Raw genomic sequence first — 144179 nt, 5'->3', positions numbered from 1 at the left:
TGGGGCGGGGCGCAAACTGCGCTGCGCCCGGGCGCTACACGAATAGCGCCCGAAAATCACTTCTCTTAAGGCGCTAACTGCTGGCGCAAGCAACTGAAAATCTAGCCCATAGTGTCTGGTGATTTCTACTTCTAGCATTGCCAGTCGGTTTACTCTTCTGTCGGCACGCCTTCACAAGATGCCCAGTTTTCTTGCAGTAGAAACACTCTGCCTTCACATATGGACAGCTTTGAGCGATGTGTTGTTCCAGGCACCGATAGCACGACTTCAACACACTGTTACCTTGCCCAGTTGCTGAGACCTTGGGGCCCAACTGCCTTTTACTTTTAGCCTGCAGCCGATTCACCTCAGTTGTCTGACGACTGGAAGTGGCGTGGAACGCTTGGGAGTATCGGTTGGCCACATCCATCGACATAGCTGTCTGACAAGCTAAGTCAAAAGTCAAGTTAGGGGTTGTCAATAATTTACTTCTGATACGTTCATTTTTCAACCCACAAACAAAGCAGTCATGCAAAGCCCGGTCCTGAAAGTTTCTGAAATTACAGTGAATGGGTAACTTTTTTAAAGCTACAATATACTCACTGATACCCTCAGCATTTAATTGATCGCATGCTCCAAAACAATAACTTTCAGAAATTTCCAGGGTCTCAGGACTGTACTGCAATCTCCTTTGGTGGTGTATCCTTCGGCTTGGTGGGAACAGGCACATTTTTCAGGGTTCCATACACCTCGGAGCCTGCTTCAGTCAAATAAATTGTCTGTTTCCTTTCTAAAACCGCCCTGTTATGGTTTACATCATCTAACCACTCCACATACGCTCCGAAGGTCTCTCGGTAATGATTGAACTCACCCAAGTGCCCTATTAATCCCCTAGGCACGGCTATCTGGACCCTGGTAATGTCGACAGTTCAACCACGTGTGCTCGAAATTACTTCAGATTTTTAAGTTTTTTCTGCAAAACAAAGAACATCTAACAGTCCCTCCATCTGTTCTCAGGATTATCCTCCAACAAAAATTTCAGCTAGGGAATCCGCAATACCCATCTTCGTCAGCAATTCTGTGATATCTTAGGACACAGCATATATATACAACTGCATAACATGGCTTCCGGTAAGAACTGTACTGCCCATGTGCTTTATTATTATATACATCAGTAGTCACCAGATGGCGCTATTACAATGGTGACCCCCCAGGTTGTTGATGGTGGGAGATTCGGCGATGGTAATCCCATTGAATGTCAAGGGGAGGTGGTTAGACTCTCCCTCTTGTTGGAGATAGTCATTGCCTGACACTTGTGTGGCACGAATGTTACTTGCCACTTATCAGCCCAAGTCTGAATGTTGTCCAGGTCTTGCTGCATGTGGGCATGAGACTGCTTCATTATCTGAGGAATTGCGAATGGAACTGAACACTGGGCAATCATCAGTGAACATACCCACTTCTGACCTTATGATGGAGGGAAGATTATTGATGAAGCAGCTGAGGATGCTTGGGCTTAGGACACTGCCCTGAGGAACTCCTGCAGCGATGTCCTGGGGCTGAGATATTTAGCACACTGTGTAAGGTAGATCTTCCACCTTGATTATGAATGGGTGAGAGATTTAGCTGATATGTCTTGTTGGTTGCATGATAATGATATCTGTGTAATACAACCTTTGCAAACCATAGCATACAATGTGATGATAATAGCTGAGGCTGTTATATATGAAATTATAGAGCACAGTGTCACAATAAAGTGTAACACCCTCACTAGATGAGTCAGCGACCATCCCTGCTGTAGATGATGGAATATTATTGTTAATTGTTTTCAGCCCTGGCAAGTAACATCTCTTACGATCCCTGTGTCGAGAACTTCTGGTTTTCTGACCTTCAATTCACATCAATGAGGTACAGCGCGGATCCCCTTGTGCGAACTGCTGTCTAAGCAGCCAATCAAAACGCAGAATTCTCACAGACACCGAACAAGGAAGTGAGTAAGCTCTTAAAATTCTAACTTTTAAAAAATGTTAGGGAGAGCAAAACAAGGATTGGGGCTCTCACATGGGTAAGAGGCAACCCTGAAATAAAGATGGACAAACTTTAAAACAAAATGCAAACATTTTTTTGGAAAGTTGCTTAAAAATTTTAATTTTTATTAAAAAGGGCAAATTTTACACTGCACAAAATTACTTTTCCAGGCCCCTAACATTTATTTGGCAGTAACAACGCTCTTAAAGCCCCAGTTACACCTAATCGCTTTGGGTCTAACTTTTAGTGGGGAATTTAACAGTGTACTTACTGCAGAAGAGCCAAAGTTTTTGACAGTTTCCCTGATTTGAGAGATTACACAGATTGCCGGCTCTGGTGGGAGGTGGGAGGGGAGAGGGGCTGGGACAGTGCAGCCTGTTTCGGAACGGTCAATGACAGACCGCAACTTCAGGATTTCCGCCTGCGCATGCTTCATATCAAAGGCAGATTGACGCCGAACGTTGCCAGATTACCATCATCCTGACCGCAAATTCTGGCCTACATGCCTTCTCTTGTTCCTCCAAAGCTCCAAATATGCCTTCCTAAGCCACCCTTCCTCCTCCCTGCATCCTCACAGTTGTGAAACCAAGACTCATTGCATCATCTCTCAGCCTTCCATTCTTCCTACACGCCACAGGCTTTTAAGATCCAAGCTTGTTGTTGCTTAACTACTGCTTCTTAACTTCTTGTGTCTTCTCTTCTACTCTTTTCAACTTTGATGACCACCTGCTCTATGGACTTTGGCCCTTCATCTAGATTTCTCAGTGTTAGAAAAAATTTGCAAACCATAGCATACAGTGTGATGATAATAGCTGAGGCTGTTATATATGAAATTATAGAGCACAGTGTCACAATAAAGTGTAACACCCTCACTAGATGAGTCAGTGATCATCCCTGTTGTAGATGATGAAATATTATTGTTAATTGTTTTCAGCCCTGTCAAGATTTTTTTTTTGTCCTGGGTGAATCAATATGTCGAGCTTTGTAGCTCTTGCCTTGCCATTTATTGCAGATCATTGACATGCATGAAACAGGCCGCCCAATGTGTAACTTTAGTAACTTTTTGCTGAGATATTTGATGGTCCTGTATTGTAAGTGGGATATTTGGTATGCAGAAGTGTGTTTTTATGAGATTTAATTATTTCTAACTGTAAGAATGAGTTCGTAGCCCAACATCATCATCACAATATGTAATGCAAATATAACATAATTCCCACTCTAACTTTGCAATCACTTTCCATGTAACTCAGTAAATAGAAAGAAGGGAAAAGGATAAGGAAATAAAACATGATGTGTTCCAGGCTGTACGATCCCGGTATCCCTCAGCATAGCTCCTGTGATCCCTGACCCTAATGGAGGAATTGGCCATGAACTAATAGCCAGGAGGATTGCAAATGGATGTACTTGGTGGAGATTTGCTGCATAAAGGCAGAGAGAGAGAGAGATGAAAAGGAAGGGTATATGATGGAGTGAATGAGGAGAGGATTTTGTAGAAGACTAAAACGACAGCACCAGAGAAAAGAATGAGAACGAAGCTGAGGGAATGGGGGACCGAGTCACATCTTCTACCCAAAGAACAAAAAGGTAGTATAACTCTCAACTGTTTTTTGTAAACTGCGGCTCAAATACTGTAATGTATTAATTCTTACTTGTGTCAAATAAAGTCATAACTATTACCAATATGGTGGCAGCGTCGAATGATTGAGCAGAGAATCAAAATGGACTGCACTGTGTCACATTTACTTCTCGTCACATCGATTTCTATCACGCTTTTCCATCATTTTACTTACCTCTAATTGAGTCTTCCTAGATTCCAAGGCGGGCAGCACTGTTGCACACTTACCTCAGCCCTTCCAGCTCTATCTCAGTGGAACTGTATGCTGGTTCCCCTATGCCACCTGCTTTACAGCTTCCGGCTCCCCACATTTTCTTTTAAATCCTGCTCCTCGTTAACATTTTTCAAAGTCTCATTCCCCTTTTTTTCAAGTGCTACTCCTCACTTACTTAAAGCTCCTTCTTGGCTTATTGAGCGATCCATCTTGCTCCATCATCTTCCCCTGCTGCTCCTCCAAGGCAGGTCCAATGCTGTAGGAAGTCGAGTGAAAGGAAACCTGTTTAAGAGGAAAGAAGGATAAAGAGGTAAGAAAGAGACGGGAAGTGAAGGGGAGCAAGAGATGAAAGTGAGAGGAAGAGAGAGATGAAAGTGAGGGAGGAGACAAAGTGCCGGTCTGAGTGCAAGAGACAAAAGTGAGGCAAACACTGAAGTGAAAGAGGAGATAAAGAAACACAAATAAATGAGAGCAACACAAAAGTGGAAAAAGAGAGAGAGAGCAAACAAGTGAGTGAAGGAGAGAGAGAAAGAAAGAGAAACAAATGAAAGAGGAGAGTGAGAGAGAGAAGAAGTAAAGGAGCAGAGTGAAAGCAGAAGTGAAGGATGAGACAGGGAGATTTATGAAGATTTATTACTACTAATATCCTGAGCTAGAGAGGCGTAATGACATCACTTCAGCATCAATAAAAAATGATTATTCCTGTGCCCACACCTAGTTCTACCAGAAATGTTCATGATGTGCAAATGTGATGGAGAGCTGGCATTAAGGATCTCCATCTCCTGTTTCTGGCCTGTTGCATGCAATGAATTGGTGTACATGGGCATAACTGACACAAAAATTGCCCCTAGAGTAGTTTTACTGATAAACTCCAGCCAGGAAGACTGGAAATGTTCAATGCCTAATTTGGAGCAAACTTTCTCCATAAACTGGTTGAGAACACTTGGTAAAGGATTTGGTTGGTGAGTAAACTATTAAATATAAAGCATATTCTGAACCTTACCAATCACTCGAGTTGAATATGAAAGTGCCAGATGTAAACTGCCTCTGTACATGCTTAAAACTGTTACATCTCCACCCTTTTCCAGTTCTGACGAAGGGTCATCGACCTGAAACGTTAACTCTGCTTCTCTCTCCACAGATGCTGCCTGAGCTGCTGAGTATTTCCAGCATTTTCTGTTTTTAGTTCAGATTTCCAGCATCCGCAGTATTTGCTTCTGTATATGTAATATTCTGTGGATGCATCAAGAGGTTTAGTACGTTGGACTAAGGAACAAAGCAACATGACAATTGGCAACAAAAATATCGAACTGTTAGAAATATTTGCCAAGTGAATTTATGAGAAGGCCAACTGCTTAACATGTTAGTGATGAGATGCACTAACTCAGACAAAGAACATGTTCAATGAGAGAGATCGGACTGTGCATGGGACAATTCGAAAGATAAAAGCAGAGATCTGGTGTATTTGCTATGTGCTTTGCCACAGATATAATTACAAAGGTATCTCTCTCACTATCATTCTTCACTTTTGTTTTTCACTCTGCAGTTCCATTAAGTCAAAATCCCTGCCCTTTCTAATTTTAACAAAAAGTAAATGAGCTTTAAGGTTAGCAAAATACTGCAGATGCTGGAAATTCGAAATAACAACAGAAAATGCTGGAAAAACTTAGTAGGCCCGGCAACATCCGTGGAGCGAGAAATAGAGTCAACGTTTCAGGTCAAACCCTTTGTCAAGACTGAAAAAGCACAGGAAATGAAATAGATTGAAAGGCCGGGCTGGGAGAGAACAAAAGAGAAGTGAAGAGACATTAAGAGGTATTCAAAATGAGACGAGATGGTGATAGGACTAGTGGAGACAAAAGACGGCTCTAGATTAGGTTCTCTGGTTAGGTCGCAGCCGAGCCTAAAACTTTATTTGAAGCTTGTGCAGCGCAAGCTCTGACTAATTTTTGACCAATTTCAAAGCGGGGTCCTTAAACAGGCGTTGGGACCCTCATTAACATATGTAAGAGGCCTATGGTCTGTTTAAGATGGCCGCCAGGGATGAAAAATATGGCGTTGGATGTATTTCAGGCACTGTTTGAGGACAGGATGTCGTACTGCTAAATTGGTCAATTTTGTCTCCGTTTTACTCCCGAAAAAAAAGTGCAATAGGGTCCGATTTCTCCCCCCATTGAAACTCCCACTCCCACTCACTGTTGTTCTTAATGAGATGAACTAACTTAGCACAAGCCAGGGATTGATGCTGGCATCTTTGTGATCTGTACAACTCAGGGGCACACCATATGGATATGGTACAGGGAGAGGGGGAAGTTTCAATGTTTATATTTATTTTGTATGCTGAAATCAAGACTTATCACACCATTTCCTATTCCATTCTTCAAGGACCTTAAAATGGCACAATTATTTATCACCCTCAATTTTCACTTCTTTAAAGCTCAACCTAGCATTATCCAACCACTACTACTTGACTTACCTTATCTTCCTTCCTAACCTTTTACACTTGGTGGTATCTTGCAGTATCGATCTTACTCTTCATCTAAGTCACTCCAAGGGGGAATTTTGCCAGCCCTGGGGAGGCGGGACTGTCAGGAAAATGGCAGAAACTGGGAGCGGGTACCGAACCCGCTCCCAACCCGCCTCCGTGCCATCTTCCCAGGAGGCGGGTCCCCGACTCGCGCAGCGACCCGTCTCCTCGAGGCGGGACGGGGATTACAGCCACGTAACTGCCTGTTAACAGGTAGTTAACAGGCAGTTAAGAGGCTTATCCCCATTTTACCCACATAAGTGCGGGCTTCCTGACAGCTGCGAACATCGCCAGGGTCAGCGAGGCGAGCAGTGGGTCTGCGGGTGTGAGAGGGGTCGAAAAGTGCGCTGTGGAGGTGAGTGATGGGTGCAAGTGTGGACAGGTAAGTATGAGAGGTGAGTGCAAAGTGTTAGGAAAAGTTTACTTACCTTTGTTTCTTTCTGCAGGCTTCAACCCTTGGGGATCCGGAGCTGCCTCATCTCAACGGCAGAGGTGACAAAATGGCTGCTGCATTCTCCGATGCAGGAGCCATCTGATTTCTGCTAAGGAGAGAGGTTTGGTAAGTCTTCAGTCCAAGGGCTTACCTTACAACAGAGTTTGTCAGTGTTTGACAGCTTCTCAAAACTGTCAAACGATGACAATTCACAGATGAAACGTCATATGCTGATGCCCTCTGTCACCGGTTTTCCCTTAATTGGCTGGCTGAGCCCGCAGGGCAGGCTTAACAAGGTCAATCAAGTGAAAATAGCGTGGGTTGGCCGGACGTCGTTGGGGGCGGGACTGAAACCCAAAAAGCAGCAGTCCCGACCCCAACGCGTCCCCATTGATAAAATCCAGCCCCAAAACTCAGGTCCCAGCTCAACTCAACTCCTGTGCTCTGTCTCCAACTCAGTTCCATCATTCTGGCCATGACTTGGCTCCAACACGCATCAACAACAACTTGTATTTAAATAGCACCTTTAACATCCCAAGGTGCTTCACAGGAGCGTAATCAGATAAAAATTGACACCGAGCCATGAAGGAGACATTAGGACAGGTGACCAAATGTCACTCAAACCCCAAGTCAGGTCTGGCACTCTGGCCCTAACTGTATTCCACTTTCCAGATCTGGACCATAACATACAAGTTGAATATAGTGGAACGTAATATATAGGAGCCACATTGGGTGGTCAAAATATGCAATATCCAGGTGACTTGTTTTATAAAGGAATTCTTTGTGAAGTTATTCAGGACATCAAAAAGTGGTGATAATAGACAGCTTCCTGCTTTGCAGAGGTAGATACAGATTGCCCCATAATTAGATCCCGAGTAACATTCATGCTTGTCCAGAATCAACCCGTAAAATAATAAGCAGTTCCAATTTGCTTTAAAAAACTTTTAATTTTAATAGCTAACGTGTTTCTTTACTAGAAATTATGTGCAGTCAATGTGGATTTCACAGAGCAATTTCACATGATCAAGATTTCACATGACCAAGAAGCCGTGAAATACTAACTGAAGCCAAGTCCAGCAAAATAAAAATCACATTCTTTATGGGTTTGTATGACTTAACCATCATTCATGGATTGTCCGTGAGCCATTGTTGAAGTGTATTCTGGGGCTAGTTGTTTCATATACGAGCCTCCGACCTGCACTTAGCTAGCGCGCCGGCCGTTGTGCTGTGGGCCCGTGTGGGATTCCGATCCTGAGCCTGCTCCAACTGCCGGCGCGCAGTGCTTGCGTATCCCAGGGGCGTAGTTAGTTTGAAGCGTTCCCTGGGATCATGTGGGCCATGGAGAGCCAATGGTAGCAGGGAATCTGTATTCATAGATATGACAGGAAGACCTGTCAAATCTATGAATATAATTCAGCCCCAAAACATCACTAAAACTTCAAATAAATTTTTAAAAAATCACATTTTTAAAATAACTATAAATTACATAAAATAACTATTTTAAACAATAATTAAAATTTTTGAAAAAATTAATTACAGTTTCTAACTGGGCTAAAAATAAACTTACCTTTCTTTAAAGTATTTAAAAATAATAAACCTGTGGAAAAAATGTTTTAACTTAACTTAATTCACCACTTACCTTGTTAAAAGCAGGCCTTGTGACTGCTTTTTACAAGCATAGCTCCTGGAGACTTACCCTCCCGGAGAAACCTGCAAAAAAAAGAAAGTTCCAGGCGTACGCACTGCCTCTCCGGTTAAGGGAACGTAATTCCGGTTTTCCGCGCATGCGCAGTGCATGCACGAAACCGACACTTTCGTTGGGCCTACGCGTGAGTACCCAGCGCGTACTCCCCGTGGGGACCCAAAGTTCTGGCCATTGACTTTTTAGCAACACTTCTTGAACAGCACTAAAACTCTCTCATGTTGGGACAGCTCTCTCCCTAAATATGCCACCTCTCATCCAGTGGTTGCTGGCCTTGACATTGAGCATCCCTCTTGATTGTGTCCTACCATTAAAGTTTACTAGGAAATAAAATCATGGTGGGGGGGTCTCAAAGTTCACTCATGATGGGTGCCGTTGGCCCTCCACCACAAGATTCCACTTTTATCCTAAGGTATGAATTCAGAGTTTTCCTTCTCTTAGTAAGGCTGTTAAGCAAGACTTCAAGACCCCATTGCCTATAGCATGGCAGTCTTATGGTACTGTGCACTTGCCACTTGCACCATATCTTTTGCAGAAATTAGTTATGCTACATGGAGGTAGGAAGTAGATGTTAATTGACAAGAGGCTTTTTGAGATACAAACCCTTTTGAGGTATTCACTCAATAGCATTTTAATGAACATTGCTTTACAAGCAGACTTTCTTCATACCTATGAAAAGAAGGGCAGGAAAAGACCATCAGACCCACCAAGCTCAGCCCATTGAGACATGGTGCAACCTTGCACACCGGTGATCCACCTCTAACCAAGCAATCTTGTGGGAGGGGCAAAAACTAGAGAACAAAACTGTGACTATTTCACAAAAACTCTAAGAAACTCCTCTCTTTATTACAAGAGGATTTGAGTAGAAGAGTAAAGACGTCTTACTGCAATTATATAGGGCCCTGGTGAGGCCACACCTGGAGTATTGTGTACAGTTTTGATCTCCTTACCTAAGGAAGGATATACTTGCCAGACTGATTCCTGGGATGGGGGGATTGTCCTATGAGGAGAGATTGAGTAGACTAGGCCTGTATTCTCTAGAGTTTAGAAGAATGAGAGGTGATTTCATTGAAATATACAAAATTCTTACAGGGCTTGACAGGGTAGATGCAGGGAGGATGTTTCCCCTGGCTGGGGAGTCTAGAACCAGGGGTCACAGTCTCAGAATAAGGGGTCGGCCATTTAGGACTGAGATGAGGAGAAACCGCTTCACTCAGAGGGTGGTGAATCTTTGGAATTCTCTACCCCAGAGGGCTGTGGAGGCTCAGTCATTGAGTATATTCAAGACAGAGATTGATAGATTTTTGAATATTAAGGGAATCAAAGGATATGGGGATAGTGCAGGAAAGTGGTGAGGTAGAAGATCAGCCATGATCTTATTGAATGGCGGAGCAGGCTCGAAGGGCCAAAACTCGAGTCAGTACAAAGAAGGTTCACTCGGTTAATCCCGGGAATGAGGGGGTGGTCATATGAGGAGAGGTTGAGTAGATTGGGACTCTACTCATTGGAGTTCAGAAGAATGAGAGGCAATCTTATTGAAACATATAAGATTGTGAAGGGGCTTGATCGGGTGGATGCGGTGAGGATGTTCCCAATGATGGGTGAAACTAGAACTAGGGGGCATAATCTTAAAATAAGGGGCTGCCCTTTCAAAACTGAGATGAGGAGAAACTTCTTCACTCAGAGGGTGGTAGGTTTGTGGAATTTTCTGCCCCAGAAAGCTGTGGAAGCTACATCATTAAATAAATTTAAAACAGAAATAGATAGTTTCCTAGAAGTAAAGGGAATTAAGGGTTACGGGGAGCGGGCAGGAAATTGGACATGAGTCTAGGTTCGGAATGGTCATGGCCCTGTGGGTAGTGGAGTGGGCCCAGGGGCCGTGTAGCCTGGTTCTGCTCCTATTGTGTTCTAATTCTGTGTTAGATTTCAGGAGATGGTTTTATTCCTGTTCCTGGCTGGGGTGGAGATCGCCTTTACAGAAGGTAAGTACTGTAGAAAATATAGGGACAGAGTGATCTCCTGGAAGAGTTTCGATCGCCTAGATGGGTCGGAGAGGAATTTCCCAGATTTTTTCTCCCAAATTGGCCATTGGGTTTTTTATCTGGTTTTTCGCCTCTCCCGGGAGATCACATGGGTTCGGGTGGGATGGAGAGTGATAGAAGATTTAAGGTTAGGATCAGATCAGCCATGATCTTATTGAATGGCGGAGCAGGTTCGAGGGGCCGATTGGCCTACTCCTGCTCCTATTTCTTATGTTCTCTCCACTCCCTAAAGATATCAAGCAAAGCTCAAGGTGATTGCGGTAGCCGCTTAACTTTTTGCAAACACAACTAACTAGCAACTTGTCGTCTACAACTGAAAATGGCCTCTTCTCTCAGGAGCTTTCCAAGTTCCCTTTTAAAGGACTGCAAAGAATCCATGCCATATGTTTAAATGGTCTGTTCAGAGTGCGCTGACTTTCTACAAAGAAAATACTTCCTGGTATCTAACCTAACTCTTGGCCTATGGATTTGATATGTATGTCATTTAGTCCGACCATTCCTATCGCTCTCAAACTAGTTTGAATCCTCATAACTAACAGTCCTTAGAATAGGTATAATTCTGGTCACTCTCCTCTGCACCTTCCCCAGAGCCTCAATATCTTTACCATGAGTGGGGATTAAAATGGGACAAAAACTCCAAGTGCGGATGTATCAAATCTCTGTGTAGCCAAAGTATAGAGCTCATTGTGTTATACTCAGTGGTCCTAGCAATACAATCTCAAATCTAATTATCTTTCCTGCTAGCACTTCACTGCTTGTACACCTCTGATGAGTGATCAACCATCACCCTTCTTGATTGTTGCACTCAACAGGTATCCCTGCATGGTATAAACATGCCTGGAGTTTCCCAATCCCAGATACATGATATTGCAATTGTTCACATTAAAGGACATCTGCCACACATAGGCCCATTCTCCGAACTTGTCTAGATTAGCCTGCAACCCAATGAATTAGTCTAAATTACTAACCCCTGTGCACATTGTTATGCCACTTGCAAATCTAATAATGATTCCATTTATGCTACTTATGATGAACAGCAACAATCCTAACATGGCCCCATTCAGATGAATTCCCATTAATGTCAACACTCTGCTGACAATAGTTCAACCTATCCACCATAATATTTGTCCAATAATCCATTATGATCTGATTTTATCCAATAGTCTTCTATACCATACTTTGTCAAACACATTTTGGGAAAAAGAGCTAATAGAAAGTCAAGGGAAGGACCACCATCCACCATACTGGACACATTCTCAAAAAACGAAATCAGGTTACATTTCCTGAAACCATGCTGGGAATCCTAATAATGGCTGAACTCTCCAAATAATTAGAAATCACATTACGTATAATGCTTTCCAGCAGCTTTCCTACAACTAACATCAAATTCACTTATAGTTACCGCAGTTTGCTTTTATTCTCCTTCTCAAATAATGGGCCGAGCACGAGCCTCCCTCCAATCCATAGGAAGCAGCCGAGATCTCAATGAGCTATTCAATATGTAAGCCTCATTGAATCGGGTCCAGTTGCTTCTCAAGTTTCAGTGCCTTAATCTTAGCTATTCTATTCTATATTACTGGGATCAAAACATCATTTACAGGTGAGGACTGTTGCAAAGTATTTGTTTAGCACATCAGCCATATCTTTATACTCATACCTAACCTGTCCTGATAAATCTCAGTTTCACATTCATTTTGTCCTGTCAGAGTAATGCATTTATTATCAAATAAGCCTATTGTTGAGCATTCAATTCAATTCAATTCAATTCAATTTTTTTGTTTGCCATATGTAACTAGTACTAGTACAAGTACAATGGAATGCTTACTCCCCGTTGGGACACGTCAGCTATTCTTACAGCGCCGTGTTCAGAAAGTCAATTTAATGGCTTCCAGTGGCAGTGGGAGCACGATGTCCCTCAGCCGCTCCGTCCTCCTCATCACCGCGGCCTCCTCCTCACTGTTGCCGGCTCCACGTGTGGTGGCCTGCTTCTCCTGCTCACGATCCGACCTCTGGCCGCCATGCCTGGCTCCCCTCCTCCCAGTCGGACTGCGAGCTTCCCTCCAAGGAGCTGCCGGCCGACGTGCTGTAGCGGGTCATCGTAGCTGCTGCTGCTGCTCGTTGCGCTGCGCTGCCTCCGCCCGACATGTACTGAACTTGCTGAGAATGCTTTTGAACTTTATTGAATTGTACATAAATTATATATCATGCCCTTTGTTTTTCTGAACTTTCAGTATTTCCTTCAATAGATTGACATTAGTAGGTCAAATGGACCTCTACTTGCGAATGCAAAAACTGCACAGCCTTTGAAGGACTGAAAAATGCATGTGCCATATATGGTACCCATTGTATTAAGATTCAAGCCATGAATGCCACTAATTCAATGAAAATGTTTTATGAGGCCTTTGTTACCACCATGTTTGTTACTTGGCTTTAACCTCCATGAATCTAACTTTAACATTGCCTGTTTTGTGCTTAATACATCTTCACTTGATCTGTAGGGATGTCTAGCTCCTGCCATGGATTAAATACCAAATTGCTTTCCATTCAAGAGCTCAGAAAAGCCCAACGTAAAAAACAGAAGTTCTGATAAACATATTCCCCCACTCTATCCTAATTCTCAGGTTGTTATGACTATGCATTGAACAAAACTATTCTGAGAGCAGAATTGTGTTTATTTAAGATCTTCATAACTATGATTGTTGCAATAAGTGGGCTCAAAGAAACAAGTGACTACATTGAATAACTGGTCAGAGAGGACAATGTCCATTAGGATGATGACTCCATATTAACCAGAAGTAGAGTATAGTACAAAATCCAGAATAGACAACTTTAATGATCATCATTATTCCAATATGAGAAGTCTTGGGAAGCAATAGCAATAAATGGGAGCTGTAATCCTACCAGGACAATTCACCTGACCTACTGGCACTTAATAACTGCTACACTTGGTTACCTTCATCCTTACTAACAACAGTTTCTGTAGCTAGCTTCAATTTTTAGGATAAAGTGTGCAGCTGGCAAGAACAAATTCACGGGTTTAGATTTCCTCCTTGTTGGCAGGTTAGTGCCGAGTTGGGCTTTCCGCCCACTGCTTTGACCTCACCATAAGCCCAACCCATTTTCATATGTCAGGGCTCGTTAGGCAAGCATGACGAGCTCCCAGCAGGATCCTTGCCACCAAGAGGGAGCCCGCTGCTACCATGATGGATAATATTGACACTGAAAGAGATGGAAAACATTTGAAGGGGGCAAAAGAGCCTGAGGTTCCAGGGGGACTGAGCTGAAGGCTAAAAAGATGTGGGTCTGAGGCCTAAAGGGACACTATTAGGCTCTATTCATCCAAAAGGGAATTCAATGGGCCGAACCACTGCTGCCCCAGGAACAACCATCACCCCTCTCCTGGTGGTCCCTGCGGTCAATAAATTCAGTGGTGAAAGGCAAGGAAATGGAAGAGCTTGCCAGGCCCCACTCCTCATCTCCCTGTCATAATTTACATTGTAAGATTTGGATTACAGGTAACACACAGATTACCCAAAGGGTCTTAGGAGTTGTAAGGCATTTTATTAAGGAACGGCAGTTTAAGTTAAGTGCAACGCACAATCAAGATAGACATAGTAGACATACGACCGTGACAAGCAGCTGGTATCAGTCCCGATCGGACAGGCGGCTGGCGAGCGTGAACAGCTGTTCCCTTCCCTTCACCGTCTGTGCTAAAAGCTCTATAGATATCTCTTTCCCTCTCTTTTTAGGGGTGAGCCTAGGGTAGATTATCAAAGATACAGTCAACAACCTTTCTAGCACACAAACAGCAGACAGCTAGTCTGGAAACAAGGTCACCGCCACAGTGCAGAATGTCAGAACATCCGCGGGGAACCAAGAACATTAGCAAATTCTAAGTGTCTATCCAGTTTTTAAAATTCGTTTATGGGATGTGGGCATCGCTGGCAAGGCCAGCATTTATTGCCCAACCCTAATTGCCCTTGAGAAGGTGGTGGTGGGCTGCCTTCTTGAACCGCTGCAGTCCGTGTGGTGAAGGTACTCCCACAGTGCTGTTAGGGAGGGAGTTCCAGGATTTTGACCCAGCGATGATGAAGGATCGGCGATATACTTTTAAGTCAGGATGGTGTGTGACTTGGAGGGGAACTTGGAGGTGGTGGTGTTCCCATGTGCCTGCTGCCCTTGTCCTTCTAGGTGGAAGAGGTCACAGGTTTGGGAAGTGCTGCCAAAGAAGCCTTGGCGAGTTGCTGCAGTGCATCTTGTAGATGGTACACACTGCAGCCACGGTACGCCGGTGGTGGAGGGAGTGAATGTTTAAGGTGGTAGATGGGGTGCCAATCAAGCGGGCTGCTTTGTCCTGGATGGTGTCGAGCTTCTTGAGTGTTGTTGAAGCTGCACTCATCCAGGCAAGTGGAGAGTATTCCATCACACTCCTGACTTGTGCCTTGTAGATGGTAGAAAGGCTTTGGGGAGTCAGGAGGTGAGACACTTGCCACAGAATACCTAGCCTCTGACCTGCTCTTGTTGCCACAGTATTTATGTGGCTGGTCCAGTTAAGTTTCTGGTCAATGGTGACCCCCAGGATGTTGATGGTGCGGGATTCAACGATGGTAATGCCATTGAGTGTCAAGGGGCGGTGGTTAGACTCTCACTTGTTGGAGATAGTCATTGCCTGGAGATAGTTGTTCTAACACCAGTCTGAAGAGACTTTTTTGTCTCAAGTTATTTCTTCCAATTCACAATTTCTTACAACTTGCAGTGGGCAGGGAAGGAGTGGCTGCCAGTTGTCCCGGGGAGGGCAAGCAGAGGTTAATTCAGGTTGGGGCATGAATGCAGTGGTAGGCCTTACAGCCCAATTTTCCTTTTTTTGCATCATTGTCCTAACTCATTTTGGGTGCGATAGCAAAGGAAAATTCAGTGCTTTTGGGCCCATTTATAGTCATCTCCTCAGATCTCTCTGTTGAATGATTTCAAAAGACAGAAGGAATGTTAGGGGTGTGAGTAAATTGTGTTTGAAATACAACATATTTTACTAAAGCAGTCAAAAATTCAGCATAATACAGCCAAAATTCTTGTAATAGTTTAAAGGAGGTGATGAAAATGACCACTAGCCAATATTGACAGACCATATATCATTGCTCAAGTGCATCTATGTTGGAAACCATACCCTATGGAGGAGCATCTATTCTCCATTTGGCTTCTCCCATTGATAGAACTATAGAATGGTTACAGCACAGAAGGAGGCCATTCGGCCCGTCGAGCCCGTGCCGGCTCTCTGCAAGAGCACTTCAGCTAGCCCCACTCCCCCGCCTTTTCCCCGTAGCCCTGCAAATATTTTCCCCTCAGGTACTTATCCAATTCCCTTTTGAAAGCCACGATTGAGTTTGCCTCCTCCACCCTTTCAGGCAGTGCATTCCAGATCATAAGCACTCGCTACGTAAAAAAGTTTTTCCTCATGTCGCCTTTGGTTCTTTTGCCAATTACCTTGAATCTGTGTCCTCTGGTTCTCGACCCTTCTGCCAATGGGAACAGTTTCTCTCAAACTACCCTGTCTAGACTCCTCATGATTTTAAACATCTCTATCAAATCTCCTCTCAACCGTCTCTGTTCTAAGGAGAACAACTCCAACTTCTCTAGTCTATCCATGTAACTGAAGTCCCTCATCCCTGGAATCATTCTCGTAAATCTTTTCTGCAACCTCTCTAAGGTCTTCACATCCTTCCTAAAGTGTGGTACCCAGAATTGGACACAATACTCCAGTTGAGGCCAAACCAGTGATGGCCTGACTGATATCAGGAACTCATTATGTGGGGACTGAATTCTATCATTTGATGATGCATTACATTTGCTTTCAAAAGAGCCATCTGGGAATCCTTATTGCTTAGAAGATTTTTGCTAAGTAAACACACAGGAGAGAATATAATTTCCAATGGAAAAATATTAGCATAGTGTATGTGTGGGCATCAGGTGAACATAAGAACAGAAGAAATAGGAGCAGGAGTAGGCCAGTCGGCCTCTCGAGGCTGCTCCGCCATTCAATAAGATCTTGGCTGATCTTCTACCTCATCTCCACTTTCCCACACTATCCCCATATCCCTTGATTCCCTTAATATCCAAAAATCTATCGATCTCTGTCTTGAATATACTCAACGACTGAGCCTCCACAGCCCTCTGAGTGAAGAAATTTCTCCTCATCTCAGCCCTAAATGGTCGATCCCTTATTCTGAGACTGTGACCCCTGGTTCTAGACTCCCCAGCCAGTGGAAACATCTTCCCTGCATCTATCCTTTAAGAATTTTGTATGTTTCAATGAGATCACCTCTCATTCTTCTAAACTCCAGAGAATATAGGCCTAGGCTACTCAATCTCTCCTCATAGGACAATCCCCCCATCCCAGGGACCAGTCTGGTGAACCTTCATTGCACTCCCTCTATGGCAAGTATATCCTTCCTTAGGTAAGGAGACCAAAACTGTACACAATACTCCAGGTGTGGTCTCACCATTTAAAAAATACTCTGCTTTTCTATTTTTCCTACCAAAGTGGCTAACTTCACATTTCTCCACATTATATTCCATTTGCCATGTTCTTGCCCACTCACTTAGCCTGTCTATTTTCCCTTGAAGCCTCTTTGCATCCTCCTCACAACTTACATTCCCACCCAGCTTTGTATCATCAGCAAACTTGGATACATTACATTTGGTCCCCTCATCCAAATCATTGATATAGATTGTGACTAGCTGAGGCCCAAGCATTGATCCTTGCAGTACCCCACTAGTTACAGCCTGCCAACCAGAGAATGACCCGTTTATTCCTACTCTCTGTTTTCTGTCCATTAACCAATCCTCAATCCATGCTAGTATATTACCCCCAATCCAATGAGCCCTAATTTTGTTGAATAACCTCTTGTGTGGCACCTTATCGAATGCCTTCTGAAAATCCACATACATCACATCCACTGGTTCCCCAGGGTCAGGCTTGGCTGCGATGGTCGCTGGTTGAATAGCCTGCTAACATTAAGTTTATGAATTTCCGTGGAGGTTCCCCCAAATGTCTGCTGTAACTTTTGAGGAAGGTTTGCAGAAACCCTGGAGAAACGGCACAAATGGTACATTCCATTTCTCCCGGGTTTCCATGGATTTTCCGCCGAAGTTACAGTGAACGATCGGGAGAATCCCTCACCACGTAAGCTCATGCATAAAGAATGGCCAATAAGGTTCGGTACCAATGGTACCTCTTGAATGTCAACTCTTGAATGGTGCTCCAGCAACCAGTCAATCCCTTTGGGAAGGAGAAAATTGACAGAAAAATAAATCTCAGATTGAGACAAATTCTGTATCAAATCTAATTATTCACCAGTATTTACAGACTCCATATTGTCGATTTATTTATCACAGATATATCAGATGACAGGGAAATAAGATAAATAAATGGACTACTACGAATGTATCTGGTAAAACTCAGTGGGACCTTTTCCACCTGGCAAAATCGGCGTTAATGGGATGCGAATGGCCTCATAATGGGTTCGGCATTCTTACTGTCCCATTAACACTGTCGTTCTGGCCTCCGCCATGTGTCGCTGAAAATTGCAATCCATTTGAGGCAGTAGGCCTCTTGATTAAGCACGTCGGGGAGGTATGATGCAGTTAGGACCTGTTTGCAATTTTCAGGGACACATGCACTGTGTATGCTCCGCTCATTTGTCCTGGCATCACCAGTGGTCCTTAAAGGCATCTCCGATGGCTGCTCCACAAACAGTCCAGAGATGTCTCTGGTTATATCTCCTCCAGGCTCCACAAAAATGCTAAGTGTTGCTGCTGGCCTGGGCTACCCCCCACCCCCGCGTATTTGTAACCCCAACCTCCTAGCATCTACCTATGGGTTGGCACAGTGTCCAAGCTGCCTTGGAGTTGGCAGGCTGCAACACGACGGCCCCTTGGCATGTGCAGCTTGCCGGTGAGATTTAAATGAGACCTGATCTCAGAGTGGCTCTGGCCTCCTCGTCCGCCTGACCGGTGGATGATTGTCACGCTCCATCGGTCGGCCTTCCAGAAATGAAAACAGACCAGTGTTTCAAATCACAAAATATCACTGAATGGCTTAGGCATGAAGCATCGATTCCAAGTCATGGGACATCGTGCTCTAACAATGAGTTATCTTTCAGATTCTTTAGTATGCACACCATGTGCCTGAATGCCTGAGGGCCGCTTATGCATGCTGATAACACGAGTGTAACAGTCTGTAGAGCTTCTCTTGGAGTTAATATAGCAACAAGGGAGTGTACAATTATATTGCACTGTTTCAAATCCAATGTTAATGATGAAATGGAGAGTTGCTAACATAATTTTTACTGATCTGGACCTCTGAAGAAAGGACATTTTTTGGGGGAGGGGGAATACATTTCTGCAGATTGGCCCTCCTTGCTCAGAGGGCTGATCTAAATGTTGCTAGGGTTGGGAATGAGGCCTGGGCAATTTCAGGATCACTATGCTTAGTCCTCAGTATACCTAATCCCTTTATCAACTTCCTTTTCTGGCTCCCATGTTAGCTGACATTGTTAATGGTTCTCTCTCCTCAGATACTGTCCCCCTCTCCCTCAAATCTGCCATCATCACCCCTCTCCTCAAAAAATCAACACTTGACCCCTCCGTCCTTGCAAACTACCGCCCCATCTCCAACCTTCCTTTCCTCTCCAAAGTCCTTGAACATGTTGTCGCCTCCCAAATCTGTGCCCATCTTTCCCGCAATTCCATGTTTGAATCCCTCCAATTAGGTTTCCGCCCCGCCATAGTATCGAAATGGCTCTCATCAAAGTCACAAATGACATCCTTTGTGACTGTGACAAAGGTAAACTATCCTTCTTTGTCCTTCTTGACTTGTCTGCAGCCTTTGATATGGTTGACCCCTCCATCCTTCTCCAATGCCTCTCACCGTCATCCAGCTGGGTGGGACTGCACTCACCTGGTTCCATTCTTATCTATCTAATCGTAGCCAGAGAATCACCTGCAACGGTTTCTCTTCCCACTCCTGCATCGTTAGCTCTGGTGTCCCTCAAGGATTGGCCCCCTCCTATTTCTCATCTACATGTTGCTCCTTGGCAACATCATCCGAAATACAGTGTCAGTTTCCACATGTACGCTGACGACACCCAGCTCTACCTCACTACCACTTCTCTCGACCTCTCCACAGTCTCTAAATTGTCAGACCGCTTGTCCGACAGCAGAAATTTTCTCCAATTAAATATTGGGAAGACCGAAGCCATTGTTTTCGGTCCCCGCCACAAACTCCATTTCCTAGCCATTGACTCCATCCCTCTCCCTAACATCTGTCTGAGGCTGAACCAGACTGTTTGCAACCTTGGTGTCATATTTGACACTGAACTGAGCTTCCGACCACATATCTGCAGCACCTAAGACCACCTATTTCCACCTAAGACCACCGTAACATTGCCCGCCTCTGCCCTTGCCTCAGCTCATCCGCTGCTGAAACCCTCATCCATAACTTTGTTACCTCTAGACTTGACTATTCCAATGCACTCCTGGCTGGCCTCCCACATTCCACCCTACGTAAACTTGAGGTCATCCAAAACTCTGCTGCCCATGTCCTAACTCGCACCAAGTCCCGTTCACCCATCACCCCTGTGCTCACTGACATACATTGGCGCCTGGTTAAGCAACGCCTTGATTTCAAAATTCTCATCCTTGTTTTCAAATCCCTCCATGGCCTCGCCCCTCCCTATCTCTGTAGAACATAAGAACATAAGAAATAGGAGCAGGAGTAGGCCAATTGACCCCTCGAGCCTGCTCCGCCATTCAATAAGATCATGGCTGATCTGATCCTAACCGCCAATCCACTATGACAGGACTATCTCCTGAATCTAACAGCATTAGATACATGAAAACAGGAGCAGGATCAGGCTACACGGCCCCTGGGCCCGCTCCGCTACCCACAGGGCCATGACCTATCCGAACCTAGACTCATGTCCAAATTCCTGCCCGCTCCCCGTAACCCTTAATTCCCTTTTCTACTAGGAAACTGTCTATTTCTGTTTTAAATTTATGTAATGATGTAGCTTCGACAGCTTTTTGGGGCAGCATATTCCATGGACCTACCACCCTCTGAGTGAAGTAGTTCCTCCTCATCTCAGTTTTGAAAGAGCAGCCCCTTATTCTAAGACTATGCCCCCTAGTTCTAGTTTCACCCATCATCTGGAACATCCTCCCTGCATCCACCCGATCCAACCCCTTCATAATCTTATATGTTTCAATAAGATCGCCTCTCATTCTTCTGAACTCCAATGAGTAGAGTCCCAATCTACTCAACCTCTCCTCATATGTCCATCCCCTCATCCCCGGGATTAATCGAGTGAACCTTCTTTGTACTGACTCGAGAGCAAGTATGTCCTTTCTTAAGTATGGACACCAAAACTGTATGCAGTATTCCAGGTGCGGTCTCACCAATACCTTGTACAACTGAAGCAATACCTCCCTATTTTTATATTCTATCCCCCTAGCAATGAAAGCCAACATTCCATTGGCCTTCTTAATCACTTGCTGCACCTGCATACTAACCTTTTGAGTTTCGTGCACCAGGACCCCCAGATCCCTTTGTACTTCAGTACTTTCAAGTTTCTTGCCATTAAGATAATAACTTGCTCTACGATTTTTCCTGCCAAAGTGCATAACCTCACACTTTCCAGTATTGTATTCCATCTGCCAAATCTCTGCCCACTTACTTAGCCTGTCTATGTCCCCTTGCAGGTTTTTTATGTCCTCCTCACTCACTACTTTCCCTCCCATCTTAGTATCATCTGCAAACTTTGATGTGTTACACTCAGTCCCCTCCTCCAAATCGTTAATATAGATTGTAAAGAGTTGGGGACCCAGCACTGACCCCTGCGGAACACCACTGGTTACTGATTGCCAGTCTGAATATGAACCATTTATCCCAACTCTCTGCCTTCTGTTAGATAGCCAATCCTCTATCCATGCCAGAATATTACCCCCAATCCCGTGATTTTTTATCTTAAGCAATAATCTTTTGTGTGGCACCTTGTCAAATGCCTTTTGGAAGTCTAAATACACTACGTCCACTGGTTCACCTTTATCCACCCTATATGTTACTTCCTCAAAGAACTCCAGCAAATTTGTCAAACATGACTTCCCCTTCATAAAACCATGCTGACTTTGTCTTATTAAATTATGATTATCCAAATGTCCTGTTACTGTCTCCTTAATAATGGACTCCAAAATTTTACCTACCACAATCCCCCTAGGTATCTGCGCTCCTCTATTTCTGCCCTCTTGAGCATCCATGCTTATAATCGCTCAACCATTGGTGGCCGTGCCTTCTGTTGCCTCGGCCCTAAGCTCTGGAATTCCCTGCCTGAACCTGTCCACCTCGCTACCTCTCTTTCCTCCTTTAAGACGCTCCTTAAAACCTACCTCTTTAACCAAGAATTTAGTTACCTGCCCTAATTTCTCCTTGTGTGGCTCGGTGTCAAGTTTTTTGTCTTATAATACTCCTGCAAAGCTCCTTGGGATGTTTTACTACATTAAAGGTGCTATATAAATACAAGTTGTTGTTGTTGTTATCATTATATACAATGCATAATTCTCCTTCACATATATTTTCATGACATAAGGTTTCCCTTTCATTAACTTGATTAAGTATTGTTAATGTAGGCTGATAGAAATACCACCCTGCTATTACATGGGTAATTATGAATGGTTTGTGGCCCATCAATTGATTTATCCCTACCAACTGCTCCAATCTGGCATATGATTAATGGTTTAGATGTATTTCATCCGTGAGTCTATCAACTCTCATTTAAGATTTTTTCAGATGAAACTTTATAGCATTGCATTTTGATTTCATTGATCCATTTGTAATTTGATTGAACATCATTATAAAAAGATATGTTCTTGAAGGTAGAGAACAATTATGATTTGATGAAGGGTAAATGATACTAAAACAGCACTCCTTGTCTCAAACACAGCAAGACTCACATTGTGAACCTGAATAGATTACCTCTTCCCTTTGGATCCAAATAAGAGCTCCTTGCTCCAAAAGCACAAGACAGCAAGTTACACAAGGTTTCCTTACTGCTGGGGAAATTATTTGAACAAATCAGCTTTCCATTAGAATAGCAGACAAAAGAATAACACACTAATATCGCCAACAGTAATTTGTAGGCTCAGAAAAAGTATAGCAGTTTAGCGAGAAACAGAAGTAGATTACTACAACATTTATGATTCACAGTTATAATTCTCAGTCCATCTTCGATGTGCATTTTCTCTCCTATAATGTAGTATACATATTAGGGTATCCTATTTCTCATCTACATGCTGCTCCTCGACAGCATCATCCAAAAACACGTCAGTCTCCACATGTACGCTGAGGACATCCACCTCTACCTCACCACCACCTCTCTCGACCCCTCCACTGGCTCTAAGTTGTCAGACTGCCTATTACTGGAGGAGCAGAAAGTTTCTCCAACTAAATATTGGGAAGACCGAACCATAATCTTCGGTCCCCGCCAGAAACTCTGTTCCCTAGCAACCGACTCCATCCCTCTCCCTGGCAACTGTCTGAGGCTGAACCAGACTGTTTGCAACCTTGGTGTCATAGTTGACCCCGAGGTGAGCTTCCAACCACATATCTGCGCCATCACCAAGACCGGCTACTTCCACCTCCGTAACATCGCCCGTCTCCGTCCTTGCCTCAGCTCATCTGCTGCTGAAACCATCATCCATGCCTTTGTTACCTCTAAACTTGACTATTCCAACACACTCCTGGCCGGCCTCCCATTTTCTACCCTCGGTAAACTTGAGGTCATCCAAAACTCTGCTGCCTGTGTCCGAACTCGCACCAAGTCCCGTTCACCCATCACCCCTGTGCCCGTTGACATACATTGGCTCCCGGTTAAACAACGCCTCGATTTTAAAATTCTCATCCTTGTTTTCAAATCCCTCCATGGCTTTGCCCCTCCCTATCTCTGTAATCTCCTTCAGCCCCACAATCCCCTGAGATCTCTGCACTCCTCTAATTCTGGCCTCTTGAGCATCCCTGATTTTAATTGCTCAACCATTGACGGCCGTGCCTTCAACTGCCGAGGCCCTAAGCTCTGGAATTCCCTCCCTAAACCTCTCCGCCTCTCCAGCTCTCTTTCCTCCTTTAAGATGCTCCTTAAAACCTACCTCTTTGACCAAGCTTTTGGTCACCTGCCCTAATATCTTCTTATGTGGCTCAGGATCAAATTTTGCTTGACAATGCTCCTGTGAAGCACCTTGGGACGTTTTACTACGTTAAAGGTGCTATATAATACAAGTTGTTGTTGTTGTTGTGGTAATAACATTTGTTGCTATCACATCAAATAGAGATCTATTGGATTTGAAGGACAATGTGGAAACAGGTAGGAAATGGTAATAAGCAACAAGCATCAGTGGTACCCATCGTATTCGTAAAAGATAAGAGGGGTACTCAGTATCCATTAGATTTGATGCAAAGAAGATTATCAAAGTAGACTTTGCGTGCCAAATGTTAGGTAAATAATAATCAGCTGACTTTCCTTCTCTGTTTTTTCTCTGTACACTTGCTCCACAGATTCTTGTCACTCCCCTTTATTCAGAAGGCAAGGCAATCCAGCCTGCCAGCTTTTTCACAGATTTTATCAGTATCACTCTGTCAGGTGGTGAAGTACGCTTGCATAGTGCAGAAAAGGACTATTTGGACAGTTTCCTCCCCCACGTAAGAAAACCAATTGTTTAGTAAAATCTGGTTTCTGGAAGAAATGGGACTGTAAATTTTATTTGAGACTGAGATTCTAGGATTTTATAGTAGCTACTGAGACAGTCGATTAGTTACTTTACTGTTTTGATGGTCTGGAGTTCTGGGAGCAGCCCTCACTTTACCGGTATAACATTTCTGAAGTATTAAACTTCAATCTTTTTATTGAAGTCTGACTTAAAAATTGATGTGCCAAACAATGCTTTTGTCTTCTTTGGGTAAGGTAGGTTAAACCAAATTAAAGGATTGATTTTGTTAATTTCTTACCTTCATCATGAATCCTTAATTAAATACACCAACGTAAGGAAAATCCTTGTTAAGCCAAATCCAGTTTGTGCCGTGCAATCCTATCTTTGTGTCCGAACTTGCATCAAGTCCCGTTCAGCCATCACCCCTCTGCTCGCTGACCTACACTGGCTCCCGGTTAAACAACGCCTCAATTTTAAAATTCTCATCCTTGTGTTCAAATCCCTCCCTATCTCTGTAATCTCCTCCAGCCCCACAATCCTCCGAGATATTTGCGCTCCTCTAATTCTGCCCTCTTGAGCAGCCCCGATTTTAATCACTCCACCATTGGTCAATGATGCAGCAACTGAAGATGTTTGAGTCATTTTCCATAGAAGCACAATCACACTTAAAACCCGCACATCTTTCACAATTTGCGGGAATGTCAATGAATTGCAGAAAAAAATTGTTCTGTTTTGAAATTCTCAGACTTTAAGGCAATAAATCATAATTTGTTGCTTATGGAGCAATTGATTGTGCATCCTGTCTAATGTAAGAAATTGTAAATTTACACTAACTACGTGGATTAAACTTACTGAGCAAGAGGCATCTTTATCTAATGTGGGAAGCGCCCATGGAACAATTTGTATCAGCTTGCTTCAAAAATAATTCTGCCACATTTGGTTGACCTTCATTGTTCTGTTCATGCAAGCATCATCCTATCCTGCAGGGCGTTCTGTATTTATATAACTGAATACACCCATTCAAACAGATGTCTATTGAGAAAAAGGTATGTGTTACCGTCTCACTCACTGGTGTGTTAATTTGAATTGATAGTGGACTTTGATTAAAGAATTAATTTTAAAATTAAGGCCACATTTATTGTCCATCTCTAGTTGCCCTTAGAAATTGGCGATGGGCCTTCTTGAAGTGCTGATGGTGCTCCCATATGGTATTAGGCAGGGAAATCAAGGATCTTGACCTAGTGACGATGGAGGAATGGCAGTATATGTCCAAGTCAGGTTAATGTGCGACATGGAGGGGAATCTGGAGTTGATGGTGTTCCTCTGTTGTTGCCCGTCTTGCTTTTCTCTGTGATAGAAGTTGCAGGGCTGAGAGGTGTTGTTAAAGCAAGCTTGGTGAATTGCTGCAATGCACCTGATCGTTAGTACATACTGCAATCACAGTACACAGGCAGTGGAAGGGGTGGATATTGACTCCAGTGGCAGGGGCACCTATCAAACAGACTGTTCTGTCTTGAATAGTGTTGAGTTTCTTCAGAGTTGTTTTGGCTGCACCCATCCAGGAGAGTGGTGAATAGTCCATCACACTTCTGACTTGTGCTTTGTAGATATTGGAGAGGCTTTAAGGTGTCACGAGGTGATCTACTTGTCACAGAGTGCCCAGCTACTGCTTTGCTCTTGTAGCATGGTTTTATGCCTGGTGCAGTTAAGCTTCTGGTCAGTGCTAACCCCCAATATGTTGATGGTGGGGAACCCCACCAATGCTGGTGCAGTGAAGCTCAAGGAGAGGTATAGGGTTTCTTTTGTCTAAGATGGTCACTGCCTGGCACTTATGTGAGATGAATGTTACCTGCCACTTGTCTCAATATTGTCCAGGTCCTGCTATAGGCTGGCATGGGCTGTTTCATTATAGAGCAGTTGAAGATGGAGCTGAACACTGTGGAATCATCAGGGAATAGCCCCAGTCCTGACCTCATAAGAGAGGGAAGGCCAATGATGCAGCAACTGAAGATGTTTGGCTAAAGATGCTGGCCAGAGGAATTCCTTCAGTGATGTCCTGGGGCTTTGATAATTGCCGTTGAGCAATCATGGACATCTTTCTGCGTAAGGTATGACTGCAGCCAATGGAAAATTTTCCCTTTCACCTCAGTTTTGCTGGGGTCCCTTGATGCCATTCTCAGTCAAATGCTGCCAAGAGTAGTTACTTTCACCTCTCCTCTGGCATTGACACAAGGTGAACTAACTAAACATGTAGTGAATCTGAATGGAAATACATTGCACAATTAAGCATAATGAATATATTCTAAATTGACTCCAGAACAGAGTTACATTGGGATATGCATCTGGATCCATTCTTTGTAAATGTCTGATTCATTTTGGACTTGATGTCCCATCATGTTTCAATTATGTTTGTTGTGTGTGCATGGAGATTCACAGCACACATTTTATTGCAGAAATAAAAAGCACCTCTGTGCATTTAATGTATGACTGCCTACCACAAGAATTTTTGAAACAGCTACAGCTCTGTTACTGAAGAAGCATTTTTTGTGGCTTAGTAATTTCATACAGTCCCAATAAGTAAAAATGGAACTTTGGCCTATGAAAATCTGTTGATCATGAGTTAAGAAAAACAAAAATTAGTTCTTGTAAATATACTAAGCGTGGAAATAATGCTCCATTCCTAGTAAAATGTGTAGGAAATAACATTGGCAGGGATCAATGAGCTGCATACCTGAATGATGCATGAATAGGAAGATTTAAACTTTGGAAAATAAATAATTTAAAAATGGGGAGGAAATAATGGCAGCCAAATAACACAGAAGTCTGCCTCCTAGGTTTAAGTTTCAAGGCTACTTGTCTCTTATGCTTCTCTGCTATTGTTTTGCCATCTGTTGACTAGAAGGTTAAGTAAAGGGCTATATTACAGCAGATTGCTTTATTTTAGGTAAGAGAGACAAAACAAAACCTGACATTGTGGCCCATCTTAAGCATAGATGGGGCTGTAGGTAATTTCTGTAAACTAAAATGAACAATTGCCACTCCAAATGATTGATACTTTTCAGTTTGTTACTGTGTATATTTTTTGTATAAACCAGAATTAAATTCAAGATTGCCTGGCATTTCTAGTGCTGTCAAAAAGGGTAACTGGAAGTCTCTGCTAACCAGGCCAGGACAGAATGATGGACACACCTGGCAGGGTGCAGGGCAGGCCAATGCTTCAGTGGATGGTGTGGGGGTATGAGTGAGTGGGGTCTAGTGTTTGGATCTAGAAGGAACAGGGGACCAGGGCCTGGGTTAGAATCCTGGAACTCCCTCCCTAACAGCACTGTGGGAGTACCTTCACCACACGGACTGCAGCGGTTCAAGAAGGCGGCTCACCACCACCTTCTCGAGGGCAATTAGGGATGGGCAATAAATGCTGGCCTTGCCAGCGATGCCCACATCCCATAAACGAATAAAAAAAGAATGCACCTCCACCTGGGCTGGGCTGTTGTGTTGGATCCTGAGCTGCAATCCCAACCAGTAGTGGCATGTTCAGGAACTATTGCAACATCCATGGATGAGAGAGGGTAGCATAACTGTCAACCGTATGCATTTTGCTGCTTGTGTCGGGCTTCAAATGCTCATGGAATAGTGAAGACTTAGAATCACCCTGCAATCGCCCATTCCGTTGGATTCCTGGCATGACTCCCAACAGGAATCTGGTGAAATAACTTGGAAAAATACTGGGTCCTGACTCCTGACCTTAGTTGGGAATTCCCACTCAGCCTTTTAAGGGGTGGAGCCTCTGGCCCACCTTAGGGACGGGGACTCCCTATGCTGGAGTTCCTGCTTGTCCAGTCATAAGTAACGTGGTGTAACACTGGAGGCTGGTATGCCCACAGACAAGAGGCATATAACCTCTTGAAGGGTGGAAGTAGGCCTCAACAGAGTGGGCTTCAGTCTACAGAAGTAACCTGGATCCTGGAAGATGGTGAGACTTGTTTTGGGCAGATGATTGGGGTCTCTAAGGGTAGGAACGCACCCCGGCCCCTGATGGCAACCAAGTATGGGGTAGGTGGGCGCCTATAATCCGCCCATAGTGGTTCAGTGCCTGCTGCTCCCATGCAAATGCAGTGCCATCCCATTAACCCCGCAAAACTCTGCAGGGTTATCATTGGAGGGTACCCCGAGAGCACAATCCCATTGTTATTGGCAGGGTAGCGACCTGCACATTTTTGAGGTCTATCTCTCCTGCACGTGTATTGTTTCAGCACATGCGCAATGTATTACAAGACAATTTAATCAGTCCCATGGTTGCTGCACGCACAGGAGTTGAAACCATTTCCAACAATGCAGATTGCTGGGCATAGCTATAATACTCAACACAATTTTGAATGAAAGTTTCTTAAACTTATTTTTTTTTCTATTGTGAAATGCAGTAAAGTTAAGAACCCCAGCAATAATTCTGGTTGCACTTTCTACAGTAGCTCAGCCACGGTCACACAGTTAGTGCTGTTAGAAAGTTTAACTTAACATGCTGATTCTGTGGCTTTGTCCTTTCATTGCTTGAATCATGATTGCCCTGTGTCAGTGCTTTAGCCAGCGTCTCTCGCTCTGCCTGATTTGACTACGCACATGGTCTCATCAAATTACAGAACCGAGTTGATATGATCGGTTCTGTAAAAGCACCGCCCAGGGTGTCACAGCAGACGGAAAGAGATAAGACTGCGCAACTCATGCATGTGTATCTTGTAAAGTAGCACAGCTCAGGGGATGAACTTTACACCCTGCAGATCAGGAAGCCATTTCAACCTATTCATCATTAACTTACCCAGGGAGAGTTTTTGGTCCCCACATTTCATTGAGACAGGCTGGATTCCCAGATTGACATGAATTGCTTTGAATTCGAATCATTTCAGATTTAGCGTGTATAAGGTAAAGCAGTGGAGTATCAGATTGGAAATTACATTCGGCTAATTTAGAGTGTCTACCCAATCATAACGAAAGCCTCACACAGCTCACTGAGAAAACTTGCAGAAGATGTGTTGGATCAGTGACAAAAACGAAAGCATTTCCTGTCCTGTAAGTTGCAAATCAGAGGGGGTGGCCCAACTATAATATTCAAATTTCTACATGTCCAAAAATATATCAAGGTATTGTCATTGATAATTGAAGTAGATGCAGCTTTGTTTTTTTTTAGCAATCCTGGCCCATTTACAGGACTGAGTCAAAGCTATCTATTTTATCACATCTGCCCAAAGCAAGTCTCACTATCTTCCAGGATCCAGGCTACTTCTGTAAACTGAACCCCACTCTGGTGAGGCCTACTTCCACAGATCAATAATGAAATATTTTGGTGAATGAGTATTTAGTCATAGTATGGGCCAAAGTAAATATGAAAAAGTAATGGTATATCAGAGTGTACGTTGCCTGTGGCGGGCAGGAATCAGTTTCTAGGCATCAGAATTCACAAGTGACGTGAACCAACAATAAACTCAGTTGCCATTTCTGTCTTACAATGTCTTACAAAAATATTTGTTGAACGTGGCTTTATTTAATGTTCAGACGCTATCACAGATGCTGCATAGAAGAAGCAGTGGCAAGAATTTAATTTACTGTAACCCCTTCACGGTTCTCTAGATATATGTGAGATGTAGTCTCTGTTGTAGACAGTATTCTATAGTCCAGTAAGGAGATCACTACTACAATGGCTTAATTCTAATTATCTTACTTTATAGTTTTGACATCAGACAGTATAAGAAGGTTACAGGTCAATGAAGTAAATTAGACATTTGCATACATTAGAATGAATCTAGACATAATAAACATACATTCTCCATTTACATGGATTCAAAGGAGAATCTGTCCCTGTGTCCAAATTCGAGTGCACTCTTTCGTTGACGCGCTTAAGTTGGAGCTCATGGTATGTATAATGTCTGCAAGACTTACGACTCCGAACCCCTTCATTGAATTCTCTTCACGATCACTGAATCCCACTTTGAGTTCTGGATGCAGAGCTACTAATACGAAGGGCGGCAGCCGAGTTTGGAAGCCCGGGACGGGATGCGGCAGCCATTTGCCTCCTGAGCCCTCTTTTCAGAGCTCCTGCCCTCTTCTCTTCCAGTCGCTCCTTTTTCCCACTCGAAAACCCCGACTCCACCCCTTCCTCCTGGGGTTTCTGCCTGGAGACTGCGCAGCCTCACTGTCTGCAACAGTTGATACTGGTGCAGAATTATGGAAAGTCTGCTCTTAGTCACATTGTGTCCTTAAAAGTTCTTGCCGTACCTTCACATGGGCAACTTTAACCCAGGGATTTATAACAATGATAATACAGTGTCTAAGTTAAAGATTGATAACCATACTTAGCGTACATAACATTTCCAGTGGGTATTACACTCCCCCCCTACCAAATATAGGCATGTCCCCATGACTAATGAACTTTACACATAAGGGGTTGCATGCTTCCCAACCATGTATAAAGGGAGGTAACATATCAAACCGTAGGGGCTATCATTACACTTGGCACTCCTAGTGTACTGTATGTCAATCTTTCAGGAACCTTCTTAACTCGCTGTGAGCTCCTTATTTCGGATACCCGGTCTTCAGTTCCTTCAACTACGTTGGAGGCGTTGGTTCCTTTGTTATCATGCCTTTCAGTCTCTTTTATCTCCTTCTCGGAAGCATCTGGTTCTTCCCAGACCATGTCCAAGTCTGAGCTAAATGGTTCAGACAATTCATCCAGATTCTGTCTTATGTGTCTTTCTGGGAGGTCGTACCATAGATCCCATTCTTCATCTTCCGACTCATCAGGTTCCTCATGATCCACACACTGTGTCATGGGTTTTCTGTCTTCTGGAACAAAGTTTTCCTGGTTTCTCGTTTTTTTCCTTCTTCTTCTCTGCAGGGTTCTCCTACTAGGTGTCGGCTCATTATCCGCTGGCGGATCCAGACGCACTTGCTGTCCCAATGGCAGGATATGATTCCGGTGCAGTATTTTTATGGGTCCATTCCCACCTGCAGGTTTTAGCCGAAACACAGGTAGTTGTGACATTTGACTTTCAACAATGTAAGGTGTAGAAGCCCAGCGGTCTGCTAACTTATGTTTCCCTTGAAGTCCTAGGTTCCGTATGAGAACTCGGTCACCAGGCATGAGTTGGGAAAAACGGATCTTCTGGTCATACCTCTGCTTATTTCCTTTATTCTGTTTGGCAGAAACAGACTCAGCAAGTTCATAAGCAGCTTGCAATTCCTTTCTCATGTCAGATACATACTTGAGGTAAGTTCTCTGTGATGTGCCATCACTGGATACTCCGAAACACAAATCCACCGGCATCCTCGCTTCACGTCCAAACATGAGGTAGTACGGTGAAAAACCAGTAGCGTCATTTCGGGTACAATTATAAGAATGAACAAGATGTCCAATGTGCCGACTCCACTTGCTCTTTCGCTTTGAATCCAGCGTTCCAAGCATGTCTAACAAAGTACGGTTAAACCGCTCAGGTTGAGGATCTCCCTGAGGATGGTATGGAGTTGTTCTTGACTTCTCAATCCCGAGCATGGACAACAACTCATGTATAAGTCTACTTTCAAAGTCTCTACCTTGATCACTGTGTATTCGCTTTGGCAGTCCATAGTGGATGAAGTATTTCTCCCACAACACTTTGGCAACGGTGGATGCTTTCTGATCCTTTGTGGGAAAAGCTTGGGCGTAGCGAGTATAATGATCTGTAATGACCAAGACATTTGCGGTATTGCTGGAATCGGGTTCGATGGACAGAAAATCCATACAGACAAGGTCTAGACGTCCATCACTTTGCATGTGAAACAGAGGAGCAACTCTTTTAGGTAAAGTCTTTCTCTGGACACAACGTGCACAGGACTTGCAGAACTCCTCAACCGCAGACTTCATACGCGGCCAATAGAATCTGTCCTTGACCAACCCATAGGTCTTATCTACTCCCAGATGACCTGCGTCATCATGCAAAGACTTCATCACTATTTCCCTGTACTTTTCAGGCAGGACCAACTGTGAATGACATGGTTTAGTGGGTGGGTGAGTGATTCTACACAACACTCCCTCTTTAATTTCCAAGTGGTCCCATTCTCTTAGGAGCAGACGACAGTCAGGATGTTTTGATTTGTCGATCTGTGTAATATCACCCAGACGGAGAGCTGAAAACACCTCATGAATACAGGGATCCTCCTGTTGTGCTTTGGATATTTCAGATGAACACAACATGGGTAAGTTTTGTACATCCAAACTGGAAAGGTTGCAAAATGCCTGGGGAACAGCATGCATTGACGCTCCCAAGTGGTCAATCTCTCGGGCATGAAATGAATTCTTTGGTCCAGATACCACGGACATCTGACACATTACTTTCACATCTGCTGAAGCAACATCTTTCCACTCTGGTTTCTGGTAGTGTGGGCGACGAGACAGAGCATCTGCGTCAATGTTCTGGTTCCCAGGTCTGTACCTGAGACTAAAGTCGTAAGCAGATAGTGCAGCAAGCCAGCGGTGGCCGGTGGCATCAAGTTTTGCCGAAGTCAACACATAGGTTAATGGATTATTGTCTGTCCTCACTTCAAACTTCGCTCCATACAGATAATCCTGCAGCTTATCCACCCCCCCCCACTTCAACGCCAAGAATTCTAGCTTATGAGCTGGGTAGTTACGCTCTGATGGCGTAAGACTGCGACTGATGAACGCTACGGGTCTCAGCCCTGCTCCTTGGTCCTGATACAACACACCACCCAACCCTTCTTGACTGGCATCCACGTGTAGCACATATGGCAGCTGTGGGTTTGCAAAAGCCAACACGGGGGCTTGAGTAAGACATTGCTTTAAGGTGTGGAAGGCCTCTTCACATTTCTCATCCCATCTAACACCAAAAGGCTCAGAGGGTTTGAAGTAGTCCTTGTTCTCTTTACCTTTAGCCTTTTTCTTCCTCTCGGCTGGTGGGAGGTAACCAGCCAGCAGCTGATTCAGAGGATGGGCCACTTTGGAGTAATCCTGCACAAAGCGCCTGTAATATCCGCAGAACCCAAGAAATGACCGCAAGGCAGTCACTGTGTTCGGTTTGGGCCATGTGGTAACAGCTTCGATCTTGGATGGATCTGTGGCTACTCCATCCTGTGATACAATATGCCCCACATAGGACACGGATGTTTGGCAAAACTGACACTTGTCCAATGATAGCTTGAGACCTTCATCCTCCAGGCGACCAAGCACTTTCAGCAACCGAGCTTCGTGTTCTTGAAGGGTTGCCCCAAACACAATGATATCGTCCAAGTACACCAATACTTCGAGCAAGTTCATGTCCCCAACTGTTTGTTCCATTATTCTTTGAAAAGTTGCTGGAGCGCCTGAAACTCCCTGTGGCATCCTTTCAAATTGGTAGAACCCAACTGGACATATAAAGGCTGTCTTTTCTTTGTCCGATTCACTCATCAGTATTTGGTAGTATCCACTTCTGAGATCCAACACACAGAACCACTTGCTTCCATTAAGACAAGCCAGTGCATCCTCAATTCTTGGAACGGTGTATTGGTCGGGAATAGTACGTCTGTTAAGCATCCTAAAGTCCACACACATCCGAATCTTTCCATTCTTTTTCCTCACCACCACTATAGGAGATGCATAAGGACTCCTGGACTCGGTAATGATCTCAGCTTCTTTTAACTGCGACAGGTGCTGTCTCACTGCTTCGATGTCAGCTGGTGCCAGCCGTCGAGACCTCTCCCGAAAGGGTTTATCCTCGGTAATTCTGATAGAATGGTGAGTACTCTTACTACAACCAACATCAAACTCATGAGTAGAGAAAACTCCTCTCCGCTCCATCATCTTCCTGACTAATCGGTCCTTCCATTCTTTAGGAACGAATGAATCTCCAAAGTTGAAGGAGGAGGGTGTCAGATCTCCGGTTGAGTTAACTTTGGACTCTTCCTTCACATGTGACGACAGTACATTTACAGGAAACAGATGCACAATCGGCATTCCTTTCCTCAATGTGATTCCTTTGCCTGACATATTCCTCATGGTCACTGTAACTCTCCTTGACATCACAGCTGTCGGGGTCTGCAACTCTGGTCTCACCAGAAGCTCATTTGGAAACCGTGACTCTTCTGCAGGATCATCAGGTGACTCTATCAGAATGGCTTCAGTACCTGGCGTTCCAGGGAATTTTGGTATCCCAGGGATTCTAGCCACTCCTCCAGGACGCAGGGTGATAGGTTTGGCTTGAACGTACCACACAGTTCCTCTTTTGTTATCATCTACGTCGGAAGAAAGTTCAGGCAGTTTCTCAAAAGCCTTTTTGAAAACAGGGTGAATGTGTCTGGTGCTCAAGAAGTTTTTACCTCCCTGCTCTTTGCAGCTTGTCAGGAGTCGTCTCACTATGGGTGTATTACTGCCAACCAGTATGGAAACCTCACCTTTCACCATGGGGTCAGGGCAAACCAACACAAGTGCATCAATGGTCTCAGTGGTCCCTACATCAGCTTCCAAGAACTCCAACCTCAGCGACAAATAGCCATCATATGGGTAATCAGCAGGACTAAGGCTCCAGATCTGTAGAAGACTGATTGGGGTTAACGGCAAATGCGTCAGGTATCGGTCATAGAAGGATCTGTACAGTATGGTAACCTGAGAACCCGTGTCGAGGATAGCTTTAGTATAAATGCCTTCAATCTGTATTGATACAGCAGAACTCGGCCCTACTAAACCTTCAGGTATGATGTCTTTCATATCCCCTCGTCTATTATTGCACTTAGCGGAACGTGTCTTAACTACAGGGACAGCAGGCCGTTCCGTTACTGTGCCCCTTTGTAGTTTCCCGACTTCTTGGTAAGTTTTATGAGATGGTCATTTACTTTTTTTTAGATTTTCCTCACCTCTACATTCTCGCTTGAAATGTCCATCCTTTCCACAGTTATAACAAAAGACTCCAGGTCTATCTCCTTCATGGGGATATCCTTTAGAGGAATCATTCATTTTGCTGTTAGACTTCGCAGGGTGTTCAACCTTTTGCACCCGTGCGTCATCCCTTTCTGTGTTGGGCTTAGACCGAAAATATGCCATCTCGGCTCTCATGACATTTATTTCCTTCTTCAGCTGCTCCATCTCAGGGTTGACATCACCCTTAGGAGTAGGAGCTGTAACAGGCGTCACAAGCTTGGACATCACAGCATTCTTTGCTACATTCCGGGCCTGAAGCATATCCTCCTCCTCTCTGACTTCCCTTAGCAGCTCAGTGAAGGTAGGTGGATCTCGCAACTTATGGGTCATGCGTCTGCAAAGAGCAGTCACGTCTTCGAGCAATGCACCTCGCACAACCTGTTCAATGTGGAATCAATTCATTTCAGGCAACTCAATCCCTCTTTTCCGTAACATACAATGCAGCAGTTTGTCTATTCTCAGCAGATAACTGGACAGCTTCTCTCCCTCACACTGGAATGTGCTTCTGAATCTGACCATCAAATCTGAAATGGTTTCAGTAGTTCCAAAGGCAGTTTCTAGAGCCTGCATGTAGTCAAAGGAAGTAGCAGAGGTGTTCTGCGCCTTTAAGAATCTTACAATGTCAGCAGCAGGACCCTTAAGGCTTTCTACTATTCTCTGCCTCTTCACATTGTCACTGCACTGCCATTCTTCTAGCAGAGGCAGGGTCTGCTCAGCCCAGGCGTCGTACTCCTCTTCCCCACTGGGAGTTGGTCTCACTCCTGAGAACATACGGAGCTTACGGTATCCCTGAGCCTCGAAGGGCAGATTGGTGCATTTATCCACCAGAGAACTAATGGCACTGACCAACTGAGTGTTCATATCCAGGGCCGAAGGACCTATCAGACCTTTGACATCAGCAACAGTCTTTCCTTCTTGTCTCAAGAATGACAACAACTTGGTCTGAAACCCTTCTTCTTCCTTAGTAGTAATAGGGACAAACTGAACTGGCCAGGGACCAGCCTCTTCAGAAAGCCCAACTGCCTCAGGTAAACCATGACCTCTCAGGTTCTCTGATGTCTGGATCAACACAAACTGCTTCTTGATAGCTGTATCCAAGCAGCGCTCAACTATCCTAACCTTTCCAAAGGCTTTGACACAATTCAGAGCCCTTAGCAAGACATCATCAGGGTCATCGTTAGCAACACCATTCAGCACAATGGCATGGGTAGTAGCTATCTGCTTCTGTTTGCACCAAGCTTCAACCTCAATAACATCCATCTTTTATGCTCAAACAGCCCAGTAGAAACCACAAACCACTCTCTTAGCAATGAGCATTCAATACTGTTAGTTTACTGACATAAATAGACCACAATCCCAGACGAGCCCCCAAAATGTAACCCCTTCACGGTTCTCTAGATATATGTGAGATGTGGTCTCTGTTGTAGACAGTATTCTATAGTCCAGTAAGGAGATCACTACTACAATGGCTTAATTCTAATTATCTTACTTTATAGTTTTGACGTCAGACAGTATAAGAAGATTACAGGTCAATGAACTAAATTAGACATTTGCATACATTAGAATGAATCTAGACATAATAAACATACATTCTCCATTTACATGGATTCAAAGGAGAATCTGTCCCTGTGTCCAAATTCGAGTGCACTCTTTCGTTGGCGCGCTTAAGTTGGAGCTCATGGTATGTATAATGTCTGCAAGACTTACGACTCCGAACCCCTTCGTTGAATTCTCTTCACGATCACTGAATCCCACTTTGAGTTCTGGATGCAGAGCTACTAATACGAAGGGCGGCGGCCGAGTTTGGAAGCCCGGGACGGGATGCGGCAGCTATTTGCCTCCTGAGCCCTCTTTTCAGAGCTCCTGCCCTCTTCTCTTCCAGTCGCTCCTTTTTCCCGCTCGAAAACCCCGACTCCACCCCTTCCTCCTGGGGTTTCTGCCTGGAGACTGCGCAGCCTCACTGTCTGCAACAGTTGATACTGGTGCAGAATTATGGAAAGTCTGCTCTTAGTCACATTGTGTCCTTAAAAGTTCTTGCCGTACCTTCACATGGGCAACTTTAACCCAGGGATTTATAACAATGATAATACAGTGTCTAAGTTAAAGATTGATAACCATACTTCGTGTACATAACATTTCCAGTGGGTATTACATTACTAAAAACATGAGGTTGCACAAAAAGTAAAAGGAAACAGAAATTGAAATTGCTGAAAATAAAGGTAACCGATCTATTTCAAAGGTGAAAACGTAGTGAATGTGGCCATCAGTAAAATATTAACAACACTCGATAGAAAGTCCCAAGGGTGATTTGATTCTAAACTTACCATAGAAACATAGAAGATAGAAGCAGGAGTAGGCCATTCGGCCCTTCGAGCCTGCTCCGCCATTCAATGAGATCATGGCTGATCATCCAAATTCAGTACCCTGTCCCTGCCTTCTCCCCATATCCCTTGATCCCTTTAGCCCTAAGAAATATATCCAACTCTTTTTTGAATATATTTAATGAACTGGCCTCCACCGCCCTCTGTGGCAGAGAATTCCACAGGTTCACCACTCTCTGGGTGAAGAAATTCCTCCTCATTTCAGTCCTAAATGGCTTACCCTTATCCTTAGGCTATGACCCCTGGTTCTGGACTCCCCGGCCATCATAAACATCCTTCCTGCATCTAGCCTGTCCAGGCCTGACAGAATTTTATAGGTTTCGATGAGATCCCCTCTCAATCTTCTAAACTCCAGTGAGTATAAGCCCAATCGACACAATCTCTCCTCATACGTCATTCCTGCCATCCCAGGTATCAGCCTGGTGAATCTTCGCTGCACTCCTTCCATGGCAAGAACGTCCTTCCTCAGGTAAGGCGACCAAAACTGCACACAATACTCAAGGTGCGGTCTCACCAAGGCCCTGTACAACTGTAGCAAGACATAACACAGATTGACTTAATGGTTACAGAATATATGTTTTTCCAAAGGCATTCCCCACCCCAATAGAATGCAGTGCATATCATTTTGCATTTTTCCTTGTTTCAATCATTTTGGATTGTGTTGAATTTTCTAATTTAACTAATTGAAGTCCCGTGTCATTGCATATGGGTCTAAAGATGCGTGGAAGGTGACAAAGAAAAAAAGAGAAATAATTTACATTTATATAATGTCTTACACCAGCTCAGGACATCTCAAAGTGCTTTACAGCCAATGAATTACTTTTAAAGTGTAGTCACTGTTGTAATGTAGGGAAATGCAGCAATCTATTTCCACACATCAAGATTCCACAGAGATAAATGATGAGATAATCTGTTTTTAGTCATGTTGGTTGAGGCATAAATATTAGCCAGGCCAATGGGAGAGCCCCCCCTGCTCTTCCTCAAAATAACCTCATGGGATCTTCTATGTCCACCTGAGATTAGAGGCGGGGCTTCGGTTTAACGTCTCATCTGAAAGACGGAAAGATGCACACTTAGGTTGAATTTTAACAGCAGGACAAAACAAAATAGAAATTTATATGGGAAAGAGAAAGCACAGCAAAAGCAGACAAAGACATACTTCATGACGCTAGAAAGTGCAGCAAAAAAGATTTTTAAAAATCACTATTTCCTGGGGACACATCCCTTACCCCTTTAGAAAGCAAATTTTGCACAACCAGAACTAATTTCCCCCTTCAAAAAATTCTAAATCCACCACTGTAAAAGTTATACTATTGTGTACTTTGTTTTTTCCTTGGAATATTGGGTATAACTGCAGCTTAATCCATGACTCCCATTGTAATTAATTCTCCCCAATGTCACACGTCAGGTCTTTGGGCTCCAGTTTTCCACAGGAAAACAAACTGAGGCCTGGATCCAAAACACTAATATAAATCCTGAAGTCCAACGCACAGTAATAAAAAGAATGTAACTTATTCACTCGCCTTGAAGCAATGGCCTTGGTTACTGACCTTTATTTAGGGCTGTGTTTCAATTGCAGTTTATTGAGTCGACAATTTTTTCTAGGAGGTGTGTCAGCTTTCGCAGATGCTGTGGGACCGGGATGAGTGTTCCCAGCATTTTATTTCACAGCTCATTTTTAATGTGGAAGCAAGTCATCCTCGGTTCCGAGGGGGATAGCAAAATACTGCAGATGCTGGAAATCCGAAATAACAACAGAAAATGCTGGAAAAACTCAGCAGGCCAGGCAACATCCGTGGAGAGAAAATAGAGTCAACGTTTCAGGTGAACCCTTTGTCAAGACTAAAGAAGCACAGGAAATGAAATAGATTAAGAGGCCAGGCTGGGAGAGAACAAAAGAGAAGAGACATTAAGAGGTATTCAAAATGAGACGAGATGGTGATAGGACTAGCGGAGACAAAAGACGGCTCTAGATTAGGTGTGAAATGCGCTGGCAGAATGGGCGACAGTTGCCATGTGGAAGAGAGAAAAAAAAGAAAGGGGGGGGGGAAGGCCAAAACAAAGGTGTGGATAAAAAATATAAGTAAAAATGTAATAGGGGCCGAGGTTATGATCTGAAATTGTTGAACTCGATATTGAGTCCGGAAGGCTGTAAAGTGCCTAATCAGAAGATGAGGTGCTGTTCCTCGAGTTTATGGTGAGCTTCCGTGGAACAATGCAAGAGGCCAAGGATGGTGAGGTCTGAGTGGGAATGGGGCGGTGAATTAAAATGACAGGCGACCGGAAGCTCGGGGTCACCCTTACGGACTGAACGGAGGTGTTCCGCAAAGTGGTCACCCAATCTGCGTTTGGTCTCCCCAATGTAGAGGAGACCGCATCGTGAGCAGCGAATACAGTATACTAGATTGCAAGAAGTACAAGTAAATCGCTGTTCGAGGGACTGCCTAAGCAAGCATTTCACAGCTCTTTTTTAAAAAAAAGCTTCTGGTTACTTTCCTGAGTTTTGCAGGTAGCAGGGTGGGTTGTTGCAATTTGTTTAACAGGGCTTTGCAATTGTTTTTATTTCTTCGTATGTATGCAAAATTTTTTTAAAAATCACTCGCCAGCCACGATGTAAATGCGCCTCCGGACAAGATTGCAGTGGGGGCGGTGTGTGCGTGCCCGCGCACCACTTCAGAGGCGCGTCGAGCGTGCAGTCGTGCCCGCGCACGCCCCCCGCAGGTAGGGCGAGACCGCGTCACGTGACCGCGCACGGCGCCGTCATCAGTCGGGTTCGGGATCAGCTGCTGCCGTGAAAAAAAAACATAAGACAATTGGTAAATGATTTCTTTCTCCTAGATAAAAGAATCGGATGGGGGTCGTGGGGTAGAAATAACTTCCCCGTCAACGTTGGTCGATTGAGTGCGGCGGGTAAAAGTCAGCGGCTGTTTTTGTGCAATGTCTTCAAAGGTCGGGTTTAAAATGCCCTGAGATGGGGGAATGGAGGAGGAGGAGGAGGAGGAGGTGGTGACAACAGAGGCCAAATGGAGGGACCCTGGGCAGGTTGCTGGGGAGACGGGTTCTGTATGGCGTTTATCTCGATATACTCTCTTCCATACCGGGCTTCTGCCTTTCAGATTGATAGCCTTTGGGCTTTTTTTTGCCTTGTGCATTTTATCTTTTGATTCCTCCCTTTTTTTTTTCTACAATGGCGATTCACCTGTTTAAATGGACGAGAGGGGAAGGTTTAAAAAAAAAATACCCCAAAGCGTCTCAGTCTCTGTCAGATGTGAATTATCGATGCGCCGATGCTGATCCGGATATTGTCAGCATGCTAGGTTACATGTTTTGTTAGGAAAGGTGTAGTCCTTTTCTAATTTAGAGATCCAATGGGATGCTAAGACACATTTGGAAGGAGCCAGTTCGTTGTCAACTGCCTTTGTGCATGTGTCGCAGAGAAATGTTTAACGCAGACAATTTTTTCAAATGTAATAACGACAACTTATATAATATTTATATAGCGCCTATTAATGCAGTAAAATTTCTTTTCTTTAAAACGTCTCAAGGCGCTTTACAGGAGCGTTATAAAACCAATGTTGACATATTGGGGCATATGGTCAAAGAGGTAGGTTTTAAGGAGTGGCTTAGGTGGTGGAGAGGTTTAGGGAGGGAATTCCAGAACTTAGGGCCTTGTCAGGAATGGGTGCATTTTAACTCCGGTTGGTAGCATTCTTTTCAGCATTGGAAATGTTTTTGCTATTGGTCTCAACATAAACATATATTCATAGAATAAGTTTGAGGCACTGATGTAATTTAGAACTTTTTTTTAGTTTCTTTTGCAACTTTGGTGTTGTATTTGACCCTGTGATGACCTTGGAGCAGATATCACAGAATCACAGAATCCCCACAGTGCAGATAGAGGCCATTTCGGCCCATCGAGCCTGCACCGACACATATCCCACCCTATCCCTGTAACCCCACGTATTTAATCCCCTAACACTAAGGGTCAATTTATCAGAGCCAAATCAACCTAACCCGCACATCTTTGGACTGTGGGAGGAAACCGGAGCACCCGGAGAAAATCCACGCAGACACGGGGAGAATGTGCAAACTCCACACAGACAGTCACCCGAGGCCGGATTTGAACCCGGGTCCCTGGTGCTGTGAGGCAACAGTGCTAACCACTATGCCACCACTATGTGGTCGCATCACCAAGACTGTTTACTTCCACCTCTAACATCGCCCGTCTCCGCCCCGCCTTGGCTCATCTGCTGCTGAAACCCTCATCCATGCCTTTGTTACCTCTAGACTTGACTTCCAATGCTCTCCTGGCCGGCCTCGCATCTTCCACCCTACATAAACTTCAGCTCATCCACAACTCTGCTGCCCGTATCCTAACTCGCACCAAGTCCTATCTATCCATCATGCCTGTGCTCGCTGGTCTACATTGGCTCGGTCCAGCAATGTCTCAAATTAAAATATTTTCATCCTTGTTTTCAAATCGCTCCATGGCCTCTCCCCTCCCTATCTCTATCCTCTTCCAGCCCTACAACCCTCAGATGTCTGCACTCCTCCAGTTCTGGCCTCTTGTGCCTCCCTGACTTTAATTGCTCCACCATTGGCAGCCGTGCCTTCAAGTGCCTAGGCCCTAATTCTGGAATTCCCTCCCTAAACCTCTCTACCTCTCTCATCTCCTTTAAAGATGTGCCTTAAAACCTACCTCTTGGTCATCTGTTGTAATATCTTATTATGTGGCTTGGTGTCAAATTTTGTTTTATAATGCCCCTGTGAAATACCTAGGGATGTTTGACTATGTTAATGGTGCTATATAAATGCAAGATGCTCTTGTAATATAACCTATGAATGACATTGCAGTGGAGGAAGCTTTAATTTATGTTAAACCATTGCAGATTTATATAACAGATCCACCTAATTGTGTTTCAGATATGTTAATAGTTCTATACTTGGGAAATGTGTTTAGTAATTATTAATACTGTCCTGTAGATGCTGGTCAGAACAAGTGGTTGGAGATGTTTTAAGGTTGTAGTTTTGAGAGAAAAAATATTCATGTGTAATTGTTCCATAAAACAAAACTTAAGGAAGTATTCATTCACGACTGAATAGAAATGACACTGGGAATTGTTGTAAACATGTTTCACTATGTTGCTTCTTGCTTGCAAAGCATTTTAAAGAAACTTGACACTAGATCTAAGAGTATTTTAAAAAGAATTTAAGTGTGAATTTTCTGTAAATTATGAAAAAATTAAAGTTCCACTGAACTCAAGTACTGTACTGGGTTGAGAAGAAAGGATATTAAGTGATGTGGAGAAAAGACGGAATTGGTATTAAAATGGGAGAACTGTCGTGGCTAACCAAATGGTGCAGTGGGCTCTATTGCAGATAGCTCATTTCTGTTTGTATGATGAGAAATGCATATTACTTGGTAATTACTTGAATAACAGTCTTGTACGAAAAGTGTGAGCGTATAGGGGTAGCCTTGGTTGAAATCTGAAAGTATCATTCTGAAAGTAAAATCACAGAATACGCTTTGTATGCAGGCTTTCACAAGTACATCTGTATAAATTCTACTTTGTGTCTACTGGGGATTTGAAGCCTTTACGATTGTGATCTTAAAAAGTGATATTTGCATCATTTGTGACAGATGGAAGGAGAGGTAATTTGGCATCCATTGGTGGAAATCTGTTAATTTTAGTACTTGTTTACAGCGCCGAGTCAATTATTGCCTAAGAATGTGCTGGGTGGTAGCTTTTATATGTTAATATAAAAATAAAACCGAGTCAGGTGACTTAAAGCATTTTCAAAAAACTTCAAACTCCTGTTTCTTATGAGATAAGGGGCTGGCTTGTGCTAAGTGTATTCTTTTATGCAGCTAGTATGGTGTTTGCAGTTCAACTACATATAATCTTTCATTGGATTTTAGGTGGTAGTTTTATTGAGATATGCTATAACTGTCAACTTTTCCTTTAAAATATGGGAAAGTATGTGTCTTTTTTGTGCAATGTTGCATCTGTAATGGCATTTGGTCATCAGTTCTGTGATGCTGCCTCCTCATTGTTCCTATTGGTTGGTCTTCTCATTTCTGTGTGATTTCCTGTCTTTTTTTTTTTTTCCCCCCCCCGCCCCCCCTTTCCTCCACCTTCAGTGCATACCAAATTTTTGATGATTGGGGAGAGAAGAGGTTGTTACTTTATAATTATACAGACTAACACTGTCAGCAAATTTACTTATTTGTTTATATAATAATCAACTTTATTGTCATTGTTAATGCACAAGTGCAGTACAACGAAATGTAGGCTTGCGGCTCCCGAGAGTGTACATTTTGATTAAGACATTTAACATTCAACGTTCATTTGGCTTGTAATACATAAACATAAACATAATAAAGTGCATTGACAGATGTGCAGGCTTTAGAGTTTATTTGTGGAGTTCAGTAGGATGACAGCCCTGGGAAAGAAGCTGTTCCTAAATCTGGTTGTTCGGGTGTGAATGCATCTGTAGCGTCTCCCAGATGGCAGGGGGGGCGAACAAACTGTGGCTGGGGTGGGTAGGGTCTTTGATGATGGTCAGTGACCTCCGTAAACAGCGTTTCTGGTAGATGTTTTCTATGGTCGGGTGCCGGTAATGCATTGGGCAGTTTTGACTACCCGCTGCAGGGCTTTCCGGTCATAGGAGCTACAGCTGCCATACCATACTGTGATACAGTTCGTCAGGATGCTCTCTATTGTGCAGCGGTAAAAGTTAGAGAGGATCAGGGGTGACAGGTTACATCCCTTCAGCCTCCTTAGGAAATATAGGCGCTGCTGGGCCTTCACCAGAGAGGAGGTATTGAGGGACCAGGAGAGGTCTTCCGTGATGTGGACTCCGAGGAACTTAAAGCTGTCCACCCTTTCCACCACAGTCCCATGGATGTGGATGGGGGTGTGACTTCCGCCTTTAGACTTCCTGAAGTCCACAATGATTTCCTTGGTTTTCTTGATGTTAAGGGCCAGGTTGTTATCGGCGCACCACTTCATGAGATGCTGGACCTCCTCCCTGTAGGCTGACTCATCGTTGTTGGTGATCTGGCCTACCACCGTGGTATCATCCGCAAACTTTATATGGTTCCCTCCTTGGTTGTGATCAAAAGCGTGATTTAGAATTGAACTTTTGTAATTACCTTTGAACTAATTTTGGTGGGCTATTCTTTTATAATGTTGAAACAAAAGAAATTCTTCAGTGCATTATAGGTAGATAATATTTCCTCCTTCACTGCTTTTAGCTCAAAAGAGACATCACTTATTGAAAGCAGCTTGTGCCGCTCCAGTGATCCACCATGGGGGAACTGTTCCGGAGTGAGGAGATGACACTGGCGCAGCTTTTCTTGCAGTCAGAAGCTGCTTACTGTTGCGTCAGTGAGCTAGGAGAGCTCGGAATGGTCCAGTTTCGAGATGTAAGTTGATGCATTTTACTGTCTTACCTAATTGTACACCATTAATGAGAGAACTGCCTAAATGTCTATGAATCTGAATTGGTTTTCCTGCTGATTAATGAAACTGCCCAGTTTACTTTGTGGGGGATTCATGAACCAGCATGCTTTATATGAAAGAACATGAGTGGATGGCTGCTTACATTTTTTTCTTTTTTGCTGCCTTGCCTAGCCTAGTGCTTCTGTACTGGCTATTCCGGTACTACAGCAGCCCAACGAGACTACCATATTTAATTTAAAGTTGCACTGTAATCTATTTTGTTACATGCATACAATAGCGAAACTGGAAATCAAATGTGTTTTTTTTTAGCTAACTAGAGTGCAGTCTCATTTTGTCAGCAATAGTAAATTCCTAGTATTTATTCCCTTTCACTTAGATATTCAAGTGCCACAAAAGACTTCTCTACTGAGAGGGTAAATAAGTGTCCAGCAGCTAGGCTGCTGCCAGTTGTCTTGGGCCAGGTTTCTTGAGGAAGAATTTGCAACAACTAACTTTATTTTTATCCTCGTACATCTCTCTTTCTGAGAGTATTTGGGGCTCTGCTTAGTGTATTCACCCGGGTGGCTAAGTTTGGTAACTCCTGTTGTGGGGCATTATGGATATATTATTGATTAATTAATACACTTTGATCTTTACCTCATTTTGTTATGTTAGTTGTACCAGTATAGAAGTCGCATCCATTGGTTTTTCTACAAGGTGTACACCGATACTGGCTGACAGAATTTCAAAATCTAGATAAGATCTGCTTCTAGGCTTTGTAGGTCAGAAAAACCTGTAACTAGCATTTATTGCAATAAGCATTGTGATTTATATAAACATCACAGAAATCCTATTGTTTTTAGAGTTGATTTTGCTCTTTTTTTTCCCCCCTCTGTACAGTTAAATCCAGATGTGAATGTATTTCAGCGCAAATTTGTAAATGAGGTTCGTCGTTGTGAAGAAATGGATCGTAAACTCCGTGAGTATCTGTAGGGCATTCGTAAGGGACACTTGTCACAAAGTCATGATATTTCCAGTAGAATATTGAGGAAGCTGCAAGATATTTCTATTGTGTATGCTATTCCATCTGTTCATTCCTATTTGAAATGATAGCATTTGCACCTCTGCAAACAATAGTGAAAGCAAAATAAAATGCATTGCCATTTTTTGCTTGGTACTTTACATACTGTTTAAATTGCCTTGCATTTAAAGAATAATAACTAACTGTTTTAAAGGCACAGGAAAGAAATAAGAGCGAGCATTTTTTTAAGTGGAAATAACATTGAATTTTTGACAGCCAGAAATGAGCTTGGAAAGAAGGGTTAACAAAAGTATTTGTTTCATGGTGAATAACACTGCTTTTGGGTTAGTACAAATCTGATTGGCAATGCAGATTTGCTTAAAAATATCATGACTATGCAGTTTTTTTTAGAATTACTTAATTGCTTTCAGGCTTTGTTGAAAAGGAAATCCGAAAAGCAAACCTTGCAATTTTGGACACTGGCGAGAATCCTGAGGTTCCTTTTCCTCGTGACATGATTGATTTGGAGGTAAGCAGGTCTGGCATTAGAAATTAATTTTCTCCTAAGAGCAATCATTCTGCTAGTATGCACGATGATTGTCATTGTTTCTCAGGCTCACAACTTTTTCATTGTGTACAAATATGAACTTCAGGATTTATGTGATCTTAGCTCAGTTAACTAATCTTAAGCAGTGTCAGTGGGATTACTACAATTGGTTTCCATGCTTGCAGGTTAAGGAGGGAAAAATAGCAGTGAGCATTCAAGTTGCATTTCTGTCTGGCATGTGGTTTGCTGTTCCGGTTCACAAATGGAATGATAACGTTGCCTCTACTATACTGTGAATTGTTAACACAAAATTTAACTTATGTACAAACTTACTCTGGTAATGTTTTTCCTTTCTCTGCCAGTATTTCTTTGTGTCTCTCTTGGGTACAATCCACCATTCCAGGAGGTGCGCTTTAACAGCGCAGGAAGGGATTCCTGTCTCCCGGTATAGAACCTGAGTGGAATTATTAGAGGCTAGGACTTGCTGTACTTGTCTTTGTTTGTTTATAGCTGATGGACCACAATGGAGAAGGTTCCCTTTCTGTGTTACATGAAGCAAAGTGTATATCTTTGCTTTGTAGATGCCTTCCTCCCTCACCTCAGTTTGTGAATTGGGGTTCTTGCTGCTGATGCAGGAATAGTGATGCACACTCTCTTTTTGAAGCTATTACTATTTTTATACATTGACGTAATGACAGACTTATTTATTTTTCATTTACTGTTCTACATGATTATGAAATCTGATCACTGTTTTTATTTTCGTCATTGCAGATTGTGGATAGGTCACTCCATCTGTTTGAGAGGCAATTATGGACTACATTGTTAAGGCCATGATTTATTTTTAAACAGAACTCTTGCTTATGTGGGGATCCCAGAAGGTACTGAATATTGAGAAGGGATTGGTTGCTTAATGGCCAATTATTACTACATCAAAAGTTCCTGTAGCAATTCCACTGGCACCAATGTACTTCAGATTGGGACCTCGACTAATATGGAGTCACAGATGTGGCACAGTTCCCAAAGTGATCTAAATCATCACCCTATTGTACTCTGCCATCAATGCATCATGCTCCATGCATGATCAGGCCACTATTTGTTAACATTTATCTTAATTAGACTACTTGTCAGTTATATTTTCAGTTTTATTTTCAGTTTATGCCAATGGTGTAAATAGAAAATGTCTATTTAGTGCAACGTTCTTAAGTTGGTTGATTTACTTCCAGTAAATTCTTGATACTTTTCTCCCCCTTAGATTAATCGAGGCTGGAACATGTCCAAACCTTGCTACCATCTCTTTTTCTGTAAAATTTCAACCCTTTTAACTTAGTGTGCAAATGTGGTCTGTGTTAACTACCAAATAGGAACTAAGCTATACTTTTTAAACAGAATTATTGGCAAAGCCATTTCCACACGCACTACATAGTGAACAGTAGAAATGTGTATAATGTTCTGGGTTTTTATTATTTCCATTAGGCTTTAATTTGTTTTAGGCTGATTAAGTTCACTTAATTTTGTATATCACTATCTGACCTGCACTCAAATTTGCATATTACTGTAGCTTTTTAGTTTTTGCTATAGAAAGCTTTTGAGTCTTTCCTTCTTAAAAACAGGACCGGCATGGTGCCGTTCGATCAAAAAGTCCGGATTACAGAGAAGTATACTTACTAAGGTACAAGAGCCCCGTACACAGCCACAGATCCAGGCGTCCCTGTTGCATGGCAACAGGTGCAGGAACCCCAGTTAACCGACATTTCCGGTTATTTAGGTGCCGGTTAATCGAAGTTTCCTGTAACTACAGGGCAGTAATCTACCTAGTGTTTGTATCATAAGTTTTCAAACGGGGGTCCTTCAACTCTAGCAGGTCACTCAAATTGATGGGCAGCCATGCAATGCGCCATGTACATAGTCTCGAATCTTGTATTCTATATATTTTCTGTAATGTATTAACATCTTATTTCTGTTGCTCTATATTAAAAGTTCAGTTTTTTGGTGCTCCTCGTGGTAAAGTCTGAAAACCAATGGTTTAACTCAAACTGTACGAGCAAGGCTTGAGTTGTTTATACCTGTACTAGTCAGCTGAACCTCGGGAAACCCTCCCGTATGTTATTTTTTTCATTAAATGTTGAATGTTACTTTCTCCATCTTATGACACTTTTTTTTGTTTAACTTACTGCACAATAATCACAAATCTCTAATGTCTTGCCGTTTACTGCTGTAACCTTCAACAGCAGCAAAAAATGAACAATAACAATGTGTAGTTATCAATGTATATTACTGAAAGAATAACTGAATACAAAGCAGCATTCTCATCTATTTTGAGTTCAAATGATTTTAAGCCAGTTAAGCTCTTCTGCAATTAAACATCATCTAAACCCTTCAATGAGCTTTCCTTGTAACTATACTAGTATTTGTTAGTTAAACTAATTATACATATACTATTTCTCAGGATGCAGTGCAATAAAACCCATAATTTTAGTTCTCATCGTGCAGTCTGTTGTGTACATCTGAATGATTATTCCCACCACGGGAGGGGAAATAGCTTACGAAAATGGAATAAAACTTGGTCATCAGCTATAATCTTGTGTGAACAGGATGGAGTGTGTTGAACAGCAGAAATGTTTTTTGGGGTTCAGGTGACGTTAATGGCAGCAATGGTGCTTGAGTAGTTTGTCACTTTACCCGCACAATGTATTATAGACTTGCATTGTAGTCCAGTTTAAAGATGCAATCTGTCGTTGATGCTGTGAAATTTTATTTCTAGCGTATAATACTGAATTTTAACTAGGTGGCATTTCTTAATTTTTGTTTTTCAGGCAACCTTTGAGAAACTTGAAAATGAACTGAAGGAAATCAATACTAACCAGGAAGCGTTAAAACGTAACTTCTTAGAGTTGACTGAACTGAAATATATCCTACGTAGAACCCAGCAGTTCTTCGACGAGGTCGGATTATTGTAAATTCTTCATTTCTAAACCCATACAAACATATCTCATTAAGGATTAGTTTAATCTTGCAATGCATGTGTACATCAATGTTGGCATTTCTGTCCATGTTTCTGGTTTGCAAACACTGTGATTGCACATTGCAAAAAGACATAATATTTCATACCAAATACATCAAGTAGCTTCTAAAACTCATATTTGTATGGTGTATTGAGTTTCATTTATGATAAACTGCATGATAAATTTTGCTTATTTGCTTTTCTGCCTAAATACTGACAATCAGTGATGCCTTGTTATTTTATTTTGGTTTCTGTAATCGATATAATGCTTCTGGGAAATTAGATGGGTTAAGAGTCAATGCTGTTCAAAAGCTCTTCAAGTGTTAAATGTCTTTAAATTTGAACAAACTGTGTTGCTGATGCTGAATGGGCAAGTGTATTATGCTTAACTTGTAAGGAAATTTGGTGCAAATTTACACTGAATGCTCCTGTGTTGCATTAAGTGTAGTTTAAAAAAAAAAAAAAAACCCCAATTATCTTGACCGTTGGGATGTCATAGAAGGCAGGATGATGTTTTTCCTCATCTGGCCTATACTTCCTCAGTACATTGGGCCTGAATTTGCAGTCGGAGGTTGCCCGCGGGCGGATGCCTTCCAATGGCAAAAAATCTACGAACCTACCTGGTGGTCCTGGATCCACAGAGACTCGTGCTCTGAGTGTCTCTGCGTAGAGGCTCATGTATCCCAGGAGCGCAGGCGGTTCGCAAGCGCCCCTGAGATCATGTGGGCCGGCCCAACCAGTGAAAGAAGGGGATCCCCATTCATGCATAAGCATGAATGGGGATTACATTAACATATAAATAAAAAATTACATTTAAAATTGAAGTACAATTTAATTAAACATTTAAAACAAAAATTAAATGTTTTAAAAAATAAATTAAGTGTTTTAAAGGGGCTAAAAATAACCGTAACTTATTTTACAGGTGTTTTAATGTTTAAATAATTGGGGGAAAAAAAATGTTTTATATTCATTTAAGCTCTTATGCTGGTAGAAGCAGGCCTTATGCCTGCTTTTACCAGGTGTAAGAATTTCACGGGCATTCGTTGGGCAAATAGCCCAATTCTCTGCCCGCGGATTCCCTTTCCCAGGGATGCGGATGGTCTGTCCAGAAGATTCTTGACTGATTGCAAGTTCTGGGTTTTTGCACATGCATGAAAACCTGGAACTTGCTGAGCACGCACACCCCCGCAGGCACCGGAAAATACGGACCCATATGTCTTGTGAGTGAGGGGCTAGATGTGCTCACCTGACTGCTGTTTTATTGTCAACCCTTTGTTTACTAAGAGCTTTTTAGCTGACAGTTTTTAAAGAATTAATAATTCTTGGCTGTGGTCTGACTGGAGGAGCAAGTCCTAAAAGGAGATTTTTTGTGGCTGAGTAAGGGTGCTGCTCACTGAGGCCTGAAACATTAAACAAGAAGGATTGTTTATAATCAGAATAAACGAACAGTGAAATTATTGCTCGTAAATGGTGTAGCCCAGTGCTTTGGTGCATTAATCTGCTGACCTTCATGATTCTCTGCACTGTAAATGAACAATCTGAGATGAGACAACTCTTCCCACAGTTGTTTGCCTCCCACTGATTGGCTTGCTGTTAGTGCAAATCTGGAAACAGTTGTCTGATGACCCAGAGGTGGGGAATATAATCTTCTAATTTTGGATCACTAGGAAATATAATACTTTTCAATTGCCTCCAATGTTCAAATTTTGTGACTTGTAATTTTTCAAAATACACTTGTTCATATAGCTGCTGACCCACTGATTTATATTGAACCCATTAGGTAAACAAGTCTGTATTGAAGCAGCTGGTTTTCAATATGAAAAGTGGATGTGATTGAATATAAATATGGGTGGGCAGTGTTTCCTGTTCTTGCACCTAGGCGTGTTAGAACTTGGATGCCACTAATAAGGAAATTCAGGTGGGGAGAATCGTATAAGCCCATAAAGGAGCATGTTTAATTTTCTGTCCATTTAAATTAATGGACAAGAAATTGGCAGGCTCCTTTTTATGAGCCTGCAATCCTCCTTGCATGATTTTTTTTTTCTCTTCGCTGCAACCAAGTGATTCATTATGCCCAGGTGCAGGAACAAGAAAATCTACCCCCGGGTATTTTAGCTGTTTGAAATACTTCTAACATTCTAGGTAATACAGGAAACTTTGTTATATCCGGCACCGACTGGACCGAGCTGTTGCCGATCTAGCAAAACTGCCGGACATACAAAGTTAATGTTGAAGCATATGGAGATTTTCATCTCCGTATCTGACAACAAACACTGTTGCTTAGCAACAGCTTCAAACAGTTGGCCCGTACCTTGGAAGCGTCTCTGTAGCTTAGCAACAGCTTCAGAGAGACTTTCCAAAGCCTGACTGTTTGTGGTGGGGGGGGGGAAAAGCCACGAGAAGAAAAACAACCTAACAGAACGGCTCCTGATTTCTGCCGGTAGATCGAGGTTTCCGGACATACAACCTCTGGATAAACCAAAGTCTCCTGTATATTGAACATTAAATTATTAAATAATTCTTAATGTGTAAATAGTATCATTGGAACTAGTTTGTATGATGCAGGCACCTTATGCATGTCAATGTGAGGAAAAAGTTAGGAAAACTAGAAATACGTGCACAATTTGTAAATATTTCAAAGTGAAGTTAAAAGCAAACCTACACTTGGTCTCCCATTCAGCTTCAGTATGGTGGTCATTGCCTAGGACTTGTCATTTTTTTATTTGTTGTGATGGAGTCCATAAGAAGGTTGACATGCACATTTGAAGAGTTTAATATCCTCTTGTCACAGGGAGTCTTCCTATATGACTAAATACTGACATAGACATGCACAGTAATTTACCGCCTCTAACTTGAGTGGTTAACCATATATATGGGTCAATATTTTGTTTTTGACTGGAAAACTTGAAAATAGATTGGAAATCACCAAAACTACAAATGTTTTTCAACCGTGAATTTGCCCTTAGAAAAGCAGGTATTTTTCCTCAGTGTAAATGTTAGCAGTTTACTTGCTAGTTTGGAAATTATTTAATTTTCAGCAATCGGGGACCCTTTGAACTGTATTTGCCCCAATTTATATCTCTGGCCATGTGTGTTGTTGGATTATAGAAAACCATCTGTATGCAGCATCCCATCTAATATGCTTGGCTGAAAACTGACTGAACAAGCCAGAACATCTGAATCTAGGCCATGGTTGGTTTTTGAACTCCATGACCTTGTGGCTAGAAGTAATGCTCATCGGCCATTTGAGTTGAGGGGAAACCAGTATAGTCTTCCTCTGATGTCCAGCAAGTGATAAGCTCTGGTTGTTACCTGGTCTTCCTCCAAGTCACTATTGGGCATCAGTTTTCAGAGCTAAATTTGTTCCTGCAGGGCTCAGTTAATTTCCTGTCTGCCAATTTGATCTTATTGTAGCTGCAGTCATGTATACAGGAAACTCTTTATTATACGGGACCGGCGTGGTGCCGGTTTATCAAAAAGTCTGGATTACAGAGAGGTATAGTTAAAAGGTACGAGAGCTCCGTACACAGCAACAAATTCAGGCTTCCCTGTTGCTTAGCAACATGTGCAGGAACTCCGGCCACAGACCAAGCGTCCCTGTTGCTTAGCAACAAGTGCACGAACCCCAGTTACACAGCCACAGATCCAGGAACTGCCAGTAATAAGAAGTAAAACTTACCTGAACCTACTCCTGAATTTTGCCGGTTAACAGAGATTTCCGATTATCTAGGTGCCGGTTAAGAGAGTTTCCTGTACATCACAAAATCTTGCTGCTCTCCTGACCCTGTTTGTGTTAAAACTGCAGTAACCACATATTCTCTATGCTTTTCTGATATTGTTTGCATATCATATGCACAGATCAACCCTCAAAGCACCTTAACAAAAGCACTTGATTTTAAAACTAATCTAGAATTTTGAAGGGGAAAACTCTTGGACTTGTTAATATCCTAAATTGACTTTCTCTCTTACTAATATTTATGGTGCTTCTGTTGTAGGTTTGGCATTTATATCTTGGATCACAACATATATCCATGTTTGAATATTCCAATGGCAAAGACTCACGCTCTAATTTGATATAAAGTTTGAAGTGGCCATGTCCGTTTCCAATCTTAAGATTGTTGTAACATATTTGTCCTTGTAGATTACTCCAATTGGCAGTCCAGTCAAGTACGCCTCCTCTCCTTAAACCGTGTGTAGCACTAGTGAGCTGTCAGAGACATCTGAGGAAAAATACCTGTTAAACATTTTGTGCCACTGACTCGTGGACACCAAGAAAATCGAATGTATTCACTTCAGCAGTATATGTTTTAAAAAAAAATCATTTTCACAATGCATCCTTCTGCAAAACCGTGGTATTGTATGTACTCCTTGTAACAAGCTATGAAGCCATTTTAGCTGGCAGCTGAAGGATCAAGAGTATGTTAATCATGTTTGTCCTTTTCCCAGTCTTCTGTTTTTGAAACATAGGCAGAAAAATAACAACGGGAGAGCTAAGTTTTGAATCTTTCAGCGTAAGCAGCCTTAAGTGCAGGAATCTAAGGAAGACTGGAAAAGTAACAGTTAATGGCATGCAGATTCCCATCCCCCCACTCTCCCACCTCTTCTGGTTTCTTGTGAATCTTTATTTTCTTGTTCTGCTTATTATTTTGAGTAAATTGTTGCAAATCTGATTTTAGTGTGTTTTTTCTGGGCTATCTTGAAAAATTCAGGACTGCTTTTATAGTTTGATCTCCAATAAAGAGCCACACATGGAATATTTCTTGTGCCTATTATGTGAACTGAAGCCTATTTTTCCCCTCTAAATTTCAGCTATTTTGAATGTGCCATTTAATAACTTTATATTTAAAACTCTCCAGAGGAAAGCAGTTATTGGCTAATTATAATACATTTTTGGTATAAGCATAAGCGCCTGTGGCTTCATAGTGGAGATCAATCTTTACTCAGGATGGGGCTTGTGATGTACTCTCTTCAAAACTTTTTTTTACACTTCATTGAATGATTTACTGTGCCGTTAAAGTTGCCCATTTATAAGAGCTAAGCCCTTTACCAGCCTATTGAAAAGTTCTTATGGAATTGTTTTTAATATCTCGGGCAAATGGTTTAAAAATAACCCAGAATTCTCCAGTTATTATACTTCACTAAACCTGTATCTTCCTCCCCTTTTCCCAAATAGGTGTGGATCAAATTGTTTATCTCTTCCCAGATATTTTTCTCTTGCTTCTTGTGGAAGGGTTAAAATAACTTGCTACTAAAGATCTTGAGTGCCTAAACTTTGTAAAAATGCTGTAATCATAATTTTGGGGGTTTCAATAGTAATCACACTGGCATCTCGTTTTTTTAAGTTACTGTCAGAATAACCAATGCCTGGTACAGTACTTGGTTACAAAACTGCAATCTAATCCAGAGCCTCTGGCAACCTCAAAGAGCAAAATTTACGTTGGAAGCTTTATGAAGTACAAAACCTTAAGGCTGAATTGCAGTTTTGCATTTGAGATTTTATACATGTTTTCTTGACTTGTGTGGCAGAGTGTGATTGCTAAGTTAAGGCATAAAATGTAAAAACTAAATTTGTATGAGCAGTTTGCAAATAGAACATTCCTCATTTAGTGTGTATTCTCTTGGGAATTGTCCTTCCCTTAATGCTATAGTTTTCCCCTTGAAGCTGTTGAGTTTTGCTGTGCAACTTTTTCAAAATTTTATTTGAGCTCGTGATACAAGGCCAGGGACTTTTTTCCACTTGAAAAAAGACACTTTGCCTTTTCCACAAAAGTTACTTTACTGAGTTCTACTGCATTTGTACATTGAAATGGATTTACAGTCCACTCTCTGTTAGACAACTGCACTTAATCCAGATCCATGCGAATGACAATTTTACAAGACTGTGTAGCCTCTGGCAAACGTGTAGCCTAATGTAACCTTTGTTCCAGTTTAGGACACTTCAATTGAGGATGTAACATGATGAAGCACTGTTAATGAAATTGGCTTTTTTTCCTAAAGTCTGTTTCTGATGGTAAATTGCTTAGATAAATCAAGTCTTCCATTATTCTAAACCTCTTTTTAAAAAGATTTGGATTTACAAAAAGTGATAATTTAGCCCTGTAAGAATGGTGGGCGAAACTAGTAGCCTCAAATCCAGTACACAAATGGTAATGGCTCTTTTGGCCTATTGAGCATTCATACCAGTCTGTAGGCAGTTTTATATTACTGCAGTGTCACCAACTCCTGATATGTGGGTCCTGCTCAGTAAGTAGACATGAAGTCCTATGCCTGCTTGCTTTATATCACAAAGGACATATGATTCACCGGGGCAGCGCAACACCTATTCTGATGTCCTGAATTTTATTTTAAATTGCATATATTCAGAAGAAGAATATACTATCCAGTGCCTCTGCTCTCCAGTAGGCATATTGGAGAAGGCCAATTCAGGAAACTGAGACCTGATATATTGCGCACATACTGAAGACTGCTGCTTTGTCTTGTGCATTGGCCTTCAGTGGGTCTGCGGGGAAAGTATGTAAACCTGGGCGATTGACACACGCACTGGTAAATTTGGCATTGCTCTTTCAAAACCCTGAGGTAAAAGACTTTGATCCCCACCTTCCAGAATGACTACAGGTAAGATTTGTAGATTTGTTGTCTCTCAATACAGATTCCAATCTGAGCCATTTCACTTTTTGGGAAGGGTACATTTACATTAGGTGCTTGTGATAATGTCCAGTTTGTTTTGTTTTAATTTTGTTAGATAAAATGACTGGTTTTAGTGTACAAGACAAGCCCTTTTCTTGCTCATAACAGATTTGTTTTGAAAATTTTTAATTATGAATTTAGAAGTTGCACTCCACGCCTTCATTCTCAAGCCTGTTGCACATATGTGCAAGTGGTATAATGGGGTACATCTGATTCAAGGTAACTCTTTCTGTGGTTGTTTTCAATAACTAGGACACAAAATTAATAGACATTGAATTCCTAGCTTCACATTTTTTTCCCTAAACTTTGTTCATAGCTCATGTAAGTTTTCCATAAAAAATGTAGTGACTAGTTGATGCAGGGGTGAGCATACTTTCAGATGCAGGTCCTGGGTTTTCATCCAGCCAGGACTACTGGGATGAAAGTGTTCTTTCTTCAGCTGTAAGAGATCTGTATGAAATGCATTTGAACAGTCTGCATGAAGATGTAGGTTTGAGCCCACAGGGAAAAAGAAAATACTAATTTTGCATTAAATTAACAGAACTAACTAAATTAGCAGAAATGGAAAATATTGCACTTATGTAGTGCGTTGTGGGTGATTCTTTTGAGGCTAGAGCGAAGACACTTTGTGGTTGACATTTAACTTGCGGCCCAGGTGTAAAATTGGCATTGTGGATTGGCCACCTGTTCTGTAAACCGCCTCATTTTTGTTTACATTTAAATCGGTTAATACGCTTTGTGCCTGAAATTGGATAATGTTTCATTCCCCATGCTTTGATGAGCACAACATTGTAGTGATTTTATGCAATGGGAGCTGTAAGTACCTTTTTTATTTCAATGAGACTAAATTAACCATTGTAAAATGTATGACCATTGTAAATTGAAACACATAAATTTCTTAAGAGGCTTGATGGGGTTAATGCTGGGAAAATGTTTCTCCTGGCTGGGTAATCTAGAACTGATCACGGCCACAGAATAAGGGGTAGTCCATTTAGGACTGAGATGAGGAGAAATTTCTTCACTCAAAGGGTTGTGAATCCTTGGAATTCTCTACCCCAGAGAGCTGTGGATGCTCAGTCATTGAGTGTATTCAAGATAGAGGTCGCTAAATTTTTGGGAACGAAGGGAATTAAGAGATAGTTAGTGCGGGAAGGTGGAGTTGAGGTAGAAGATCAGCCATGATCTTGTTGAATGGCGGAGCGGGCTTGAAGGGCCAAATGGCCGACTCCAGCTCCTATTTCTTATGTTCTTGTGACTTGACCAAGTATGCTGCAATTCCCATTTGCCTCAAATGCAGCAAAATATTTTTAAAAGGCTGCAAACAATGAAATACTTAAACTTATGAAAACACAAATACTATCAAAATAACAGAACAGAAGTGAATCAAAGAATAACTACATTCAAATCAATTACCTTTAATACGCATAAAACATGATCACTACACTCGACTGACATATTCCTCCTCGGGGCATGTTCACGCATGGTAGATTTTATCTTTTTTGTGTCAGCAGTTTGAGGCTAAAATTATTTGACCACTATATATAGATGGGACATCCTACTGGTCATAGTGTGGTATCAGATTAAAACAACTTGTGATATGGTTGGGTCCTATTCATTGCTTAAACGTGATACCGTACTATAATATAAATGCAGTATCCTTTATATCAATCATGCTGGCTTCCTGTATTTTAACAGAATTTCATTTGCCTTTGTTAACCAACAGTTATTTTATAAAAGTCTTAATCTACGTTAAAATGCCAGAGCGATTAAGTAATGACTGACTTTAGTAACTACAATTCAAGAAGCAATATATGCTAATCTAGTGTAGCAAGTTAATAGAATCTGTATCATACATAATTGGCCTAGAATTAGCAATATGTCCACAGCTTATGGTAGAATGCTGCCTCTGTATTTAGTTGAATGGTTTGTGTTTCTTCTCTTTCTCCTTTGGGTTTCCTCCACCCTCACTCATGGACAGTGCCTGCGCCCTGGCCACTGGGAGAGCTTGAGCAGAGGACCTTTTTTTAAGTCTGTGTTTTGCTTGTACCGAGTTATGTAAGTGACTCGCTGTAGGGAATTCCATTGATCACCACCCAGCAAAATAGCCTGGCTGAGATTAGGAGCTCATCATACACATCAATACATCAGCTGCTTATCAGTTTTTCAACGAGGATTTTATTTTAGGTTTTGGATAAAATTATTTGGAACAGTGTTAATTGTTCTAATTATATTTGGCAAGTATTAATTAACTTTAAAAAAAAAGATAAACAGCCTTTAAAAATCAGTTACATTTAATAGTAACAAATATAGAGTGGCAGCCAACTTCTAAATTTTTTTTCCCCAAAAATAATTCTTATCCTTTGTGTGAATTTTCACTCATGCGTGTGATGTTTTTGCAGTGGTGGAAATTTAGGAAAAGAGACACTTAACCAATCCCTTAACAATGTACCCATCTGAAAGCAGAATTACAGCCTTCAGTGGACTGAAGGTTCAGGCCAGAAGATTTGGGAGGGAGGGAGAGGGAAACTTCAAGCAAAACCACTTCATGCTATTTCCATGACCATATTTTAAAAAGAGATATAATTAGTTTCACAATTTGCAATTTTATGATTTGCCATTTTCTCCTGTTTTACATCTGCCTTATTATTGAAAAATTGTTGCCATTTTAGATCATCAGAAAATGCTTGATGTAACTTGTTAATATGACTGCAGTTATATTGATGCACACTTTGCTCTATTCCTGCTGAAGAATTTTCCTGGTGATATTGTACTTTTTTAAAACTGCAAATCCCCCTAATAACCCATAGAACTTTTCCCTTCTGTTGAAGTAGTTATTAAATATCGATTAAATTATCCTCACACTTTCATGATTTTAAAATCAACTTTTCTAATGATTCAATGCTTTGACGGTGAATATACCCAGCTGTAGCAAAGTATGATGTAACTTGTATATAAGTTGCACCATTTTCCAAGAGATAGACACGATGAATGAATGAGGCTTTTGAAGATGGACGTCATCGCGATTAAAATCTGTTCTGATTACTGTAAAATCTAGTATGAAGTGTTTTTGACTCCCTCATATTTGGAATGCTTTACAGTCAGTCTTCTGGACCATCTCCAATCTTTTGTCAGTGTGCACAAGTTCATACTGCAAAACTGTTCATAATTCTGTATTAGTTAGCAGTAAATTGGCATAATTACAAACCATAGGCATGGTTAGTATGACAAATTAGAACATTTACAATAATGCAGATGAGAGTTGAAGCTGTATTAAAACCATGCAGAGGGAGCTTTCCACTGCATTTAGACATGGTATACTTGACCTGGAAGTGCTTGATGGAGAATTTGAATGCCAAATTCATTGAGCTTCCAGTGCTTTCATGAGTACAAAATGTATGTATTGGAATTCTTGCAAACATTTTTGGATGCTTATCCTATCTGGGCTGGCCAATTAAATTTGTAGTTGCATATTCCCAACCACTTAACAGTTGCAGAGTCACTTGATACATATGTCCTATATGTTTTTGCTGTGGTCGGGTACAGGCCTCAAATGTATTAAACCAAAACTATTGGGAAGATGTATTAACATAACTTTGTTTTAAAGTTGAATTTTAAATTTACTATTAATAATGGACCATTTTGTGAGCTAGTATCCACTTGAATGTAGTGACTGATCTCTAGGTTTTCAGAGAAATAAGGTTGTAGGGCATTCTGAGGTGCTACCTGTTGGTTCAACTATGTCTACTAATAGAGCAGGTGAATAGAGATTGCTAGTAAAAGGTGCAACTTTTGCAATAAATCTGTTCCCTCTTCACCTTAGTCTCCCATTAACAGACAGCAAGTGTCTCCCTACACCAATACACAGACACAATTTCCACAAAATGCAGCAAAAAAAGTCAAAAGAAATTCACTGAGTAACTGTTACCGAGTTGATACTATGTCAGTATCTTATTACAAAAAAAAAATTTCCACTTCTGTGACTTTCTATCATTGGCATGTACATCTTGGCAACAGCCTATTGATTTTTCTGATATTCTCATCTGAGTCCTTCAGAAATATCAAACAACCTGCTTGAATGAAGCTGTTCTCATCTCTACCTTTTTAGTTTTCCTGTACATCTTTGCTTGCATCTCTGTATTTTCAAAATTCATGGTTTCATTGTTCGATGTGTTTTTTCATTTTTTTTTTTTCCTGTCACTTTTTTCTTTGCAATGTTTGTTTTTCCTTTTCTCCTGGTTCCTGGTTCCCCTGCATGCCACTAACTGGTTTCATAGTGTGTTAATTGATTTAATTCAGGCTGAATTGCATCATCAGCAGATGTCTGATCCAGACCTACTGGAGGAATCGTCTTCCCTACTGGAGCCAAGTGAACTGGGACGAGGTGCCCCCCTGAGACTTGGGTAACTTAATTTGTTAATTAAATGTTATTTGGTGATTCTAACTGGGACTTCATTCCTATGAAGGCTGAAGTACAATTCCTGTGCCAAAAGTGTTCAATTTAAGAAACGTGAATGTTAACAATCTATTTGTGACATTACTTGGATGGATGTGGGAGTTTCAGGCTAATTAGTTGAGGTTCCGATGACCTTGTAAATCACAGGAAACATTTGAATGGTTAAAGGAGCCAGCCTGTTTAATTTTTTCCCTCTTTAAATTTATTTGCTGTGTTGGGTTTGCAAATTGTTCTTTCAAATGAACTTTGCTTTATAAATTAAAATCATTATGACCAGTTTGCTTTGACTAACTAGAACTTGGGTACTTTTAAACCTAATATCTGCAACAACAACTGGCATTTATACAGGGCCTTAAACATACAGAAATATCCCAAGCCACTTCACCGAGCCAAAGAAGACATTAAGAGTTGTGGTCTAAAGTTTGGCCAGAGTTTTAAGGAGGAGCTTAAGAGGTGGAGAGGCAGAGGAGTTAAAGGAGGGAATTGGCTCCTGGTCCCCGAACACCTCAACATTAAAATGCTCGTCCTTGTGTTTAAATTGCTTCATGGCCTCGCCCTTCTCTCACTCCCTCCTCCTCTTCCTCCAGCCCTACAACCTTGCCAGAATTCTCCATTCCTCTGGCTTTGCCCTTGTGCATTCCTCCACCTTTATTTCACATTAGCAGCTGTGCCTTCAGTCACCCAATCCCCAAGCATTTGAACTTCCTCCTTTACGAACTTTTTAAAAACCACCTCTTTGACCAAACTTCTGATTACCCCACTAATATTTCCTGTGGCTCGGTGTCCATTTTGTGATTATTCCCTTGAGACTTTGAACATTTTCTAAGTTAAAGGTGCTACATAATTTTAAGCTGTTTGTGTTTTTGAGCGCTTTAAGGAGATGGTAATGAAAAGAAGCTGGAGTGTTTTTTTGAAGGAGGTGGCAGTTTTTTTTTTTTTTAAGTAAAACCTAGTGTAAAAAAAATTAGTAGATATGCAGGCCTTTCTGACAGGTGTAAGTACAGCAGTTAAGAGATTTTAAAAATCCTCATACCTTTGTTTTCAGTAGTTGAGTACTTCTTTAATCTATACAACAAATTTGATCAGAATTGTTCAAAATAAAAACTAATTGAACAATGCAAATTGCCTCAGTTGGATAAATTGAGGTATATAATGTATTTTTAAAAGAATGCAGATAGAAAAAGTAGTTTTGATTTTTCTGGATTTTATTTGTTTGATCTGTTTTGCAATCTTTGACAGATCATGTGCTGCACTTTGTATTTTGCCTGTGTATGTGCAGCTTTGTGACTGTGCATATACTTTTATGTACAGCTTTGTGGCCGGAGTGATAAACCGAGAGAGGATCCCTACCTTTGAGCGGATGCTGTGGCGTGTGTGCAGAGGGAATGTCTTTCTACGACAGGCTGAAATTGAAAATCCCTTGGAGGACCCAGTAGCTGTAAGTGCTGTGGGTGTAATTTTAATAAATTGTTAACTTCAGTTGAGAACCATTTCTTCCATAATGAATAGTCCTGCTACTCCTGAGGCTTAATTCTATGGTGACGTAGGTTGTAGAATTAACTTTTTAAAATCAAGTCATTTGAGACTCTTGTGTAGATGAGATGGTGTAAAACTATCGCAAACACTTTTCAGGAAAGTAGCTCTAGTGCCAGGTCTACAGAATGTTGGCAACATTAGTGCAACCTTAGAGCAACACTCCTGGCATCTTTTGGTTCTGTAAGGTTGGCACCTCTATCCTGGGAATATTGAATTATGTTAGGATCTCCTGATGTATGTTGTCTGGGAGAGTATGCACAAGTGCAGGATTCGCAACCAGCAGTTAAATCTGATGGTAGTAAAAAGGGCAGCTCTTCTCCAGAAGATGCCCACAGTTGCTCTGGGTAAAAGGGCAGATGAGTGACAAATTTGTACGGCTATCCGATTGTAGAATTGGCACTCTGTTCTAATCAGATTTTAAATTTGATCAGCTATCCCCTGTGTGTGTGTGTGTGTGTGTGTGTGTGTGTATATATAGACTGACTCCACCAAATAATGCACAGATCTTAAGACAGCATGCAGCTGCTTTATACTTTGATTATGAGCAGGCTTTTGTGTTGTAAAAGTTGAGTTAAGTGACAATGAAGGGGTACACAGAAGGCATACAATAATTCAGAAGTGTTGGAATTATATTTGAATGTTTTCTCATTTTAAATAAATTGGAGAATGCCAGGAGAAAGGTTGATCAAGATGGAGCCAAAGAGACTGCAATAGTGAATAAAAATATTGCTAATCATGATATTTGGTGTTACGTTTTGGATACTACAAACAATAGAATTTCTGCTAGTGTCAAATGGCTGTACACACATGAAAGGAGTGAATGTAGCTCACTGAGAATGATGGTGTAAAATGAATTGGCTTTCGTGTTCAGTACTTCAGGTAGAGTTTGTGTTGCTAGTCACATTTCAGTTGTCAACACCTAGGGATGGGCATGAAATGTGGCCTTGCCAGCATTGCCCACAAGCAATAGAAAAAAATGGAAGATACCGGCTACTGATGTAAGTAGCCGCTGCCTTAATGACTGAAGAGGGTAGGTCATTGTCTGTTGTTTGTCCCTCGACACTGGACAGAGCTCAATAATTTTGATTGTTTCCACATCAATTTTAAGCTAAGAGTTCGCCATGATTTAAGTTTTTTGCAATTCTAGAAAAGCAGCGATTTCAGATTAATGTGTTCTCATTTTTTAGGGCGGTCAGGTGGACAAGTCTGTCTTCATCATTTTCTTTCAAGGTGACCAACTGAAAAACCGAGTGAAGAAAATTTGTGAAGGGTGAGAGTAATTATTTTTTGATTACGTTTAGTATCCATTTAATTCCTGTTGGCTGTAGACCCTGTATCAGTCATGGTATATTGAAATTGCTGCCTGAAACTTTCAATTTATTAATAGTGGAGATTTTACAAGTAATTGTCCAGGAAATTGCCAAATTTGAGATTTAAATAAAAACAGAAAATGCTGGTAATACTCAGCAGGTCAGGCAGCATCTGTGGAGAGAGAGAAAGTTAACGTTTTAGGTCAATGACCCTTTGTCAGAACTGGAAAAAGTTGGAGATGGAACAGGATTTTAAGCAAGTGCAGGGGCCGGGAAAGGGGGAGGAAAGAACAAAAGGGAAGGTCTGTGATAGGATGGAAGGCAGGAGAGATGAAGAGACAAAAGGGAAGATGGTGCAAGGCAAAAGGAGATGGTAATGGGACAAGTTAAGAAACAAAAGATGACTCTAGATGAAGTGGCAATGGCAAAGAGCATTTTAAATGTATTTGAGACACCTCATTGAAAGTTTGGTTGTTTAGTTCTGGTCACTCCGGTTTAGTATGAGATGGCAACACTGGAAAACATTGTAAAATGGGTTAAAAATAGTTTCAAGTTGTTACAGGGGGATTTTAAATTCATGATTATCTTTAACCTAGTTGTGTAAATTAATGGAGACAGGTAACAAAATGTTTGTGATTTGGCTTAAAGTTGTTGTCTACATAGACTTATTTGCAGTTTCATGGTTTAGAACAAAATAAAAGGAAAACAGTGAAATTGTTTCTGTTGCCAAGCATTTCCAGAAAACTCCTTGTAAAATTACTGTTGAGCTGCTTTCAGTGCAGAGATAATTGGTTTTTTTTAAGGAGGTGGAGGGTTACTAATCTATTTATTGGCCCTGAAATTGCAGTGTCTGCGATGGCATACTCTGAGTATGCCGTTGTATTCCTGTTGGAAGGCCCCGCAAATTCCAGATTTCCACATGCACTTGCACAAAATCCAGAACTTGCGATTGACAGATCATCCGAACTGCCTGAAAACTGAGTATTGCTGGAGCAGGGTTGGGCTATTTGCCCAACAATTGCCCATGTAACTTAGGCTGGTAAAAGCAGGCTTTATCAGCGCAAGGCTTAAATAAAAGATTTAAAAATCCAAAATTATCCACATACATGTTAAATGATCTTATGCAAATATTGGCCAGGATTATAGTCTTAATGATTAAAATTATTTATCAAAAAATTAAATTTTTATTGAGGTTGGTGCAATGAAGGAATTTCTGAATAAAATTGCAATTCTGTACATGATATATAGTTATATTGGGATTCTATTGCATATCATTAGGGCATTTCCTTCGTAAGTGATTACAATGGAATTCTCCTTTGTCATTGGAGGACTAGGCCCACGTGATCCCAGGTATGCTTCCGAACCGCCTGGGATCCATGGGCCATTATGCTGCCGTCCGTCTTGAGGCTTGAGACCACGACTCTTTGCAGCCTGGGTGCCAGGAGGTAATTTCATAAATGTTTCACAGGTCGGAGGCACACTCCGGAGGCACACCTTCGACTGCAATTTCTAGGCCATTATTTTAATTCCAACTGTTCTTGGTTATAGCACGTCATACATTTTCACATGGATGGCATAGTATTATTCAGGTTACATGATAGAGTATGAAATGATAGGGAGTCAACCTTTTGTAGAGATTTACTTGATCGTCTGGGGCAGCTACTGGTGAGCAGTCTTTAGTTATACTGTTGTGGTTGCAGTGACATCATTAACCAGTGCCTCTGTTTTTGTAAATGAGGCCATAAAACTGATCATTTACGTAGTAACCAGATCTACTGTAAGTAAGATGTTATTTTAATTGTTATTGTCAGCACTTCTAACAAGAACCTTGCTCTTGCAGGTTCCGAGCCTCCCTCTATCCCTGCCCAGAAACTCCTCATGAACGGAAGGAAATGTTAGCTGGTGTCAACACACGAATTGATGATCTTCAAATGGTATGGTATTCATTTATCAGTGCTTTCATGCCTCAGCACTGTTTTGCACTATTTTCTGCATAGTTTAGAGGCATTTTAAAATATCAGTGCAAAAATTATCTGATTTACCTTTTAATGAATATCTTTCTAAATGGTGTATTAGCATAATTTTTCTACTGCAGCACCTGTCATTTTGTTATAGTACAGGCACAGAATATTTGACGAGGTGTAATAATTAAATCCCACTTTTTCTTCTGCCACTCCTACAATTCAGCCCATTGGCGAGGCATGTTTTGGAACAGACATTGCTACAATTAACCTGTCAACTTGTTTATGATAAAAGTTTAATCAACGTACTCCACAGGTGATATCCCCCCTCCCCCTTAATAGACATTGGGCTGTTTCTCAATTGAAAAGATTGCTTGAAAACTGTAGCTACGTGTTTCTGTTCGTCACCATCATGCCACCTTGCAACTCCGTCGTTTAAATATGGTGTGTTGGCTTAAAATCAAGCTTCCTCTCATCAGCTTCAGTTTCTTCATGCACATAGATGCATGTTTTGTGAGTGCCTTCCTGAGTTCCATTAGGAACTTGTGTCAACCACTTATAAATTTTAGAAAAACGTTGAGGACTGTAAGAGTTTCTGTGTTTTTGAATGTAAAGTCAGTCAGGTTATCTTCAGCATTACATATTAAGCATTTGAATAAATAAATATGTATAATTTAAATAAGTATTTGAATGTGCTATTTTACCTAGTTAGTTGCACAAGCATACTCTTTTTGCCATCTTCAAAAAACAGCTTAGACTGGTTTGTTTGTTCGAGATGATAAGTGAAATGTAACTGCTCAGTTTAGTTTCCACCCCCCCCCCCCCCCCCCAGTGCTTCTGGTTTCTTTTGCTCCCTTGCCCTCCTCATCCCCCACCATTGGCTTAGCTGAGTTCTGTAGCTCATTGTGTGGGGCAAACCCAGGCCTTATTATTCGAGTGCAATGCATAAGTTTTGTCAATGCAAAACTGTTTCTTCATTTCTTTTTCCTCTCCAGGTCTTAAATCAGACTGAGGATCATCGTCAGAGGGTTCTGCAGGCAGCTGCGAAGAATATTCGTGTATGGTTTATTAAAGTACGGAAAATGAAGGCCATCTATCATACCCTTAATCTCTGTAACATTGATGTCACACAGAAATGTCTAATCGCTGAAGTCTGGTGTCCAGTTACTGACTTGGATTCAATTCAGTTTGCCCTCCGAAGGGGTACGGTAAGTCACCATTAATGCTAATTCAAGTGAGCTCCTAAATTCAGAAATTTATATTTTGCATTAGGTATATATGGCTGATATACCTTGTAGGCAGCACGCCTAGCAGTTGACAAAGGCTTAATCTAAGTGATTATAAAGTCCATGATAAAACACTCAAATGTATTCTGAAAGGAGTGAGCTTGATTTTGGTTTTTTTTACACTCCAAACTTTGTTCTTACTGGAACATTTTGTTAGCCATTTAACATGCTATGACTAATAATTTCAATAACTATCTTCTAAGATGTATATATTTCTGGGTGAGTTTTTGTATTTTTCAAGTGCTTATGATTTCCCTTTCTCCCCTGCTTTCTTCACCCCCTACTATTGACTTAGCTGAGTTCCTTCAGCTGTCTAGGCCCTGTGCTCTGGATTTCCCTTGCTAAACCTCTCTACCTCCTTTTTTTTAAGATATTCCTTAAAACTTACCTCTTTTTGATCAAGCTTTAGGACACCTGTCCTAATGCCTCTTTTTCTTTGGCTCGGTGTCACTTCTTTTTGTCTGATTACTCCCAAATTATGTATAGCACAGCCAGATTCCAAGTAAGCTTCTCTCTACTGTGCTGCAACAACACGCCTTAATCCGTATCTCAGAAGTGCGACCCCTCCTGCACTGGCATGAATTTTCCACTTTTCACATTAGCAGTCTACGTGGGTTTTGAGTGAAATTGGCTTTTGCACACAGTTTCTAGTGAGTGCCAGCCCAATGTTGCTGCTCCCCAAACTCACCATTTTGACTTCTATAATCATCAAAGAAAGAGGACATCTTTATCTCTGCAGTCTAGCTAGATTTGAAAATGCTGGGAATACTTAGCAGGTCAGTCAGCATCTGTGGAGAGAACCAACAAGTTAGCATTTCAGGTGTGAACCCTTCATCAGCTCTGATTGTTGAATATTTCCAGTATTTTATGTTTTTGTTTCATAATTACAGCATCTGCAATTTTTTGCTTTTTGTTTTAACTCGATTTGAGCCCATGTCCCAGAGGTGAATGGACTGTGTTAACTCATTGTGCTGTTAGTTCTGAGTATGAGTTTAACAATGCTCTTGGGCATGTGTATGTGCTTTGGTAATAAATTTTGAAGTACTGTACTTGGCGCCGCAAATTTAATTGATAAGTTAGTGCTCTCTGTTAGCTAATGGGAGGAAAATACTTCAGATGTTCATAGCTTGTTGTCGAGCATTGCACAGGGCTAGAGGTCTGTGTTAAGAAAATTACCACAAGTAGGAAGTGGTATTTATTAGAACAGTTAAGCGGTGAAGAAAGCAAAAACATGACCATATCAAGAGGTGTCTACAGTTTGAAGATGGACGTTGATAACATAAGAACATAAATAGGAGCAGGAGTAGGCCATGTAGCCCTTCGAGCATTCACTAAGATCATGGCTGATCTACGACCTCAACTCTATGCTGGAAAATAGAATGGTTTTATTTTGTTTTCCCACTGCAGCTTCTAATCCCTTCTCTCTTCCCTCCCCTCTTGGGGTGGGGGGGGGGGAAATCCGTGGCGCCGTAAAGACATGTCAAAAGATTAAGGAAGTTCAGAAGTTTTTATCCTGATTATACTCAAACAAACTAGAATATATTTGGTGCTCTGTATTCAGTAGTGGAGTTTAACAGGCAGGAAGTGACCTTTTTAGGCTATCCATTTTAAATAACTTTAATGTTCAGACTTTTACTTAACCTCTGAGTGGTTATAGTGTAGAGATTAGGCCAATTGGTAGCTTATCTCTAGTCAATAATCAGGATCGATTGCAAACCAATATAGTGGGTATATTGTGTTTGATCAGAGTTTAAGACGGAATATAACATGCTAGTTATACAGCAAAAACATACGACTGTGATAAGTAGCTGGTACCGGTCCCAATCGGACAGACGGCTGGCGTGTGTGAACTGTTCTTTGGTTTCTGGCCTCTCTCTCTCGGGCCTTTTGAGTTGGTGTGCGTGGGATCACTTTCAAAAGAGCATTCGACCAGCCCAACTTCTGTCTGGCTCTCCCCTCCACTGTCTGTATGGACAAGTACTCGGGTGTCGCTTTTATTCTCTATTTAGGGGTGTTATTGTTATTGACAAGACCATTTAACCTATAGAGGTTCCTCTAAAACCTCATCAACCAATGACCGCTCAAGTTCTTTGTCTTGGTTCTTGGATGAAAGCCCTCCCCAAAAGGGGGTCTCATTACCTCATTCAGTTTGTCGTCTTGTTTAATCTTTCTGAAGGTTCTTCCTTTGGAATTCGTGCCTTCTCTCTCTTGTCTCGATTCTCCCTAGTTTGGAGTCGGACATGCTATTCTTGGCCATCAGATGTTCATAGCTGCTTATGTTATTTATGTTCATGTTGTTTATGCAGCTTTAGCTATGCAATCAGACTATTGTACCATGGAATGAATCATTAAATTCCCAAAGATATCTTCTATTCTTTATTCTCATACACTGGTTGACTTATGCAATTTAAAGCAGTTTTGTTAAACAAATTCAAAATCCTTCTTGGCATTATAATATGGTTATTAGCAGTAATGGAAGAAATATAACATTGGGTTCGGTTGATCAAATTAGAGAAACATAAACAAGGTTGAAATCCTAACTTGAAAACGAGATTATTTATGACCGTCACACTGCAGAATGCTATAACATCCGCAGGGAACCAAAACACAGGCATATTCTACGCATCTATCTAATTATTCTAAGACTAGTCCGAGAGACTTTGTTTCCAGTTCTAATACAATCATGTAAATACAGCATTACTCATGTCACAGTTTTATCCACAAAACCATATAAATTTTTAACACTCCTGGGGTGAAAAATTCAGTTGCTTTGCGCCTCCCGTTGGCAACCTAAGAGGGCGCTAATGGAGCGCAAAGCAACTAGTGCCCGGGTGCGGCGATGTTTGCACCGCTCGCAAAATTGACCAGACATTTTGCGGCAGCGCTAAACACTACTGCCATGATCTCCTGCGCCCGCAAATCGTGATGTCAGTCAAGTGTGTAGCGCCCCGGACCGAATATTGAGTGGCGCCCCCTGCCTTTACCGCCTGCCGCTAGCAACGACAGGTTGCGTAGAACGTTTTGCAGTCGGGAAGGGACTGGGGGAGCGCTATCTAAAGGCGACAGCTTCCTGACTCTTTGTCGGTGACATTTTTGCACCTCTCATTCAGAGAGACTGACTTCTGGAGAGTTTCAATGCTTTGTGAAGGAGTTTTGGGTACTGAGCTGCACTTTGCAGGTTCATTTTGATTTGATCTTCCTTGCATTGATTTAGAAGAGACTATGGGGACTGCACTCTGAGCTCTTTCCCTGGCCCACTCCATTGTTCTTTCCAGCAGAATTGATGTACAGGTCTCTCCAGGCCGAGATTCAAGGCTGCAATGAGCAGGGTGTGGATGGAGAGCAAGATCGACCCTCCCCTTTAAGAACTGGCCGGCGCCAGTGTGTGTTCCATTGCTGACTGACCTCACATGAACTTCGCCAGCACTCTGAGTTAGCACCTCGCTCCTTGGCGTTGGCGCCTTAAGACAGGTGTGTAGCGCCTGATTTAGCGCGCCAATCACCTCCAGGGGTGATGGAAGCCAAGTTTGCAGTCCGAGGCGATAATTAGCGCCAGGTGCTAAACTTTGCACCCGGCCGATAAGTGCACCCTAAACGGGGCGATACCGAATTTCTCCCCCCTGATTTCTAACAATAGTGGCAGTCGTTAGAGGCACTAAGCGAACCAGACCCTCCATACCTTTTCCTCTGTTGATTTAACTTCAGTTAGTGTAAATGCATTTAGAAAAATCCTTCAAAGTTATATATTTCTGAAGAAGTTTCTTTTGTGCAGGAACGCAGTGGATCTACAGTCCCATCAATCTTGAACAGGATGCAAACCAGCCAGACTCCACCAACTTACAACAAGACCAACAAATTTACTTATGGCTTTCAAAACATTGTGGATGCATATGGAATTGGCACTTACAGGGAGATTAATCCTGGTAAGAAACCACATTGAACAGACATGATGTTTCATATCCAATCATCTGTTTTTCCTAAAACTTGCCTTTCTGAATTTTTTTTAGAAAAGCCTGCTAATTGATGTGTTTCCTTTCTTCCACAGCTCCGTATACAATTATAACCTTCCCTTTCCTCTTTGCTGTTATGTTTGGGGATTTTGGCCATGGGGTCCTGCTGACTGCATTTGCTGTGTGGATGGTGCTGAGAGAGAGCCGCATATTGTCCCAGAAAAGTGAAAATGAGGTATCTATTATATTAATGGTGGCCAATTCCAGATCTGCAACTTTTTTGATTGTGTGTGTGTGTGTGAGATTTTTATGGACTGGAATGTGTGCTATTAACTTCTGATGTTGGATATTCCTCAAGTGTCTTGAGCTATATTTTCATCTATTGGTTTAAACCATAAACAGATCTTTTCAAGGATACATTTTGATTTATGTTTTATAGATCTATTGGATAATTATTTATTTTTGTTCAGTATATTTTCTTCAAGAAGGTAGAAGTGCTTAATAACTGCAAATTAAATAACTCTTAAAGCAATTTTGTTTTATATATGATTTGCAAGGCTGCTCTATATAGCCATTTTTCACCCAGAAGCAGATTCATTGGAGTGATGTAGGAAAGTCCGATTCGATGTGTTCAATTCATGGTCGATTGAACTATTTTGGTTTGAGATGTGTCTCTGGTTATTGTCCAAAAATGTAGCAAATAATCTGAACAAATCTAAAGAGCCTGATACGGAGCTAAAGAGGATCTCAAATTATTATGCAATTCAAATGCACCCACAGAACAGTTGTTCAGCTAAAGCTGGATTGAGTATAATATATACTTACATATAAGACAACCCACATAAAACATGACTTTCTCACTCTCCTCCTACCCCCATACATTTCATCCAAAAAATACAAGAAAATTCATGACTGTTAATCCACCAAAATTCTGACTCTCATGTTGGCTGACGTCCACAAATCATTATTTCTCTGTTCTAACTTATTTCAATGAGTGCCTGTTACCCTAAGGCTCAACTATCCCAGCGCTCTCCTGGCCAGCCGGCCTTGCACCCTCCTTGTGCTAAACTTGAGCTCATCCAAAACTCTGCTGCACATATCCTAACTCGCACCAAGTCCCATGCACCCATCATCCCTGTGCTCGCTGATCTACATTGGCTTCCCATCTGGCAACGCCTCAATTAAAAATTTTTTTATCCTTGTTTTGAAATCCCTTGCTGGCCTCGCCCTTCCCAACCTCTCTAATCTCTGTGCTCCTCTGATTCTAGCCTCTGGCGCATCCCCGATTTTGTCCTCATTCACCATTGGCGGCCGTGCCTTCAGTTGCCTAGGTCCTAAGCTCCAGAATTCCCTCCCTAAATCTCTCTCTCTCTCTTCTCTTTTAACGCGCTCTCTCTCTCTCCCTTTACTACGCCCCTTAAAATCTACCTCTTTAACCAAGCATTTGGCCACCTGTCCTAATCTCTCCTGATGTGGCTCGGTGTCAATTTTTTTTGTTGATAATGCTCCTGTGAAGTGCCTTAGAACAGTTTATTATGGCAAAGGCACTATATAAATGCAAGTTGTTGTCGTGCAAACAACTCTGCTGCTGTTCTGATTCTCCAGCATTGTGATATTTATATGGCTATTCTGCCTCCCATCTTCAGCACTCGCTCCTTCTGCTGACCTTTATCTCTTCTTCCTTTATATATCTTGTCGGTCTGCCTCCGATGTTTAAATCAGTAGCAGAGGCTTGGACTCTAATTGGGTGTAAAAGTTGTCATTTTAGCGATCACAGCACTGTAGGAGTGAAGTGGAGCAACACTGATGGGGATACACTAGCATGGTGCCATTGTTGGGAGAGAAGCCTGAGGCCTGCATGTAAATCAATTCCCTTACTTTTAGCCCCAGAAAGGAACGTAAATTTCTAATCTTGTTGGTGAGCGTTTACAGTATTTAGAAATATTGGACAGAATTGCCAATCTTGTATTTGAGCTAACTCAAGAAGCCAAGAAACCATTATGTTGAGAATGGATAAGATTTCAATTTTAGGATTTTAGTTCTAAAAATAGGATAATCCAATCCATTGAGTATTTAAACTCAATACAGTAGTAAGATGTTCAATGTTGTGTATTGGATGCAACCATTGGTGCAGTTGCTATTGTTTTTCCTATTTTTAATTGAGCTTTATTCTGATAGATTTTCAGCACTGTCTTCAGTGGGCGCTACATTATTTTACTCATGGGCGTTTTCTCTGTGTACACGGGACTGATATACAATGACTGCTTTGCAAAGACTCTCAACATGTTTGGTTCATCGTGGAGTGCAAGAGCGATGTTTCAGCCAATGGGAAACTGGACGTAAGTATTGCAGAAATAACATCAAGATTACCAAAATGTTGATTTTTTAAATTTTTGTATGAATTCTTTGTTACAAGGTGAAGCATGTTCACGCTGGGAAATGTAACACTACATTTCAAACATCCAGCGCTAACATCAAGCATTCAGGTCCGGTATAGCATAATTTAGATTATTATTTTCCAATGTCCTACATCAAACTTGAAAGAGATGGATGCTGTAATTGTATCAATTAAATATGCGATTAAAGCCAAGATTAACAGTTTAAAATTTTTAATGATGTGATTAATAGCAATTAATATCTTTAATCGCTTGACAGCTGAAAGTCACCAATAGACTGCTCTCTCGCATGTCTTAGTGATTGGCTCAAAGATATTGGCTGAAACCCGAGAGCAGATAACCTACCTGCTCACTTGGTTGGTGTTGGTGCATGACATAAGTGACAGAAGGAAAGGAATATTAAAATATCTTCAAAAAGCAGAACTCGCACAAAAACATTCTGCGTAATGTCCACGATCAATGACCATTAATTCTGTCGATTAATTTTTTTTTAACCTGTTAATTGCAAAAGTCAACTGCAATTAATCGATAACCCTAGTGACAACACTTCACCAGTAATTCATTGATGTGCTTTAGGACAGGTTGTGAAAGGCACTATATAAATGCAAGTTTTTTTTTATTTTTTATTTAGTTACTGCATATACCCATTTTGGGGAATTTTTAACACTGGCTTTAACATTGGCCAAACAGAAATTGCAACAATGTTGGATTATTAGATTTAATAATTGTAATGCAGTTATCTTCTGTTTGCAGGGAGAAAACCCTTCGAGGCAATCAAAATCTTCAACTGGACCCTGCTCAAGCCAACGTCTTCAATGGGCCATATCCTTTCGGAATAGATCCTGTAAGTTAATTGTGTTTTCTTTTAAATGTTCATGATTCATATAAAATAAAATCCAGCCTGGACTTTTCTTGATTGTTTCTAGTTTGAGAAGTATAGGACTAGAATTCTTCAATGCTAATTTAGGCATTTGAATTGTAATTTAGTTACATCTTTAATATTATTTACTGTTGACCTAAAGCTACCTAAATTTAAACTTGGTATGGTGTTTTTCTTGTGAACATAACAACTGGGTGGCAATTACATTATAATCTTATTGAGTTAGTTTGCCTCTTTCATCCTTTTTCTTAATTGCAAATATTGTCTTGATCCAGAAATAATTTGTCTCTGTCACAGTTTGGAGCATAAAGGTCTTGGAAGCAAATGTTTCAGTAAAACGCATTTTATACTTTTTAAACGTCATATTGCACAGATTAAACTGGAGGAGGGCTTTATTGAGTAAGTGCAGCAAGTTGATCGTCCCATACTATAAACCAGGGGTGTCCAATCTGCAGTCTTTGAGCAACATGCTACCCCTGACAGTCTGGCTGTTCTTAATGCTGTTGCCGTCTTGGTGGATAAGTCCTGAATCAGAATACTCAGCAGCAGAATTGGATGATTCAGCAATGGTCCTCCTCAATTGCAACAAGACTTTTTAAAACCACAATAGCCACGAGGCTTGCCGTGTCCATCTATAATTGAAAACTCAAAATAATTGATGGGAAACACGTAGTAGTATTTGTCTCGGTGATCGGCACTCGTGCCTGCTGCTGATGTGTTCTGTGGTGTTGACATTAGTTCATTGCATCAGCTTGGCTTGGATGATAGAAATCTCTCCTCAGTCAGAAGGTTGTGGTTTGAATATTTTGTTACATTGTTATGGTCGCAACTAAAAAGAACTTTAATTGTCTTTTTTTCTCTAAGATATGGAATATTGCAACAAACAAACTTACGTTTCTCAACTCCTTCAAAATGAAAATGTCTGTGATTTTGGGTGTCGTCCATATGGTCTTTGGAGTTTCTCTCAGCCTCCTGAATCATATGTGAGTTTTTTTTTTAGCTGAGTTTGAGTTCATAAATAAATAAAGGATGAAAAAGTAGCTGTTATCTGTTGACACATGAATTTTTGAAACCAGTACTGTACCAGAAATTTGGAGCTCCTCACTTACTTTAAACGTAAAGTGGCAAGCACTTTATGTTTAGTAGCGATGATTGACATGTACAAATACTGACCCTGTTTGAGGGTAGTACTTGCATTGTATAGGGCCAATTTCCTGAAACTGAAATCTGGTCTCTGTATAATGCTGCAGTTCTAGCAATCTAAAGTTTTTAAATGAAGCTGTATCAGCTGGTGAGTCGCAATTGCAAGGCGGAAGCTACTACTGGCACAATTTTCGGAATTTACAACATTGATGCTTTGTGGATTTGGGGCTCTTTACAAAATTTCATTTAGGGCTGGGAAATTACTCTTGTCACATGTGTTGTATTGTGGCAAATGAAATTTGAGATAATTTGGGTCACCTGCAACAGAATACTAATCTGTTTCTTTGCCTCTGGGTTTCAAGTTCAGATTTAACCAACCAAAGCCATGACTTGAAGCTCAACTCTACCTCCACTGTAGACTCACAGGATTGCTCGTTCTTGTTGTTACATACACGTTAACTGTTTGTTACTTTATCTCCCAGTCCAGTGTATTCAGGTTAACTTACCAGTGCTATTAATTACATTAATTGGTAGGAACATTGGGAGGGAGAAACAATTTATGGGGTACTTGATCTATTTATGCAACCAGTTGTAAATTAATGGCGAAGTGCTAAATTGTTGAATATTTCTCATGCTGCCTTTTTTCTCTCATTCCTAGATATTTTAAAAAGCCACTGAACATCTATTTTAGCTTCATCCCTGAAATAGTGTTTATGCTATCTTTGTTTGGCTACCTTGTTGTCCTCATATTCTACAAGTGGTGTGCTTATGATGCTAGCACATCGAAAGATGCTCCCAGTCTTCTCATCCACTTCATCAATATGTTCCTATTCAGCTATAACGATAAAAGCATGAAATATCTGTATAATGGACAGGTATGTAACTGCTTGGAGATGTTGATTAGAGAGAAGGGTTAAGAACGCTTGTTCTAAACTGTAATATTGCGCTACTTTGGCACTGCTCACTGCTACTGATTTTAAATCTCCCCCACCCCATTTACTGTTTTCAAATATGATTTTGCAGGCGAGAAGGTGATGTCCCCAGTTTTCAGTCACGAGCGAGTGCATGAATGAGCCGTAGTGACTAAGCCTATTCTGTCGTCCTTCCGATTTTCATATTTCTGTTGCTCCCTTTTTCTCTTTTCTGCTTTATAATCGGTAGTTGAATCAATACCACCAAAAATGAAATGAGTTGTTAAACTCATTGCTGTTTGTGTACAAAATCGTTGCTGTTTTTGCTTACATAAGTGAATGCATTTAAAAGCAATTCATTGTATATAAAACATTTTGAGATGTTTGCAACACACGAGGTGTTATGTAAATTCGAGATATCAATTTAGAAAGGTAATATTTTCATATTTTGACATTGTAAAGTCAATTCCTTTGTTTGTGAAGACTGGATATTTACTATTTGAAACCGAAGCTCCCAGTTTCATTGAATTGCATTAGAAGCTGAATCCTTGCATTGTCCATCATTCATATTTTGCTTTGTTCTTCCCTGGTCTGCACACCCATTCCCTCAAATATACTTTCCAGTGAGAAATTCACCTGTTCCCCATTGGGTTTCTAACTGCGCGTCAGAAACCCAAACCTGCTAACATGTCCTTTCCTGTGCTGCACTAAGTGCAAACACATTTCATTGTAAATACAATTGAAGGTGGTGTGAATTTACAGTATTTCAGACCTTTCTAGTTTTTGGGGGTCTATTGTTAAGGTATGGCTTAATTTGAATTTTTGCTTTGTAGCCTTATTCCTCCTGGTAATTTCTCATTGTTCAAACTTGACCCAAATCCATTTTTTTTTTGCATTTTATAAAAGAAATTGTGATCCAGGGACATGAGGTGTTAAAAATTCAGTGGGTCGTATTTTGCGGCCCGTGCGAGTGCGCATGTGCCTGTAGGGACCGCACAAGTTCCAGGTTTAGGCATGCGAAGCTTGACAGATCCTCCACATCCCCGGGAGATGGGCCTCTGTGGGTGGAGAGTTGCGCTATTTGCCCAACTTCTGGCCGCTGAATGCCCGGGAAATTCTTACGCCTGGTAAAAGCAGGCGTAAGTTTTAAAACGTAGAAAAATAAAATGTTATCACTCATTTATACATTAAAAACCCTGTCCAATAAGCTAAGTTTTTTTTTTTAGCTCTGTTAAAACATAATTTTTTCTCAATTAAATTTTTAATATTTAATTGGCATTTTAATTCATTTTAAATGTAATTTTTTAAATTTATTTCCTATGTTCGTGTATTTTTTAAGTTATCCCCATTCATACTTATGGGAGTTCTGCATGTACAGAACTCCTGTAAGTATCATTGGGGATTCCCTTTTATTGGTTGGGCCGGCCCACGTGATCCCAAGCGCCCCTGGGATATGTGGGCGCCTCTCCATGCATACCTGGAGAGGCCCAGGATCGCAAGCCTCCGTACCTCCCCAGGCCACCGGGTAAATGCACAGATATATTTTACAGGTCAGAGGCATCCGCCTGCGGGAAGCCTCCGATCGCAAATGTTGGGCCAAAGTTATAAAGTGGATTTGCAATGGATTAATGCCAGTACAGCTCTGGTACATACAGTATTAATCTGGTACTGTGGTTTTTCTTTCCTTTTGTTTTCCGCCCCCCCCCCCCCCCCCACAATGCCCGCCCTCCTTCCAGGCTTCAGGCTTCCTTATGAGCCACTTCTTCCCAAGTCCGTCCAAATGGTATGTGCGTGGTCTCTAGGTGGTGCTTGAAAGCGGCCCAGGGTTGTCTGATATTTTAACCTCCCTGTTTCTTGTGGAATGTGCCATTGTGTTTCTTTACAATAGCACAACTGAAATCAATAGCTTCCAGTCTTGAGTGTAAAACTGCATTCTGCTATTCCATTCAACAGCAGATTGATGCGTCTGCCCAAAAGGTTGAAACAAAATTGAACAATTTCCTTATGTATGTTTTGTCTCTTTCCCTCTCCACCAAATATACATTAGTTGAAAAACTGTTGGTAAGCTTTTAACTATTTTCTTTCTCCAGACTGTAGTAATACATCAGGTTTTCTGTTTTGTTAACAGCGCGGTGTGCAGTCCTTCTTGGTGGTTGTAGCTCTGCTATGTGTTCCATGTATGCTTGTGGTGAAACCATTGGTGCTGCGTCATCAGTATTTGAAGAGAAAGCATTTGGTAAGTTTTTTTTTTAAGTCTCTGAATTCAAATGTATGTTTTTACTTTTATCTTCCACTACTGGGGATGGCAAACTGTAGTTCAGTGGAATGCTCCACTGTCCTTTCTGCTGTGGGGTCTGGGTTTGAATTCAGCCAGGACTAATGGCATGGAAGTCTCTTTTTTTGGTTAGCTGTAATGCTCTTCCATTAAATTAGTGTAATCAGCCACAACCCAGTTCATAGTCAACATGGCCCCGTAATGGAAAAGTGCTCCTAATTGGCAATATCTGTTAAATGCAATGAGCAAGGCTGGTGAAGGAAAGGGAAATGTTGTAGGGATGCTCTTCTGAGAAATAGGTAAGGGCATATTGGGTACAATGGAGGAAGCATTACTTGTGCTTGATCTAGACGGTGGGTTGAAAAGTGTTCTATTTTTTAGTGCTGAAGTCCCTCGCCTTGAACGCAAAAGCAAATAAATTATAGTGAATATTTTGTAAAGTTCTATTTGAGAAGGATTTATATTTCTCTGCATTGAGTTCTACTGTAAAAAATTTTGTATTGTATAATTTATACTTTTTAAGTGAATAATTGCTAGTTAAAGTGAGGGACGTTGATGCTTAGAGATGGAACACTTTCTCATTATGGGCAACTGGTGTTGGGATCTCTGCATCAAGCTCTCCCAGGAAGTACATAGTAAAACTCACTCCGTTCAAACAATATGTATTGACTTCAGAAGCATGCTGCTTACTCTCTCTCTTTCTCTCTCGTTCTCCCTTTTTCCTCCCTCTTTCTCCCTTGATGGTGTATGGGAGTTGCTGAACTCCATGAAGCAACTGAAATGATTTTTGGATTTGCTGAAGCAGGTGTATGAGGAAACAAAGCATATATGATGATGCAAGGAGAAGTGTTGCAACAGTGCAGAGTGAAGATGCAAGTCCAGGGCTCCTTCTTATTACCCATGCTAAGTATTGTCATGGACTATATTCTGAACGAGGCAGTGGAAAATAGACCGCAAAGGTGCCAAGTTTGATGAGGTTATGGGTAGGCCGTAATGAAAACTAAGGAGTTGGGTGTTGAAGAAAATAATGTGGGACTCCGCATCAGCTCCCCTAAGGCCAAGATTATGCTTGTATAAGAAGGATCTCCAAGATGAAGGAAGATTGAAGAAGTAGGAGGTAGATGAGTATATAAGGCAAGTTGGTTATGAGAACTGACTGTTTTTATAAAAAAAAAGGCTATGTCTGTATACAGTTGTGTGCCTTGTCAAAGGATTGGTTAACCATGAACAGTCTCATCTGTATTGACTTATTCTTTGACCTTAACCACCTTTCACAATGTGTGTCTTTGCCACTTCATAGGGGACACATAACTTTGGTGGAATAAGAGTTGGGAATGGACCAACTGAAGAGGATGCTGAGATAATCCAACATGACCAGCTTGATACCCATTCAGAAGATGGGGAGGAAGTAAGTACTACACAGCGCATTAACTCGAGCTCGCTTTGTTCATAGAATTGTACGCTTCTGTATTGAGCAGCAGCTGTAAGGGTGCTAATCTTATGGCTATAGTGTTCCTGTAGCTTGTAGTTGGTTTAAAAAAATTGAAAAGATTTTCATAGTGAATTGTCCATACTAGTTGAAGAATAGCAGTAGCCTGATGAAGATTTGTACTGCTGTAATCAATTGTTAATGGAGTTTCATTTTTTTTGAAGTGGCTTGTTCTCCATTTTCCCTGCTCTGAGTGAGTTTAATGGTTGTCCATGGACATCTCCGTGGGGACGGGTGATGCCAGTCCTTGGTCAGTGATATACCTATCAATTCAGTTCATGAAAAGCGACGAGTTAAGTTAGTGACTATAGGTTTTTATTGGCTAAATAACAGAGCCCACCCTCGTGGGTGATCGGATCCAACAAGGAGGAATACCAGCTAGTCGACCACCTTTATACCTGGGCAAGCAGGCGGAGCCATGGGCGGAGTCAGCTGTGGTCAGCCCAGGTATAACCGCGTGGCAAGAGGTGACCTTGTGTAGTGATACACTATGGTTATCACTGTTACACTATGGTTATCACTGTTTATATCGTTACAACAGTGTAACGATAGTGAACGTTAAAAGTGGTTTACCACATTCACCCCTTGTTTAAATTTGAGTCCGGCGGGGTGAAGTGTACTACCAGTTCGGGTATGTCAGTCTGTCCGGAGGCCTCGTAAGCCTTTCTGATCGGCGCGGCGGTGGTGCAGTATCCGATGTTAATGCTGGTGTCTGCGTGGTCGGCGAAGGCTCGTGGGGTTCCGGCATGCCGTCTACCTGGGCTGGATTTGGGGGGGGTTGGTGGGGAGTAACGGTGGTGTCTCAGGGGTGCCCGAGGGTGTGAGGTCTCGTAAGGAGACTGTGTCCTCCCGCCCGTCTGGGTATGCCACATAGGCGTACTGGGGGTTGGCGTGCAGGAGGTCCACCCTCTCTACCAGGGGGTCCGTTTTATGGGCCCTCACGTGCTTTCGCAGCAAGACGGGCCCCGGAGAAGTCAGCCATGTTGGTAGCGAGGTTCCTGTAGTCGACTTCCTGGGGAAAACAAACATTCGTTCATGGGGGGTGGCGTTAATGGCAGTGCAAAGCAGTGACCGGATGGAATGCAGCGCTGCCGGGAGGACTTCCTGCCAGCGAGAGGTTGGGAGGCCCTTAGACTTTAAGGCTAAGAGAACGGCCTTCCAGACAGTCGCGTTCCCTCTTTCCACCTGGCCGTTCCCTCGGGGGTTGTAGCTGGTGGTCCTGCTTGCAGCAATACCTCTCGCTAGTAGGAACTGGCGAAGTTCCTCGCTCATGAAGGATGAGCCCCGGTCGCTATGTATATAGTTCGGGAACCCGAACAAGGCGAAGAGGTCGTTCAGGCATTTGATGACCGTGGTACTGGTCATGTCTGGGCAGGGGAAGGCAAAGGGGAAACTGGAGTACTCATCAATAATGTTGAGGAAGTACACATTACGGTCAGAGGACGGGAGGGGCCCCTTAAAATCGATGCTCAAGCGCTCGAAGGGGCGGGTGGCCTTGATCAGGCTTGCTCTGTCCGGCCTAAAGAAATGCGGTTTGCATTCGGCACAGGTTTGGCAGTTCCTGGTCATGGTCCTGACCACCTCGATGGAGTAGGGCAGGTTGCGGGCCTTAATGAAGTGGTAAAGTCTGGTGACCCCGGGGTGGCAGAGGTCGTTGTGGAGGGTCTGCAGTCTATCAATTTGCGCGTTGGTGCATGTACTTCGTGATCGAGCATCTGGGGGTTCGTTCAGTTTACCAGGCCGGTACAAGATATCATAATCGTAGGTGGAGAGTGCGATTCTCCACCTCAAGATCTTGTCGTTCTTGATTTTGCCCCTCAGCTTGTTATTAAACATAAAAGCGACCGAGCGCTGGTCGGTGAGGAGGGTAAATCGTTTGCCTGCCAGGTAATGCCTCCAGCGTCGTACTGCCTCCACGATCGCCTGGGCCTCCTTCTCGACCGAAGAGTGTCGGATCTCGGGGCCCTGGAGGGTCCTTGAGAAGAAGGCCACAGGTCTCCCCGCCTGGTTAAGGGTTGCAGCTGGGGCGAAGTCGGATGCATCGCTCTCCACTTGGAAAGGGATAGACTCATCCACCGTGTGCATTGTGGCCTTAGCAATGTCTCCCTTTATGAGGGAGAAGGCTGCGCATGTTTCTGCCGTCAGGGGGAAGGAGGTGGACTTCACGAGGGGTCTGGCTTTGTCCGCATAATTGGGCATAGTAGGCGAAGAGCCCCAGGGTTCTCTTCAGCGCCTTTGGACAGTGGGGGAGGGGAAGCTCCATGAGGGGGCGCATTCTTTCGGGGTCGGGGCCGATGACTCCGTTCTCTACTACGCAGCCGAAGATGGCAAGGCGCGAGGTGTTAAACACACATTTCTCCTTTATTGTAGGTGAGGTTCAGCCGTTGGGCCGTACGGAGGAATCTCTCCAGATTAACATCGTGGTCCTGCCGGTCGCGGCTGCAGATGGTGACGTTATCTAGATAGGGGAACGTGGCATGCAGCCCGTTCTGGTCAACCATCCGGTCCAACTCCCTTTGGAAGACCGAAACCCCGTTGGTGACGCCGAAGGGAACCCTAAGGAAGTGGTAGAGGCGGCCATTCGCCTCGAAGGCGGTATACTGGCGGTCCACGGCGGATAGGGAGTTGGTGATAGGCCGACTTAAGGTCGATGGTAGAGAATACCCGGTACTGTGCAATCTGATTGACCAAATCAGATATGCGGGGAAGGGGGTATGCGTCCCGCTGGGTGTACCGGTTTATGGTTTGGCTGTAGTCGATGACCAGGCGGTGTTTATCGCCGGTCTTAACGACTACGACCTGGGCACGCCAGGGGCTGTTGCTTCTCTCGATGATGCCCTCCTTCAGGAGTTGCTGCACCTCGGAGCTAATAAAAGCTCTGTCCCCGGCGCTGTACCGGCCGCTCTTGGTAGCGACGGGTTTACAGTCGCGGGTGAGGTTAGCGAACAGGGAGGGGGGCGGGACCTTGAGGGTGGATAGGCTACAGGTGGTACGCGGTGGGCGGTTTAAAAGCTGCTGGTTGTAGACTGTGAGTGGGGGGAGGGGTTCACCGTATGCCAAAGTGACACTTTGAAGGTGGGATTGGAAATCCAGCCCTAGTAGGACGGCAGCGCAGAGCTGGGGCAGGACGAGAAGTTTAAAATTTTTATACTCCGTGCCCCTAACCGACAGGGTCACAACACAGTAGCCGCTGATGTCTGTAGAATGGGACCTCGACGCCATCGAGATCCGGTTGCGCGTTGGCCGGACAGTGAGGGAGTAGTGGCTCACCGTGTCTGGATGGATGAAACTCTCTGTGCTTCCGCTGTCGAACAGGCAGGTCGTGGCGTGGCCGTTTACTTTGATGTCCATCATGGACTTGGACAGGTGATGCGGGCGAGCTTGGTTAAGTGTGACGGAGGCTAGTGTATGGCTGAGCGAGCTGCTGTAATCTGCGGGTGAGGCGGTGGTCAGGTCTGGAGACAAGGTGGCGGTCGAGTGTGGTGAACAAAATGGCGGCGCCCACGACGTTGAATAAAATGGCGGAGAAGATGGCCGCCCCCACAACTCACATGAGGCACTGCCGGCGTCGGTGGCCTTGATCAAAGATGGCCACCCCCACGACTCACACGAGGGGATACTGGCATCTGTGGCCTTGATGAAAGATGGCCGCCCCCACAACTCGCATGAGGCACTGCTGGCGTCTGTGGTTTTCCCCCTGCAGGTCTTCGCGAAGTGGCCTTTCTTGTGGCAGTCGGAGCAGGTCGCGTTTCTTGCAGGGCAGCGCGCCCTCGGGTGTTTCGCCTGGCCACAGAAGAAGCAGCCGGCGGCCCGATCGCGGGGCTCCGATGTCGCAGCCGGTACCGGGGGTGGCGGTCCCGATCGGTTCCGGGACACCGACGCTGTGGTAGGTCCCAGAGGCGGCGGTGCGAGGGGTATTGCGGCCGGGGTCGGGCCCGAGTCCCAGGGTCGCGCAGCACAGTACCTGGAGTACGCCTCGAGGTCCCGATGGGCCACTTCCAAGGAGCGAGCGAGGATAGCCGCTGTTTTCAGGTCGAGGTCCTTTGATTCCAGCAGTCTTTGCCGTGAGTAGTCTGACCGAAGGCCTTTCACGAAGGCATCGCGGATGTTTCCATCTGTATGTTCTGCAGCTGTTACGGCTTTAAAGTCACAGTCCCTGCCGAGTATTTGCAGCGCCCGTAAGAAATCATCAACCGACTCTCCTGGCTGTTGCGAGCGGGATCTTAGGAGATGCCTGGTGTACATTGAGTTTACAGGGCTCCGATACTGTTCTTTTAGCAGGTTGAGGGCGTCCTCGTATGTGGCAATGTCCCGGATGAGTGCAAATACTTTAGGGCTCACCTGAGCGGTCAGAACTCTTAATCTGGATGCCGGAGGCACGCCGGATTCTCCCAGGTAGGCTTCGAAGCAGCTCAGCCAGTGTTTGAAGTCGAGGGCTGAATTCGCAGCCTGTGGGTTTAGATCCAGGTACGGCGGCCGGAGGGCTCGTAGCCAGGCCGGCTGTTGTAGATGGCCATTTGGCTGGGGCTGTACGTCTGACTGGTCGTTTGGCTGCTCTGTTGTAGACATTTCAAAATTTAGCCAATAAAATTGATATACCTATCAATTCAGTTCATGAAAAGCGACGAGTTAAGTTAGTAACTATAGGTTTTTATTGGCTTAATAACAGAGCCCACCCTCGTGGGTGATCGGATCCAACAAGGAGGAATACCAGCCAGTCGACCACCTTTTATACCTGGGCAAGCAGGCGGAGCCATGGGCGGAGTCAGCTGTGGTCAGCCCAGATATAACAGCGTGGCAAGAGGTGACCTTGTGTAGTGATACACTATGGTTATCACTGTTTATATCGTTACAACAGTGTAACGATAGTGAACGATAAAAGTGGTTTACCAGTCAGTCTTTTTGTGCTGAGTTCATAGAAACATAGAAGATAGGAGTAGGCCATTCGGCCCTTCGAGCCCGCTCCGCCATTCAATGAGATCATGGCTGATCATCCAAATTCAGTACCGTGTCCCTGCCTTCTCCCCATGTCCCTTGATCCCTTTAGCCTTAAGAAATATATCCAACTCTTTCTTGAATATATTTAATGAACTGGCCTCCACTGCCCTCTGTGGCAGAGAATTCCACAGGTTCACCACTCTCTGGGTGAAGAAATTCCTCCTCATCTCAGTCCTAAATGGCTTACCCCTTATCCTTAGACTATGACCCCTGGTTCTAGACTCCCCAGCCATCAGAAACATCCTTCCTGCATCGAGTCTGTCCAGGCCTGACAGAATTTTATAGGTTTCGATGAGATCCCCTCTCAATCTTCTAAACTCCAGTGAGTATAAGCCCAATCGACACAATCTCTCCTCGTACGTCATTCCTGCCATTCCAGGTATCAGCCTGGTGAATCTTCACTGCACTCCTTCCATGGCAAGAACGTCCTTCCTCAGGTAAGGCGACCAAAACTGCACACGATACTCAAGGTGTGGTCTCACCAAGGCCCTGTACAACTGTAGCAAGACATCCTTGTTCCTGTACTCAAACCCTCTTGCTACGAAGGCCAACATACCATTTGCCTTCTTAACCGCCTGCTGTACCTGCATGCTTACCTTCAGCGACTGGTGCACAAAAACACCCAGGTCTCTCTGCACTTCCCCTTCTCCCAATCTATTACCATTCAAATAATAATCTGCCTCCCTGTTTTTGCCACCAAAGCGGATAACCTCACATTTATCCACATTATAGTGCATTTGCCATGTTTCTGCCCAATCACCCAACCTGTCCAAATCGTACTGGAGTTTCACGACATCCTCCTTGCAGCTTACCCTCCCACCCAGCTTTGTGTCGTCTGCAAATTTGGAGATATTACATCCAATTCCCTCGTCCAGATCATTAATTGTGAACAGCTGGGGTCCTCGGACCGATCCTTGCGGTACCCCACTAGTCACTGCCTGCCACTCGGAAAACGACCCGTTTATTCCAACTCTTTTTGCTTTCTGTCCGCCAGCCAGTTCTCTATCCAAGTCAATGCCTTGCCTCCAATCCCATGTGCCTTAATTTTGCACACTAATCTCTTATGTGGGACCTTATCGAAAGCCTTCTGAACGTCCAAATACACCACATCCACTGGTTCTCCCTTATCTATTTTACCAGTTACATCCTCAAAAAATTCCAGTAGATTAGTCAAGCATGACTTACCTTTTTGTAAATCCATGTTGACTTTGTCCGATCCTGTCACTGCCTTCCAAGTGCTCTATTACATCTTATTATAATAGACTCTAGCATTTTCCCCACTACCGATGTCAGGCTTACCGGTCTATTATTCCCTGCTTTTTCTCTACCACCTTTTTTGAATAGTGGTGTAACATTAGCTACCCTCCAATCCATGGGTACTGTTCCAGAGTCTTATCGAGTTCTGGAAGATGACCAGCAATGCATCTACTATTTCTAGGGCCACTTCCTTAAGTACCCTGGGATGTAGATTATCAGGCCCTGGGGATTTATCGGCCTTCAGTCCCATCAATTTTCCTAACACCATTTCCCTACAAATACTGATTTCTTTCAGTTCCACCCTTTCATCAGACCCTATGTTCCCCGGAATCTCTGGAAGGTTATTTGTGTCCTCCTTTGTGAAGACAGAACCGAAGTATGAATTTAATTGGTCTGCCATTTCTTTGTTTCCCATTATAAATTCCCCTGATTCTGACTGCAAGGGACCTACGCTTGACTTCACCAATCTTTTTCTCTTCACATATCTATAAAAGCTTTTACAGTCAGTTTTTATGTTCCCTGCTAGCTTACACTCATTCGATTTTCCATTTCTTAATTAATCCCTTTGTCCTCCTTTGTTGAATCCTAAACTGCTCCCAATCCTCAGGATTATTGCTTTTTCTGGCCAATTTATATGTCCTCTCCTTGGATCTTATGCTACCCCTAATTTCCCTTGTTAGCCACAGTTGAGTCACCTTTTTTATTTTTTATGCCAAACTGGGATGAACAAATTCTGTAGCTCATCCATTCGGTCTTTGAATGTTTGCCATTGCCTATCCACTGTCAATCCTGAGTGCCATTCCCCAATCAATCCTACCCAACTCGCTCCTCAGACCATCGTAGTTTCCTTTATTTAAATTGAGGACCCTAGTCTCTGAGTCAGCTACTTCATTCTCCATCTTAATGAAGAATTCGATCATATTATGATCGCTCCGACCCAAGGGGCCTCGTACAACAAGATTGCTAAATAATCCTTTCTCGTTACATAATACCCAGTCTAAGATGGCCTGATCTCTGGTTGGTTCCTCGACATTGGTCCAGGAAACCATCCTGTAAACACTCCAGGAATTCCTCCTCCACAGTATTGTTACTAATTTGGTTGGCTCAATCTAGATGTAGATTAAAGTCACCCATGATGACTGCTGTGCCCTTATTGCACGCTTCTTTAATTTCCCTTTTAATGCCATTCCCAACCTCCGCCTTACTGTTGGGAGGTCTATATACCACTCCCACTAATGTTTTTTCCCCCTTAGTATTTCTCAATTCTACCCATACAGATTTCACATCATCAGAGCTAATATCCTTCATTACAATTGTATTAATCCCTTCTTTAACCAGTAATGCTACCCCACCTCCCTTTCCTTTTTGCCTATCTTTCCTGAATATCGCATACCCCTGGATGTTGAGTTCCCAGTCTTGGCCATCCTTGAGCCATGTTTCCGTAATCCCAACCAAATCATATTCGTTTACCTCTTTGCGCAGCCAATTCATCCACCTTATTACAAATGCTCCTTGCATTAAGGCACAAAGCCTTCAGGCTTGTTTTTTTAACGCTCTTAGACCTATTAGAATTATTATTTCCTGTGGCCACGTTTGATTTAAACCATTGATTTCTCTGACTGCCACTTTTGCTTTTATCCCTGTTTCCCTTTCCCTTTCCTCTGTCTCCCTGCTCAGGTTCCCAACCCCCTGCCATTTTAGTTTAAACCCCCCCGAACAGTGCTAGCAAACCTCCCCGCAAGGATATTTGTCCCGTTCTGGTTCAGGTGCACCCCGTCCGACTTGTACAAGTCCCACCTTCCCCAGAAGCAGGCCCAGTGATCCAGGAAACTAAAGCCCTCCCTCCTGCACCAACTCTTTGGCCACGCATTCATCTGCTCTATCCTCCTATTCCTATACTCACTAGCACGTGGCACCGGGAGTAATCCAGAGATTACAACCTTTGAGGTCCTGCTCTTTAATCTGCTACCTAGCTCCCTAAATTCTTGCTGCAGGACCTCATCCCTCTTGCTACCCATGTCATTGGTCCCAATGTGAACCACGACCTCTGACTGTTCACCCTCCCCCTTCAGAATGCCCTGCAGCCGTTCAGTGACATCCTTGACCCTGGCACCAGGGAGGCAACAAACCATCCTGGAGTCACGTCTACGGCCGCAAACTCCTATCTGTTCCCCTTACGATGGAATCCCCTACCACTATTGCTCTCCCACTCTTTTTCCTCCCTTCCTGAGCAGCAGAAGCACCCCTGGTGCCAGCAAGTTGGCTGCTGCTGCCTTCCTCTAGTAAGTCATCCCCCTCAACAGTATCCAAATCGGTATACCTGTTTGAGAGGGGGATGGCCACAGGGGTCCCCTGCACTACCTGCCTGCCTCTACTGCTCTGCCTGATGGTCACCCATTTCCCTTCTGCCTGTGCAGCCCTTGCCTGCGGTGTGACCAACTCGCTAAACGTGTTATCCACGACCCTCTCAGCATCGTGAATGCTCCAAAGCCCGCCCATCCATCCGCAGCTCCAGCGCCGCAATGCGGTCTGCTAGTAGCTGCAACTGGATGCATTTCTGGCACACATGGTCGTCAGGGACACTGGCAGTGTCCTTGAATTCCCACATAGAGCAAGAGGAGCATAACATGGGGCTGGGCTGTCCTGACATGACTTGCCCTTTAATTAATTTAAATTAAATCAATACCACCAATTTAATGATATACTCAAGGGCGCTTGCCTGCCAGCAGTCCCCGCTACACCACAGAGACCCTAGAAAGTATAAACCGCAGAATTTAAATTTTGTAAAGGAGAAAGAGTAAATACTTACCAACCAATCACTTACCCGCTTTCTGGTGACGCCACACTTGGGTTACTTTTTACTTCTCTCCTTCCCTCGGACTTTGGAGATTGGTAGGCCTTACCTGGTCTCGGAGCTGTCCCTTCTAAAAGCTTGGAAGAACCTGGAAAACCTCAGCAGGAGTGTCGCCCAGGACTAGGGTGCCATTCCATTTGTTTATGGCATGTTATGTGAATGCTAACTGTTGAAAATCTACATCAAGTATTTATGTGATGGCTGAAATGTATTGTAAACATTAGTTTGCTCCTGAGCATCAATGCTGATTTGTATGGGGCTTGTGTTTCTCGGCTCTAGTGTATTTTTTTTTGTTTGGTTCGTTAAATATATCTAAAGAATATTAAGAGTTGCAGCCTCATTTTGAATGGTGTAAATCCTTGCTTTTGGCTTTTCATGACTAAGTATAACTATAATGAACCTTCTTAGTACTTCTGGGTTATCTTGTTATTTTAAACCCCGTTTCTGTAACGGTCTGGTGTCTCTAGTGGGATTTAGTGATTGTCAATTTTGAGATTTGTTTTCATTTTGTTTTTCCATTAGATAAAAAAAAACTTTTAATTTTGGCTTCAACTTTAAAAAAAAAAGACCAAGTATCATTGGTTCTACTGTTACAGGAACTACACAAAATGGTCTTGAGTAAATCCCAAAGTGATGTTTGAGTGAATTAAATTTGTTTTGCTGATCTATTTTAAAAAAAAAAATGTACTTTTCAAGTATATTGTGCATGCATTTTGACAACTTAATATCTACTAACTATGCGTTCACATTCTCATTACATTTAACTGCACTAAATATGTAACTTTTTTTGCAAGCCTACTGCGGAAGAATTGGTAAGGCTTTGCTCATTGCATGTTTGTGAGTGCCTGTCTGTGCACTCTTGTTTATTTCATTATCCATTTACATAGCTTATGCTCAGTAACATTTTAATTGTGTAAATTCCGACAGAATTTTGTGCCATGTATTGAATGCCATTCAAGAAATTCTGCATTTAAGCACTAAGGTTTCATGCTGTAAAGGTGATTAGACACTTCCTCCTATTCAACAACAACAACTTGTATTTATATAGCACCTTTAACATAGTAAAACGCCCCAAGGCACTTCACAGGAGTATTAAAAGACAAAAAAAATTGACACCGAGCCACATAAGGAGAAATTATGGTAGGTGACCAAAAGCTTGTTCAAAGAGGTAGGTTTTAAGGAGTGTCTTAAAGGAAGAAAGAGGTAGCGAGGTGGAGAGGTTTAGGCAGGTAATTCCAGAGTTTAGGGCCGAGGCAACAGAAGGCACGACCACCAATGGTTGAGTGATTATAATCAGGGATGCTCAAGAGGGCAGAATTAGAGGAGCGCAGACATCTCTGGGGGCTGTAGGGCTGGACGGGATTACAGAGATGGGGAGGGGCGAGGCCATGGAGGGATTTGAAAACCAGGATGAGAATTTTGAAATTGAGGCGTTGCTTAACCGGGAGCCAATGTAGGTCAGCGAGCACAGGGGTGATGGGTGAACGGGACTTGGTGCGAGTTATTCCTCCGCCAATATTGCTCCATAGTAGATGCAAGAACAGACTGAAGTGATCAGTTTTCCATTTTCTCCCTTTGTCTCCGCGAATGTCACAACCCTCTTCTTTTGGACTTGCGTTTATAATCTTGATGCTTTTCTTTTCCCTAAAACAAGGCTGTAAGAGGCTGGGTTGTGCAGTCAGTTTACGCTTTCTTTGCACTCTCGGACCATGTTTGAATCCAACCCAAACTTTCTGGTGGCTATAGGGCCTTGAGCGAATTGACATTGGGCAGTTTCAGCACACTTTTTCAAATGGGTGAGAGTCCACAGCATAAAATCCTGCCTAAATTGTCAGTTGAATGTAGATGAGACAGAAATGGCTGATGTGACAAACGTTGTACAAGTACAGTGGAGGTGTTCTTCTGGAGTCGGGATTGAAGCACGTTAGGCCATGTAGAAATAACTTCATTTCCATGTTGCACTGTGGTGTCTCTGACCTGAATGCAAAAATGTCAGAAAGCATTTCATTTTCATCACTGATGTCCCTCACACTTCAGTAAGCTCAAAGTTCAGTTCAATTTTTCAAAATTCTGAGCCAAGCTATAAATGAATAGCTTTGGACATTTTTATAGACTTTTTCATGTCCCAATAATACTTTTCTAGTAATGTTTTGGCAAAGAAACATGTGAATACAGTTTTATATTCTATATTATTTCACATTGCTACCTCTCATTTCTTTAATCTGTTGCTCACAGTTTAACTTTGGCGATGTTGCAGTACATCAGGCTATCCATACCATCGAGTACTGCTTGGGATGTGTTTCTAACACTGCCTCCTACTTGCGGTTGTGGGCGCTCAGTCTGGCTCACGCACGTAAGTACGACAAACATAAGTACATACACATTTATTAGGAATGGTTCCTATATGACTAATAAACTTGTGTTACTAGTGGATGAGATTGATTTCCAAACATGAGTGCGATGTTTATATATGTCTTAAGTTCCTGGTGTGTGGTCCTATTCCATGGGTGCAAACAACAATGAGATGAACTCCAAGTTAATCTGTTATTAGTGGTGGTTGCAAGAGAAGTGTTTCCCGGAATACTGGGAGAATTCGCCACACTTTAAATATTGCCATTAGTTTTTTAATATCTGCTTCAACCAGCCTAGTCACTGCACTGGAGTGCTAAACTAGATTATGCTCACATTAAGCTGCTGGAAATTGCCCCTCACCGGAAATTAAGTGCAACGTTAAGGATAAGATGTGTAAAATTTTAGAGATGCTACTTTGTGAATTGCATAACAAAACATTTTTTGGCTCGGCAAGTGGAAGAGTTGGAAAAGCTGTGTTTTCATACGATTAAGTGATCCAATTTTGATATAATTACCGTTATTGAATTTTGTTAATGAAATAAACACTGCCTGTCTAAGTCCCTTTTTTTTAAAAATAAAATGAATTGGCAGCTATTCCGATCACAATGGCAAACAGTTGGCTTCAACAGAAAAATAATTGCCATTTGCATTGATGTCTAATTTGATTCAATTTTGTACATTCTTACAAGAGGTATGACCTTGTGCGGTGGCTACTAACTTGGAATGCTGACAGAATTGGGCTATGTTGTAGCTCGGCTTCCTGTTCAAATGGGGGTGCTTTTCCCAGGGCGGGATAATTGGAGAATACATCTCCCAATGGCCAGAGCGGCATTTGGTAGAGTACAGTGAGTAGATTGCCTGGCATTTTGTGTACATTTAATTTATTGAATGCCATACGAGTAAACTTTTTTTAGGCACCCACCATATAGACCTAACTTTAGACGAATGCTTTGCAGGAAGCATTTTGTTCAGCCTGAAAATTTGCCAGTGACTAGATTAAACAGAATGAAGTCAAAAATAATTTAAGCCAGATGCTATATTATGCAAAAGAAATTAGTATTGTCATAATCTGAAACCCTAGATAAGGAGTGCATTTTATCTTTTTGTCTTCTGCATGTGAAAGACAAATGTGCCAATAGATAAATGACCTTGTGGGCAACAGACTGCACAGGCTGATGGGCTAAAAGTTTAGCTTTTTAAAAAAAAAAAAAAAAAATCATCACTCATGCTAAATATATTCTGTCTTAAATGATGTAGAATTTTACTACTTGTCTATGGAATTGATTAAAGTTTTTCCATTTAAATTCAAATTTTATTAACTTAAAAAAAGTTTCAAAGAAAACACTTGCATTTAGACTTTGCTTGTTTTTAAAGATATAACTATCATTTTTCACCAATTAGGCTACTCTACTGAATTTCACTTTTTTAAAAAAAAAAACAAAAAAAAATAAACAAACCCTACTGCTCATCAAGGTGAGGGATGTCAGTGCTGGGAAATAGAACTCTTCATATTTCAGGCATGTTTCGTGTTGATGTGAAGCTGAAACTGCTATATTGATGCGAAACTTGGAGTGTAAGTTGATGTGAAGGCAGGAACTGGCTCTGAAGTGAAGTGGAGTGAGGCACTTTGTAGAAGAAGTTTCAGTTCATTTAGTTGCAGTGTCAGGTTGGTCATTGACTCTGAATTTAGGCTGCATTCACACTAACTGCAACATTGGTGCAAAGTGAAACTGCTTCACACTGATGCTATGGTTGTAATATAAATGCACCCTAAGACTATAATAGAAGTTTATAGCACAGTAGGAGGCCATTCGGCCCATTGTGTCCATGCCAGCTCTCTGCCAGAGCAATCCAAAACGAATCCCACAGCCCTGTGCATGCCCTGCATCATCTCTTTCAAATGATTGTCTACTCTTCCCTTAAAAGATGCAATATTCTCTGCCTCGACTACTCCCTGTGGCCAAGCATTTTACCCTCTGACAGCTAGAAAATGGATACTGTGTACTTCATCCTAGAATATATTCTTTTAAGGCCTAGGGCTGGGTGGCCCCATAAGCTGCTTTAGAAGTACTGAGTGCATTTAACTTCCACTGTGCACATTTCATGGGTTCTGGATTAAAAGCCTACTGATGTTCATCAGACTTTTTCAGCTGTGTTAAAACAAATGTGTCAAATGGATGAATTGAAATGGTGTATTTGCTTGTTTCAGAGCTCTCTGAAGTGTTGTGGACCATGGTTATGCACATTGGACTATCCGTCAACAACTTTGGTGGATCTTTTCTCCTCTTCATCATATTTGCTGCCTTTGCTGTGCTGACGATCGCAATTCTTCTCATCATGGAGGGTCTTTCTGCGTTTCTGCATGCTCTTCGTTTGCACTGGTAAGAAAAGAGCTTCATCCCCAAAGTTTGCTCCATCTGATGGGAGTTGCCATAGTCAAAGGTTTTTAAAAAAAAAATGCTTAAACCGTGTTGGCTGACTGGCTGACCAAATGCAATCCATGGTGTGATATTGAGCTATGCACATCAAGAAGGTCCTGGTTCAACCCCTGGCCTGTGCGGAATTACTATATCTTAGGCAGAGCAGTAGAGGATACTATATTTGGCCTCTACCTGGCTAGGGAAAAAAGCTGGCATTCACACTGCATTCAACAACAGCAACTTCCATTTATTCAGTGCATTTTAATGTTTTTAAAAAAAAAAAAAAAAAAAAAAAAAATACCAAGGCACTTCATGGAGGTGTAATCAGACAAAAATAGACAATTTGTGTCAAGCTACCCCTGGTGGAAAGTGCATATGTATGCTGAGGATTGAATCCTGCTTGGCTGTGTTGCCCCACACTTGAATAGCCAGTTTTGCTGCTGACAGTCTGGGTTCACTGTTAAATGTACAGGCAAGCTGCTGGCATTTGGGGATCCATACCCCAACATCAGTCAGTGCCTTCAGAAGAGAACGGATGAAAATTGGTCAAGGGTAAATAAATAGGAAAACACGGGAGTACAGATGAACATCTGAAGTTTGGCTTTTGATGCAATTCAGAGGGAGCAAATCCAAAGTCTGACTAGAGATTTTGTTCTTTTTCATAACTGATTTGATTCTTCAAAGGCTTTGCACAAACCTTCAAAAATCAATAGTGGTGGAAATTGAGCATCCAAAGCTATAACTTCATGGTTACATTTATCACTAATTGTACAAAGGGATGTAATTCTTTATCCGACTCCTTGGTTTGTATTTAAGTGGGTGCAATAGCTTAGAATTTTCATTTTTTAATTTCTAGTAGGTGTTCAGTTCCATTCAGCAGCCCATGCTAGCCTACTGCAGGATCTAGACAACATCCAGGTTTGGGCTAGCAAATAGCAGGTAATGTTCATGGCATGTAAGTGCCAGGCAGTGACCATCTCCAACATGAAAAGGCCATAACACCCCTTTGACCTTCAACAGCTCCACCATCAACATCCTGGAGTCCTCGTTGACCAGAAGCTTAACTGCACAAACCATATCAACAAAAGCAGGGCAGTGGCTGAGTACTATATGAAGAATGGCTCACCTGTTCCCTGAAAGCCTTTCTAACCTTTTCAAAGCTCAAGTCAGGAGTGTGATGGAATACTCTCCACTCGCCTAGATGTATGCAGCTACAACAACATGCAAATAGCTCGACACAAGTACCGAGCACTTGTGCCACTGGAGTCAGTATCCACCCCCTGCACGACTGGTGCACTTTGGCTGTTCTATGTATCTATAGGATGCTTTGACAGCACCTCCCTGCCCACAACCCTTACCTCCAAAGAAGTTACCCCACAAAGCTATTTGCATTGTGAACATCGAAAGCAGCAGGCTATAGACAGAACTAAGAGGTCTTGCAACCAATGGAACAAAGCAAAACTCTGTAGCTCTACCCCATCCTGTTGGTAACAAACAGGAGGAGAAGGCTCCATGGATATCCTCATCCTGGACATAGTGGAGCTTAGCACGTGAGTGCAAGAGATGAGGCTGTTGTTTCATGCTACTTTGCCTCCTCCTGAGGTTCCCACCAGCATAGATGCCAGGGTCCAGTTAATTTGGTTCACTCCACGTGAAATTAAGTAGCTGAGCGCTCTGGACACAAGAAAGGCACAGGGCCCAGACAATATCCTAGAATATAGTGCTGAAGACCTGTGCATCAGAGCTAGCTGTTTCCGTGGCCAAGCTGTTCCATTATAGCTATGACATTAACATTTACCCGGCAATATGGAACATTGCCTAGGTATGTTCTAGCCGCAAAAAAAGTAAATCTAACATGGCTAATTAAATCCCTGTCAACTCCTCCCAAAGTAGAATTGATACTGTCTGGTTTAATTTTGCAAATGTCCACAGGAAGCCAAGTGTGGTTACTATTGATATATGCAGTGGGCAGCAGAAAAGGGTTTCATGAGTAAAAAGTTTAGCCCTTTTGAAGAACTGGAACATGGAAATTATCTATTGATTGGGAACAGTTAGTAGATGATGGGAAAAGTATAGAAACATAGGAGCAGGAGTAGGCCATTCGGCCCCTCGAGCCTGCTCCGCCATTCAATGCGATCATGGCTGATCATCCAAATTCAGTACCCTGTCCCTGCTTTCTCCCCATATCCCTTGATCCCCTTAGCCTTAAGAAATATATCTAACTCCTTCTTGAATATATTTAATGAATTGGCCTCACCATATTGGTTCCTATAGTTTGCAGGTGAGAAGAGATTTTTCATTTGTAAAGGGCAGTCAACCTGAGTTAAATAGTTGAGGTATAGAACCAATACATATGGCATTCGTTTGACTTACATTTGGGGAATATTTATACAGAGCTATCATTCAGAAGATTAAATGGACGAGATAGAAGCCATGATCGTATACGATCAGTCGAAGGAGTGGATTGAATGGCTGTTTATAGAGCCGTGATCGATGTTCTTAAAGAAATGGATGTGTGAAATGCACTGTTCCATTCTATGCACAATGCCTGCAGGTGCTCAATAGAACACTGCAGAGAGGTTGGATTGCTGTACTTTTGCTGTATCTTCCAAAGATAGATAATGGCATTTTGTCTGTCCTGGAAGATTGTCTATATGCCTAAGATCAGTACGCAAGCTGCATTTATAAAAAATAAAAATAAAAAAAATAACTAGCACTTGGGTAGTTATTAAACTAATTTTTCTTAATCGTATATACGTATTGAATTTTTTTCTTCTTGACTTTAGCTCTGGCTCCTTCTAATTTTACACCCTCCTCCAGTAAGGTTATATAATACTTTGATAACACTTTTGGCATGTGACTGCTGAAATAGCAATCCTCACATCTCCAGTGAAAATACTGTTACCTCTTGTGATTTCTTTTTTAATCACGTATGTGCAGAAATCTTTTGGACTTCCACGTTACCCAAAAATAATATTGAGAAACTAATGTCATTGTTCATTTTTTGGTGGGGAGGAGGGGGACGTGAAGGGAGAAGAAAACGGGCCTAATTTTAACTTTTCCTCTGCAAATGTAAAACACAAGTTTGAGATATACCATGCTTGAAAGGTTGCTTATGTTTTATTAATAGTCAGTATTTATTTGGTATTTTCTGTAATTGTCTCCTGATTGGGGCCCCTTTAACTGGCTAATTTGAAGTTGACAAAAAAAACTGGCAATGAAACTATTTCCTACGTAGAAAAATATTACTAAACTCCAAACTAAAGCTCTCCAAGATGGTTTAATATAGATTAAAGCAGTGCATTCCGATCATTGATTTTAATTTTAAATGAATCACTTTTTTAGTTTCCTTCCTTTTGACATGCACATCATGGTGGCATCCATCTATGATCACCTGAAATACACTCCGTGATTTTATCAGAAAGTGCTCACCTCCTAGATCTCCTTTCACAAATTAGTACAGGAAACTGGTTTATCCGGAGGTTAACTGTCCGGAATGCTCGATCCACCGGCAAAATTCAGGAGTCGGTTCAGTAAGTTTTTTTTCTTTTCGTTGCTTTTTTTTTCATCAGTCAGGCTCTGCAAGGTCTAGCTAAAGCTGTTGCTTAGCTACAGAGACGCTTGCAAGCTATGGCTGACTGTTTAGAAGCTGTTGCTAAGCAACAGGGTTTGCGGCTAGATACGGAGCTCAGAAGCTCCGTATGTTTTAACATTACCGCTGGTTTGTCCGGCAGTTTTGATGGGACGGCAGCAGCTTGGTCCCGTCGGTGCCGGATATCAAAGTTTCCTGTAATGTCCCAATTTAAAAAAAAAAAAGAACCAAAGTTTCATCAAACCTGGAGGTATTTTCTCTGCTGTTCCTTTGAATCCTTTTCAAAATGAGCATGCTAGGAGTCATCTGGTTTCTGTCTAAAATTTTCTATAGTTTAATCATTTGCCATGTCAATAACATCAGAAGTTTGTTTTTGTTGCTTCCTGATCTCTCTGGTATTCACTTATGCAGGCCAGGAACATCCCAGGTTTGATCTCTGATCTGCACTTAGTTAGCGGCTCTCAACCGTGGTACAGTGCTACAGTTGGCTTCAGTGTCTGGCAACAAGGAGTTGGGGGGGGTGGGGGCGAAAAGCTCAGCCTTGGCTTTGACCCTTAATTTCTATTTAGTGACTCCTGGAAATTCTGCATATGTAAATCTCATGGCAGGAGAGGATTGTATTGTCCTATAATGCCTCCATATAACTGTACCACCTGTGGTTTATGCGCACTGTCTTGCGTTCACACATTGAAGAATGGGAGTTCCTGTTGTGCATTTCTCACCATTACGCTGGAAGGTGCCCTTACCCACTTAGCCATTTGGAAATCGCAACTTAACTAAACCTTTTAATTTTTTCCTTGTGCTTCCTTTTGACAATTACCATGATTGGAGGTCTGGCCATGTATTGGCCAGTACAAACATGAAAGTAAACTACCTCACGGCCAGTTTTCGGTAATGTATTGTCAGCAGTAGTGAGCCCATTAGTAACTATGTACCTTGAACCTTGTTTCTCACATTTTTAAAATCTAATTGTAAATATTCACATTTGAACAGTCACTTTTCCGTCCTTGTAATCCTTGGTTTAAAATTTAAAAACTTAGCAAATGTAATTTTGTGAAAGACTGCTTTGTTCCTTTATCGTTTGTTATTTGTGAGGTTAGTGATAAATTTTGCCGATTTTAAGGCCACACAAAGTAAACTGCATAGCAATTTAACTGATTTTACAGAGGGGTGGATTTAAAACATGTTCTAAATGGTGCCTGATATAAAAAGGGCATTTTAAACAAACAAATTCTGGAGCAGATCAAAAGAAAAAAACAATACAAATGTAGGAAATCTGAAATAAAAACAGATAATGGAAAATGCACAACTGATCTGTTGGCACATGAAAAGAGAAGGCAGTTTATCATTTCTTATGAACTATTCCTACTGTGTATTTTACAACATATTGGGGGGGGGGGGGGAAATTCGGTTGCTTTACGCCTCCCGTTGGCACCCTAAGAGGGCGCTAACTGGGTGCAAAGCAACTAGCGGCGAGGTATGGCGCTGCCTATGCCTCCCGTGAAATTCAGCGGGAGGTTAGTGATGGCAGTAACCAGTAGCACCCCGCGGCGCTGCGCCACCGCCGATGACATCATTGCCGCATGCAGCGCCCCAACCGCGATCTTCGGGCGCGCCCCTGACTTACCGCCGGACGCTATTTCCGACGGGGTCAGGGGAGCCTACCTGCAGCCGGGGCGGTGCTATTTAAAGGAGAGGTGCGGGGTGGCAATTTTTGTTGCTGGCTGCATGCCAGCACTTGCCTCCGCTCCCATCCCCGGCCTCCTTATGCCACCCCCCCCCCCCTTGCGGAGTGCCGACTGCGCTCCATGAGCCCGGCACTTCTCGAGTGCCGAGCTCTTCTGCCAGCAGTCCCGATCCTCGGGGGCCCAGCCGGGCCCCGGGTCGCGCTGCGCAAGGCCCCTCCCCTTTAAGAAGTGGAGGAAGGCCTGCAATACCGCAGTGTGTGGCGCTGCGGCACGTAGTGCTGCGATATTCCCTCGCAGCGCCCCAAGAGGGAGGCGGGGTGTTTCCAGTCGCGCCCCGCTTCCCTCTTGGGGCGCTACCACTCAATTTCCATCGCGAGGGCGATAATTTTTCCAGGGCGCGAAGTTAGCGCCCCCTTTAGCCCATTGTGTTTTTAAATTCTGAGGCACGCCAGCTTTAATCAATTTAATTCATTGTCATTAAGGATCAAAAGTCTATTGCTTAATCTCAATGTATGGAGCTACTTATTTACCAGAGTTCCCAGCTAAGGTTAGTTGTAAATACCCACTGGTGAGCTGAATACTACACATGGTCTCTATATGGAATTGCAAGGGGAAATTAAAAATAAAATTCCACCAAATGTGGCACTTTTTTTTTATAAAGTAAATGGGACATAGCTGTGTTCAACTTTAAAAACATAATTAAAAAAAAAAAAAAAAAATTTTATGAAGTATTTGCATGGAGTTGATTATGCCATATTTGGCCAGTCCTTCCAACTTCACTCACTTAGCAGTTAACATGGAGATTCTTCTGGCCAGATGGGAAACTTTTAAAACAGCTTTTTATTTTGCAGACTTGATTTTTATACTATAAGGAATTGGAGACAGTGGCTTCCTCTAGTTCTATTTGTTGAAATGGCTTATTGACTAGCCTTCTTGCATGAAATGGGTAGTAGAATTGGAGACTTGGGAATGTTTGTATTTTCAGGATTAAAATATGTTTCTGAAAATAATGAAATAAGTTTTTTAATTTGCTTCAGTTGTTCTTGGGAGCTGAACAGTAATAATATCATCTTTTAATGTAGTACAACATCCAAAGGCACTTGAGTAAAGGCTATGTGAATTTACCTGCTTGAATTATAAAGAATAACTAACAGTACTTGTAGATTTCTCCTCCCAAACTTCTGTTGTGACAGGAGAGTGCATTTTGTGCGGCACAACGCTAGGGTGTGGGTATATGTATTTTGAGGTGTTGCGCATCACACAAGAATTGCATTGGCAGAACATTAAAACATATTTGCTTAAATGTTATACCTATCAGGAAAGGGTGAACAGGCTGGATCTCTTTTCTCTTGAGAAGGCTGAGGGGTGACCTAATGGAGGTCTTTAAAATTATGAACGGTTTTGCTAGAGTAGACAGAGTGTTTCCACTTGTGGGGAAGAGCAAAACTAGAGGCCATAAATAAGATAGTTCCCAAGAAATCAAATGGGGAATTCAGAAGAAACTTCTTTACCAAGAGAGTGGTGAGAATGTGGAACTTGCTACCACAGGGAGTAGTTGAAACGAGTAGCATAGATGAATTTAATGGGAAGCTAGAGAAAAAGGGAATAGAGGGCTTATGAGAGATGAGGAAGGATGGAGGAGGTTCGATTGGAGCATAAATGCCGACATAGACTGGTTTGGCCAATGTTTCTGTGCAGTATATTCTATGTAAATGCAGTTTTTCCCCTGTAACATACTGGTAGCAATATCCAAAATAAGCCCAATGATGAGCACTCTGCATAAATTTACCAAATTGACAACTGTGTTTATTGATGAGCCATCTGGAATTTTCTCTACTTTTCCTTCCATAATAAAGCCAGGGGTGGGGTTTAGAAAGGAGTAGTTGGATGGGGAAGTCGAGACATGACTGGAAACTCTAATCCTAATGAGGGAAACTAAAACTGATAACTTTGGACCTACTTGGGGCAGTTATGTTTCAATGGTGGTTGTGAATGTTCTGTTTTTGCTGCCTATGTGGATTAAATATTGAGCAGCACTCGGATAGATCAGTCTGGACAGTAGTGGTTATCCAACTGTGGGGAAGCCTTTTAAGGCTTGTCCAATTGGACACCGCTAGGAGGCAGGAAAATAAATAAAAATAATTTGCAAATTTTCAGTATATTACCCTGAAATACTCTGCTTCTGGAACTTAACATGGCACATTTCCTACAAAGTGTTTTGTTTGCCTTCAGTTACACACAACAAAATCATGTTAAAAGCTAATTATGTAAATAACCAGTGCAAATGAATTTTACAGCCTGCTGTGAATTATGGAATTCCATTTAAAGTGCAAAAAGCAGTGTAATGTAAAAGGAGCTGGGTAATTAGTTACTTTATGCAACATGATGATGTCATGCTTTGGGTGCTGGGCACTTAAATCCCAGGAATGCCAACCAGCCCAGTTAAACTGATCCCTTTCAGCAGTTTTGAATATCTTATTGCAAAAGTAAATGTACAGATTAGAGAACTCGGCCTTTCAGTGAGATTTGCCAAGCAATGATCAAATGTTCTAGTTTCAAAATAGTTTGGTTTTTAAACACCCCAATGACTGACATAATATTGGAAGCTATAGTTACACTGTGGTTCAAATATAGTAGAGCACATTGCCTCTTAATGGAGGATACCTGAAGTACATATTTTTATAAGCCTAGACAATCTTGGGGATAGATTCACAGCATTTCAATGGCACTGTTGCTTTGTATCAGTATTAATTAATTGGTGTAATATTTCAGCTTGTTACTGCTGTTATAACCCATTTACATGAAGTCTAGTTGGCTGTTCCCAGAAACTTGGATCCTGCCTTGTCTGCTAATCCAACTCTTCAGGACAAACCCACTCAAAGCAGCTTACAACCTGTGGTCATGTTCTCTCAGATGACAACTATCAATGGTATCCATAGCTAGCAAGGCACAGAAAAGTTACAGGAATGTTTTGGTGGGGTGTGGTCTGAAAAGTTTGAGAACTGTAGACCACCACTCTTCTACAAAGATGAGTGACAGTGATCTGCATCCTGACTGCCCACTAGTTCACATCTCCTTTTTTGTCATCGGTGGATGCTTCTGCCATGAGATGTCAGGTATCATATTAACATGGCCATCCTATTTGGGGTTTCACTATCTTTTACTGCTGTCTGCTGATATATTATCTCATTAAATTCCTTTGTTCTTTGTGCTGTGGAGTAGCCTTTGGCTATAGCAAACTATCTGATTTGGCATTTTATAGTCGAATATGTGGACCTCCTTTTTGGTACTCTGATTCGCTTTTGAATTCAACACCCTCCATTCTTGTAGACATGCATCTGAGGCCTGACCATATGAGTACTGCATTTCTTGCATGTCAAATTCAACTGAATCAGAGTTTACAATTTGTTTTTCTGCAATGTGATTTCCATAGATGACAGGACGCCATAGCTTAAATTTTCATTTTCTGTTAAATTTGTACCTTTTTACAATGAACTCATAATGGATGGCCTTTAGCATGGGACAATGCTGCACAGCTCTAAAATGCCTTGATGGGAATTAATATCTTTATAAAAGCTCAAAAAAGGTTTCAAAAAGCACTTTGTACTGCTCTTTCAATTATCAGTTTTTATGTATCTACAAACACATATTTTAGAGGTTGACATAGTCATAGCCTATCTTGTCTCTTTTTTCTCTCTTTATTTGAATACCCTCAGATGGAAACCATCATATCCAGGAGATTTGTCTATCTTAAGTCCCATTATTTTCTATCAATCCACTAAGTTCCTCCCCTTGACTTTTATTTTTAGATTCCCTTGTACTGCTGGTATTTTGTCCTCTTGCTTCACTGTGAAAATGTGTGCAAAAGTATTCATTTAACAAGTCTGCCAATTCCTTATTATCCATTATAGTGTCGCCTGCATCTTTAAAGGCCCCAAATTCCCCTTTACTCGCCCAAGAGTTTCTGGCAACTCCAGGACTTCAGCACAAAATTGAGACTGACACTTCCATACAGTACCAAGATGTGCTGACATATGAGATGTTAAACCGAGTCCCTATCTGCCTGCTCAAGTGGACATAAGTCCCTTTTGCACTAGCAAAGAGGAACAGGGCATTCTGGCCAACATTCCCCTATCAACCACCACCAAAAACAGATTAGCTGATCATCCATTCACCTTGCTGGTTATGTGCAAATTGGCTATGTTTGCCGACATAACATTCATTCTATTTGGAAAAAGGGATTAATTGGTTGTGAAGCACTTTGAAACATCCTACGATGTAATGAGGTGCTTTATAAATGTTTCTTTCTCTTATTTAAAAAAAAAGGTACCATTTCAGGATAGTTTTGATGTGCATTTATTTTAAAGCGAGTATAATCATTGAGAAATAATTCCCCAGAGCTGTTCAGTGCGTTAGTGTATTTGCATCAAAACAATCCTTTGAATAAAGCTATAGTTATGAAATAAAGGTATTAACTCGTGGTTGTGGGCAATTGGAAGGAATTGGCCATTTACCTTCTTGGAAGCACACTTGATTCATGGCTTGGATTGATCTGTGCACCCACGCACATGTTTGGGCTGTAGAGTAGATTTAATCATATTCTGCTTATAGAAGTGTGTGGGATGTTATTGGAACAGCTGGCTGTCAGTAAAGCTTCCAGTAATCCAAAGAGCTTTGGTATGCTTCAACTCTAGCTACAGAAATGCAGCATCTATAAAAGAATAAATTTGATACCTGCAAATAGATTTTTGTTAAAATAGCAGAAAACTCCCAATATGCATGAACTTTCTTCCTTTCGCCTATATGGTATTATGCCATTTTGTTTTTTCAAAAAAATCTTGAAAGCATCTGATTTCAAAATACTCCCGATGTTTACAAATAAAAGCATGTTTATGAATCTTAAATCAGAAATTAAGAAACTCAATCATAGCAAATTGACTCCTGTAATAAATCAACACCATTTAGACTCGCTCGCTGATTTGATCAAGACAATTTTTTGGTAACATAGTTTGGTGAACTCCTCCTGTGGGATGAAATTGCATTACTCATTCTAGCATTCCCCAAGCTGATCCCATCTCTGAGATAAAAACACATGCATACACAGACACACTGTTCATAACCTTGGTGTCGTATTTGACCCCACATCTGCGCCATCACTAAGTCTGCCTACTTCCACCTCCGTAACATCGCCCGATTCCGCCCCTGTCTCGGCTCATCTGCTGAAACCCTCATCCATGCCTTTGTTACCTCTAGACTTGACTATTCCAACACCCTCCATAAATTTAAGCTCTTGCAAAACTCTGCTGCCTGTATCCTAACTCGCACCAAGTCCACTTCACTCATCACCCCTGTGTTCGCTAACCTACATTGGCTCCTGATTTAAGCAATGCCTTGATTTTTAAAATTCTCATCCTTGTTTGCAAATCCCCCCATGGTCTTGTCCCTCCCTATCTCTCTAGCCTTCTCCAGTCCTACAACCATCCAAGATATCTGTGCTTCTCCAAGTCTGGCCTCTTGCGCATCCCCGATTTTTAATCGCTCCACCATTGGCGACCGTGCCTTCAGCTACTGAGGCCCTAAGCTCTGAAATTCCTTCCTGGACCTCTCTGCCTGTCTACCCCTCTTTCCTCCTTTTAAGATGCTCCTTAAAACCTACCTCTAACCAAGCTTTTGGTCATCTGACCTACATGGATCCTTATGTGGATCATTGTGAATACTGTGAAGCAACTTGGGATGTGATGCGCCATCAATTACTCAAAAGACTGAGGTTAAGCGAGTAACAACCAGGCTTTTATTAACTAAAGAATGAAGGTCTTGTCTCGAGTGGTCGACCCGTCCAGAATACTAAGGGACTGGGAGGTAGTCACTTGTATACCTGGAATAGTGGGAGGAGTCAGCCGAGGCATGTCCAGACCTGTACCTAGTGGAATACACATACACTTACAGACAGGTATAACAGTGGTTTACCACAGGATGCTTTACAACGTTAAAGGCGCTATGTAAATACAAATTGTTCTCTTGGCAAGTAGTCAAACATGTATACTACCTACCCATGTCCCCTCAAGCCAGCCATTGTGTGTATGATGGTAGCCCATTGTGACAATACCAACACATTTCCCTCCTGTGTCTCATGGGCAAGTATATGGCCTCCACTGAATCTTGCTATCTGGCACAGCTGAGGTTGCCAACATGTGTACTGATTGCGATAATGCATAAACATATGCCCATTTATTAAAATTTCCACTTTTCCTCATGCTAAAATGGTCCTTAATCTGTTCAACTCTATTAACAAATACCTTTGCCTGTAGACACACACCTTTTATTGCTTTAAATGTGGCCATTGATAAGTTATTCAAAAGAAATGCTTAAAGATTTGTAAACCGATTTTTATAAATTTTTAATGCTTGCATGTGAGGGATGCTCGTGAAGGAGAAATTAAACTTTTCTACTCCTAGTACCCAATATCTAGCACTACCAAAGTAGCATAGTACATGTTGGATGCAGAGTCTGGCACCGTGTACTTTACCCTTACCTTCAGAAGAACACTTCTGCCACCATCCCTGTGGCTGCTGAGTGAGACTGACTAATACCAGCTTTTGCTAAATTATGGGTAACTTTGTGCTATGGATCCAACCAACTGGGAACTGACTTGGGACTGTTAAATCTATTTTACTGGTTTCCCCTCACAGTTGTCAGAATAACAATATTCAACCCATGATTCATTGCTGTATTCAAACCCAGGCGAAAGAACATTTCACTAATCTGTGCCACCTGCTGTCCACAATGCAGGCTTTTCCTCTTGTGCTATGTCAATTGGCATAAGTTATACATTTATGTATGTTGGAAATAGTTCCTATGTTGTAAGCAAAGACTGGAAACAGCATAATTAATGAGCTTTCTAAAGATATTTATCTTGCATTTTTGTCAAAGTAAATGCTTTTACAGATGATTGAGTTTTATTAATCTTTCGCCTGTTTGCTCTGAACATCTATTGTATTTAGCAGTATCAGAAAAAAGCAGTAGTATTTTCTATTTCACTCATTTTCACCCATTTTGACCACATATCTATGGTATAACTAAGTCCGCCTATTTCCACCTCCGTAACATCACCTGTCTCCACTCTTGCCTCAGCTCATCCACTGCTGAAACTCTCATCCATGCTTTTGTTACCTCTAGACTTGACTATTCCAACGCACTCCTGGCTGGCCTCCCACATTCTAAGCTACGTAAACTTGAGGTCATCCAAAACTCGGCTGCCCATGCCCTAACACTCTCCAAGTCCCTTTTGCCCATCACCCCTGTGCTCACTGATCTACATTGGCTCCTGGTTAAGTGATGCCTCAATTTCAAATTTCTCATCCTTGTTTTCAAATTCCTCCATGGCCTGGCCTCGCCCCTCCCCTCCCCTCCCTATCTCTCTCATCTTCTCCAGCCCCACAACCCCCTGAGATATCTGCGCTCCTCTAATTCTGCCCTCTTGAGCATCCCTGATTATAATCGCTCAACCATTGGTGGCCGTGCCTTCTGTTGCCTTGGCCCTAAGCTCTGGAATTCCCTGCCTAAACCTCTCTGCCTCTCTACTTCTCTTTCCTCCTTTTTAAGATGCTCCTTAAAACCAGAATCCTAGAATGGTTACAACAAGGAAGGCGGCCATTCGGCCCATTGAGCCAGTGCCGACTCTCAGCTAGTCCCACTCCCCTGCCCTTTCCCCGTAGCCCTGCAAATGTTTTTTCCTTCAGAAACTTCTCCAACTCCCTTTTTGAAAGATAAGTTTGAGTCTGCCTCCATCACCCTTTTCAGGCAGTGCATTCCAGATCTTAACCACTCACTGCGTAAAAGATTTTCTGATATCGCCATTGGTTCTTTTGCCAATCACCTTAAATCTGTGTCCTCTGGTTCCCGAGCCTTCTGCCAATGGGAACAGTTTCTCTCTATCTACTCTGTCTGGACCCCTCATGATTTTGAACACCTCTATCAAATCTCCTCTCGATCTTCTCTGCTCCAAGGAGAACAACCCCAGCTTCTCCAGTCTATCAACGTAACTGAAGTTCCTCATTCCTGGAATCATTCTTGTAAATCTTTTCTGCAACTTCTCTAAGGCCTTCACATCCTTCCTAAAGTGTGGTGCCCAGAATTGGACACAGTACTCCAGTGTTTTATACAGGTTCATCATAATTTCCACATTTCTGTACTCTATAACTCTATTCATGAAGCCCAGGATCCTGTAAGCCTTTTTAACTGCTTACTCAACCTGCCCTGCCACCTTCACCGATTTGTGCACACATGCCCCCCCCCCCCCCCCAACCCGGTCTCTCTCTTTGTGCGTCCTCTTTAGGATTGTACCATTTAGTTTATTTGTCGTCCTCATTCTTTCTACCAAAATGTATCACTTCACAATTTTCTGCATTAAATTTCACCCATTTCACCAGCCTGCCTATGTCTATCACTCTCCTCCTCACTGTTCACTATACTTCCAAGTTTTGTTCCGTCTGCAAATTTTGAAATTGTGCCCTGTACACCCACGTCCAAGTCATTAATATATAGCTTTTGATCACCTGCCCTAATTTCTCCTTATGTGGCTGTGTCAATTTGGTCGTCTTGTACTCCATACAGAAATTTTGTAGAAATTGCATTTCAACTCCAGTGACTGGATATTGCAGCATTGACTGGATATTGCAGCATTCTTGCTTGTGTTTCAAATGAGCCCAAAGCATATCTTAACAGTAGCTCTATCCTGCCAAGATGAATTGCAATTCCAGAAGGGTCTGTAGGGATGATCTTTACTTAAATGTTAAGTAAACGATATACTCATTCTTGCTGTGTTTGTGTTTGGGAGGATGAGAAGCTGAAGTGTGTGTATATAGAGATTAATTTGTATAAAAATAACCTGAACTACATGGTCAGGGAATGTAATATCTACCTTGTGTCTTGATACTTGCAAAAGTTTTTTTTTAATTAAAATTGCTAAATGTGATTCATCCATGATGTTTGTAAGGATCATCTTTAAATCGAAGAATACCTTCTAGGATATGCGTTCCTTTCTACCGGTCTATCTGTGAAAGTGCTTTATGGTACGGATGTGTACTGCAGTTATTTTTTCTTAAAATTATGCTTGCTTTTGAAATGCCATGGAGATGTGAACCCAACATTCCAATCAGAAATGGTGTACGAGATCCAGTTTTCTCTTGAGACAGAAACCCTTTTTCTCTTTAGCAGTCTATGAAGGGTTATTTTAAGATTTAGAAACACTAAACTTACAAAATACATTGGTGGCTTGTGGGAAATTCAGTGCTGGATTGTTGGCACGCCAACCTGTGGGCCAGTTTCAAATCTTAGTTTTGACTAACCTTCATGCTACCCTTCTTCTAGAAGGTGAGTTTCCCAGCTCGTCTGCTCACCTGAAGAGACATTACTTATGACACTTAACACCAAGTTGCACCTTGGTTTCTGTCCTCCTACTTGATTAGCACGTCCTTCTCGTACCTCATCTACTATTCCATCCCTCCTGCCTTTCTTTTAAAATACTAGTTGTCTACTGCCCGCCAGAAGCCCCAAACTCTTTTTCCAGATATCCTCCGTCCTTTGCTTCTTCAGCTTCTGCACTGAGCAACTCTTCATCATTTTCAGTTTCTGTCTCCGCTCCCCTTGCGGCCCCCCCCTTCTGAATTCACCACCCTCCTGCTCTCTCTAGACCTCTCCCTCCATATAAACTGTTACCAGTGTTCTATGCCACCCCCGCAACCTTGACATCTCGTGGACTCTCTGCTCTCATGGTCTCAATCATCGACGAGGCAAGCTCTGACCACTTCCTTATATCCCTCACCACCCACTTCTCCAACCTCACCTTTCTTCTGCACCTGACCCAGGAAAATATTTCCAAGTTGCTTGGAACTGCACTTTCAAACTTCCACTGCCTAGAGTTTAGCTATCCATTCACCGCAATACCTCTGCAGCTGTTAGTTTGGATATCCACTCCCATACCCCATCCCTGTCCTTGTCCCCATTAAATCCTTCACTTGTCTTCCATCCTAGTCGTTCCCCTAGTATGATCCCAATCTTCTCTCCCTCCAGCCCAAGGGGTGCATTCTTGAACATATTTTGTGCACAACTGGTTTTGTCATCCATCACCTAGAGCTGGCTGGACTATATCATCAAGCTTGATAAAGGGTTTTGACCCGAAACGTTGACTCTAATTTCTCCACGGATGTGGCCTGGCCTGCTGAGTTTTTCCAGCATTTTCTGTTGTTTCGGATTTCCAGCATCTGCAGTATTTTGCCATCATATCAAGCTCCACCTGGCCTCAGACCCCTCTGCCAAAATTACCCACTACTGTCGGATCATTCTGGAAAGCACAGATAATCCCTGGCTGCTTTTCTGCGCTACCAACTGTTTCCTTAAGCCTTTCTCTATCCTCTCTTTAGCAATGAGTGAGAGATCAGGGACTTCTTTGCCACCAAGATAGACTGTTGATTTTACTGCCTCGGTTGCGTTCACCCCTTCCCCTTGCCATCCAGTGCTCTCCAGAGCGTATCGGGAGACCCACCTCCTGCTCCCTTGACCCCAATTCCACTGCTGAGCACCCAACTTCCCATCCTGACCACCCCCCTCCCCCGTACTAGCTGACATTGTAAATGCTTCCGTCTCCTTATGTACTGTCCCCCTTCCTTTCAAAAATGCCATCACCACCTTCTCAAACCACTCACTCTCGACCTATCTGTGCCACCCCTCCCCCGCTTCACTTTCCTCTCCAGTCCATGGAAGTGTTGTCACCTCCCAAATCTGTGCCCATCTCTACCGCAACTCCCTGGTTGAATCATTCCAATTCATTTTCTGTCTCTCCGTACTGAAATAGCTCTAACCAAAGTTCACAAACAACACCCTCTGTGACTAACCGTGGGGCACTATCTCTCTCTGACCTACAGCCTTTGACAGTTGACCACACCATCCTCAAATGCCTCTCCGTGGGATTGCTCTCGCTTGGATCCAATCTTAACTATCCAACTGTAACCAGCGTAACTTTAGCAGTGGATTCTCTTCCAACCCTCGCACAGTTACCTCTGAATTCCCCATAGGATCTACCTCTGCCCCCCCCCCCCCCTTTCTCATCTGTGTGCTACCCTTTAGCAACATAATTTGCAAACCTGGGGTCAGCTTCCACATGGACATTGAGACCTAGCTGTACCCTCCACTGCCACTGAGCTGTCGGCCTGTTTGTTCAACATCCATTCGTAGATGAACTGCAATATTCTCCAGTTAAATATTGGAAAGCTGTTGTCTTTGGCCCCCCACCACAAATTCTGTATCCTTGCCTATGACTCAATTTCTTCTTTCATTTTCCCCCCCCCCCCCCCCTTTTTTTCCATGCTGAACCAGACTGTTTACAACCATTGAAAATTATTGGACTGTGAGCTGTGTTTCTGACCTCCTATCCTCTCCATCACAAAGACTGCCTACTTGCACCTTCCTAGTGTCGCCCACCTCAGCCCATCTTCCACTGAAACACTTGTCACCTCTAGACTTGATCATTTCAATGCTCCTTCTGGCTGGTCTTCCATCTTCCACCCTCTAAACTTTAGCTCATCCAAAACTGCTGCTTCTAGGCTAGTCCGATCAGGAATAGGATATCGCCCCTGTCCTTGCTGCAGTACATTGACTCCTGATCTCCCAGTGCCTGAAATGTAACACTGTTCCTCTGACTCTGGCTTCTTGTGCAGCCGCCCTGCCATTGGCAGTTGTCCCTCCAGTTGCCACGGGACTGTGCTTTGGAATTCCTTCCCTAAACCCCTCTGCTTCTCCATCTCCCTCTTTATTCCATCACCCTCTCCTCCTTTAAGATTCTCATTAAACCCACCTCTTTGACTAAGGTTTTAGTTACCCATCCTAATATTTCCTTCTTTGACATGGCATCGCCTTTATGAAGCGCTTTTGTACATTTTTTGCTGTTCAAGGCACTATATAAATGCAAGTTGTTTAGTGGTGGGCTGACTTCCCCATTATATGCCAATAGGCTAAGGGGCAATTTGACAGAAAAACTGCATTGCATGGGTGGAGAGAAGGAAAACGTACAAGTATTAAATGCATTGCTGTAAATTGTTGGTTTCTGAAACAAAATTAAATGAATGAACAAAGACTACATTTTCACAATTAACTACATTCTGAGTAAGAGGAAAGAACAAAGTATATTGTACAATAGACATTTTGCAGACCTTTGAATTAAGACGAAATCTTTTTAGTCCTTTAATATATCTGCCTACGTTCGTGCATCAGTATGCAGCTTGCAGAATTCTTAAAACAGGTTTATAGTCGATTAACTGCTCGCCTGACCTACTTGTTTTAATGAGACTTCAAAAACTGATTAGAACTAGAGTGTGAACTGAATTGTGCTACATTAGATATAGAGCACCAATGCTGGGCAATGTGCTAAAATGAAGTGTTATGGGTAAGGGAAAAACCAGTTGGTTAACTGGACAAATTTATTAGCTGGAAGGGGTCAGAACTGGCTGGAAGTCAAAGACCAAGGTACTGCTTGCATGGTATTGAGTAGTGAGTAGACCAGTTTTTCATTTTCAGCAGATGCTACAGTAACAACTTTCCTTGGCTTCTGCAGCAGAAATATTTTTTGTCTGTACTGGTGTTTTCACTAAAAAATCAATTGTACCCGAGTTTAAAATTCTTGAATTGCTGGATTAAATGTAAATCATGCTTAAATGAACAGTCTCTCGGCACCCAAGGGTCTTCATGAATCATATATATAAAAGCTTGCATAGAATTGCGCCTGTGACCTCTATCTTGCCGTGGGTGGAAATTGAATCAAACTGCTGGGTAGGGGTAAGTTGGTACTTCTGTGCAAATCCACAATGGCAAACCTGGCGGAGGAGCACATAGATCCAGTCCGTCCTTAAGTTCTGACATTGTTCCTTGTTAAGATTAAGAACATTTGTTACAGCTGTACCAGGCACAATGTTTGAAGTGGCACAAACAGCACAGTTTGAGATTGTACTGTGACTTTTGCCATGAGTGTTTTGGTGGTTTTGTAGTGTTGTATTAGCTGATCACACTTTGGATAAAGATTTATTGAGAGATACTGGAAAATGGAAAATCTATATGGGTCAACTTTTCACAAGCAAGAGCTAAGGAGCAGTCTTTTTCATTTCTGTCCATTGTAGTGTACATTATCTGCATTCTTATAACTTGGGCAAACTTTGTCGATTTTTTATTTTTTTATTTTTGCAAGGTAACTGCAAATGATGTCAACAGAAATTAATCCTATTGTACAGTAACCTATTGCTGAGCTGGTTATTGAATCAATTGGGGCCTCCAAACCCATAGCACACCATTCATAGGCTGAGAAGGTGGGCAGAGGTCCCATTCCTAGATCTTTGCCAATACTGGATTGTGGCCAACAGGTGGTCATGGGTAGGGCGAGAGCCCTTGCATTATTTTTCTTCCATCCCGCTGGGTAATTGCGCAACGTCCCTGCTGCTGAAACTGAATTCGACTACCTTGAAATTACATTGTGGATAATAGCTTATTGAATTCATCTGAAATTCCACTGGTTTTTCAACAAAGGCATCAGCGCCTTTAAAATAAATGGGTTATTTCCTGTGCTAAAATTGCTAAGAATTTCAGATGAGCCTCTTAAGCTTTCATACCTGATAGCCCACAGCATAATTACATGGTCGCTGTATTTGAAATAGTGATCATGAGACTGTTTCTTATTTTGTATAACACAATGTATTGGTATACATAGAAACATAGAAGATAGGAGTAGGCCATTCGATCCCTCGAGCCTGCTCCACCATTCAATGAGATCATGGCTGATCATCCAAATTCAGTACCCTGTCCCTGCTTTCTCCCCATATCCCTTGATCCCTTTAGCCTTAAGAAATATATCCAACTCCTTCTTGAATATATTTAATGAATTGGCCTTCACTGCCTTCTGTGGTAGAGAATTCCACAGGCTCACCACTCTGGGTGAAGAAATTCCTCCTCATCTCTGTCCTAAATGGCTTACTCCTTATCCTTAGCCTGTGACCCCTGGTTCTGGACTCCCCGGCCACCAGGAACATCCTTCCTGCATCTAGTCTATCTAGTCCTGTTAGAATTTTATACGTTTCAATGAGATCCCCTCTCATTCTTCTAAACTCCAGCGAGTATAAGCCCAATCGACCCAATCTCTCTTCATACGTCATTCCTGCCATCCCAGGTATCAGTCTGGTGAATCTTCGCTACACTCCCTCCATGGCAAGAACATCCTTCCTCAGATAAGGCGACCAAAACTGCACACAATACTCAAGGTGCGGTCTCACCAAGGACCTGTACAACTGGAGCAAGACATCCTTGTTCCTGTACTCGAACCCTCTCGCTACGAAGGCCAACATACCATTTGCCTTCTTAACCACCTGCTGCACCTGCATGCTTAACTTCAGCGACTGGTGCACAAGGATACCCAGGTCTCGTTGCACTTCCCCTTCTCCCAATCTATTGTCGTTCAGATAATCTGCCTTCCTGTTTTTGCCACCAAAGTGGATAACCTCGCATTTAGCCACATTGGGCAGAAGCATGGCAGATGCTGTATAATCACCCAACCTGTCCAAATCATACTGGGGTTTCTCGGCATCCTCCTCACAGCGCACACGCCCACCCAGCTTTGTGTCGTCTGCAAACTTGGAGATATTACATCTAGTTCCCTCATCTAGATCATTAATATATATTGTGAATAGCTGGGGTCCCAGGACCGATCCCTGCGGTACTCCACTAGTCACTGCCTGCCACTCGGGAAAAGAGCTGTTTATTCCAACTCTTTGCTTCCTGTCTGCCAACCAGTTCTTTATCCAAGTCAGTACCTTGCCCCCAATCCCATGTGCCTTAACCTTACACGCTAATCGCTTATGCGGGACCTTATCGAAAGCCTTCTGAAAGTCCAAATACACCACATCCACTGGTTCTCCCTTATCTATTCTACCAGTTACATCCTCAAAAAATTCCAGTAGATTAGTCAATCATGATTTACTTTTTGTAAATCCATGTTGACTTTGTCCGATCCTGTCACTGTTTTCCAAGTGCTCTGCTATTACATCTTTTATAATGGACTCTAGCATTTTCCCCACTACCGATGTCAGGCTTACCGGTCTATAATTCCCCATGTTTTCTCTCTACCACCTTTTTTGAATCGTGGGGTAACATTAGCTACCCTCCAATCCATGGGAACTGTTCCAGAGTCTCTAAAGCAGTGTTCTACTGTGGCCAAGTGTGATGCAAATTAATATCTAAATGTTTTGTCTTTTCAGACATGACACTGCCATCTGTGAAATATTTAACCAATATCTTCTATTTTCACAGGGTCGAGTTCCAAAACAAATTCTACTCTGGCGCTGGTTACAAGTTTGTTCCCTTCTCCTTTGAAAGCATTCTTGAAGGAAGGTTCGAAGAGTAAAACTGCAAATGTTTTAATTTTCAAGACCTGTCTGCCTGTGTTGTAAATGTATGGATTGTGATGTGCGCATAGATCATGTAATTTACTCCCTCGGTATCCTAATACAATGTTGCAGTTGATTTTTGATACTTTTCTGCATGCACTGAAACCAAATGGTTTCCCTATGTCATGAGGTCGTCAAGTGTGACTATTGTATTGTAACTGAATTTCTGTCCCACTTAGTGTTCACTTAATTGTTTCTTGCAGTATAATTATCCATTTGGCAAACACGTGTTGTGTTCATGTAGATAAGCTGTTCACTTTTTGTGTCTTGGGAAGGTTAAGACTAAACTGACCGTAATGCAGTATTATACTTCCCAGTGACTCAACTACACATGCAGGATGTGAATTTCCAAACTTGTAACTAACTTCTGATTTATTTAATTTTATGTGGGGAGGTGAAGGGCAGAGAGTCGGACTTCATTGAAAAGGAGGGTGGCGGGGGGACACTAGAATACACCATTTGGAAGGTATTCTTGGCCCCAAAAGCATTAAAAGCACCATATGATATGTAATTTATAAATATATGATCTAGTCGTAGGAAACTTGAGCGGTCACTGTCAGTGGGGTGTGAGTGGTAGGGTGAAGGTTGAGTGCACAAAGCAGGACTGGTTAGAAAATATTAATCTCTACTGAATGGGCTTCACTCGTCTCTAAACTCACTCTAGGGGAAAGTTATTCTGGACCTGTGTTCAGGATACCCACCTTTGTGAGAAGAATTACTCTGGTTGCTATGTAGTGAAATTCTAAAATTCTTGAATGCCTTTGCAATGTTGTTGCACCATAAGGAGAATTGTTCTGGTCACCAATGCGATTACACATTAACTTTGCTTTTTTTTTCCCTCTTGTTCTTCTGGGGGGAAAAAAAATGTCAAGTTGCAATATTGCTGATTGCCCCTAGATCAGTATCTCTGTTACTTCACTGAACCGACTCCCTCATTTCTTACTCGCAGCCTGAGTGACCATGCCTTTTTTTTCTTGCTGCCGGTGACGTCTGTACTTATTCACCGATTTCTATTCCCTGTCCAGTATAATGAGGACAGCTCATGTAGTTAAGGCTTTAACTCACTTCTCATTTGAGTCTAAAGGGAACTTCAAGGAGAGTAGAGGGGGGGAAAAGTGTCATTCTGTTGGCTTAGATAAAGTTTACAGCAGTTCATTTTAGTTGCTTTGGAGATCCTGGTAATTCTTGGAGTTGATCTAAAAATACAAAGAAATCATTTAATGGAAAGCTATCTGGTTCAGGTTTAAATTGCTGTCATTGTGTTTCACAAAACACAATTTTTGCAGCAAAATAGTTCCACCACACATCTTTTGATTAGGTGTTAATGCCCCCACACCATTGGTGAATCCTCTTGGGTTGGTGTTGGTATGACCCCGAAGCCATCTTTGTAAGCCTAGATTTCCAAGTAGCAGTAGATAGTGTGAAGTTGAAAGCCTCGCAGTGCTATTTTCATTGTGTGTCAGATCTTTAGTGCATCTGATGAACCCACTACATCCATTCCAGGTCAATGTAAATGAGATGTCCTTGATCTCCGTCGTTATGATTACCTCAGCTGTAATGGTAGTGAAATGTGACAGTGTTCATGCACTAATTGCACAATTCTGCCATGACCATTAGAGAGCCCATTGATATATTGGGTATTATTTTTGTGAAATTCTGGCATCCTATTATCATTGTGACGCCTACATGAAATGTCACTTTTTGGGATGACCAGATTAATGTACGCCTTTCATAAGGGTCTTGCAGGATGTAAACTGCACAGATCTAAATCTGGAATGTCCAATCCAGCAGGCATCATAATTTGTCTTTTTATTTAAAAGGTTAACATGATGTCCTGCTCTTTCCTCCCTCTCCCTTTGTCCCCCTGACCCCACACATTATTTTTGGGAAGCTTTTAAAACACAGCTGCCTCTGTTTTTTGTTCATAAAGCAAATGTAGCTGTGTTTTCCAAGTTTTTGGAAATCAATACAACCCTTTTAAACCGTGGTGGCTGCTGAATCCAGGTTTGGCTTTCCATATAGATCATATCCTTATTCTGGACTACTGTAGTGACTGCTAGTTAAGTGACTGCTAATACAGGTTTCTCTTTGTATCTTTATCTTTAATATTTACTATATGTATTGCCGTTGTAACTTGCAGGATGTTTCTCTTAATGCTGTATAGAAAATATTATGAGCCAAATTAAAGCTACATGTCCCTGCATTTTTTAACCAAATGATTTGCACTCAAGATTTGCATATCCTGAAACATTTGGACCAATACAACCAGTAATATTTTTTCACTTACTTTCTTTATTGCAATATTTCATTTTGGAATTGGATCCTCAAGTACTCCTTAACACTAATGTATCAATAAGCCCATTTTTTAAAAGTAGTCTTTGCCCATTTTGACCTGTTGCACTACAATCATGCTGCATGTCATTATGGTGTGGGGAAGGGGAAATAACTAGCGTCAAATAAAATGTTTATATTTAGTGGTTTTTCTGATAAGGACATGTCACCTTTGTACTTTTCAGTATATTCCAATTTAGGCAAATAGTAATGACTGTTGAATAAGTTACCCTGTCCTTCACCAACCGACCTGTACTATAATGTGCCCGAATATTTGATTTGTTCTGGTTGATGTATATTGTGAATGTAAGCTGACTGTGTGACCCTTGACATCAATGTATCAATTGCCACCCCATTCTGTTTAGTGAGGACATTAAATTCCAACTTTAAAATGTCGCATTAACTTTGTGTATGTACTTCCAGAATGGCTGTGCCAGGACTGATGAACCCTACTTGTTTGCTAGTACTTGTTCACTGTTGTGACTTTTGTTTACATGTTTTGACTGTTTACAACTTGTGAATGTGCGTCCAGTTGAAGCTGAAGGTTCTTTAATCACCTTATTGTCATCATTTGTGAGATATTCTTCCAATCTGATTAAAATGTGTGCATAATGTCAGCATGTATTTAAACGTAGAATAAAAGTGTGGTGGAGTGTAAAAATGTTCCTGGGCGTGGCTTTCTGATTTTTGATTGGCAGTTTTTGTACCTGCTTGCTGCTTGTTTGTTGGTCACTTGCCGACCTGTTCAGTAATCATCCCATCATTCAGTAACATTGACTTGTTTTTATCAACGGTATTGGAACTTGCATACGTGACTCTTGGTGCTAGATGCAAGACTTGTAAGTATATACATGGCATTTCAAGATGTTCATAATTGTGTTGTTTTTTGTAATTTAACTTTCTTTTAGTTGTTTGAAGTGCAGCACTGTTATGGTGCAACCGCCTTGAGTGCCATAGCAGAGCTGCTGCAAAGGGCACAGTCAATTAAAAAAAAAAAAAAAAAAAAAAAAAAAAAAAATTAGAGATAGGAACAGGAGTAGGCCCTTCGAGCCTGCTCCGCCATTCAATGAGATCATGGCTGATCTTCGTCTGAGATCATGGCTGATCTTACCAGTTCAGTACCCCGTCCCCGCCTTTTCTCCGTAACCCTTAATCCCCTTAGCCTTCAGAAATATATCCAATTCTCTCTTGAAAATATTTATTGAATTAGCCTTCACAGCCCTCTGTGGCAGGGAATTCCACAGGCTCACCACTCTTTGAATGAAGAAATTCTTCCTCATCTCTGTTTTAAATGATTTGCCCGCTATTTTTAGACTGTGGCCCCTGGTTCTGTGCTCCCCGGCCATTGGAAACATTCTCTCTGAATTCAGCCTGTCCAGGCCTGCCATAATTTTATATGTTTCGATGAGATCCCCTCTCAATCTTCTAAACTCCAGTGAGTACAAGCCCAAACTATTTAATCTCTCTTCGTAGGTCATTCCCGCCATTCCAGGTATCAGCCTGGTGAATCGCCGTTGCACTCTTTCCATGGCAAGAACATCCTTCCGCAGATGGGGCGACCAAAACTGTACACAATACTCCAGATGCGGTCTCACCAGCACCTTGTACAGCTGTAGTAAGGTATCCCTATTCCTATACTCGAACCCCCTTGATATGAAGGCCAACATACCATTTGCCTTCTTAATCGCCTGTTGCACCTGCATGCTCTCCTTCAGTGACTGGTGCACAAGAACACCCAGGTCCCTCTGCACTTCCCCATCTCCCAATCTATTGCCATTTAGATAATAATCTACCCTCCTGTTTTTTACCCCCAAAGTGGATAACCTCGCATTTATCCACATTATAGTGCATCTGCCACGTATCCGCCCATTCCCCCAACCTGTCCAAATCGCACTGTAGCCTCCTGACATCCTCATCAGAGCCCACCCCTCCTCCTAGTTTAGTGTCGTCAGCGAATTTGGAAATATTGCATCCAATTCCCTGATCCAGATCATTTATATATACAGGTAGACTATCCTTTATCCGAAAACCTCGGGACCAGCCGAGTTTCGGATAAAGGAGAATTTCGGATTTCGGAAGGTGGGTCGGCGGGGGTCCGCGGGGGGGTCGGCGGGGGGTCGTGCGCACGACTTACGCTGACGCTCAGCGTAAGTCAGTCGGGGTCGGCGGGGGTCGGGGCCGGCGGGGTCCGCGGGGGGGTCGGCGGTTGTCGGGGCTGGCGGGGTCGGCGGTTGTCGGGGCCCGCGGGGGGGGTCGGCGGTTGTCGGGGCCGGCGGGGTCCGCGGGGGGGGTCCGCGGGGGGGTCGTGCGCACGACTTACCCTTTATCCGAACTTCCGAAACCGGAACCCTCTAAAAACCGAAGGTTTTTTCGTTCGTACGCACGACTTACACTGAACGAAAAAACCTTCGGTTTTTAGAGGGTTTCGGTTTTCGGAAGTCCGGATAAAGGGTAGTCTACCTGTGTTGTGAACAGCTGGGGTCCCAGGACAGATCCTTGCGGCACCCCGCTGGTCACTGCCTGCCACTCCGAAAACGAGCCGTTTATTCCAACTCTCTGTTTTCTATCCGCCAGCCAGTTCTCTATCCACGTTAATACTTTGCCCCCAATCCCATGAGCCTTAATTTTGCATGATAATCTTTTGTGTGGAACCTTATCGAAGGCTTTCTGGAAGTCAAGGTACACCACATCCACTGGCTCTCCCCCATCTATTTTACCAGTTACTTCCTCAAAAAATTCCAGCAGATTAGTCAAACACGATTTACCCTTTGTAAATCCATGTTGACTCTGTCCGATCCTTTCCCCATTTGTCAAGTGCTCCGCTATTTTATCCTTAATAATGGACTCTAGCATTTTGCCCACAACCGATGTAAGGCTTACTGGTCTATAATTCCCTGCTTTCTCTCTACCCCCCTTTTTAAATATTGGGGTAACATTAGCTACCCTCCAATCCACGGGTACTGTTCCCGAGTCAATGGAGTTCCGGAAGATGATCCTTCGAGCATCTGCTATCTCCAGGGCCACCTCCTTAAGTACCCTAGGATGTAGTTTATCAGGCCCTGGGGATTTGTCGGCCTTCAGTCCCCTCAACTTACCCAACACCATATCCCTAGAGATACTAATTTCTGTCAGCTCCTCCCTCTCATTAGTCCCTATGTTTGCCGATATTCCTGGGAGGTTATTTGTGTCCTCCTTTGTGAATACAGAACCAAAGTATGAGTTTAATTGGTCTGCCATTTCCTTATTCTCCATTATATATTCTCCCGAATCGGACTGCAAGGGACCGACTTGGGATTTTACCAGTCTTTTCCTCCTGATATACCGATAAAAGCTTTTGCAGTCTGTCTTTATGTTTGCTGCAAGTTTACTTTCGTATTCTATTTTCCCCTTCCTGATTAATCCCTTTGTCCTCTTTTGCTGTATCCTGTACTGCCCCCAATCTTCCGGTCTGGTGCTTTTTTTTGCCAGTTGATATGCCCTTTTTTTTTAATTTTATGCTGTCCCTAATTTCCCTCGTTATCCACGGTTGAGTCACCTTTTTAGGTTTATTTTTATGCCAAACCGGTATAAACATGTTCTGGAATTCTTCCATTCTATCTTTGAATGCTTGCCATTGTCTATCCACTGTCAATCCCCCCAGAAACACCACCCAATCAATCTTACCCAATTCCCGTCTCATACCCTCGTAATTCCCTTTATTTAAGTTCTGGACCTTAGTCTCTGATTCAATTTCCTCACTCTCCATCTCGACTGAGAGCTCGATCATATTATGATCGCTCTGACCCAAGGGGCCTCGTACAAGAAGATTGCTGATAAGTCCCTTCTCATTGCACAATACCCAGTCTAAAATGGCCTGATCTCGAGTCGGCTCCTCGACATATTGGTCCAGATAACCGTCCCGAAAACATTCCAGGAATTCCTCCTCCTCAGAATTTTTACTAATTTGGGTAGTCCAATCAATATGTAAATTAAAGTCACCCATGATGACAGCTGTGCTCTTATCGCACGCTTCTCTAATTTCCCTTTTTATGCCTTCCCTCACCTCCATATTACTATTTGGAGGCCTATATATCACACCCACTAACTTTTTCCTCCCCTTGCTATTTCTCATTTCTACCCATACAGATTCCGTTTCATCCGAGTTAATATCCTTCCTTTCCATTGCATTAATCCCCTCCTTTACCAGCAATGCTACCCCACCTCCCCTACCTTTTTGCCGATCCTTCCTAAATATTGTATATCCCTGGATGTTAAGTTCCCAGCCTTGCCCACCCTGCAGCCACGTTTCTGTAATCCCAATCAAATCATACTTGTTTACCTCTATTTCCACAACTAATTCATCCACCTTGTTCCTAATGCTTCTAGCATTAAGATACAAAGCCTTCAGGCTTGCTTTTTTCACACTCTCATTATGAATTAGTTTGGCCCTTTGTGTTTCTCTCCTTTGCTTATTGCTTCTCACCTTTCTACCATCTATTTCTGACTTCATATGACTTCCCTCTTTTCCACTACCTAGGTTCCCATCCCCCTGCCAAATTAGTTTAAATCCTCCCGAACCGCCCTAGAAAATATTACCCCGAGGACATCGGCTCCCTCACAGTTCAGGTGTAGACCGTCCCCTTGGTACAGGTCACTCCTCCCCAAGAACTGGTTCCAATGCCTCAAGAATTTAAATCCCTCTCCCTTGCACCACTGCTCAAGCCACGTATTTAGCTTATCTATCTTACTCTCTCTAAACTTATTAGCTCGTGGCACTGGTAGCAATCCAGAGATTACTACCTTTTGAGGTCCTACTTTTCAATTTCGTTCCTAACTCCCTAAATTCAGCTTGTAGGACCTCCTCCCTCTTTTTACCTACATCGTTGGTACCTACATGTACCACGACAACTGGCTGATCCCCCTCCCCCTTCAGAATGCTCTGCACCCGCTCCGAGACATCCTTGACCCTTGCACCAGGGAGGCAACATACCATCTTGGAGTCTCGGTCTCGGCCACAGAAACTCCTATCTATCCCCCTTACAATTGAATCCCCTATCACTATAGCCCTATCCCTCTTTTTCCCGCCCTTCTGTGCAGCAGAGCCAGTCATGGTGCCCTGAACCTGGCTGCTGGTGCCTTCCCCTGATAAGTCATCTCCCCCAACAGTACCCAAAACGGTAAACCTGTTTTGGAGGGAGATGACCGCAGGTGACTCCTGCACTACCTTCCTGCCTTTACCCTGCCTTTTGGTCACCCATTTACTGTCTGAGCTAGCCTTTACCTGCGGTGTGACCAACTCACTCAATGTGCTATCCACAACATCCTCAGCATCGCGTATGCTCCAGAGTGAGTCCATTCGCAGCTCCAGCGCCGCCATGCGGTCCGCTAGGAGCTGCAGCTGGACACACTTCCTGCACACATAGTTGTCAGGGACAGTGTCCCTGATTTCCCACATGGCACAGGAGGAGCATGACACGGGTCCGAGCTGCCCTTCCATGACTTAACCCTTACAATACCCTTTTATTTACTACGATTTAGCTTAATTATTGAATTCTACTTAGAATAAGTTTCTGAAAGTACTCACCAACCAGTCACCTACCTGTTTTCTGGTGTTGTATTTTCACTGCCGCCTCCTGTCCTGGAACCTTTTCCACCTTGGTTAGGCTCCTGAAATAAAATAAATTGAACCTACCTTTTCAACTTCCCCTAACCCCTAAAAGGTTAGAGGAGGTGGGAGACACTACACTGTAGTGTTTCGGGTTTAGCAACAGCTCCACCTATATAAGAGTTACTGGCCTCCTGCTCTCCCGACTGCACCAGCTGTGAAAGAAAAAGCCCGCGAAAGGTGAGCTTTTAAACTCACCAGTTACCGGCCTCCTGCTCTCCCGACTGCCCCAGCTGTGAAAGAAAAAGCCCCCGAAAGGTGAGCTTTTAAACTCACCAGTTACAGTTAATAAGCTCGTGAGATTTTAATCGGCTAGAACCCATAGGGACAGAACATTTTTTCCTCTTGACTTGGCTGTCTTTCATTTTTAATGGTTGAATCACAAAATATTTCTTGCATTAAAAAAATCAAGCTATGGAAATAGAGCTGGGATATTTAAAAATAAAAGGACTGAGGGGGTGGGGAATGGACATTGATGGTGTATGTTGTAGTGTTTATTGGCTGTAAAGTGTTTTGGGACCTCCCGAGGTCGTGGAAGGCACTATATAAATACAAGTCTCTTTGTAAAATAATTGAAGTTACAATGGACGGCATGAAGTTTAACTTTTATATAAGTACATTATACAAGCTAGTGAAGACAAAGTCGAGCGAGTGCAGAAAGTAGCAGCTGTTGTGTATTTCCCAGTACAAATATTTCTTAGATAAACATTGGAACAGATTTGATAAATTGTCATCCCCTTAACAATGTACCCTATACCATACAGACTGTTTCATGCTACTCCACAATAAGGTCTTGTGGGCAGAAGAACTGAATTGATACTAATAGCTCTGCAGCTGTAAGTAGATATACTGTGTCTAGAATTCCAAAATACTAAGGAGCTAGGAATCTCTCCACTCCTTGTATAACATTCCAGATCCAGCCTTGCCATTCAAGTGTGCCATCCTCAGCCAAGTATTTAGAGTCCCCCCCCCCCCCCCATTCTTCTTTCATTTCTATTTAATCGAATTATTTTATAAGCAATCTTGTAATTTGTACAAGGTTTTAATTGACACTCGGTCAGGCTGCCACCTTTTGCCAAGTTCAAAGCAATGAACAGAAGAAGTTGTAATCGCTGTTTAAATTTTGATTGCTTTGCCACTGTTGACTGTTCATTGTAAACCTTAAGATCCTAACAAATGTTGCTGCCTCATTATAAGATCTAGAAGCAAGTGGGGAAAATGTATTTTAAAAATTAGACCAGTTCAGTTTACAGTTTTTTAATAAAGTTCTGGACTGTCCTTTTCAAAACCTGAAGCGTGACGTCCCTAACTGAGGCACAAGCATTAAAATGGGAGTCTATATTTACTGATAAACTTAGTCCATTACCAAATCTTCTGTGCCACATTCTGCTGTAGTGTGAAAAAATTAATTGCAGTATGTCTACATTGTAGACAGCTGGTGATCAGTAGCAGTACTGTAATATTTCTAGTGAATCATGATTCGCAAGATAATTAGCAGTTCTGTTTACCAGCCAAAATTCTATGGAAAGTTGATTTTTATTTCCGAGCCCAATTACTGGCATGAGCTACCCACAAAGATGTTATCTTACCCAGCATGCACTCCAAGGGAACGAAGCAATCGTGTTCTCCTTGTAAACAAATTTTATAACCTGTGTTTTTCCATAGCTTGATTCAGAATAATTGGGGTAATTTTAAAGAGAAATTTTCATTAAATGTGCTCAGAAGTAAATATCTCAAACTTTCTAATCAGACTGAAAATTGTAATCCCAGGATGTAAATTCTTAGCAAACTGAAGTGCTTTTTGGGCCTCAACGGTATTCTTGGATTTCGTGCTTTGTGCTCCAAGTGTATTTCATGTTTGGAAACTTGAGAGAAAGTTTACACAGGTTGGTATGTGAGGTCCTGTCTGAGGTTTACCACAAGAAGTTACTGAGCCCCAGAGCAATTTCCATTGCAATGTTCTCTGACTCAACCTGTGTCCACTGAGCACTGGAATATGGGAGGCCCTCTACTGCTTGCTCCATGTGGCTTTACGACAGTTCAGTTAGATTGGTTGTCCAATTATCTTCCTCCAATGTAGCGAACCTTTTTTGTTGATTATAGGACTTGGCCTTTTTTGCACAGTTCTTTTAGATTGCAAAGGGATTTAAAAATCATAAGATGCTTGCATTTTTCAATAAGGTAGCAACCCTGGAGTGTGCCAAAATCTGTTTGAGCGCGTGTGTTTGAATCCTTTCAGAAAATTTGACGCAAAGACTATTGCAATGGCGTGAGGGGGTGACCAACACTGAGCAATGGAGTGGCAGGTGCAAAGCTACATCTACCACTCCATTGCTGAGTGTGTTTGCACACCCACATACTGTGGTAACGCTATAAAAATAACACCTAATAAATCACTTCAAAGGGCACTGGAGCAATTTGTATGACACATTGTTGCTCAAAGAATGCTGACTCTCCAGAACACTTACATTTGTGTCTTTTATAAGCTGTAAGTTCTAGTTCTGATATTAAGATCATTTTGAAGTGTACCATGCCGAGTTTAGCCATGTAAGTTAGTCTGCAATACTATTTATCAATGTAAGAAGTCACACAACACCAGGTTATAGTCCAACAGCTTTATTTGAAATCACAAGCTTTCGGAGCGCTGCTCCTTCTTCAGGTGAAGTGGTGTTGTGTGACTTCTTCTTACATTTGTCCACCCCAGTCCAACTCCGGCATCTCCACACCATGGATACTATTTATCGACAAAGTCCGTAATGGAGTAATTTGACCCAGCCGGTCAGTGGCAAATGTCACATTGAATATTCAGTTATGCCCTTCTCACGAGAGACGGGAGGTATTTGCCCAGAGCCTCGCCCTGAAATTTCTGCTTTAAATATCCAGAGAGGAAGAAGGACTAACATGCTTTTGTTATATCTGTCCCCTTGTGTTCATGTATCTTAACAGAAGAAAACTCAATCTGTACTGACTTGACATTCATTTTGTTGGACATAATTCACAAAGCATTTTGTAATTTATGATTTAGCCACAGATCTATTTTTACATATTGTATATGTACTGGGAGTGTCTGCTGTGACTCAGTTGGTAGTACACTCCCCTCTGAGTCAGAAGGTCGTGGCTTCAAGTCCCACTCCAGGGACTTGAGCACATAAATCTGGGCTGACACTCCAGCGCAGTGCTGAGGGAGTGCTGCACTGTCGGAGGTGCCGTCTTTTGGATGAGGCGTTAAACCGAGGCCCCGTCTGCTCTCAGGTGGATGTAAAAGATCCCATGGCACTATTTTGAAGAAGAGCAGGGGAGTTATCCCTGGTGTCCTAGGCAATATTTATCCCTCAATCAACATAACAAAAACAGATTATCTGGTCATTATCACATTGCTGTTTGTGGGAGCCTGCTGAACGTAAATTGGCTGCCGCATTTCCTACATTACAACAGTGACTACACTCCAGAAGTACTTTAATTAGCTGTAAAATGCTTTGAGGTGTCCGGTGGTTGTGAAAGGCGCTATATAAATGCAAGTTTTGTTTACTGGGAGCATGCAGCTAACTATGCTTTGGGTGGTAGAGTTTCCGCTTTGGGTGCAATTGCTCTCTTCGGAAGTTTTTTTCCCCTCAAGTTTCCGCTCACTCATTTGCATATCACCAAACAAAATCTGCCATAAACCAGTGAAATTGGGCAGTGTTTTAGAATGTCATTTACAAAAAATTTTTTAAAAATTTGTATTCTTTGATCTATTTAAGAGTGGTAACTTAGTGCAGTTTGATTAACACAGCTAAAAATGGGTTTATCACAAAAAATAAGCATTTTTAATCCGTCTAGTCCACTACCTGAGGTAAGCTGATCTTAAATAACTGACTTTAAAAACAATACAGAACCATTTGCTAGTTATATTGTTGTACAGTATTCAGTTGCTTAGTGAATTAAAAATATCCAAAAGCTTGCAAAATGTGCTTATTGGTGTTCTTGCACCAAAAAAAAGCTTTATTTTAAGAGGCTCCTTGAAGGCTTGCAGACGGGCGCAATTAGCAGAAACTCGCAATGGTGATTAATTTGATCTTGGGGCGTGGCTAGTTTTGTGGGCCTCTATTGCAATGCTTTTTAAATTGGCGCAAAAAATTGCGGAAATCATTTGCAATGAGCGTAATTAACGCTTGAAATCCCGTGATCTTTTGCGCTGGTTTGGCTGATTTTCGGGTGAATTGAACTGGGGAAAAACAGTGCAACCTAGCGGAGACTTCAGATCCAGGACTTTGAGAGATTGTAAATGGAGCTCTCCACTTGCCCAGACTACTGAGTTACAGAAATAATCTGTACTCCATAATTGTGCTTTGCCGAAAAAAACACCAATTGTGACCAATGTTCCCGTTAAGTGGCGCTCTCCGTGCAGCGGTCTTGAGGTCCCGCGCAGGACGTTCACTGCCTTTTGAATGGGGGTAAACCGCGCAGGCACGTAAATTTGAATGGGCTGCGGAGCCAGTTAAAGGGCCCACGCACTGGAAAAAATGAGGAAACATTGATTATGACTATTTGGAATTAGAGGGTAACCTTGGTGCTGTGCATTAGGTATAAGATTATAGAATTTGGGGTATTAACTACAGGAGTTATTAATAGGAACAATGGTACCAGCTTCTCCTGACACTTCAGTAGTGTTTGGAGATGTGAAGCCAAGTGGCGTAAGCCACCATTTTAATTTTTATTTCTGTCAATTTTGTCCATTATCTACTACTGCCATCCAGAGTTTTTCTTCTTCCTTGGATTCACTATGGTCAGTCAGGCCAACATGCACTGAAGTGATACTGGTTATTTCTGCGCCCTTGAAGGGCTTTGCTGTAGTCTTTCTTGTGGCCTGTAAGTTTTTTAAAGCATTTTCTGCCTTTTTTTTTCCTGCTGCAGTTAATCTCTCTAGGTTCATACCAAGTGGTCAATGAATTAAAGGTGCTTTCACCTGTTGTGTCATAAATCTCCGGTCCCAAAGTCCATTGCATCATAAGTCATTTTTCTACAATCTAAGTGGACATGGGCAGTACCTGAAGTTAAGACCAGTCTTGTTTGTTTAAATCGCTTCCTGTTGACTTGTATTTATAAACCCATCCTATTTTTGTTTTACTGAAATACTATAGTTGTGTCAACAGGATGAGTGAGTGTTTTGATTTAGAGAATTACTGTGTGCAGCAACTCAAACAAATTTCTGCCAACAAACCAATGTTTGTGCAGCTCACCTTTGCGATTTTGATATAAAATGTCACTACCTACTACTGGTAATTACACATACAGTACATGAAGTACAGAAACCATGTAATTCCACATGGATCATGATGGACTTACAAATGGAATGATGCCAAATACATCTGTTCCATGAGATATCGATCAAGCCATTCACAATAAACCTCATCGATGGATCAGATTTGTCCACAAGAGCAGTATTGTCCCAGATTTTGCGGTGGTAATGATAAAGCATAAATTAGAATCTACATTTTACTTCCTGGTTTGCTGTCTGAATTTTTCAATGTGATTGGCTGTTTCTAACTTGCTGGAGATTTGTTTGATTTGGCGTCCGATTCAAACACATGTTGGGAGAGCTGAAATTCAGGCCAGAGAGCTTTAGCAAAATTTGAGTATAACTGGTCAGAATTTCCAATTTTAGGTGCAAACAAGCCAGACACAAACTAGTGCAGTTTGCCCTGTGTGCACAATGTCTAGGAAATGAGTACAATACTGGGGCATGCAATGCAATTACATCCAAGTAAAAAAAAAAGATGGGTGCAACAGAAGTTTTTTTAAATTGTGGTAAGTGGAGTGGGTGCAATGGGCACTCGTGAGCTAATGTAAGTTTGAATATTTGAAATGTTATATTTTTCTGGAAGGTTCTGATAGCTATCAGAAATTATTTGTGACTTTATGGAAACAAAATGGAGACTAGCAGATAAACTGAATCCCTTTTTCCAAAAAATTGTTTCCTAAACAATGTGATGAAAGAAGGACGATGAAGGACCCGTAGTACAAATCCACTCCGAATGTGACATCGGTGTGACTCCCTCCTGGTGTCATAGTGCAAGCTGCCCTGTACTAGTGCTAGCAATGAAGCAAACCATTACTAGAATCCCTCCATTTGTGTTTGTTCCAGGGCCAAAAATGGTTCTGTTTACACTTGGGGAAAATCCTTGCCACATTGCTAACAGCTGTGTTGGATACGGTTGCAGTGGATTATATTGCTAAACACTGGACCATATTGTACTAAAAAAAATACCGGAATTCTATGCGTTCTGTGTTGGAACTGTTGTAAAAATAGGTAACTCAAATTCTGCTACACAACAGCGCTCTCTTGTGGACAAATCTAATCCTGAAAATTAAGTTGACACAAGTGCTGCTCTTTATTAATGTATAATTAATAGCATCTGGGGTGTACCATTAAGTAATGTATGTATACAGCATTCTGTAACACAGGAGAATTATTCAATTAGAAAAAGCACTTTGACATGCAATTATAGGATATTTAGACTGGCTAGGGATGCTGGATTGATCCTTTCATGTGAATAATAGGTTGGTATTTCCAAAGGTGGGATTCGGGGATTGTTGTGGTCCTACGTGTGTGTTGTCCCTTTAACTGAATCACTACATTTTGTCATTGGGATGTCACATTTCCAGCTTCTATTATTATTATTATTATTATTAAAGCCACGGCTACAGTAGCGACAATGACTTAATATTTTACTTCGATTGTTAATGGTAATTTAATAATCGATGTAAATTAGCAATATACAGACGAGTGCTGAAATGACTGGTGCTAAAGCAGCTTGCTTATAGTTATGACTTTTTTTGTTTCTCAACCAATTGGGGTAGATTTTTGTTATTCACCTGGTCAGTAATCTACCAACTGAATTGCTCACCTTTTTCTAGAACCTGCTTGAAATCAGGTGGTTTCTATAAAGCGTTGGTGATCTGCCTGCCAGATTAGTGAACAGGCACTGAAGACGAAGGTCTACCTGATTGTCCCACTGGAGCTTGTTTCACTGGAGGCTTTACAGTTTTAATTTTTGACTAAACGATGATTATGATGCTCGCTATTTTCAAGCAGCTTGCCACAAGTTATTGATCAGGTTCACACGTGAAGAATGGTCAAGGTAATGCTGCTGGCCCCCTCGTGGAACTATACTCAAGAACCAGCAACTGTGGGGGAGGTAATGGGAGAAAATTGGAAAACAAACACTGAATAAAGTGATTGACAAAGAGACTCCTCCTGAAGTATCGAGCAATGTGCTGTTTACGTAGCCTACATCAGCGTTCTAGAGTCACATGCACATGTCCTCAGGCAGGAGATGGAGTATCGTATGACAGTAACCGCTCTCGGGGCTTGGATATCTTGTGAGGATATCCTGTGTCTTCACGCATTTACATACCCATTTTTGAAGTGTTCTTTTTCCTCTTCATTTCTCCCCATCTCTTGATTCCACAAGCTCATGTTGGGACACTTTCAATGAGTGCTAACTGAACACCTCCGGTACCTGGGTCGATTATCATTCTTTACATAGGATATATATACACGGTACAGAAACAGGAGATATATATACACGGTACACAAACAGCATATATATACAGGGTACAGAAACAGGAGATATATATATATATATATACACGGTACAGAAACAGGCCATTCAGCCCAACTAGTCTATGCAGGTGTTTATGCTCCACTCGAACCTCTTCCCGTCTTTCCTCGATTCCCTTCTCCCTCATATGCTTGTCTAGCCTCCCCTTAACTGCATCTATACTATTCGCTTCAACCACTCCGTGGTAGCGAGTTCCACATTCTCACCACTCTCTGGATAAAGAAGTTTCTTCTGAATTCCCTATTGGATTTCTTGGTGGCTATCTTATATTGATGGCCTCTAGTTATGTTCTTCCCCACAAGTGAACACATTCCCTTTGTATCCACTCTATTAAAATCTTCGTCTGAGCCTGGGCATTGAGTGTTGACTGGAAATTTGACTGAGGGGAAACACATTTGAATGGCCTCACTCGATATCCACACATGCGCACTTTCAGTTAGGCATCACTCAACAGCCATCAGGGATGGGAGCCCAGGGATATTGAGATGAACTGTGGTGACCCAACTGCTACCATCCCACCCCCACACCGACCAGGAATTAAAACTGCGATCTCCTGGTCTGTGTGATTGAATTATACATTGTTTCACCAACCGAACCATCGGTGAACTCTTTCAGTTGTCCTTATTCCCAAGTAAAGCACCCTGTCCCACAACCACTTGCTCGCACTGAAAAAATCCTCCAATAATTCAGAAAGCAGATATTGCAGGCAACTCTATTACAGGAAACTTTGGCTCGAGCCACCGGCAATAATCAGGAGCCGTTTCGTTAGTTTTTTTTTCTTTTCGTTGCTTTTTTGTCACCAGTCAGGCTCTGCAAGGTCTCGCTGAAGCTGTTGCTAAGTTACAGAGACACTTGCAAGGTACGGCTGACTGTTTAGAAGCTGTTGCTAAGCAACAGGGTTTGTTGCCAGATACGGAGCTCAAAATCTCCGTATGTTTCAACATTAGCGTTGGTTTGTCCGGCACTTTTGATGGGACGGCAACAGCTCGGTCCCGTCTGTGCCGGATAGCACAGTTTCCTGTATCTGGGTTACCAAAGATGGTGTCGACCTGCCTTATGTTGAAAATTAGCCAACACTGAGGATGTTTCTTTTGGGGGTCCTGACAACTTTTTCTGCACTTTGGAATGGAAAGCTTCTCAGTTATTAATTCTCCATCTAGAAGAGAATTGGAGAAGCTCATTGGTGGCAATCAGGTAATGTCGGAGTCTGGGATTTGAGCACAAGTTCTCTGAATGGGAATCCAAGTCTACAGGTGTTTTGTTGGAGCTATTGTTCTGGCTTTTCAATGTAATTGAAGTAAAGTGGTGGCAGTATTTGCACCTGGTGGTGGAATGTTTCCTGTAGTCTTTGCATTATACATTTTGTGGCACTTCCTGTCAACATTGATCTGTTGTTGACATGCACCATGTGGGTATATGCATATCCTGGAAAAGAAGAAAATGCTGCTGTGAAGAATGTAGCTAGAGTGTGCTGGTGATGCCAAAGCACCGGCAGTAACTAGTAAGTTATGACACTTTGCTTCCCTTTCAATGAATTGAGCAAAGTTAATTGTGCATAACTGTATTTGAGAGCTAGTGACAGGTCACAGAACACTGAAGAAATTTGGACAGAATGGTGAAATAATTGTACAAAATCAAAATACTGCGGATGCTGGAAATCTGAAAAACCCCCAGAAAATGCTGGAAATACTCAGCAGGTCTGACGAAAGGTCAGTGACCTGCAGCGTTAACTCAGTTGTGGTCAGTACCGAAATGAATACGAAGCTCATTCTTTGCAAGGAAGGCAAATTAAATACAATTTATATATTTTAATTTAATCAGGGGAAGGGCAGGTGCCTTGCATTTAATTTTTCTCTGATTCCCACTAGATGGGGCAAGAGAACTTGGTGTCAAGCAAAGAGATCCTGCAGTTATAAGTGGCCACCACTGGGGTTAAACTCATTCCAGTATATGCTCTGCAAAGTGCCGATGTGTGGGTTCTTCTGAACTCATAAAATAGTCATCAACACTACTTTCAACAATGGGAGAAGGAAGAAAAAAGGAAGAAGGTTAACAGTGCAACCCAATACACTGTATACATACTGTATATTCTTACACAAATGACTTGAGACAAAACTAACTGGACCCATGATGGATTTGCACTAGATGGGGCAAGAGAACCAGGAGATGAATTGTATTCTTTGTGATGCTGCAATACTTCATCTAAACATCATGGATCCAGATATTTCTGTCTGTCCACACATCAACAGCACCTGTACTGAAATGGGTTTAACCCCAGTGGTGGCCACTTAGGATTCTGCAGGATCTCTTTGCATGACACTAGGTTCTGATTGTTGGGTACTAGACATTGAATACTGCCCCAGACAAACTGAACTGCAACATGGGCAGGTTATTGACATGGAAATGAAGTGTTAACTACAAAGAATAAGGCGGCTGTTCTGCAAAAAAATCCCTTTCTATTGACACTATCAGGTTGCATTTTATCTAAACCTAAATATAGGCTCATTCTTATTAAGTGGTTAAAGTCTAGACCATAATTAGTGGCACCAATAAGCAGTGGGATGGAGTGGAATATGAGGAATTTTACATTTGTAATTTCCCACATATCAGGTTCTTGAGTTTGACTTTGGTAATGAGCGAAGGGCCGAACAGAGGCTAGGTACTTCCCCACGAGGAAGGACGGAAAATCGAAAGGTGAATCGCCTTTAAATTTGAGAATAGCCACATGCTGCGGACGTGAATCAGAAACTAGACAATGGGGGGGTTATTAAAAGACTTTCCGGGAAATTTTCGCACATTAAAGATTGGAATGTCTTATCCTTTTGAGCTCTGCAGGAGCGAGGTTTCCTGGTGCTCACATCCAGAATGATATCCAGTTTAATTGGCAGATCTTATAGGAACGGGAAAGGGGTCGTAGGTTGAGTCTTCAGCTTCCTGTCCATTGGGATGCCACAAGAACAAAGAGCCACATGTGGGAGGTCAGGTGGGAAGAGCTACTGCAAGAAGCAGGCCAGGGCCTCGATTGTAAATTAAGAATAGAGCTGATCAGATAGAAAAAAACAGAAGTATTAGTTACTTTACTAACTAGGACAGTGTAAAGTGGTTTGTTGTCTTTCGAAAGGAAAGAACCAAAGTAAGATGAAACCTGTTGTAACGGTGACTGTAAAATAAAGCAGCTTAATGATTTGTTTGTGGCCTCCTCTCACTAAAGTGTTAAACGATCCGCCTTTCACGGGTTGACACTTTAGTGAGATGACGGCAGAACATTGGAGCAGTGCATGTGAAGGAACGTGTGGGAATCATGATATCCAGTTCATGTAACAAGGAAGTGTCATTGTTACACCTCCCAGGGTAATACTATGACACGTCTAGATATTGGGTGGCGAAAATAAATTTCTAATTGTGAGGGAAGCAGGTCCTCTTATGGGAGAGATCACTGATGCTAACCTGAGAGAATATCCAAGACAAATCTGAAATTCATAACAATGGCTAAAAATGGTAAGCTGTGCGTGCCACATAGACTGCAGGATGGCCAACTGGCACTGATATATTTTCTTTAACCTTTTTTTTTTTTCCCCTGACCACCTCTATTCACAGCCTGCCTCACTGTGGTGTTTGCAAGTGCTTTCTCTTGGTCGAAAACTTGCTCCTTAGCGACAGCTGTGGAGGCAGGATTATCCCAGGATTCACAGTGGCAGCGAAAGTCCTCTACCAAAACTATAGAGCTTAAAGTGGGGGAACAAAGTGCTGGAAAAGCCCAAACTTGTAGGAGATTGCTGTTCTGGGATTCCGGCTGAATTTGGGAGGGTTGGCAGTCCTGCAGGAGTAGTGGTAGAAATAGCTTAAATTCACATGCCTATCCTATCAGTGGGATAATCGTGCGTGACAAGTGGGCAAACTGAGGTGAGGGAACAATATAAGAAGCCTTGTGATCTGGCAGTAGTCCATTTATAGACCAGTTTATGCTGGTAACATTTTCTCTTCAGGATTACCAGATTCTGATAGCCCTGAAGAGATAATGTTACCAGTGTATATCACTGTGGAAACATACCCGCTAGTCCAAAGGTTTTACACCAGTGTCTGTCTGGTATAACCATTTAGGCAATGTGACTCCAGTAGCAGAATCCCACCGCTCTTTGCAGTTCCTGAATGTTCATAGATGGTATTGAGCCCTCATGCAAGTCCCAATACAAAGTTGCTGATATAGCTGCTTCTGTGCTAGGCTGCAGGCTTATCTATCCTGATGTGACTGTAGTGTTAAGAGGACTATCTATCATCTTGTTGTAACTATCTAATACTGTATAGTGCAAGCAGTTTCTCACTTGCTACACACTATAAACTTTATGCTTCATTTGACTGTCTACACAAAAATGAAGATCAAAGGGGAAAAAATGCAGAACAAAGAAAATCAGTTCACAAACTATTCAGGGTTTAAGATAAGAGTTTGGGAGTAAATTAATTAACATTTCAATCTCTGATTGAAAATACAATTTATTGCTTCAGTTTTACTGTGAGGCCATGAATCTTTTTAACATCGAACAATCTACCTTTTTATTATCGATTTCTAAGATTTAGCTAAGGTACTGTCTCTCTGGAGAAAATACTCACTTGGAAAATGCATGGACAAAGTGAAATTCGTGCAAATTGGCTATTGAACTGTACTGACTCCAAACTCTTGAGTCTTATCCACCTGGCCCACAATCAAGGCAACCATTAACGAAGGGAGGACCTTTGACCAAGTGGAATGGAATATTCAGAATACATGCCTTCCAGAAATTCAGAACGAGTCCCTCGTGAATTTACTGGATCTCACAAATAGTTGCATATTATGACTGTTTAAACTGCACAGAGGCTCTCCACAGGGCTACTCTTTTTAGTTTCTATTATTGCCAGTGTAAAAATATCAGACAAGATCGAGGTATTTAAGGCAGTCTGACAGGATTCTATACCCACAGCATTGGATGATGATGTAGGATTGCCTCTCTCTCCTCTTCTGATTTTCTCCCCTTAATGCTTATTTTTTCTTGTCTTTGTCCTCTTTTTCTTTTCTTTTGGGTGGTGGATGATCTGGTGTGGTGGGAAAAACGACCACCAATGGCTGCAGGTTCCATATGGGATAGGGGTTATGGGGAAAATGTGGCCCTCCGTGGCTCCCTTCCCTTCTTCTCCCCCAATCACTCATTTCCTTCCACTCCATGGCATTCCTTACCCCTTTGTCTTCAAACTACCCATTCACCTTCCTATTACCCCCTCACTACCCCACCTTTTCCTCTTTGAATGACCCACTCAACCCCTGTATCCTCTGTTCTTCCTTGTAGCACTGTCACTCACCTCACCCTTAAAACCTCCATCCACCCTCCCCCATTCCAACATGTTCCCCCTCAAGCACGGGTGCTGAGAGGCCAGAGGCCCCCTCAACCTCAGTCAGCTTTCCCTCCGACTCTCCCTTCTCCTACACTCTTTCCTATCTATTTCCCTCCAAGAGCATTTATTTGCTTTTATTAGAATGAGGGGGAGAAAACCTGCCTGTATTCCATTCTCCCTATTTGTGTCTTTCCCTCTATCTCTGCCTCTGTCTCCAACCGCCCCCCCCCCGTCTCATAGGTGTTGGAAGTTAAAATCAATGAATACTAACCGCTTCTAATTGTCAAGTGAAGATCATTCAAAATTCAACTATTGTTTTGAAAATTGAGCACATTCTCTCTCTCGCACTGTTACGGGGATCGGGTGGGATATGTGTCGGTGCAGGCTCGATGGGCCGAAATGGCCTCTATCTGTACTGTGAGGTTTCTGTGATTCTGTGATTCTCCCTGATTTTAATGCACTTTTTTTAAAGTTTATAGAACACAAACCAAAAGTGACAACAGCTGTGTAATCAAGCCACTGTCATTTTATTGCATTCTCTTACACACACACACACACAGCCCATCTTTTCTTTTAACGAAACACTTAATACACTCAGTAAAGCTTTGGAAGTTTTGAAACGAGTCCTCTTGTTTTTCAAAATTATCTGGAGGTAAAAAAGGCTATTGGGCAGAAAATGACCTGAGGTAAAGAAAAATATCCCATTAGTAGAGATGTCTGTCATTTAATATATTGAGGAAAGTGAGGGGGGAAAAGATGGGCGAATTTGAATGGAAATGTTGTGAGAACTATTGGACGCTGCAGCTTTAAATCACAAACCAAACAAATTCAAACAGAAGTTCACAATAATCAGAGCTCTGTGCTGTTAAAAAAACAGCTTTCACATCTGGTTTTGAAAGGGGGGTCAAGAAGAAAGAAAATGGACGTGCTGCAGTGGTTAAACATCAGCCGTAAGTACTCGCACGCTGCTGAGACATGTTACAGTTTCCTATTCCTGTCTGTTTTAATATGACACAGATATGGCATAAGTCGATCACGATAACTACAGGTGGATATTCAGCATTTCTATTTGGTAGAAGCGCCTGTACCAGGAAACCCCAATGGATGCTGAGACCAGCCAATGAGGCCAATCGGTTCAGAGGTAGTAAAGCGCTGATTTTATTGGCAAATACCAGGGCCATTTTGCTCCTGTTTGCTCTATTTAACCTCTACTACTGGGATTGTAGGAATTTAACATTCAGATTTCAGCGTTTGATGCAAATTAGGCTATCAGCTGCTGAAGTGAGTTGATTAATTTCCCCCTCCCTTCTTAAAACTGATGTGCCTCAATAATTCCGAGACTCGATGTTAGCGAAACAAAACAAGGCTTTTATTAACTTAGAAAGTAACACGTAAGAGAGAGAGGTCTCTTCCTTCTGGAGACTGAGGCCAGACTGAGCTAGCTTACAAATGGGGCCAGGTATGGGCAGAGCCCTACACACAGCACATTCCAATAAACAATACAATGAGGACTGGGGGAAAGGAAATGACACTGAAACCGACCACAGTCACAGGCAGTGATGAATGGAATATTTCATCACAAAAACACCTTTTTAAATGTTTTCTTTTAATGAATGGCCATTGTCACCATGTTGGGGAGCGTTCAGTCCTGGAGCAGCCAGCTCCAAACATTCCACTCCAGTGTTGCTCGACACACCAAGTCTGTGCTGCAGCAGATGCTACATCTTTCCCAGTTGTTTTATCTTTCATTTCATTAAGTGTCAGCTGTGGCTCAGTTGGTAGTATTCTCACCTCTGAGTCAGAAGGTTGTGGAGACTTGAGCACAAAAAATCTAGGCTGACACTCCAGGGCAGTGCTGAGGGAGTGCTGCACTGTCAAAGGTGCCATCTTTCGGATTAGATGTTAAACCGAGGCTCCGTCTGCTCTCAGGTGAACGTAAAAGATCCCATGGCACTATTTTGAAGAAGAGTAGGTGTCCTGGCTGATATTTATCCCTCAATCAACATCACTAAAACAGATTATCTAGTCATTATTACGTTGCTGTTTGTGGGAGCTTGCTGTGCGCACATTGGCTGCTGTGTTTCCCACATTACAACAGTGACTACACTTCAAAAGTACTTCATTGGCTGTAAAGCATTTTGGGACATCTGGCGACCGTGAAAGGCGCTATATAAAAGTCTTTCTGTTTTTCATTCAAATATGTTTACAGCATGAAACATAATAGGGTAGCCACTCATCTTGGCTAGCACTAACGGGAGTTATTTCATTGGCCGCCTGTTATACGCCCTGTAGTGTATGTACCCATCTACCTTTAAGAGAACTATTGTATGTAACCGTTCACCTTTAAGAGAACTATTTTAGGTGTGGCACTACTTTGTTTGGCTTCTGTATACGGTAATACCGATGGTGACCACACCAGTATATAAGTGTTGTGCCAGGAGTTATTGGGCAGATTCGCCCTGACCTTCAAATAGTAAAGTCCTGTTTTAAGTTACTCTTGGAGTCTATGTATTAATTAACTAAACAACCCACAGACTTTACAGTGGTGACGAGTCCGATCGTACCCTGCGGCAACAATAATTCCGAAGCAGTTAACGAGCGTCGAGAAGAGGCAACCGCCCTCGTCATTCTGCTGGGAGAAAACTCGAGTCTGCAGAGCTGGAAAGGAGGAAGAATTCAGAGACAAAGACGTCCATCAGCAACAGGCACTGACTGTCCCTTCTGCCACGGTGAGGAGTGAGCCGATCAGCACGAGAAGCAAGGCGGCCATGGTGACTGTGAGTAAGGGAAAAGTAAAAAAGAATAACCGGAGGATAAGGGCGGTGCACTCGACCACGGTCGAGGGGGAAAGGAGCCGGACAGAAGTCGGGCCCAGAGGCGCTGAGACTGGGGCAGCGTGGAGCAAGGAAGCCGCGGTACAGACAGGCTGGGGACGCAACGGCGTCGTGAGACAGCTAGACCGCGACCGGCGAAAAAGGCCGGGCAGCGACCGAAGCCACGAAGTGCTGCGACCGGGAGCGTAGGCGCAGGAAGATATAAAAACTCAGCCGCAGCCGGGGAGGGAAGCACCGGACTGCGAGACGGCTGGGAGAGGCGTTTGGGAGCCGAGCGAGCGGGAGAGGCAGAGCCGACCAAGGGAGACTGCGCGAGAGCCAGTCCAGCGGCTGAAACTGTTCTCCGTCAACGGGGTGCACCCAGCGCCGGTAGAGCCGAGCGAGCGGGAGAGGCAGAGCCGACCAAGGGAGACTGCGCGAGAGCCAGTCCAGCGGTTGAAACTGTTCTCCATCAACGGGGTGTACCCAGCGCCGGTAGAGCTGAGAGAGCGGGAGAGAGACCGAGCCCGAGCAAGGGGAACTGAGCGAGAGCCAGCCCAGCGGCTGAACCTGTTCGCCGTCAACGGGGTGTACCCAGCGCCGGTTGCCTTGCCGAGAAAAGGGAAAGCACTGAAGCCGACGCGCAGGCTGTGAATCTGAAAGCCAGCGGCCGTCGCCTGTGGGGGAAAGTGTACCCCTCCCGCTAGGGAAGAAACGCGGGAAGCCGCCATTAGGCGGGGAAGAAGACAGAAGCGGGAAACCGCCATTGAAGTGGGCGGGGAGAGAAGATAAGCGCGGGAAACCGCCATTTTCGCGGGAAAACCGCCATCTTAAAAAAAATAAAAAATAAGTTAAAGAAATAATTCGGGGTGTTATCAGAAAGAGAGGAAGATGCCTAAGCATGGTAACATCAACGATTTTAATGCCGAGGTAGAAGACTGGGCCACGTACGTGGAACGCATCGAGATCTATTGTGAGGCCAATAAAATAGAAGAAGATGACAAAGCTATAACCTTGCTAAACTCGATGGGCGCGAAGACATACGGGCTCTTGAAGCATCTACTATCACCAGCTAAACCGGCGGATCAGACTTTCGATGATATTGTGGCTGTTCTGAAGGATCACTTGAACCCCACACCGTTGATGTTGGCGGAACGATTCAAATTCTATGCGAGAACGCAACGGAAAGACGAAAGCAACGCAGAATACTTGGTCGAACTGCGTAGACTAGCGAAATACTGCCAGTTTGGAGGGAATCTGACAGAGGCATTGCGAGACAAGTTCGTGTGCGGATTGGCAAAGGAAGGAACGCAAAAGCGACTACTCGAAGAGAACGACCTTACACTTGACAGGGCTGTCCTTATTGCAGCATCGCACGAAGCCGCAGCGAAGGGAACTGCGGAAATGCAGCTAAAGACAGCAGCACTAAGTGTGGATCAAATTACCTCGACAACAACAAAATGCTATCGTTGTGGGAAGACAACACACGACCAGAACCAATGCTGGTTTAAGAACCAGGAATGTAGGAAATGTGGCAAACTGGGTCACATAGCTAAGGTATGCCGGTCAGGGAAGAAGACCAACAACCAAAGGACCAACAACCAAAGGAAGCCATCACAGGAAAAGTACAACAAGGTACACAAGGTGGCTGAGAAGAGTTCAGACGAACAGAATTCAGACTCAGACCCAAACGGCCAGGAGCTGGGTAGTCTGAGAATTCACAATGTGAGTAAGGAAGCTGACCTACAAACTATCTGGGTCATGCTAAAAATAGCTGGAATCCAAGTGAAAATGGAGTTGGACACTGGATCAGCTCTATCAGTCATAAATCGAAGGGATTACCACCGGCTATTCTCACATATACCCTTAAGAGATACCAAGTTCGTATTGCAGACATACACGGGGCATAAAGTATACCCCATGGGAAAGATAAGAGTCAAAGTGAGAGATAGGGGTAAAGAACACCCAAGAATGAACTTATACGTACTACATGAGGGAGGACCACCACTTCTAGGACGGGAGTGGATCAAGAAAATAGACATGGAATGGCACTATCTAAAAGCCATAACGAGTGAGGACTTGGTGCAGACAACCAGCTCAGATTCTGGAACGGATGACGATAAGACCAACCCAAATATGAAAGACAAGGCTGAAATGGACTTGCCGATGAAGGTTGGAAAAACGAAGGCATGCATAAAGGCTTATGCTCCAGAGAAGAACAAAGTTTCAGAACAGAACTCCACAGAACAACGACAACCTAGTTTGACAGAAAATTCTGAGCCTGTTCAAGTTACGGACATATCCATGACGGAAGAACACCGAGCTCGGACTCAAACTTATTTCAAATTACGACAACAATTAGAACAATTGAGTTACCGTCTCGTACAAGAGATGAACACAATGAAAAAGTTCTATGACACCGAATGGGAGAATCTGGAAAGACAACAGAAGCAGCTAGCTCAAGCAGAGAGCGACCATAGAGCCATCGTGACCAATTACCGATCACATCTCCCTTATGCTGTTCAGGAGTTAGAATATTTGCAGGAAGAAGCAAATGAAGAGGAATCTTCAGGAAGCCAGGATTTTATTCCAGTTCTTCTCTACGACTCCTTACAAGCAGAGTGAGAAGTTGAAAGAACAGTATGAACAGGCCCAGGCTACAATTCTGGAAGGGGTTAACTCGGCAACCTCCGAAAAGCTAGTTTCAGTGGAAGCATATGAGCAACTGAAGGTTGAACATGAGCAAGAAGTCCAAAGGCTGCAGGAAATTCTTGATGAGCTCAAGGCCAAGACAGACTCATCGGTAGAAGTTCCATCCATAGATGAGAAATTAGAGGTGAAAGACATGGCAGAACATGAAAGACAAGATGTACAAGAACTCATAAAAATATTAAAGGAAACCCAAGACAAATATGGGGCGGCAATGACCGAGATTCAACAACTTGAAGAACAGATTCAACTGGGAATCCGTTCAGTGGAAGAAAAGGGAACTGTAAGAAACACACCGACTGTAAGAATGGCCTCTGAACATGAGCTAGAGAGCATCAAGGTGCAACTTCTCCGAGCGCTGGAAGCCAAAGTACAAGAGGAAAAGAAGGTGAAAGCATTGGAGGAAAAGGTGGATGAAATGGAGAAGACTCTGACCCACAGTGTTCCCGTGGAAGAGTTAACGGTCAGCCAACTCCTTCATATGCTGAAGGACAAGACTCTACAATGGGAACAATCTGAACACGAGCTTCAATCTTCAAAGGGAAGGAGTTCGGAGCTCTCAAAAGTTATGGAAGTAGCTGAGGTTGCAACACAGATTTTACAGGGATGCCAAAAGTACGCTGAATCACGTCAATGTGAACAGCAGAATGTTGAAACAGCTGCTCCAGTAGAAGGATTGAATAGCCTGATCAATCAATCCCCGAGGGAAGGGGAAGTATTGAAATCACAAACGAGGTCATTAGTGAAGGATTTGCAGGAAACCCAGGAAGAGCGGGATGAATATGAACGCATGAAGAAGTCTCTTCAGGAAAGATGTCTAGGGAGGGAACAACAGTCGGCTAACGTCCAGTTGGGTACAGAAGAAGTAGCAGGCCCTCTCGCTAGACTAGCTCAGGACGACACCGAATATTACCATGACCTGTTGAGTGACACGGAATATTACGATGACTTGGTCTGCCCAGCTTGTGATGAAAACTCCCAAAGTGCAGAAATCAGGATGAAGCACTTAAAGTCTAAGGAACATAGGGAGATGGTGGCGCTACAGCTGGCAGCGGATAAGGGAGCCCCGAGAGTCTCCAAGAAGCAGAAAAGAAAAAGGCAAAGCAGAAGACGATAACCATCTAAATCATTATCACTTCTATCAGATCATGCACGTGGGCCCCACGAAGGGGGCCAAATCAGTTGGAAAGTAGGAAAAATTACCAAGGCAGTCCAGCTGTTTGTAAAAGTCAGCACTGCTGGTTCAGCAGGACGGAAGTTCAAGCTGTTAAGCCAAGGGAAAGACTATTGGATGAGTCACGCTAGAAATGTGAACCGGCTACACCACAGAGATGTTGTTCGGACCGAGTCAAGACCAGAGACTGAATCTGTGAACTGTTCCCGCAGAGACTGAATCTGTGAACTGTTTCCCGCAGAGACTATATCTGTGAATTGTTTTACATGAAGTTGATTATATGTTATGTTTAATGGGGAATAAGTATGTTGTAAGCTAAAAAGGGAGGATTGTAGTGTATGTACCCGTCTACCTTTAAGAGAACTATTGTATGTAACCGTTCACCTTTAAGAGAACTATTTTAGGTGTGGCACTACTTTGTTTGGCTTCTGTATACGGTAATACCGATGGTGACCACACCAGTATATAAGTGTTGTGCCAGGAGTTATTGGGCAGATTCGCCCTGACCTTCAAATAGTAAAGTCCTGTTTTAAGTTACTCTTGGAGTCTATGTATTAATTAACTAAACAACCCACAGACTTTACAGTGGTGACGAGTCCGATCGTACCCTGCGGCAACAATAATTCCGAAGCAGTTAACGAGCGTCGAGAAGAGGCAACCGCCCTCGTCATTCTGCTGGGAGAAAACTCGAGTCTGCAGAGCTGGAAAGGAGGAAGAATTCAGAGACAAAGACGTCCATCAGCAACAGGCACTGACTGTCCCTTCTGCCACGGTGAGGAGTGAGCCGATCAGCACGAGAAGCAAGGCGGCCATGGTGACTGTGAGTAAGGGAAAAGTAAAAAAGAATAACCGGAGGATAAGGGCGGTGCACTCGACCACGGTCGAGGGGGAAAGGAGCCGGACAGAAGTCGGGCCCAGAGGCGCTGAGACTGGGGCAGCGTGGAGCAAGGAAGCCGCGGTACAGACAGGCTGGGGACGCAACGGCGTCGTGAGACAGCTAGACCGCGACCGGCGAAAAAGGCCGGGCAGCGACCGAAGCCACGAAGCGCTGCGACCGGGAGCGTAGGCGCAGGAAGATATAAAAACTCAGCCGCAGCCGGGGAGGGAAGCACCGGACTGCGAGACGGCTGGGAGAGGCGTTTGGGAGCCGAGCGAGCGGGAGAGGCAGAGCCGACCAAGGGAGACTGCGCGAGAGCCAGTCCAGCGGCTGAAACTGTTCTCCGTCAACGGGGTGCACCCAGCGCCGGTAGAGCCGAGCGAGCGGGAGAGGCAGAGCCGACCAAGGGAGACTGCGCGAGAGCCAGTCCAGCGGTTGAAACTGTTCTCCATCAACGGGGTGTACCCAGCGCCGGTAGAGCTGAGAGAGCGGGAGAGAGACCGAGCCCGAGCAAGGGGAACTGAGCGAGAGCCAGCCCAGTGGCTGAACCTGTTCGCCGTCAACGGGGTGTACCCAGCGCCGGTTGCCTTGCCGAGAAAAGGGAAAGCACTGAAGCCGACGCGCAGGCTGTGAATCTGAAAGCCAGCGGCCGTCGCCTGTGGGGGAAAGTGTACCCCTCCCGCTAGGGAAGAAATGCGGGAAGCCGCCATTAGGCGGGGAAGAAGACAGAAGCGGGAAACCGCCATTGAAGTGGGCGGGGAGAGAAGATAAGCGCGGGAAACCGCCATTTTCGCGGGAAAACCGCCATCTTAAAAAAAATAAAAAATAAGTTAAAGAAATAATTCGGGGTGTTATCAGAAAGAGAGGAAGATGCCTAAGCATGGTAACATCAACGATTTTAATGCCGAGGTAGAAGACTGGGCCACGTACGTGGAACGCATCGAGATCTATTGTGAGGCCAATAAAATAGAAGAAGATGACAAAGCTATAACCTTGCTAAACTCGATGGGCGCGAAGACATACGGGCTCTTGAAGCATCTACTATCACCAGCTAAACCGGCGGATCAGACTTTCGATGATATTGTGGCTGTTCTGAAGGATCACTTGAACCCCACACCGT

At 42.7% G+C, this 144179-nt stretch overlaps 1 protein-coding gene across 7 annotated transcripts; it reads left to right on the top strand.

Annotated features, from left to right (window-relative positions):
- The first annotated feature begins 40318 nt into the window (after nt 1-40318).
- LOC147101203 (V-type proton ATPase 116 kDa subunit a 1) lies at nt 40319-117539 on the top strand. 7 transcript variants are annotated; one of them, XM_085966446.1, is made up of 22 exons: nt 40319-40428; nt 44871-45041; nt 45958-46036; nt 46510-46607; nt 49439-49567; nt 60631-60713; nt 62078-62204; nt 63490-63572; nt 65453-65546; nt 66569-66781; nt 70632-70782; nt 70905-71044; nt 72988-73148; nt 73959-74049; nt 74950-75068; nt 75887-76103; nt 78268-78375; nt 79715-79822; nt 89807-89824; nt 91248-91365; nt 93574-93745; nt 114407-117539. In XM_085966446.1, the coding sequence occupies exons 2-22, from the start codon at nt 44925-44927 to the stop codon at nt 114498-114500; spliced, it is 2520 nt and encodes an 839-aa protein (XP_085822572.1). In that variant the 5' UTR covers nt 40319-40428; nt 44871-44924; the 3' UTR covers nt 114501-117539. The 7 variants fall into 7 exon arrangements, with proteins under 7 accessions (XP_085822572.1, XP_085822568.1, XP_085822573.1 ...); XM_085966442.1 differs by having other exon boundaries at nt 60610-60713; XM_085966444.1 differs by having other exon boundaries at nt 40398-40522; nt 60610-60713.
- Nucleotides 117540-144179: the final 26640 nt, after the last annotated feature.

This window comes from Somniosus microcephalus, chromosome 24, assembly GCF_052327205.1.
Source record: "Somniosus microcephalus isolate GS21.2 chromosome 24, FLI_Smic_1.0, whole genome shotgun sequence".
NCBI classification, from domain to species: Eukaryota; Metazoa; Chordata; class Chondrichthyes; order Squaliformes; family Somniosidae; genus Somniosus; species Somniosus microcephalus.
The sequence above is the reverse complement of the archived record's forward strand: the minus strand, read 5'-3'. Positions and strand labels throughout refer to the sequence as shown.

What these genes read in the sequence shown, in the direction of transcription:
- LOC147101203 (XM_085966442.1), top strand. Translation starts at nt 44,925, where the DNA reads ATGGGGGAACTGTTCCGGAGTGAGGAGATGACACTGGCGCAGCTTTTC. An exon ending in TTACAGGGAGATTAATCCTG is followed by an intron (nt 70,783 to 70,904) that starts GTAAGAAACCAC and finishes TTTCTTCCACAG; the next exon opens with CTCCGTATACAATTATAACC. An exon ending in GCTCAGTCTGGCTCACGCAC is followed by an intron (nt 91,366 to 93,573) that starts GTAAGTACGACA and finishes TGCTTGTTTCAG; the next exon opens with AGCTCTCTGAAGTGTTGTGG.